Source organism: Neovison vison, chromosome 7 (genome assembly GCF_020171115.1).
Source record: "Neovison vison isolate M4711 chromosome 7, ASM_NN_V1, whole genome shotgun sequence".
Classification (NCBI taxonomy): domain Eukaryota; kingdom Metazoa; phylum Chordata; class Mammalia; order Carnivora; family Mustelidae; genus Neogale; species Neogale vison.
Window position 1 is genome coordinate 60,749,278 of NC_058097.1, and position 137,730 is coordinate 60,887,007.

The 137,730-nt window shown below is 46.2% G+C and overlaps 2 protein-coding genes and 5 pseudogenes across 8 annotated transcripts; all 7 read right to left on the reverse strand.

Moving 5' to 3' along the window:
* Window positions 1-9,592: 9,592 nt before the first annotated feature.
* Window positions 9,593-12,219, reverse strand: LOC122912195 (annotated as a pseudogene).
* A 12,877-nt stretch (window positions 12,220-25,096) lies between these two features.
* Window positions 25,097-29,504, reverse strand: LOC122913418 (annotated as a pseudogene).
* A 9,067-nt stretch (window positions 29,505-38,571) lies between these two features.
* Window positions 38,572-43,313, reverse strand: LOC122912194 (leukocyte immunoglobulin-like receptor subfamily A member 6). 2 transcript variants are annotated; one of them, XM_044257649.1, is made up of 8 exons: window positions 43,031-43,313; window positions 42,839-42,874; window positions 42,347-42,634; window positions 41,898-42,200; window positions 41,561-41,644; window positions 40,842-41,144; window positions 39,281-39,331; window positions 38,572-39,137 (listed from the first exon to the last, which is right to left on the reverse strand). In XM_044257649.1, the coding sequence occupies exons 1-8, from the start codon at window positions 43,062-43,064 to the stop codon at window positions 39,001-39,003; spliced, it is 1,236 nt and encodes a 411-aa protein (XP_044113584.1). In that variant the 5' UTR covers window positions 43,065-43,313; the 3' UTR covers window positions 38,572-39,000. The 2 variants fall into 2 exon arrangements, with proteins under 2 accessions (XP_044113584.1, XP_044113585.1); XM_044257650.1 differs by lacking the exon at window positions 41,561-41,644 and having other exon boundaries at window positions 43,031-43,312.
* Window positions 43,314-44,406: 1,093 nt separating this feature from the next.
* On the reverse strand, window positions 44,407-46,611 carry LOC122913419 (annotated as a pseudogene).
* An 8,562-nt stretch (window positions 46,612-55,173) lies between these two features.
* On the reverse strand, window positions 55,174-60,731 carry LOC122913420 (annotated as a pseudogene).
* Window positions 60,732-71,640: 10,909 nt separating this feature from the next.
* On the reverse strand, window positions 71,641-74,237 carry LOC122912196 (annotated as a pseudogene).
* Window positions 74,238-111,976: 37,739 nt separating this feature from the next.
* On the reverse strand, window positions 111,977-118,164 carry LOC122912191 (leukocyte immunoglobulin-like receptor subfamily B member 3). Of its 6 annotated transcripts, XM_044257643.1 has the most exons (14): window positions 118,076-118,164; window positions 117,887-117,922; window positions 117,423-117,710; window positions 117,180-117,279; window positions 116,977-117,032; window positions 116,457-116,753; window positions 115,940-116,242; window positions 115,587-115,637; window positions 114,597-114,713; window positions 114,219-114,261; window positions 114,101-114,138; window positions 113,849-113,901; window positions 112,927-113,091; window positions 111,977-112,851 (listed from the first exon to the last, which is right to left on the reverse strand). In XM_044257643.1, the coding sequence occupies exons 1-14, from the start codon at window positions 118,107-118,109 to the stop codon at window positions 112,705-112,707; spliced, it is 1,728 nt and encodes a 575-aa protein (XP_044113578.1). In that variant the 5' UTR covers window positions 118,110-118,164; the 3' UTR covers window positions 111,977-112,704. The 6 variants fall into 6 exon arrangements, with proteins under 6 accessions (XP_044113578.1, XP_044113577.1, XP_044113575.1 ...); XM_044257642.1 differs by having other exon boundaries at window positions 113,047-113,088; window positions 116,977-117,279; XM_044257640.1 differs by having other exon boundaries at window positions 112,927-113,088; window positions 116,977-117,279.
* Between the last annotated feature and the right edge of the window lie 19,566 nt (window positions 118,165-137,730).

The window sequence follows — 137,730 nt, forward strand, 5'->3', positions numbered from 1 at the left end:
CCTGAGACTGCAAGGACCCTGTCAGCTTGCAGTTGGTTCTCCACATCCTTGAGAGACCCCATGTGTTCTTAACACTGAGAAATGCTATTTACAATGTTTCTGAAATTAGTAGAAACAGGTATTTGCAGAAAACGAGAAACAAAATTTTCTGAAATTGACACGGACCACTACAGAAAAAGAAGTGAAAGCTGAGTGACTCCCAGTGTCTGGGATCAAGTGGGGGGTCATCAAATTTGATTTCTCCTCTGGGTGACCAGAACAGGCATCCACATTATCACAGGCAGGAAGGGCATCCAGTGTCTCACTGACTGTGGAAGCAGTGTGACCCTTCTACCTTGTGTGGGGTGGGTCCTGGCATGTCTATGCCCAATAACTCAGTCCATACACCAGCACTGAGCCATGTCCCATGTGTGTGTGTGTGTGTGTGTGTAACCCTGCACAGGAAGCTGCCCACGTGTGAGGGTGTGGCTTCCATGGCAGTCATCCCTGCCAGACACATTCCTGCTCAGATGCTGTGTTGTGACAGTGGATGCCAGAGGTCAGTGGGGCTGTAACCCCCCACCCTTTACAGTCCTGAGCTTCAGGACATCCCTGGAAGCAGTTGTATCTGGAACTAAGGGGTGTAGGAGGTGAGTGTCCAACAGGAATGGACATCAGAGAGGGACCCCAATGTGATAAGGAGAGCTCAGGAACATTGCGTGCAGACTCGTCAATCATAGTCCAGGACATGAAATGGCAGGAATATAGGAAACTCATTTTATGTTTAAAATGTGAACTACACCATACACAAAGATAAACTCAAAATGGATAAAAGACCTCAACGTGAGACAGGAAGCCATCAGAACCCTAGGGGAGAATATAGGCAGTAACCTCTTCGATATCAGCCACAGCAACTTCTTTCAAGATATGTCTCCAAAGGCAAAGGAAACAAAAGCAAAGATGAACTTTTGGGACTTTGTCAAGATCAAAAGCTTCTGCACAGCAAAGGAAACAGTCAAGAAAACAAAGAGGCAATCCACGGTTTGGGAGAAGATATTTGCAAATGACAGTACAGGCAAAAAGTTGATATCCAGGATCTATTATGAACTTCTCAAACTCAACACACACACACAAAACATTGCAGTGGCGGGGGGGTGGGAGGTTGGGGTACCAGGTGGTGGGTATTATAGAGGGCACAGCTTGCATGGAGCACTGGGTGTGGTGAAAAAATAATGAATACTGTTTTTCTGAAAATAAATAAATTGGAAAAAAAAGAAAAAAAACAGACAATCATATAAAAAATGGGCAGAAGATATGGATGGACACTTCTCCAACGAAGACATACAAATGGCTAATAAACCCATGAAAAATTGTTCATCATCACTAGCCATCAGGGAGATTCAAATTAAAACGACATTGAGATACCACATTACATCAGTTAGAATGGCCAAAATTAGCAAGACAGGAAACAACATGTGTTGGAGAGGATGTGGAGAAAGGGGAAACCTCTTACACTGGTGGTACGAATGCAAGTTGGTGCAGCCGCTATGGAGAACAGTGTGGAGATTCCTCAAGAAATTAAAAAGAGAGCTTCCCTATGATCCTGCAATTGCACTACTGGGCATTGACCCCAAAGATACAGATGTAGTGAAAAGACGGGCCATCCGTACCCCAATGTTTATAGCAGCAATGGCCATGGTCGCCAAACTGTGGAAAGAACCAAGATGCCCTTCAACGGATGAATGGATAAGGAAGACATGGTCCATATACACTATTTAGTACTATGCCTCCATCAGAAAGGATGAATACCCAACTTTTGTAGCAACATGGACGGGACTGGAAGAGATTATGCTGAGTGAAATAAGTCAAGCAGAGAGAGTCAATTATTATATGGTTTCACTTAATTGTGGAGCATAACGAAGAGCATGGATGACAAGGGGAGATGGAGAGGAGACGGGAGTTGAGGGAAATTAGAAAGGGAGGTAAACCATGAGAGACTATGGACTCTGAAAAACAGTCTGAGGGTTTTGAAGGGGCAGGGTGTGGGAGGTTGTGGGAACCAGGTGGTGGGCATTAGAGAGGGCACGGATTGCATGGAGCACTGTGTGTGGTGCAAAAACAATGAGTAGAGAGGAGTAGGGAATTTGGGTAAATTGGAAGGGGAGGTGAACCATGAGAGACTATGGACTCTGAAAAACAGTCTGAGGGGTTTGAAGTGGCGGGGGGGGGGGTGGGAGGTTGGGGTACCAGGTGGTGAGTATTAGAGAGGGCACGGCTTGCATGGAGCACTGGGTGTGGTGAAAAAATAATGAATACTGTTTTTCTGAAAATAAATAAATTGGAAAAAAAACAATGAATACTGTTACACTGAAAAAAAATAAATTAATTTTTAAAATGTGAACTACTGATAAATTGGAGCACATTGAGTGTTTGTAGCAATAAGGAAGTTATATTATGGAAAGAAGATAGAAATCAGGAAGTGAGTTAATTCAATTCTCTGGAGGTAAAAGAGAAAAAACAAAAACTTACTGTGACTGATCCTTCCATCTGTGAGAAGATGCAGCTGAAAGGCAGAACACAAAATTGGAAGACAACACTGAGGATGCTTTGTCTGATGCCAGACAGAGGCTGAAATAAGAACAGGCAGATACCCAGGAAACAGGGGGATGGTGGATACCATGAGTCTGGAAAGAGAGCAGTGAGGAATGTGTGAGACAACAGTCCCAGGGGCCAGTGTTCAGGTGTTGTAAAGAGACAGAGATAGAGCAGCAGTCTGCTGGTATGCATGGATGTGTCCCTGAAATCTGTGTCTCCATATCTCCTGATAAAGCAAAGGAAGTTGACAGGAGCTGACTTTTGAGCAGAAGAAAAAAGCAGAGAGATTTGGGACATATGCTTATACAGAATCATGAATGAGGGATGCTTTACTTACCCAAGGGAGCTTGAAAGGACAAAGGTAAAAGCGTCGGCAGGGCCCACATCCTCAAGCACAAGGAGACAGGGACTTCATGTAGCCATGGGCTTCATCTCTGTGAGGGAGGAGGAGAGCCCCAAAGCAGGCATTTCCCAGTTCCTTGTCCTTGGGTCCTCTCCTGTACTTAGAATAAGACAATGTTTTCTAACTTTTTCTTTTTTTTAAATCTGGGAAATCAAAGATTATTTTATTTATTTATTTATTTATTTGCTTACTTATTATTTTCAATTTTTTTCTAACTTTATTTTTTTAATTTTTTTATTAATTAATTGATTTTCAGAAAAACAGTATTCATTATTTGACAGATGGCCCTTCTTATCCCTACATCTGTATCTTTGGGGTCAATACCCAGGAGTGCAATTGCAGGGTCATAGGGAAGTTCTATTTTTAATTTCGAGAGGAATCTCCACACTGTTCTCCAAGAGGCTGCACCAACTTGCATTCCCACCAACAGTGGAAGAGGGTTCCCCTTTCTCCACATCCTCTCCAACACACGTTGTTTCCTGTTTTGTTAATTTTGGCCATTCTAACTGGTGTATAGTGATATCTCAATGTAGTTTTAATTTGAATCTCCCTGACGGCTAGTGATGATGAACATTTTTTCATGTGTCTGCTAGCCATTTGTATGTCTTCATTGGAGAAGTCTCTGTTCATATCTTCTGCCCATTGTTTGATATGTTTGCCTGTTTCATGTGTGTTGAGTTTGAGGAGTTCATTATAGATCCTAGATATCAAACTTTTGTCTGTACTGTCATTTGCAAATATCTTCTCCCATTCCGTGAGTTGCCTCTTTGTTTTTTTGACTGTTTCCTTTCCTGTGTAGAAGCTTTTGATTTTGATGAAGTCCCAAACGTTTATTTTTGCTTTTGTTTCCTTTGCCTTTGGAGACGTATCTTGAAAGAAGTTGCTGTGGCTGATATCGAAGAGATTACTGCCTATGTTCTCCTCTAGGATTCTGATGGATTCCTGTCTCACGTTGAGGACTTTTATCCATTTTGAGTTTATCTTTGTATACGGTGTAAGAGAATGATCGAGTGTCATGCTTCTACTTACAGCTGTCCAGTTTTCCCAGCACCATTTATTGAAGAGACTGTCTTTTTTCCACTGGATATTTTTTCCTGATTTGTCGAAAATTAATTGACCATAGAGTTGAGGGTCCATATCTGGGCTCTCCACTCTGTTCCACTGGTCTATGTGTCTGTTTTTATGCCAGTACCATGCTGTCTTGGTGATCACAGCTTTGTAATAAAGCTTAAAATCAGGTAACGTAACGCCCCCAGCTTTATTTTTGTTTTTCAACATTTCCTTAGCGATTCGGGGTCTCTTCTGATTCCATACAAATTTTTGGATTATTTGCTCTAGCTCTTTGAAGAATACCGGTGGAATTTTGATTGGAATGGCATTAAAAGTATTGATTGCTCTAGGCAGTATAGACATTTTAACAATATTTATTCTTCTGATCCAAGAGCATGGAATGGTCTTCCATCTATTTGTGTCTTCTTCAATTTCTTTCATGAGTGTTCTGTAGTTCCTCGAATACAGATCCTTGACCTCTTTGGTTAGGTTTATTCCCAGGTATCTTATGGCTCTTGGCGCTATAGTAAATGGAATCGATTCTCTAATTTCCCTTTCTGTATATTCATTGTTATTGTATAAGAAAGCCACTGATTTCTGCACATTAACTTCGTATCCTGCCACGTTGCTGAATTGCTGTATGAGTTCTAGTAGTTTGGGGGTGGAGTCTTTTGGGTTTTCCATATAAAGAATCATGTCATCTGCGAAGAGAGAGAGTTTGACTTCTTCATTGCCAATTTGGATACCTTTTATTTCTCTCTGTTGTATGATTGCTGTTGCTAGGACTTCTAAAACTATGTTGAACAAGAGTGGTGAGAGTGGACATCCTTGTCTTGTTCCTGATCTCAATGGGAAGGCTGCAAGCTTTTTCCCATTGAGGATGATATTTGCTGTGGGTCTTTCATAGATAGATTTGATGAAGCTGAGGAATGTTCCCTCTATCCCTATACTTTGAAGCGTTTTAATCAGGAACAGATGCTGGATTTTGTCAAATGCTTTTCTGCATCAATTGAGAGGACCATGTGGTTCTACTCTCTTCTCTTATTGATTTGTTCTATCACATTGATTGATTTGCGAATGTTGAACCATCCTTGTAGCCCAGGGATGAATCCCACCTGATCATGGCGGATAATCTTTTTAATGTGCTGTTGGATCCTGTTGGCAAGGATCTTGTTGAGAATCTTAACATCCATATTCATCAGTGATATTGGTCTAAAATTCTCCTTTTTGGTAGGGTCTTTGCCTGGTTTGGGATCAGGGTAATGCTGGCTTCAGAGAAAGAGTCTGGAAGTTTTCCTTCTGCTTCAATTTTTTGAAACAGCTTCAGGAGAATAGGTATTATTTCTTCTTTGAAAGTTTGGTAGAATTCCCCAGGGAATCCGTCAGGTCCTGGGCTCTTGTTTTTTGGGAGGTTTTTGATCACTGCTTCAATCTCGTTACTAGATATTGGTCTACTCAAGTTGTCGATTTCTTCCTGTATTTTGAAATTTTTTAAGATCTGAATAAAACTTTATTTTCGGGGTGTTCCAAGGTTCATTGTTTATGCACCACACCCATTGCTCCATGCAATACCTGCCCTCCTCAATACCTACCACCAGGCTCTCCTTTCCCCCCTACAAAATGCTTAATTTGCTTCTCAGAGTCTACAGTCTCTCATCATTCATCCCCTCCTCTAATTTCCCTCAATTCCCTTTTCCCTTTTCTACTCCTAATGTCTTCCATGTTATTCCTTATGCTCCACAAGTCAGTGAAACTCTCCTGGTCTCTTCTAGACAGCATGTGGATGGCTCTTACTTTTTTATTCAATCTGATACCCTGTGTCTTTTGATTGGAGCATTAAGCCCATGTAATTCAGAGTCACTATTAAAAGAAGATGTGGTCCATATATATAATGGAATATCACTCAGCCATCAGAAAGGATGAATACCCAACTTTTGTATCGACATGGACGGAACTGGAGGAGATTATGCTGAGTGAAAAAAGTCAAACAGAGAAAGTCCATGATCACATGGTTTCACTCTTATGTGGAACATAAGGAATAGCATGGAGGACATCAAGAGAAGGAAGGGGAAAATGAAGGGGGTAAATCGGAGGGGGGATGAACCATGAGGACTCTGAGAAATAAACTGAGGGTTTTAGAGGGGAAGGTGGGGATGGGTAAGCCCGGTGATGGGTATTCAGGAGGGCACGTGTTGCAGGGAGCACTGGGTGTTGTACACAGACAGTGAATCATGGAACACTGCATTAGAAACTAATGATGTACTGTGTGGTTACTAAATAACAAAAAATCTGCATAAGATTATCAGATTTACAAATCTATTCATTAGATATGGTGAGTGCACAAAATCAATTTTTACGCTAACTGCTTGCTCAAATGTATACAAATATGAAGTATTTCATAACTTACCTTACATAAACATGCAAAGAAACAGGAGAAGCCACAATCACAACTGCCACTTCCCAACGGCACTCAGGAAAAGAACGAGGAACAAACAAGTCTGCTTCCAGAGAGTGGGAGCAGGGGTCAACAGGTGTGGAAATTGCAGCCCAGAACAACTCCTCAGTCCCGTATTTGTTAGATACGAGATAACAATCAACAAAGGAGGAAGCAGATTATAGATAAACCAGATATGCCTGACCAAGCAGGATGGGGTCAGTGGTTGAGTAAAGGCATTTGAAGGAATCATTTAATTAACTACAGGTGATCTCTGGAGAAGGGGAGAAAACAGAAGTACCGCCCTGAGCGGGTGGTCGACCCCAGCTGCTCCTCTGCAAGGACGTGTATCATCCTCTCCCCACGGGCCCCTGCTGTGCCACAATCAAGCATGTTTGGTCAGTACCTTGCTCTAACGGACGGTTACACACAACTTTATCTTCATTCGTACATTCATTTACTTATTTATTTATTTTAAAGATTTTATTTGTTTATTTTTGAGAGAGAGACAGAAACAGAGAGAGACGGACAGAGAGCGAACACAAATGGGAAGGAGGGACAGAGAGTGAAGCAGATTCCCCACTGAGCAGGCATCCTGCAACACAAGACTCCATCCCAGAACCCTGGGATCATGACCTGAGCCCAAGGCAGGTGCCTCACAGAATGAAACTCTAAGGCGCTCAAATCACAACAACAACAACAACAGCAACAACAAAGGAAAACCCATTTATTCCTTGGAGTATTCCACATGGCTACACCTCAAAGGCCCCTGAGCTCACTCAAAATGATGGTGTTTCTGGAAGATTCCACCAGGTGTCGCCACATGAGGACAGAAGAGCTCTGTGAGTCCAGAGAGGGTTCAGGGAACGGTTTTGGATTCATCTGTTCCAAAGTGGACCTGATTTTCACCCACTTATTTACTTATGAAAACAGAGTCTGTGTTTTTGGCTGAGGGATGGAGGACAATAGTGGACAACAGGGAAAATGGAAGTGGAAAGTGAAGGAAAATGTATCCCACGAAGCTGGACCAGAGCTGCTGCTGTAGGAAGGTATGAACCAGCCCTGCCTTATGTTATGAACCCTCAACTCACAGGGATGAGGAAGGAAGGGCAAGCCAGGATGTCCAACAATGAAGGAGGGAAAACACCACACAGCATGAGGGACGAGTCCCGGACAGGGAACAGCCCAGGTGCACCTCCTGCACCTGAACCATGCTCCCCCTCGATGTTGTCAGCAGACAGATCAGAGAGGGTGAGCTGCAGGCTTTCCTCCAGATCCCTCTGGGCACCTGGGATGCATGCCCACAGCTCTGCCACATGGAATGGTGGCATTGCTCCCCCTTGTGTTTAGCTCCTGGCTAACTCTGGAGTCCTTCTCTGGCTGTGCTGAGTCTCTAGCAACAGAATCCCGAGGACCACCAGGATCAAGACAGCCACGCCCATACGGGTCAGATTCTCCACCATGTAATCTCTGGAGTCTGAGGCTAGGAATGAGGACAGAGAGATTGTAGACAGGCAGAGAAGACCCAAATCATCCATATCCTGCATATCCACCCAGGGGACCTGCTTTCCCAGACAGGACACCCCCTCCATACAAGCCCCATCACTGGGATTTTCTCCTACTCACCACTGCTGGGGTCTGAGTTGTTTTGGGGTGGGCTTACAGTGCCACTGCTTCTGCAGGGAAGATGGAAGCAGATGGAAGGAGCTAGAGACCCCCTGTCTTGCCTGTCCTCTGCTTTGTGCCCTTTATCCCTCAGCCAGTTACTATGTGGTTTTTGTACAGTTCCTGAACTAGCCCTTCTCTGCACTAGGGTGCTTTCCTCTGTTCTCACTGCATTCCTTCAGCCTCCTTGTTCTCTTTGATTTCAGACTCTGCTTCTGAGTCACTCAGGATAGATTCTGGCTGTGCCCCCACCAGCTCAGGGTTGCAGAGAAAAATGGCGTCCCAGCACAGAAATCATCATGTCCTTGCATGTTCTCTTCTCAGTCTGGGACAAAAGACCTCCTGGGCTCATGTCCCTGCAGATGACAGTTCCCACTTATTCAGTAGCCGAGGTCCCAGCAGCGTCCAAGGACGAGGGGCTGGATCCAGGGACTCCTGACTGTCAGGAGAAGAGAGGGGCCCATGTCTGGGGTCGGGTCCCTGTCCCTCCATGTCAACCAGCTCCCTTCCTTCAAGGTCTGCACTTCATTCTGTACCTACAGTATTCCTCCTTGATTATGTTCATTAATTCATTCTTCAAATACTTACAGATACCACAGTGCTAGACATACACACACACACTCACAGAGAGAGAGGGAGAGAGATCTGTGGGTGCCTATTTACAACAGACATATAAATATGTATCCACAGAAGGTGACAGTCAGTTACTGGGTCATAGGAACACCGTTATTGCCTGCATGCAGTGTGGATCGAGATGGGAAGAAGAGCTACATAAGTAAATAGACCAACCAACCAACCAATAAACAAAATCAAAAAGATAAATGAGACTCATTGAAAATGTGCTAAGACCCAGGAGTACCCAGAGCTTTTGCCCCAAAAGGACCCTGTGAATCCATCTAACCCAATGCACACAGGAGAAGGAGGACTGGTTTCTGAGTCTGGTGTCCCTGTCACCTGAGTTCCCTTTGCCATCATCTGCAGGTGCTTCTCTAGAAGGTGTGAGAAGCAAACACAGGGACACTGGACCAGCGTCCACACACAACGCAGAGGGGTCACCAGCTGCATATGGATGTGGGGTGCAGGCTCCCTGGGGACTCCTGTGAGCCTGGATCGACACTCCCAGGTCAGGTGCTCACCAAGGAGCATGGAGGCCCCCAGATGAGCACAGGGGCAGCTGAGCAGTGTCCATAAGTGCGGAGGTTTCTGTTCTGGACACTGTACCGTGGGGCTGACACCACAGATTGGACTCAGCTATGGAGGGACAGGAGGTGAGTAGGAGGCACTGTCCACTCACCATTGTCCTCACTCACCCCCCATGCAGCCCCTACTCCTTACTCTGCTGAGACTGAAGGATGGGGGACCCGGGTGCGCAGTTGATCTTCCCAACCTCTCCAGGGCAGGACCCTACTCTGTGGAGACCCCATGAACCCCATGTTTGTTATCATGTCAGGCTTGCCTGAGACGTGTGTCCTGAGCTGACAGAGCTCAGACAGCACAGGGTCAGGGCCGCTCACCTGAGTCAAGCAGCTCCAGGGGGTCACTGGGCTGTGACAAGAGGTAGGGGGAGGTGCTGGCAGAGCTGTAGCACCTGTAGGTCGCCTCTTGGGCTGAGGTCACAGAACTCATGTTAGAATTCAGTCTGGTGCTGCCCAGCTCAGTACTATGATCTTAGACGCAGCGGGGGATGGGCTGCCCTCTCCTTGGACAGAAGGAAAGTGTCCACAGAGCTCCGTGACTGACACAGCAGGATCAAATTCTCTCCTGGGACCACCGTAGGTCCTGGCTGCACCGAGAGAGCAGGTGTGAAAGGCAGTTGTCCTAGAGAGAGGAAGGGCAGGTGAGGGGCTGTCCAGTCTTTGTTCTGAAGTGCGTCTGTCTGTGTCCTCCAAGTCTGTGCCATCCCATCCCCTGTCTCTCTCTGTCTTTCTCTCCTGGGGACCCCACAGCCTTGGTCCTGACCACCACCACTTGGGGGTCCCCTGGTAGGACCTGTGCAAAATCTGGGGTCCTGACTGATGCTGTGAGCCTTCACCTGCCAGCAGGATATCCAGGGGGTCACTGGGGGCCGACCACTCGGAGGAGAGGGTATGTCCACCATAGCATGTGTACGGGCCCCCGTGGGAGGGTCTCACAGGGCCCATGGGGAAGTCTGCCCCAGAGAGTCCAGCCTGGGTCTGCCGGCCAAGCTGCCGGGGAGGGTCAGGTGCCCCCTCCTTGGACAGAGCGAATCTGTTGTAGCCGACATCAGAGCGACACTGGAGAGTCAGGTTCTGTCCAGAGGTCACTAAAGGGCCCTGCTGGGTCAAGAGGGAGGGCTTCCCCGACACACCTGGGAGAGATAAGCCATGGATAGCAGGGGCTGAGTCTCCCCGGGCCTCCCCTTCTCCTGTTCTGACCCCCGGGTCTCACTGTCCATCAACCTCAGTGACACTGACCTGCGAGTCCCGTGGTCCCCTCACCCACCCTCTCATTGGGGCTCCCTGGGAGCAGAGTCCCTGTTAACTGTCTGGCTCCTCAAAACACATATGGGGCAATAGTCAGACTTTCTCACCTGAGACCAGCAGCTCCAGGGGGTCACTGGGGTATGACCACACATGGGGAGTGTTGCTGTAATAGCCATAGCATCTGAACCTCCACCTGTGGTTGGGGGTCACGGGGCCCACAGGGAACAGGGCCTGGGTCCCCCCACGGGGGGATGCCTGGGAGATCAGGGTCCAGGAGGGCTGGTGCTCTCCTTCCTTCATCAGGATGAACCTATGGATTCTCATCCATGAGGCACACTGGAGGGTCACGTTCCCTCCTGAGGTCACAACAGGGCTGGGCAGGGCTGAGAGGCTGGGTTGGCCCAGGGATCCTAGGAGAGGAGGAGGAGGTGGTGTTAAATGGGGCTCAGACCCTCACATTATCCCCAAGCTGGGCTTTGTAAGGGAGACCCCTGAGAGTTCCCCCTTCCTGAGGGTAGAGTCTGAGTCTGGGACTCTGAGTGGGCTCGCACCCGTCACCACCACCAGCTCCAGGGTGTCACTGGGCTCTGACCAGCCGGTCGGACTGAGATAGTCACAGCGGTATCCTCCTGCATATACATCTGTCATGTGTGGGATGGAGAACTTGACCTTGTCCCCGGGCTCCAGTGGCTTCTGTGAGTCCCAATTCCATGAGTCCCCCTCTTTACACAGGCGGTACTCCTGGGCCTCCAGGCTCCCCTGACACCAGATGGTCACAGGTGTCCCCCAGGGCATCATAGAGCCTGGCTCAGCCCAAATGGTGGGTTTGGGGTGGGTGCCTGGAAGGAAACAGAGGCTGGGACTCAGACCTTCCGCACTCCCAGGTCCCAGCTCAGCACCAAACCCCCAGACATCCCACTCTGTCAGCCCAGAGCTGTTGGTCTCCAGCCCCCACTTCCTGGTGGGTGACCCCTGTCCCCAGTGAGGAGGTGGGATTGGGGCCCCTGGGGACAGACTCACCTGTCTGCACTTGGGTCTGGGGGCTCACACTCAGCCCTGGAAGAGAGTCCCTGTGAGAGGCTTGCCCCAAATCCTAAGAGATCCCCCCCTCCCCATGAGCCTCCTGTGCTTGGAGTCTCCAAGAGACCATGACCTGTCTGTAGGGCTGGTCCCTCCCAGACGAGGGCGTCCCCTCCCCTCCTCAGATCTCACCGAGACAGAACAGGGCTGTAAGGGTGGGGGTCATGGTGTCTCCTTTCTCTGGTTCTGGCTCTGCAGATGGAGGGCCCACTGTGACCACAGGACAGACAAACACACAGGGCGTGGCCACACAGAGGCCAGTCCTGCCTGTCATACGGTTGTCACATCAGCAGCCTCATAGGAAGGGGAACAGCCCTCCCCAGGCCTAGACTGGCTGTGGTGTCCATGACAGTGCAGCAGTGGGACCTCAAGTCTTCCTGAGATGCCCCATCCAGGTGAGGGGACCAGGGAAGGTCCTTCCCTCCCAGAGCCTCCCTCATGGGTCTCCTTCATCCCCACAACCCTTGGTCCTCACCATGGACGGGTCCCCAGACTCAGAGACGCCACAGGGGACATGGGCTCCTGCTGTGCTGAGAGCTCATGTCAACACAGACATGTGTGTGATGTCTCTGAATGGCCCAAGTCACAGTCACGGTGGCAATGAGCTAAGAGGAGAAAAATGGGCAATTAGGGAAGGAAGTACGGCCCCTCTCCTGGCCCCAGACTGTGGGCTTCCTTTTTGTCACAGCCTCCAAGGACTTCTCTATTTTCCTGTGACATGGTCCACACCCCATTCATGGCCACAGGCCTGTGTGAGTTCCTCCTGGCTCCTCGGCGCCTCTTGCTGCAGGGGCAGATTCGTGCTCCCCAGCCTGGGGTCTTGCCTGTAAGCTGTAGGGAACAATACTTGGGTGAGTGCTCTGATATGGGAGACAGAGCTGATTCTCATGTCATTACTACTCCAGTGTCCACTGCCCAGGTGATCTTGAGCACAGTGACCTGGTCTGTAGCCTGCTGTCCTGAACCCCATTCTCAGAGTTGTTATGGGTGTCAGTGGGACCTGGAATATGGATGGGATGAATCTCGTTAAATTCCTGACCTGATTAAGAGGGGTGTGGTTAAGACCAAAGAGGTCCATGTGTCAGATCCCACAGTGAAGGTGGACCTGCGATGCATCTCTCAAGAGACACCATGAGCTGTTAGCACTCAGAAAAGCTACTCATGTTTCTGAAATTATTGACAACAGCCTATTTCAGAAAAGAGAAACAAACATTTCTGGAATTTGGGGGACTTCAATAGAACAGAGGCCCCAACTGAGTGACCACCAGTGCCTGGGGTCAAGTTGGGGGTGGTCAAATTTGATTTCTGCCTCTCTGAGGTCATATGGGTAGCCAGGTCTTTACAGGCAGGAAGGGCATCCGGTTTCTGGCTGACTGTGGAAGTAGTGACCCTTCCACCTTGTGTGGAGTGGGCACTGACATGTCTATGCCCACTGACCCAGCCCAGAGGTCAGCACTGAGCCACATCCTCTGTGTGTGGGGGGGGGGGAATGGTTCCATCCAGTGCACCACCCCCAGTGGTGTCTTGCCCATGTATGAGTGTGCGGCTCCCATGGAACCATCCCTGCCAGACACATCCAAGCTCCATTTCTAAGCCGGAAGATGGATGCCAGGAGGTAATTGGAGCTGTGACCATCCACTCCTTACAATCCTGAGCTTCAGGACAGCTCTGGGAGCAACTATGTCTAGAACTCAAGGGTGTGGGAAGTGAGTGTCCAACAGGAATGGACATCAGAGAGTGGACCAATGTGATAAAGAGTGTTATGGAAAACTGTGTGCAGAGTCATCAATCATAGTCCAGTGGAAGAGCCAGAATATGGGAAACTCATTTTCCTTTAAGCACATGAAATACTGGAAAAGTGAACATTGGGTTTTTGAAGCAATAACAGAAGCTATATTATGGAAAAAGATAGAAATTGGAAATGAATTAGTCAAATACTCTGGAGGTAAAAGATAATAATAATATTAAAAACTTAGCCAATATGTAGTACTATATATTAAACATAATATAAATAAATAAATAAATCTTTGATACAACAGAATGCAAGTACTTGTTTCATCTGTGAGAAGACACAGCTAAAGAGCAGAACATGAAACTGGAAGACAATGCTGAGGATGCTTTGTGGGGTACAAAACAGACTGAAATGAAAGCCTACAGATATCTGGGGAACCAGAGGGACACCTGGTACTGTGAGTTCCAGATGGATAGCAGTGAGGTGGGTGTCAGGCAACAGTCGCATTGGCCAATAGTCAGGTGTTTTACAGATGGAGACAAAACAGGCAAGTGCTGGTGTTCATGGAAGTGTCCATGAAATCTGTGTTTCCATATCTCGTGGTGGAGTGAAGGAAGTTGACGGAAGCTGACCTTTGAGCAGAAGAAAAATAGATTTGGGAAGAAGACCTGTAAGGAATGATGAGTGAAGAATGCTTACTCACCCATGGGATTGTGAAGGGAGAAAGGCAGAAGTGTCAGCAGGGCCCACATTCCCAAGTCCAAGGAGACTCTGGGCACCAGAAGAAGGGGCACAGTGGTGGGTGACTCAGTGAAGTGTCTGACTCTTGGTTTTGGTTCAGATCATGATCTCAGTGACTTGAGATTGAGCCCTGTGTCAGTGAACATGCTCAGAGATGAGTCAGGTTGAGACTCTCTCCCTCTCCCTCTGCTTCACCATTGTCCCCTTCCCCTACTCTCTCTCTCTCTCTCAAATAAATAAAATAAATGTTTAAAATAGAAGGAGGGGACACTGAGTGTCTCAGTCCATTAAACATCTGACTCTTGATCTGGCTCAGGTCTTGATCTCAGGTTCATGTTACAGACCCTGTGTTGGGCTCCATGCTGGACCCGGAGTCTACTTATAAAAGAAAGGGGAAAAATAAAATAGAAGAATGCATACAAGCATGTTGGGGTCACCAGTGAGGTGTGCCAGTGGCTGGATCACACTTACATGTGAAAGAGTGTATCCATGACTCCCACCTGGGCACACAGTGCCTTCACGGAGGTCCTTGATATGGGCCATGATGGGCATATTTACACTAAAGTAAAGGTAAAGTGCCATTAAGGACAGCTTTTTAAAAACTGATTATTTCTTAGAGCCAGTGTAGCAGCTCACTAGCAGGTTGTCACTTTGAACACCCTTGAGTTCCCTCAAACAGATGGTAATTCTGGAAAGCTCTACCAGCCATCATCAGATGAACAGAGACATCTGATTCCTGATTCTTGGGACAAAATAAAGTCTCACGTGTTTATTTTTGCCTCCTCATTAGATGGAAGGTGAGACACTGGAGATGTTCACCTCAAGGGATTGAGATGGTATTAGTTAGTTTCAGGAACTCCCTAGAAATGAGGGAAGGGAATACTTAGGCATTCCTATGTCTCCTCAACCACAGGCTCTATATTTGACTCTCTGGTGTAGCTGATACCCACAGACCATCACAAAACAAATGAGACTCCAAGAGAGGTGAGTGAGGAGGAATTGTGGGTTATCTGCCTGGGATCAGAGGGTCACATCCTTTCAAAGATGCAGTTGACCCCAGTGGACATGCAGGGATCTATGGTGATTTCAGTCTGCCCTGACCACCACAACCTCTAGCCTCACAACAGCCAGGATTATACAGTGGAGAATGTCAACCAGACGTGCATGTCTGCTGTGATCCTGATGGCTCTCGGGGTGCTTCTCTTTCAAGCATCTCTGTCAGAGAAGACTCCAAGATGCAGCCAGGAGATAAATCTGAGAGAGAGAAGACTGTTCAGCAATGTAGATCCTCACCACTGAGTGGGGTAAATCCTAGAAGAAAATCTGGAGCATTACACTGAGGGAACTGTATGTTGAGAATGTCCAGAGGATTAAAAATGGTTCACATGTAGGAAATGTGTGGAGAGAACATTTCTTGTTTGTAGTGGACTTTTGTGCCATTAAGCTGGTAATTTCCTCTCTACCAATAGTGATTGTCCCTGACCGGTCCCTGCCTGTCTCACTCCCATGACATGAGACTGCATTCATGATGCAGGTATGGACCTACACGTATGCACACCCTCACAGGCTGGTCCACTTCTATATATATAAACATTCTCCTTCATTTTTATTAGCCACATCCTTTGAAGTATACTTCTGTTCCATATAGAACACAAAATCTGGTTTTGAATCACTGAATAGATGGGGTAAAAAGAGAGTCTACTTGGAAACAGATAATGGAAGACCATTCCCTATACCCTCTCTGGACTCATAGAGCTGTTCTCTGCACATTCGATGATAGCTGGTAGAACTTTCCAGAATTACCATCTGTTTGAGGGAACCCAGTAGTGTTCAAAGTGAGAACCTGGTGGTGAGCTGCTACACTGGCTCAAAGAAATACAGTTTTTTTTAAATATTTTATTTATTTATTTTTCAGAGAGAGAGGGAGAGAGAGCGAACACAGGCAGACAGAGAGGCAGGCAGAGGCAGAGGGAGAAGCAGGCTCCCTGCCGAGCAAGGAGCCCGACGTGGGACTCGATCCCAGGGCGCTGGGATCATGACCTGAGCCGAAGGCAGCTGCTTAACCAACTGAGCCCCCCAGGCGTCCCAAATAAACAGTTTTTAAAATCAGGAAGGTGGAGAAGTGAACAGCAGGATCCACCTTTTCATCCCCACACATTAACCAACTCGTTCTGGTCCCTAACTTGGGATTATATATTTCCACAGCACTTTCTAGTTTTCAATCTGTCCATCTATTATTTTAAGGAATGACATGGTGGGATTTCTGCAATCCACCATGCAATCTCTCTAGGAGGAAGGATTACCACAATTCACATAAATCCAATTACTCATTCAGTTTGCCATGAGTGATTGGTAGGAAATGAACAAAAAGAGTTGTAGTTTACTCTCCTGAGGGAGAAGGAGGTAGTGTGCTAAAGGGGGCCATCACCCACCTATCCCTGGTGTGGACTGTGAGCAAGAGATCGTCCTGAGGCCACACTCTCTTGCCTTAAGCTTGGAGAAGGTGTGCCAGTGGGAGGGGGCCAGCTCCTGCCCTTACCTGTCACTACCAGGGACAGGAGGTCACCCTGCTGTGACCAGCTATTCCTGCTCTGATATGCACAATGGTATCATCCTGAATCATGTGAGCTCATGGATGCAAAGGAGAAACTGGCCTTGTTGCTGGAATTCTGCAAGGTCTTCACGAAGAAGGGTTCAGAGACCTTCTCTTTATACAGAGAGTAGACATCAGCCTGCAGAGACGCCTGACCCCAGATGGTCACAGGGCTCCCCTTGGTGACCATGGGGCTGGGATCAGCCCAGAGGAAGGGTTTGGGGAGGCCCCCTAGAAATGAATCAGATGGAGAGTTGCAAGGGTGCCCTTCTTTCATTTCCCCGCTTGCAATGTGGTAATGACATTGGTCATTATCAGTCCTGCCCCTCTGCATCCCCCAGCTGCCCTGTGGGGTTGTTGGATTGAAGCAGGATTTCTGGGGAGGGATGACCCACCTGTGCTTGGTCCCATAGGGCCTGACACATCCTGAAAGTGTCGTTAGATACAATATACATAACAACTACAATGTAAAAGGGTGAGGATACCCTCATTTAGATATTTTAAGGTTCCTACATTTCACTTGAAGAGGTAAAATACTAATTCTAACTTGACTGTGTTAAGTATGCATATGATAATATCTAGATTACTGCTTAACAGCACCCAAGAGGTATAGTTAAAACCCCAATAGGGATATTCAATTGGAATCCTAAAAAGATTTCTTAAAGCCAGGAAAAGGCAGATAGTGGAAATAGTAGAACAAATGAAAGAGGAGAGAAGCAAAAATAAAATGGAGATCTAATAACAATCTCATCTGTATTTACATTATATGTCAGCGGTCTAAACACAACACTCAAAAGACAAAGATTGTAAGATGGGTTCAAGAAAAACAACTATAAGCAAGACTCTTCTATTTGCGTCTATAAGAAATTCATTTCCAATGTAATGATGTAAATAGGTTAAAAGTAAAAGAATGAAGAATGTGGGTGAACCTCAAAAACACTATGCTAAGAAAAAAAATCCAGACACAGAGGTCACATCTTGTGTGACTCCATTTATATGACCTGAAGAGGCAAATTCAAGTGACAGGAAGTGGAGCAGAGATTGACAGAGGCTGGTGGCAAAAGCACATGTGAGTAATTATGTAATGGGTAGGGACTTTCCACTGGGATATTAAGAATGTTCTAGAAATGGATAGTGATGATGATTGTCTAACTTGGTAATGTAGTTCATGCCACTGAACTATATATATTAGTAGTGATTAAAATGGTAAATTTTATGTTCTGTATATTCAACCACATTATAAAATGTAGGAGAAAGAAAAATATATAACAGAAACACTAATCCAAAGAATATTGAAGTCATTGAATTAGCTTCCAACTGCTGCTGTCACAACTGACTACATACTTGGTGTCTTAAAACAACATAAATAGATTATGTTAAAATTCTGGAGGTCATAAATACAAATAGAGTCTAACAGCTATAAACTCAAGGAATAGGGCAACATTCACTTACTTCATCTTCATTCAGAACCAGAATTCTGAATGCAATTGACTTCTAAATATTGACCATGTATGCAGTGAATCTGGAAAGCTCCTTTTCATTGTTTTTTTTTTTAATTTAATTTTATTTATTCAGTGTTCCAAGATTCATTGTTTATGTACCACACCAAGTGCTCTGTGCATAATCTGCCCTCCTTAATACCCACCACCAGGCTCACCTAACCACCCACCTCCCTCCCTTCCAAAACCCTTGGTTTGTTTCTCAGAGTCCACAGTCTCTCATGGTTCATCTCCCCCTCTCCTTTTCAATTTGGGCAATACATCTTTATATTATTTTTTATTTTATTCAATTTTTCATTTATTTTTCCATTTGAATTCAATTAGCCAAGGTATAGTACATCATTAGTTTTTATATTATGTTCATTGATTCATTGGTTATGCTCAAACTGTGAAATATTGGAGGAATACAAGTATTATTCTATCCATTTCAGTGCTTCTCCCTTTGTTTTGTTTCCTTTAATTAATTGGTACCTCCAATTATGAATTGATTGCTGTGCTGAATACAAATGCTCAAAAGAAACATACTTGGAACATTTCTCATCACAGAGAGAAGAACTTCAAGTACATATACATATATATAATTTTTTAATTATGTCATGTTAGTCACTGTATAGTACTTCATTTGTATTTATGTGGTATCCCATGATTCATTGTTTGCATATAACATCCAGTGCTCACTGCAACACATGCCCTCCTCAATACCCATCACCAGGCTAACGCATCACCCTGACCTCCTCATCTCTGAAAACCTCAGTTTGATTCCTGGAGTCCGGATTCTGTCATGGTTTTTCCCCCACTCTGATTTTCACCCACCCACCTTTATTTTTCCCATCCTTCTCCTAATGTTCTCCATTCTATTCCTTATGTTCCACGTATGAGTGAAACTATATGCTAATTGTCTTTCTCTGCTTGACTTATTTCACTCAGCATAATCCGCTCCAGTCCCATCCATGCTGATGTAAATGGTGGGTATCCATCCTTTCTGATGGCTGAGGAATATTCCCTTGTATATATGAACCACATCTTCTTTATCCATTCATCTGTTGAAGGGCATCTCAGTTCTTTCCTCAGTTTGACTATTGTGGACATTGCTGCTGCGAACATTGGCATGCATATGGTCCTTCTTTTCATTATATCTGTATCGTTGGTGTAAATACACTGTAGTGCAATTCCTGGGTGTTAGGGTAGCTTCATTTTTAACGTTTTGAGGAACTCCCATACTGTTTTCCAAAGTGGTTGCATCAGCTTGCATTCCCACCTATTGTGTAAAAGGGTTCCTACCTTATGATGTCCAAATACTGATGGCTAATCATGCCTTCATAGTTGGTAGGAAACACCTTTTTATTTCTGCTGAGTTTTTGTTTTCATTATGAATTGTTCATGTGTTTTAACAAGTGCTTAGTCTGCATCTGTTGAAATTATTTCTTAAGTTTTAATTTTATTTATTCCATAGGGCTTCTTAATATTTTTTATTTCTTTGCAGCGTAACAGTATACATTGTTTTTGCACCACACTCAGTGCTACATGCAATACGTGCCCTCCTTAATACCCACCACCTGGTTCCCCCAACCTCCCACCCCCAGCCCCTTCAAAACCTTCAGATTGTTTTTCAGAGTCCATAGTCTCTCATTGTTCACGTCCCTTTCCAATTTCCCTCAACTCCTGTCTCCTCTCCATCTCCCCTTGTCCTCCATGCTATTCGTTATGCTCCACAAATAAGTGAAACCATATGATAATTGACTCTCTCTGCTTGACTTATTTCACTCAGTATAATCTCTTCCAGTCACGTTCATGTTACTACAAAAGTTGGGTATTGATCCTTTCTGATGGAGGCATAATACTCCATAGTGTATATGGACCATATCTTCCTTATCCATTCATCCGTTGAAGGGCATCTTGGTTCTTTCCATAGTTTGGCAACTGTGGCCATTGATGCTATAAACATTGGGGTACAGATGGCCCTTCTTTTCACTACATCTGTATCTTTGGGGACAATACCTAGGAGTGCAATTGCAGGGTCATGGGGAAGCTCTCTTTTTAATTTCTTGAGGAATCTCCACACTGTTCTCCAAAGTGGCTGCACCAACTTGCATTCCCACCAACAGTGGAAGAGGGTTCCCCTTTCTCCACATCCTCTCCAACACATGCTGTTTCTTGTCTTGCTAATTTTGGCCATTCTAACTGGTGTAAGGTGGTATCTCAATGTAGTTTTAATTTGAATAGTGATGATGAACATTTTTTTCATGTGTCTGCAAGCCATTCGTATGTCTTGATTGGAGAAGTGTCTGTTCATATCTTCTGCCCATTTTTGATATGATTATCTGTTTTGTGTGTATTGAGTTTCAGTAGTTCTTTATAGATCCTGGATATCAACCTTTTGTACTGTCATCTGCAAATATCTTCTCCCAACAAAGAGGGTTGCCTCTTTGTATTGTTGACTGTTTCCTTTGCTGTGCAGAAGATTTTGATCTTTTTTTTTTAAGAAATCATAGCACATGTATTTTTTAAGATATTTTCATAGCAATAAAAACAAAGGCTAATTAAATGTTTGTGAGATGTCAGGTATATGGTTAATTGCTCTATATAATAATTTTATAAAATTGTCCCAGCAACTTAAGGAGGTATATATTCTTGTCTCTATTTTAACAAGTGAAGTTACCGGTGCTTACTAAGTATAACTAAGTTCACATACAGTAAACAGACTGAGACTGTCTTGATAAAGTCCCAAAAGCTCATTTTCGCTTTTGTTTCCTTTGCCTTTGGAGACATATCTTGAAAGAAGTTGCTGTGGCTGTTTTTCAGAGTCCATAGTCTCTCATGGTTCTGAAAAACAGTCTGAGGGGTTTGAAGTGGCAGGGGGGGTGGGAGGTTGGGGTACCAGATGGTGGGTATTATAGAGGGCACAGCTTGCATGGAGCACTGGGTGTGGTGAAAAAATAATGAATACTGTTTTTCTGAAAATAAATAAATTGAAAAAAAATGTAAAAAAAAATAAAAAAATAAAGTATCTCAAATAAGTCTGAAAAATCATCTGGCATCTCGCAGTTTCTGTAGCGGGACAGCTTAGATCTTGTTCACCAGCCAGCTGAGCTGTACTTTTCTCAGAAATATAGATACCACCCAATCATTTTTTGGTAATCCTTCATTTTAACTCTTCTGGCTTACTGAATGGAAGCAGCTGAATTTGATACAAGTTCAATCTCATTTCCTTCAAGAGTTAACTCATCTCTCTGGGTGGGCTTGAGTTACTAAACAAGCAACACCTGGCCTCCCCCAAACCCTGTGGATGTGTTTTTCACCAAGAAATTTTGGATTTTGATGGGAAAACCATTCTCCCGAATGAGAATGGTATTGCTAATGTCCCGCTGAGGTTTATGGGAGAACTAAACTGTTTGTTGCACTTAAAACAAAAGTGCATGTCACCTTGTTATCTGAAGGGTGTGGAACAGCATACAGAGATTTGTCTGTGGGGCTGCTGTGAGAATCAACAGCACCGTGGCCCAGGTCTGGTCCCTATGGTACTTCAGTTCACAAGGGGAAGATGGGCTTCATGTGGAGACACAGGACCCTGACCTGACAACTCCACTCGCCAGGGGCACTTTCTGTCAGGGGCATTTGCAATGCCCACAGTCATTGCTTGGGGCCTGCTGGCTTATTCTGGGATCTCATGGAGCCTGGTTATCCTCAAGCTCAGAGCATTTCTCTTCCTGCAGGTGTAGAGGTGTAAAGGGTCATATTGTCATTGCCATGGAAATGGGTCAGCATATCTAGGACGCTCGTGCATGGTGAACCCCGGAGGAAATGGGGGTCTTTCTTCACAGGCCCCACTCTTTTCTCTCTCCAGAAGTAAGATCCATAAGGGAAGGAACTATTAGCTGTGGGGCAAGAATTGTTCCAGGGATTGTCATTAGAGGTATTCCTGTGTTGGAAGCTCGCTGCCACCCAAAAGCCAGGGAGGCAGGTAGAGAGAGAAAGGGGAAAGCAAGGTCCCTGCTGAGCAAAGAGACCCTATGGGCCTCGATCCCAGGACCTTGAGATCATGACCCGAGGCGAAGGCAGAGGCTTAACCCACTGAGCCACTCAGGTACCCTATTTCCACTTTTTAATACAATACTAAGGTCTAGGGGTTCTGTATCTGTTTTCAAGGTCAAGCCCCTAATAAGTTTCCATCTAGGAATGGAGTGAAGAGAACTCTGACCCTGGAGAAGAGCACCCTTGCACACAGCTATCTGCCCTGAACTCTCAGAGATTAGAGATGTGACAGATGAGGAATGAGCTGGAACTGAGGTTCCTCCCAGCTGCTCAGGATGATGGTCTGGTAGGACAGAGGGCGAGTCCATGAGGAAGAACAGACAGATTCTTAGAGACGGACCTCTACATAGCTCAGGCATTTGTATGATTTACTGTCATTTCGCTAAGCATGATACGCTCTAGTTCCATCCATGTTGTCGCAAATGGCAAGATTTCATTTCTTTTGATGGCTGCATAGTATTCCATTGTGTATATATACCACATCTTCTTATAATGGATTATGGGAAGCTTTTCCTCCCATTATTTATGGGGTTGAAGTTAGTCAGTTGTGCTTAAAAAATGACTGGTCAGAGAGATTCAAATTAAAACCACATTGAGATATCACCTTACACCAGTTAGAATGGCCAAAATTAACAAGACAGGAAACAACATATGTTGGAGAGGATGTGGAGAAAGGGGAACCCTCTTCCACTGTTGGTGGGAATGCAAGTTGGTGCAGCCTCTTTGGAGAACAGTGTGGAGATTCCTCAAGAAATTAAAAAGAGAGCTTCCCTATGACCCTGCCATTGCACTACTGAGTATTTACCCCAAAGATACAGATGTAGTGAAAAGAAGGGCCATCTGTACCCCAATGTTTATAGCAGCAATGGCCACGGTTGCCAAACTGTGGAAAGAACCAAGGTGCCCTTCAATGGATGAATGGATAAGGAAGATGTGGTCCATATACACTATGGAGTATTATGCCTCCATCAGAAAGGATGAATGCCCAACTTTTGTAGCAACATGGATGGGACTGGAAGAGATTATGCTGAGTGAAATAAGTCAAGCAGAGAGAGTCAATTATCATATGGTTTCACTTATTTGTGGAGCATAGCAAATAGCATGGAGGACAAGGGGAGATGGAGAGGAGATGGGAGTTGAGGGAAATTTGAAAGGGAGGTGAATAATGAGAGACTCTGAAAAACAATCTGAGGGTTTTGAAGGGGCGGGGAGTGGAAGGTTGGGGGAACCAGGTGGTAGATATTAGAGAGGGCACAGATTGCATGGAGCACTGGGTGTGGTGCAAAAACAATGAATACTGTTATGCTGAAAAAAATTAATTAATTAAAATTTTTTAAAAATGACTGGTCTCTTCACGAACATTATGTATGTGATGGATTAATCCTGTATGCAGAGTTCTTGACCTGTGCTTTCCTATACACGATGTGGAGGATGAAATTGATCTGTACATTGCTGGTGGTTTCAGTTTGTGATTTTTCAACCTTAAAACATCCCATTCCGGGACGCCTGGGTGGCTCAGTTGGTTAAGCAGTTGCCTTCGGCTCAGGTCATGATCCCGGCGTCCTGGGATCGAGTCCCACATCGGGCTCCTTGCTCGGCGGGGAGCCTGCTTCTCCTTCTGCCTCTGCCTGCCATTCTGTCTGCCTGTGCTCGCTCTCTCCCCCGCCCTCTGATAAATAAATAAAATCTTTAAAAAAAAAAAATCCCATTCCACATTTGCCATTAAATACTAATTGTGTGGGATTGAACTCTATGGTTTGTGTCTACACTGAGAAACACACTTGTCAATATTCTCCCGCAGGTGCCCATGCCTACACATATGGCTTTCTCTAGGGTGTGGACTCCTGGGGCAGAGCTGCACCCTTGCTTTCACCAGGTGATTCTGATCTGATCCCCAACTTGTCCTTAGCAATTTATACGCCTATCAGGAATGTACTGGGATTCTAAGTACACAGTATTTTCTCCAACTATGGATATTGCCATTGTGTTCTCTTGCCTATCCTGTAATTGTAGTAGGATTTTGTGTGTCACAGTTCCCTGAAACCGTGACATTACACTGAGCTGGAAAATACCAGGATGTTTACAGGGAGGCACACATGCACCTTGAGATCACCAGTGAGGTGACCACAGCTGGATCACACACACTCATGAAGACAGTGTATCCATGACTCCCACCTGGGTGCACAGTGCGTTCACAGGGCTCCTTGATGTTGCCCATGATTGGAGTGTTTACACCAAAGAAATGGGCAAATACTATGAATCACAACTTTAAAGACACACACACACACACACACACACACATTTAATCCATAGAGTCAGTGTAGCAGCTCCCCACCTGGCTACACCTCAAACGCCCCTGAGCTCACTCAAACTGATGGTGTTTCTGGAAGATTCCACCAGGTGTCACCAGATGAGGATAGAGGAGCTCTGTGAGTCTAGAAAGGGTTCAGGGAATGGTTTTGGATTCATCTGCTACAACGTGGTCCAAATTTTCACCCACTTATTTACTTATGAAAACAGAGTCTGTGATTTGGGCTGAAGGGATGGAGGACAATAGTGCACATCAGGGAAGGTGGAAATGGAAAGTGAAGGAAAATGAATCCCACGAAGGTGGACCAGAACTGCCGCTGTGGGAAGTTATGAACCAGCCCTGCTGTGTGGGAGTAACCCTTAAATGACAGGGATGAGGAAAGAAGGGGCAGTCAAGGATGTCCAACAGTGTGGGAGGGAAAGTACCACAGGTCACGGGGGGGAGTCCCGGACAGGGAGCAGCCCAGACATGTCCTAGCACCTGAACCATGCTCCCCCTGGATGTCGTCAGCAGACAGATCAGCGAGGGTGAGCTGTAGACTTTCCTACAGATCCCTCTGGGCAGCCGGGATGCATGCCCACAGCTCTGCCACATGGAGTGGTGGCTTTGTTCCCCCCTCGTGTTTAGCTTCTGGCTGTGTCTGGGGTCCTTCTCTGGCTGTGCTGAGCCTCTAGCAGCAGAATCCCAAGGACCACCAGGATCAAGACAGCCATGCTGATGCGGGTCAGATTCTCCACCGTGTAATCTCTGGGATCCGAGGCTAGAAATGAGGACAAAGAGGTTGCAGAGGTCAGAGAGGACCCAAATCACCCAAACCCTGCATGTCCACCCAGGGGACCTGCTTCCCATACAGGACACCCCCTCCATACAAGCCCCATCACTGAGAATTTCTCCTACTCTCCACTGCGGGGGTCTGAGTTGTTTTGGGGTGGGCTCACGGTGCCAGCTGCTTCTGCAGGGAAGCAGATGGAAGGAGCTAGAGACCCCCGTCCAGCCTGTCCTCTGCTCTGTGTCTCTATCCCTCAGCTTGTCACTATGTGGTTTTTGTACAGTTCCTGAACTAGCCTTCTCTGCACTAGGGGGCTTTCCTCTGCTCTCTTCACTGGATTCCTTCAGCCTCCTTATTTTCTTTGATTTCAGACTCTGCTTCTGAGTCACTCGGGATAGATTCTGGCTGTGCCCCACCAGCTCAGGGTTGCAGAGAAAAATGGCCTCCCAGCACAGAAATCATCATGTCCTTGCATGTTCTCTGCTCAGTCTGGGACACAAGACCTCCTGGGCTCATGTCCCTGTGGATAACAGCTCCCACTTATTGAGTAGCTGAGGTTCCAGCTGCATCCATGGATGAGGGCTTGGTGCCAGGGGCTCCTGACTTTCAGGAGCACAGAGGGGCCTGATGTCTGGGGTTGGGTCCCTGTCCCTCCATGTCAACCAGCTCCCTTCCTTCAGGGTCTGCACTTGATTCTGTACCTACAGTATTCATCCTTGGATGTGTTCATTAATTCATTCTTCATTTACTTTCAGATACCCACAGTGCCAGACAGACAGACAGACAGAGAGACACACACACACAGAGAGAGAGACAGACAGAGAGAGAAAGAGATCTGTTTGCGCACATCTACAACAGACATATAAATATGTATCCACAAAAGGTGACGGTCAGGCACTGGGTCATAGGAACACTGCTATTGCTCGCATGCAGTGTGGATGGAGATGGGAAGAAGAGCTACATAAGTAAATAAACAAATAAATAATAAATAAATGAACAAAAAATAAATGAGACTCATTGAAAACATGCTAAGACCTGGGAGTGCCCAGAGCTTGTGCCCCACAAGGACCCTGTGAATCCATCTAACCCCAATGCACACAGGAGAAGGAGGACTGGTTTCTGAGTCTGGTGTCCCTGTCACCTGAGTTCCCTTTGTCGTCTTCTACAGCTGCTTCTCTAGAAGGTGTGAGAAGCAGACACAGGGACACTGGACCAGGGGCCACACACAACGCAGAGTGGACACCAGTGCAGAGAGACATGGGGTGCATCCTCCCTGGGGACTCCCATGAGCCGGGATCGACCCTCCTGGGTCTCAGGTGTGCACCAAGGGGGGTGGAGGCTCCCACAAGAGCACGGGGTGGGCAGCAGAGCAGTGCCCGCAGGTGGAGAAGTTTTTGTCCAGGAGAGTGCCCCATGGGGCTGACACCATGGATCGGATTCTGCTATGGAGGGACAGGAGGTGAGTGGGAGGCGCTGTCCATTCACCATCATCCTCACTCACCCCCCATGCAGCCACTACTCCTTACTCTGCTGAGACTGCAGGATGGGGGACCCCGGGTGTACACTGTGGAACTTCCCAACCTCTCCAGGGCAGGACCCTCCTCTGTGGAGCCCCCGTGACCCCCACATGTGTTACTGTGTCAGGATTTCCTGAGACATGTGTCCTGAGCTGACAGAGCTCAGACAGCACAGGGTCAGGGTCCCTCACCTGAGACCAGTAGCTCCAGGGGGTCACTGGGCTGTGACAACAGGTAGGGGGAGGCTCTGCCATAGCAACTGTCGGTCCCCCTGTGGACTGAGGTCACAGGACTCATGAAAAATTCAGCCTGGTGCTGCCCAGCTCAGTACCGTGATCTAAGACTTAGCGGGTGATCGGCTGTCCCCTCCTTGGACAGAAGGAAAGTGTCCACAGGGTTCCGTGACTGACACAGCAGGGTCACATTCTCTCCTGGGGCCGCCATTGGTCCTGGCTGCACTGAGAGGGAGGGTGTGTGGGGCAGCTGTCCTAGAGAGAGGATGGGCGGGTGAGGGGTTGTCCAGCCCTTGCTCTGAACTGAGTCTGTCTGTGTCCTCCGAGTCTGTCCCTTCCCATCACCTCCCCTCCCTGGGGAGCCCCCACCCCTGGTCCAGACCACCACCACCTGAGCTCCCCAGCAGGACCTGTGCAGAGCCTGGGGTCCTAACTAACGCCATGAGCCCTCACCTGCCAGCAGGATGTCCAGGGGTCACTGGGGGCCGACCACTCGGAAGAGACTATGTGTCCACCATAGCACATGTACCGGCCTCCGAGAGCAGGTCTCACCGGGCCCAGGGGGAAGTCTGCTCCAGAGAGCCCAGCCTGGTGCTGCCAGCCAAGCTGCTAGGGAGGGCCACGTGCTCCATCCTTCGATAGAGCGAATCTGTCATAGCCGACATCAGAGCGACACTGGAGAGTCAGGCTCTGTCCAGAGGTCACAACAGGGCCCTGCTGGATCAGGAGGGAGGGCTTCCCCGACACACCTGGGAGAGACCAGCCCTGGATGGCAGGGGTGGCCTCTCTCCAAACCTCCCTTCTCCCGTCCTGACCCCCAGGTCTCACTGTCCATCACCTTCAGTGACTCTGACCTCTGAGTCCCCGTGGTCCCCTCACCCACACTCTCATTGGAGCTTCCCTGAGAGAAGAGTCCCCATTAACCTGTCTGGTGCCTCAGAACAGGAATGGGGCACCAGTCAGACATTCTCACCTGAGACCAGCAGCTCCAGGGGGTCACTGGGGTCTGACCACGCCAGGGGGGTGTTGCTGGAATAGCCGTAGCATCTGAACCTCCACCTGCAGCTGGAGGTCACAGGGCCCACAGGGAACAGGGCCTGAGTCCAACCACGGGGGGGGGGCTAGCTGGGAGTTCAGGGTCCAGTAGGACTGGCATTCTCCTTCCTTCATCAGGACAAACCCATGGAATCCCATCCGTGAGGCACACTGGAGGGTCACGATCCCTCCTGAGGTCATGACAGGGCTGGGCAGGGATGAGAGGGTGGGTTTGCCCTGGGATCCCAGGAGAAGAGGAGAGGGTGGTGTTAAATGGGGCTCAGACCCCCCCACAGAAGCCCCAGGATGGGCTGTGAGAGGGAGACCCCTGAGAGACCACCCCCTTCCTTAGGGCAAAGCCTGAGTCTGAGACACTGAGTGGGCTCACACCTGTCACCACCAGCTCCAGGGGGTCACTGTACTCTGACCAGCCGTTGGGACTGAAGAAGTTACAGTGATATCTTCCTGCATGTACATCTGTCATGTGTGTGATGGAGAAGTTGGCCTTGTCCCCAGGATCCAGTGTCTTCTCTCTGTCCCAGGTCCTTGACTCTCCCTCTTACGCAGGTGGTACTCCTGGGCCTCCAAGCCCCCCTGATACCAGATGATCACAGGTGTCCCCCAGGGCATCACAGAGCCTGGTTCAGCCCAGATGGTGGGTTTGGGGAGGGTCCCTGGAAGGAAACAGAGGCTGGGACAGGAACCTTCCCCACCCTCAGGTCTCAGCTCAGCCCCAAACTCCCAGACATTCCCCTCAGTCAGTCCAGAACTTCTATTCTCCATCCCCTGTTGCCTGGTGGGTGACTGTTGTCCCCACTGAGGAGGTGGGACTAGGACCCTGGGGACAGACTCACCTGTCTGCGCTCTGGTCCTGGGGCCCACACTCAGCCCTGAAAGAGAGTCCCTGTGAGAGGTTTGCCCTGAATCCTTGCAGAACCCCTCCTGTCCTAGAGCCTCCTGAGCCTGGGGCCTGGGAGAGACCAAGGTCTAACAGTGGAGAAGTTTCCTCCCAGACTAGGGTGTCCCCTCCCCTCTTCATATCTCACCAAGACAGAGCAGGGCAGTGAGGGTGGGGGTGATGGCGTCTCCTCTCCCTGGTTCTGGCTGTGCAGACGGAGGCCCCACTGTGATCACGGGACAGACAGACACACAGAGTGTGGCCACGGGCAGGCCTGTCCTGCCTGTCACAGGGTTGTCACGTCAGCAGTCACACAGGAAGGGGAACAGCCCCTCCCGAGACCCAGCCTAGCTCTGGTGCCCATGATGGTGCGGCAGGTGGACCCTGAGGCTTCCTGAGGTGCCCCATCCAGGTGAGGGGACCAGGGCAGGTCCTTCCCTACCAGAGGTAGCCCATTTGGTCTCCTTCTTCAGCACATCCGGGGTCCCCACCATGGCAATGGTTCCCAGACCCCAGGAATGCTGCAAAGGATGTGGGTTCCTGCTGCCCTGTGGAGGTCATGTCAGCACCGACATACCTGTGACAAATCTGCTCGGATCAGGATGAAATCATGGTGGCAATGAGGCCAGAGGAGAAATAGGGGCAAATAGGGAAGGAAACACAGCCCCTCTCCTGGCCCTGGAGTGTGGGCTTTCTTTCTGCATAGCCTCTGTGGACTTCCCTATTTTCCTCTGACACCGTCCACTTCCCCTTCCTGGGAGCACAACTCTGAGTCTGGGCTGGCTCCTCTATCCCTTAATCCAGGGGCAGAGACATCCTCCCCACATCCGGTGTCTTTTCCATGAGCTGTAGGGAGCAATTCATGGGTGAGTGCTGTGATTTGGGGAAAAAAAGCTGATTCTCATGTGAATACTACTGCCGTGTCCACTGCCCTGGTGACCTTGTGCACATCACGTGGTCTGTAGCATGCTGCCCTGAACTCACTCCAAGTGGTTGTGGGGTCAGGGGGACCTTGCACGTGGGTGCGGTCAGTCATTGATAGTTTCCTGACCTGATTAAGAGGGGTGTGGATGAGACACAAGAGGCCCATGTGTCAGACTCCTCAATCAGAGAAGACCAGAGATACACACCCTCAAGACCCTATGCGTCCCTACAGCTGAGAAATGCTGTTGGTGATGTTTCTGAATGGTTTACAATAACATTTTGTAGGAAATATGAAAGAAGAGTTTGGGAATTGGGAGGGACCACAGCAGAAACAGAGACAAAAGCTGAGTGACCAGCAGAGCCTGGAGTCCAGTTGAGGGTGGTCAAATATGATTTCTGCCTCTGTGTGGCCAGAAGAGTTGCCACATTCTAGCAGGCAGTAAGGGTATCGAGTTTCTGGGTGACTGTGAAATCAGCATGACCCTCCACCATGTGTGGGGTGGGCGCTGGCATGTCTCTGCCCTCTGCCCCAGCCCAGAGGTCAACCCTGAGCCACATTCCCTCTGTGTGTGTGTGGAATGGTTCTATCCCGTGGACCCACCCTCCACTGGCGTCTGCCCATGTGTGGTTGTCCGGTTCCCATGGGAGCCATCCCTGATGGACACATTCCTGTTCAGATGTTAAGTTCGGAGAGTAGATGCACAGGACACGGCGACAGGGACCATCCACCCCTTACAGTCCTGAAATCAGGGCAGCTCTGGAAGCAACTATCTCTGGAACTCAGGGGTGTGGGAGGTGAGTGTCCAACAGGAATGGACATCAGAGAGTGACCCCGATATGTAAGGAGTGCTATGGAAGACTGTGTGCAGAGTGTTCTGTCATCATCCAGGTCGTGGAACAGCAGGAATGTGGGAAACACATTTTGCACTAAGAACGTGAAATATTGAAGGGAAGAGACAAGAAGGTGGGAGAGTGGGGGGCCCCGTCTCATCCGGTCCCTTGAATTTAGCTATGTAACTATCAATTCTGCACAACATGAATTCAACCAGAGATCCACGCAAAAAACATACCTGGAACTCTACAAGTAGAGAAGTGAGCACTTTTTTCAAGGTGGGATGTCCAGAGACATGAATCTGAGGGGAGATAACAAAGACAAATGGAGGGGGGAGGGAGCCTCCATGTGTCCTCCACCAAGAAGTGTTATAGCCCCGAGGGCAAAATATGAACCCTTGGAAATCTTCTGCAGTGAGAGATATGGCTGCCTGAAAGAGGTCTTGGAATGAAACAGAGAGACTTCTAGGTGGGTCAGTGTGGTCTCTAGATCCCAGGAGCCTCAAAATAACATAGTGCCTAGGTGGTAGAGTTCCCAAGCAGCAGAGTGCGGAAACTGGTTGTGGAGAGTGAACGCAGGGGTGGGGGCTGGTGGGTGGGAGGTCGGGGTACCAGGTGGTGGGTATTATAGAGGGCACGGTTTGCATGGAGCACTGGGTGTGGTGAAAAAATAATGAATACTGTTATGCTGAAAATAAATAAAAAATAAATTTAAAAATATTGCAGAAAAAAATAAACAAGGGATTATTTCTGAAGAAAAAAAAAGAAAGGATGAATACCCTACTTTTGTAGCAACAGGGATGGGACTGGAAGAGATTATGCTGAGTGAAATAAGTCAAGCAGAGAGAGTCAATTATCGTATGGTTTCACTTATTTGTGGAGCATAACAAATAACATGGATGACATGGGGAGATGGAGAGAAGGGAGTTGAGGGAAATTGGAAGGGGGAGGTGAACCATGAGAGACTATGGACTCTGAAAAACAATCTGAGGGTTTTGAAGGGGCAGGGGGGTGAGAGGTAGGGGAGCCAGGTGGTAGGTATTAAGGAGGACACGAATTGCATAGAGCACTGGGTGTGGTGCAAAAACTATGAATTCTGTAACGTTAAAAAGAAATTGAAAAAAAGAAAAAGAAAAATGAGAAATGGAAATTTTTTTCATTTTGCTGTATTTATTACAGTTTTTTAAAATTTCTTTTCAATTTAACAGAATTCATTGTTTATTCACCACACCCAGTGTTCCATGCAATGGGTGCCCTCCATAATACCCACCACCTGGCTCCCTCAACTTCCCACCCCCACCCTTTCAAAAGGGTTTTGAAGAGAAACAAAATTTTAAGCTGAAAGAGAATGAATCATGCGGGGGAAAAATGGCATTCTCTCTACTATGTTCCCATTGTGCTGGAGTTTTACACTCTTCTGGAATCCATTAACTTGTGCACCTGTGTCGTCTGCGGGAGGGGCCTGCTGTGATGCTGCTTCTCAGATGTCCTCGCTGGGTGGGAGTTCACTGCCCCTTGCCAGTTGGCTAGGCTCAGTGTAAGCTGGTCCTCTCTGTGCCTTTTTTCTCCTGAAGGCTTTCTGTGGCTCTTTAGAGGATCAAAATAAAAATGGCTGTGCCCCAGTCTGCAGTCCAGAGCTGAAAAGTGCCCTCTTTTTAGTGAACCCTCTGGGATAGAAGGTCCTGACTTCTCCTCTCCATCTCCCCTTTTCCGAGGTGAACCATGAGAGACTGTGGACTCTGAAAAACAACCTGAGGGCTTTGAAGGGGCCGGGGTTGGGATGTTGGGGGAACCAGGTGATGGGTATTGGAGAGGGCACGGATTGCATGGAGCACTGGGTGTGGTGCAAAAACAATGAATACTGTTACGCTGAAAAGAAATAAAATTAAAACAAAACAAAACAAAAGAACACTGGATCAGGCTTCCTGCTCCACGGGGAGCCTCCTTTTCCCTCTCCCTCTCCCTGCTGCCAACCCCTAACCCCACTGGTGTTCAATATCTCTTAATCTCTCAAATAAATAAATAAAATCTTTTTAAAAAGTTCCTGACTTCAAACCCCTCAGATTGTTTTGAAATGGCGGGGGGTTGGGAGGTTGGGGTACCAGGTGGTGGGTATTATAGAGGGCACGGATTGCATGGAGCACTGGGTGTGGTGAAAAAATAATGAATAATGTTTTTCTGAAAATAAATAAATTGGAAAAAAAAAGTTCCTGACTTTTATGTGTGCCAAACTTGGCAGACTCCTGCGGTGCACGCCCACAGTGATCCTTCTGGAGAAAGTCAAGGGTGCCACGATACCGTCCTTTGTAGGGTACTGGAACTGAGAGCAGTCACCGTATGGAGCGCACAAGCTCTGCCCCTCCTGGGGGAAGGCAGAGGGCAGCTCTGTACTGTCCTTTACTGGGCTGTCACCCTCAGAACTGTTGCCCAGTTGGGAGTGGACCCATTTTGCCCATCCCGGAGGATGGTGGAAGGTCTCCATGTTCTAGTCCTCTGCAGGGTGCCCAGGCTGAGAGCAGTCCCCCCAGTTGGCACCGCTTGGGGTTTGTGATGAATCAAGCTGAGACCATCAGAAGGGATGAATACCTTTAGGATTCTGATGGATTCCTGTCTCACATTGAGGTCTTTTATCCATTTTGAATTTATCTTTGTGTACGGTGTAAGAGAATGGTCGAGTTTCATTCTTCTACATATAGCTGCCCAGTTTTCCCAGCACCATTTATTGAAGAGACTGTCTTTTTCCACTGTATATTTTTTCCATTTTGTCGAAGATTATTTGACCATGCAGTTGGGGGTCCATATCTGGGCCTCTACTCTGTTCCACTGGTCTATGTGTTTGTTTTTTGCCAGTGCCATGCTGTCTTGGTGATCACTGCTTTGTAGTAAAGCTTGAAATCAGATAACGTAATAACCCCCGTTTTATTTTTATTTTTTTCAACATTTCCCTACCGACTCTGGGTCTATTCTGGTTCCATAGAAATTTTAGGATTATTTGCTCCAGCTCTTAGAAGAATACCGGTGGAATTTTGATCGGAATGGCATTAAAAGGATGGATTGCACTAGGCAGTATAGACATTATTTTTAAATTAAATTTATTTATTTTCAGCATAACAGTATTCATTATTTTTCACCACACCCAGTGCTCCATGCAATCTGTGCCCTCTATAATACCCACCACCTGGTACCCCGACCTCCCACTTCCCCCGCCACTTCAAACCCCTCAGATTGTTTTTCAGAGTCCATAATCTCTCATGATTCACCTCCCCTTCCAATTTCTTCCAACTCCCTTCTCCTCTCTAACTCATCATGTCCTCCATGCTATTTGTTATGCTCCACAAATATGTGAAACCATATGATAATTGACTCTCTCTGCTTGACTTATATAATTCAGCATAACCTCTTCCAGTCCCGTCCACGTCGCTACAAAAGTTGGGTATTCATCCTTTCTGATGGAGGCATAATACTCCATAGTGTATATGGACCACATCTTCCTTATGCATTCATCCGTTGAAGGGCATCTTGGTTCTTTTCACAGTTTAGCAACCGTGGCCATTGCTGCTATAATCATTGGGGTACAATGACCCTTCTTTTCACTACATCTGTATCCTTGGGGTAAATACTCAGTAGTGCAATTGTAGGGTCATAGGGAAGCTCTATTTTTAATTTCTTGAGGAATCTGCTTGCATTCCCACCAACAGTGTAGGAGGGTTCCCCTTTCTCCACATCCTTGCCAGCATCTGTCATTTCCTGACTTGTTGATTTTAGCCATTCTGACTGGTGTGAGGTGATATCTCATTGTGGTTTTGATTTTTATTTCCCTGATGCCGAGTGATATGGAGCACTTTTTCATGTGTCTGTTGGCCATCTGGATGTCTTCTTTGCAGAAACGTTTGTTCATGTCCTCTGCCCATTTCTTGATTGGATTATTTGTTCTTTGGGTGTTGAGTTTGTTAAGTTCTTTATAGATTTTGGACACTAGTCCTCCACACTGTTTCCAAAGTGGCTGCACCAACTTCCATTCCCACCAACAATGGAAGAGGGTTCCCCTTTATCCACATCCCCTCCAACACATGTTGTTTCCTGTTTTGTTAATTTTGGCCATTCTAACTGGTGTAAGGTGATATCTCAATGTAGTTTTAAATTGAATCTCCCTAATGGCTAGTGATGATGAACATTATTTCATGTGTCTGATAGCCATTTGTATGTCTTCATTGGAAAAGTGTCTGTTCATATCTTCTGCCTATTTTTTTTCCAATTTATTTATTTTCAGAAAAACAGTATTCATTATTTTTTCACCACACCCAGTGCTCCATGCCTATTTTTTTCCCCAATTTATTTATTTTCAGAAAAACAGTATTCATTATTTTTTCACCACACCCAGTGCTCCATGCAAGCTGTGCCCTCTATAATACCCACCACCTGGTACCCCAACCTCCCACCCCCCCCGCCACTTCAAACCCCTCAGATTGTTTTTCAGAGTCCATAGTCTCTCATGGTTCACCTCCCCTTCCAATTTAACCAAATTCCCTACTACTCTCTAACGCCCCTTGTCCTCCATGCTATTGGTTATGCTCCACAAATGAGTGAAACCATATGATAATTGACTCTCTCTGCTTGACTGGTTTCACTCAGCATAATCTCTTCCAGTCCCGTCCATGTTGCTACAAAAGTTGGATATTCGTCCTTTCTGATGGAGGCATAATACTCCATAGTGTATATGGACCACATCTTCCTTATCCACTCATCCGTTGAAGGGCATCTTGGTTCTTTCCATAGTTTGGCGACTGTGGCCATTGCTGCTATAAACATGCCTATTTTTTGATATGATTGTCTGTTTTGTGTGTGTTGAGTTTGAGGAGTTCATTATAGATCCAGGATATCAACGTTTTGTCTGTACTGTCATTTGCAAATATCTTCTCCCATGCCGTGGGCTTCCTCTTTGTTTTCTTGACTGTTTCCTTTGCTGTGCAGAAGCTTTTGATTTTGATGAAGTCCCAAAAGTTCATTTTCGCTTCTGTTTCCTTTCCTTTGGAGACATATCTTGAAAGAAGTTGCTGTGGCTGATATCGAAGAAGTTACTGCCTATGTTCTCCTCTAGGATTCTGATGGATTCCTGTCTCACGTTGAGGTCTTGTTTCTCTTTTTAATTATTTTCATATTTTATCAACATGTATTTAAGTCATTTTTAAACTTTCATTACTTTAATCTACATTTTATACATATGTTGGTCATTTTTTGCCTCCTTTCACTCTTCAATTTTATTTGTGTAATTGTGTAAGTTTTGCTTTCTTTGCAATTTTGAGATCAAGTTTCTTAATCTCAAATTAGTGCCCAAAAAGGATCAAATCTCAAACACAGACCAAAATTCACTCAGGAAAAAGCAGATCATCCCCCTCTTTTATTTCCATTTTGTTTTCATTTCTGACCTCTTTCGATTTGTCTAGTTTGGGTCATATTTGAGATTTTTTAAAGAATTTATTTATTTATTTATTTGACAGAGAGAGATCACAAGCAGGCAGAGAGGCAGGCAGAGAGAGAGAGGGAATCAGATTCCCTGGTGAGCAGAGAGCCTAATGTAGGGCTTGATCCCAGGACCCTGAGATCCTGACCCAAGCCAAAGGCAGAGGCTTAACCCACTGAGCCACCCAGGCCCCCCATATATTTGGTATATTTGATTCTGCTCACTCCCTCATCCATTCTTGTCTGGGCAAAATGACTTGAAGTGAGAATTAACAACAAAACAAAGAACCAGAGGTAACACAGATGTAATCCATATGGATATCAGTAAAATGTCAGAGATGGAGTTCTGGATAGCGATGATCAAGTTAATATCTGGGCTTGAAAAAAGCATAAAAGACACTAGAGAATGTCTTAGTGCAGAAATGAGATCTAATCAGGCCAAATTAAAAATGCTCTAGCAGATGCTGTCTAAATTGGATGCTCTAACAGCGAGGGTAAAAGAGGCAGAAGAGTGAGTGAGTGACGTGGAAGACAGGTTGGTGCGAAGGAAGGAAGCTGAGGGAAAGAGCGGTAAAAAACTAACAGCTCATGAGGAAAGGCCTTGAGAAATCAGGGATGTTATGAAATACACTGACATCAGAATTATTGGGAACCTGGGGGTGGGGCAGAAGGTGTATTTGAGCAACCAGAGCTGAGAACTTCCCTAACCTGGGAAAGGAAACAAGCATTCGTGTCCCAGAGGTAGAGATAACCCCTCCGCAAATCAATATAAAAATAGATCAACACACCAGCATGCAATACTGAAGCTTGCAAATTTCAGAGATAAAGAGAAAATCCTGAAAGCAGGTTGGGACAAGAAGCTCCTAACCTGTGGACGGAGAATCATCACCCCAACATCACACCTGTCCACAGAGACTTGGCAAGCCAGAAAGAGCAGGCGGGACACATTCAGTTACTAAATGAGAGGAACATGCGGCCAAGAATCCTTCACCTAGCAAGGCTGTCGTGCAGAACTGATGGAGAGGTGAAGAGCTTTCGGGACAGACAGAAACTGAGAGGACATGTGACCACCGAGCCAGCCCTTCAGGAAATATTAAGGGGGATTCTGTGAAGTAAAGAGAGAGCCCAAACGTAACATGGACCACTAAGAAACAATCTGCAGAAAGAGGACATTACAGGCAATTCAATAGCACTAAGTTTGTATCTTTTGAACTCCTCAAACTCAACACACATGAAACAGGCAAACACATCAAAAAATGGGCAGAAGATATGAACAGACACTTCTCCAATCAAGACATACAAATGGCTATCAGACACATGAAAAAATGTTCATCATCTTTAGCCCTCAGGGAGATTCAAATTAAAACCACGTTGAGATATCACCTTACACCAGTGAGAATGGCCAAAATTAACAAAACAGGAAACAACATGTGTTGGAGGGGATGTGGAGAAAGGGGAACCTTCTTATACTGTTGGTGGGAATGCAAGTTGGTGCAGCCTCTTTGGAGAACAGTGTGGAGATTCCTCAAGAAATTAAAAATAGAGCTTCCCTATGACCCTGCAATTGCATTCCTGGGTATTTACCCCAAAGACACAGATGTCGTGAAAAGAAGGGCCATCTGTACCCCAATGTTTATAGCAGCAATGGCCACAGTCGCCAAACTGTGAAAAGAACCAAGATGCCCTTCAACGGATGAATGGATAAGGAAGATGTGGTCCATATACACTATGGAGTATTATGCCTCCATCAGAAAGGATGAATACCCAACTTTTGTAGCAACATGGACGGGACTGGAAGAGATTATGCTGAGTGAAATAAGTCAAGCAGAGAGAGTCAATTATCATATGGTTTCACTTATTTGTGGAGCATAACAAATAGCATGGAGGACAAGGGGCGATAGAGAGGAGAAGGGAATTTGGGTAAATTGGAAGGGGAGGTGAACCATGAGAGACTATGGACTCTGAAAAACAATCTGAGGGATTTGAAGTGGCGGGGAGGTGGGAGGTTGGGGTACCAGGTGGTGGGTATTATAGAGGGCACGGCTTGCATGGAGCACTGGGTGTGGTGAAAAAATAATGAATACTGTTTTTCTGAAAATAAATAAATTGGAAAAAAATAAAAAATAAAAAAAAAGGAAAACCCATTTATTCCTCGGAGTCCGTGTAGCAGCTCCCCACCTGGCTACACCTTAAATGCCCCTGAGCTCACTCAAACTGATGGTGTTTCTGGAAGATTCCACCACGTGTTGCCGCATGAGGACAGAAGAGCTCTGTGAGTCCAGAGAAGGTTCAGGGAACAGTTTTGGATTCATCTGTTCCAAAGCGGACCTGATTTTCACCCACTTATTTACTTATGAAAGCAGAGTCTGTATTTTTGGCTGAGGGATGGAGGACAATAGCGCACATCAGGGAAGGTGGAAATGGAAAGTGAAGGAAAATGTATCCCACGAAGGTGGACCAGAGCTGCCTCTCTAGGAAATTATGAGTCAGCACTGCCTTGTGTTACAAACCCTCAACTCTCAGGGATGAGGAAGGAGGGGCAAGACCAGGATGTCCAATAATGCAGGAGGGAAAGCACCACAGGTCATGGGGGACGAGTCCTGGACAGGGAGCAGGCCAGACATGTCCTGCATCTGAACCATGCACCCCCTTGATGTTGTCAGCAGACAGATCAACAAGGGTGAGCTTCAGGTTTTCCTACAGACGCCTCTGGGCACCTGGGATGCATGCCCACAGCTCTGCCACATGGGATGGAGGCTTTGTTCCCCCTCCTGTTTAGCTCCTGGCTGTGTCTGGGGTCCTTCTCTGGCTGTGCTGAGCCTCTAGCAGCAGAATCCCAAGGACCACCAGGATCAAGACAGCTACGCCCATGCGGGTCAGATTCTCCACCATGTAATCTCTGGAGTCTGAGGCTAGGAATTAGGACAGAGAGGTTGCAGAGGTCAGAGAGGACCCAAATCACCCATGATCCTGTATGTCCACCCAGGGGACCTGCTTCCCCACACAGGACACTCCCTCCATACAAGCCCCATCACTGGGACTTTCTCTTACTCACCACTGCTGGGGTCTGAGTTGTTTTGGGGTGGGCTCACAGTGCCAGCTGCTTCTGCAGGGAAGATGGAAGCAGATGGAAGGAGTTAGAGACCCCCGTCCAGCCTGTCCTCTGCTCTGTGTCTCTATCCCTCAGCCTGTCACTATGTGGTTTTTGTACAGTTCCTGAACTAGCCCTTCTCTGCACTAGGGTGCTTTCCTCTGCTCTCCTCACTAGATTCCTTCAGCCTCCTTTTCTCTTTGATTTCAGACTCTGCTTCTGAGTCACTTGGGGTTGATTCTGACTGTGCCCCACCAGGTCAGGTTTGTAGAGAAAAGTGGACTCCCAGCACAGAAATCATCATGTCCTCGCATGTCCTCTGCTCAGTCTGGGACACAAGACCTCCTGGGCTCATGTCCCTGCAGATGACAGTTCCCACTCACTCAGTAGCCGAGGTCCCAGCAGCAGCCATGGATGAGGGGCTGGTGCCAGGGGCTCCTGACTGTCAGGAGAACAGAGGGGCCGATATCTGGGGTTGGGTCCCTGTCCCTCCATGTCAACCAGCTCCCTTCCTTCAGGGTCTGCACTTTATTCTGTACCTACAGTATTTCTCCTTGGATGTGTTCATTAATTCATTCTTCAAATACTTACAGATATCCACAGTGCCAGACACACACCACACACTCACACACACACACACACACACACACACAGAGGGAGGGAGGGAGGGAGGGAGGGAGGGAGGGAGACATCTGTGTGCGCACATCTATAACAGGCATATAAATATGTATCCACGAAAGGCGACGGTCAGTCACTGGGTTATAGGAACACCGTTATTGCTCGCATGCAGTGTGGATGGAGATGGGAAGAAGAGCTACATAAGTAAATAAATCAACCAACCAATAAACAAACAAAAAAGATAAATGAGACTCATTGAATACGTGCTAAGACCAGGGAGTGCCCAGAGCTTGTGTCCCACAAGGACCTTGTGAATCCATCTAACCCCAATAAACACAGGAGGAGGATGGTTTCTGAGTCTGGCGTCCCTGTCACCTGAATTCCCTTTGTCATCTTCTGCACGTGTTGCTCTAGAATGTGTGAGAAGCAGACACCAGAACACTGGACCAGTGACCACACAAAAAGGAGAGTGGACACCAGTGCACATGGACACAGGGTGCAGCCTCCCTGGGGATTCCTGTGAGCTGGGATTGGCCCCTCCTGGGTCTCACGTGTGCCCCACGGAGCTTGGAGGCACCCAGGTGAGAACAGGGGGGGGGCCAGCAGAGTGGTGCCCGCAGGTGGGGATGATTCTGTCCAGGAGAGTGTACCCAGGGGCTGACAACACCATCAGATTCTGCTATGAAGGGACAGGAGGTGAGTGGGAGGCGTTTCTACTCATCATCATCCTCACTCACCCCCCACGCAGCCCCTACTCCTTACTCTGCCAAGATTGCAGGATGGGGGACCCCGGGTACACCCTCTGTGGAGCCCCTGCGGTCCCCACATGTGTTACTGCTTCAGGCTTTCCTGAGATGTGTGTCCTGAGCTGACAGAGCTCAGACAAGACATCGTCAGGGACACTCACCTGAGACCAGCAGCTCCAGGGGGTCACTGGGCTGTGACAACAGGTAGGCGGAGGTTCTGGAAGAGCCGTAGCACCTGTAGGTTCCCCTGTGGGCTGAGGTCACAGGACTCATGGAGAATTCAGCCTGGTGCTGCCCAGCTCGGGACTTTGATCTACGACGCAGTGGGGGATTGGCTGTCCCCTCCTTGGACAGAAGGAAAGTGTCCACAGAGCTCTGTGACTGACACAGCAGGGTCACATTCTCTCCTGGGGCCACCATGCGTCGCGGCTGCACTGAGAGGGAGGGTATGTAGGGCAGCTGTCCTAGAGAGAGAAAGGGCAGGTGAGTGGCTGTCGGGCCCTTGCTCTGTGGAGACTGTCTGTGTCCTCCGAGTCTGTCCCTTCCCATCCCCTGTCTTTCTCTGTCTCTCGCTCCCTGGGGACCCCACAACACCTGGTCCCAGCCACCACAAGCTGGCAGTACCTGAGCATATTCTGATGTCCTGACTGACACCGTGAGCCCTCACCTGCAAGCAGTATGTCCAGGGGGTCACTGGGGGCCGACCACTCAGAGGAGAAGGTGTGTCAACCATAGCTCGTGTACCGGCCTCTATGGGAGGGTCTCACAGGGCCCAGGGGAAAGTCTGCCCCAGACAACCCAGCCTGGGGCTGTCGGCCAAGCTGCCGGGGAGGGTCAGGTGCCCCCTCCCTGGACAGAGGGAATCTGTGGTAGCCAATACCAGAGTGACACTGGAGGGTCAGGCTCTGTCCAGAGGTCACGACAGGGCCCTGTTGAGTCAGCAGGGTGGGCTTTCCCGACACACCTGGGAGAGACATGCCATAGATGGCAGGGGCTGCGTGTCCCCAAACATCCCTTCTCCCGTTCTGATCCCCAGATCTCACTGCCCATCACCCTCCGTGACTCTGACCTGTGAGTCCCCATGATCCCCTCCCCCACCCTCTCTTTGGGGCCACCCTGGGAACAGAGTCCCCGTTAACCTGTCTCAAAACGGTGGTGGCTTTTTTTTTTTCTAATGGTGCCTCCAAACACGCGGGGCAAGAGTCAGACTTTCTCACCTGAGACCAGCAGCTCCAGGGGGTCACTGGGGTCCGACCACACCTGGGGGGTGTTGCTGTAATAGCCATAGCATCTGAATGTCCACGTGACGCTGGGCGTCATGGGGCCCACAGAGAACAGGGCCTTGGTTCCCCCAGTGGGGACTGACTGGGAGACCAGGGTCCAGGAGGGCTGGCTCTCTCCTTCCTTCATCAGGACGAACCTGTGGAATCCCATCCATGAGGCACACTGGAGGGTCACATTTCCTCCTGAGGTCACAACAGGGCTGGGCAGGGCTGAGAGGCTAGGTTTGCCCTGGGATCCTAGGAGAGGAGGAGAGGGTGGTGTTAAATGGGGTTTAGACCCCCACACACAGTATCCCCGGGCTGGGCTGTGAGAGGAGAAACCTGAGAGCCCACCCCCTTCCTGAGGGCAGAGCCTGGGGCTGGGACCCTGAGTGGGCTCGCACCTGTCACCACCACCAGCTCCAGGGGGTCACTGGGCTCTGACCAGCCAGTGGGACTGAAATAGTTACAGTGATATCTTCCTGCATGTACATCTGTCATGTGTGTGATGGAGAACTTGGTCTTGTCCCGGAGCTCCATCAGCTTTTGTCTGTCCCAGACCCTTGACTCTCCCTCTTTATACAGGTGGTACTCCTGGGCCTCCAGGCTCCCCTGACACCAGATGGTCACAGATGTCCCCCAGGGCATCACAGAGCCTGGTTCAGCCCAGATGGTGGGTCTGAGGAGGGTCCCTGGAAGGAAACAGAGACTGGGACACAGACCTTCCCCACCCCCAGCTCCCAGCTCAGCCCACCCCCAGCTCCCAGCTCAGCCCCAAACTCCCAGACATTCCCCTCTGTCAGCCCAGAGCTACTGTTCTCCATCCCCTGCTGCCTGATGGGTGACCCATGTCCCCAGTGAGGAGGTGGGACTGGGACCCCTAGAGACAGACTCACCTGCCTGGGCTCGGGTCCTGGGGCCCACACTCAGCCCTGGAAGAAAATCCCTCTGAGAGGTTTGCCCCGAATCCTAGAAGATCCCCTCCTCCCCTTGAGCCTCCTGAGCCTGGCGCCTCCAATAGACCAGGGCCTGGCTGTGGGGCAGATCCCTCCCAGACTACAGTGTCCCGTCCCCTCCTCAGATCTCACCGAGACAGAGCATGGCTGTGAGGGTGGGAGTCATGGTGTCTCCTTTCTCTGGTTGCAGCTGGGCAGGCGGAGGGCCTACTGTGACCACAGGACAGACAGACACACAGGGTGTGGCTTTGCCTACATCAGTCCTGCCTGTCACAGGGTTGTCACATCAGCAGTTCCACAGGAAGTGGAACAGCCCCTTCTAGGGCCCAGCTAACTCTGGTGTCCATGACGGTGCAGCAAGTGTACCCTGAGGCTTCCTGAGATGCCCCATCCAGGTGAGGGGACCAGGACAGGTCCTTCCCTCCCAGATCCTCCCTCATGGGTCTCCTTCATCTCCAGCACACCCTTGGTCTTCAGCATGGATGGGTCCCCAGACTCAGAGACGCTGCAGGGGACATGGGTTCCTACTGTGCTGTGGAGCTCATGTCAGCACAGAGATTCGTGTGATGTCTCTGAATGGCTCAGGTCGAGGTCATGGTGGCAATGAGCCAAGAGGAGAAATATGGTCAATTAGGGAAGGAAACACAGCCCCTCTCCTGACCCCGGAGTATGGGCTTTCCTCTTGTCACAGCCTCCAGGACTTTTCTATTTTCCTGTGACATGGGCCATACCCCATTCATGGGTACATGCCTATGTGAGTCCCTCCTGGCTCCTCGGTGCCCCTTGTTGCAGAGGCAGAGTCGTGCTCCCCACCCTGGGGTCTTGCCTATAAGCTGTAGGGAACAATACTTGGGTGAGTGCTCTGATATGGGACACAGAGCTGATTCTCATGTCATTACTACTCCAGTGTCCTCTTCCCAGGTGACTGTGAGCACAGTGACCTGGTCTGTAGCATGCTGTCCTTAACCCCACTCTCAGTGTGGTTCTGGGGGTCAGTGGGACGTGGAATGTGGATGGGATGACTCTTATTAGATTCCTGACCTGATTAAGAGGGGTGTGGTTAAGACCAAAGAGATCCATGGGTCAGATCCCACAGTGAAGGTGGACCAGTGATGCATCTCTCAAGAGAACCCATGAGCTGTTAGCACTCAGAAATGCTACTTGTGTTTCTGAAATTATTGACAACAGCCTATTTCAGGAAAGAGAAACAAACATTTCTGAAATTCAGGGGGACTTCAATAGAACAAAGGCCAAACCTGAGTGACCACCAGTGCCTGGGGTCAAGCTGGGAGTGATCAAACTTGAGTTCTGCCTCTCCTAGTTCAGGTGGATGGCCAGGTCTTCACAGGAAGGAATGACATTCAGTTTCTGGCAGACTGTGGAAGTCTTCCCAACCTCTCCAGAGCAGGACCCTCCTCTGTGGAGCCCCCGTGACCTCCACATGTGTTACTGTGTCAGGCTTTCCTGAGATGTGTGTCCTGAGCTGACAGAGTTCAGATAGGACAGGGTCAGGGCCCCTTACCTGAGACCAGCAGCTCCAGGGGGTCACTGGGCTGTGATAACTGGTAGGAAGAGGTGCTGGCGGAGCCGTAGCACCTGTAGGTGCCCCCGTAGGCTGAAGTCACAGGACTAATGGGGAATTCAGCCTGGTGCTACCCAGCTCAGTACTGTGATCTAAGACACAGTGGGGTATGGGCTGCCCTCTCCTTGGACAGAAGGAAAGTGCCCACAGAGCTCCGTGACTGACACAGCAGGGTCACATTCTCTCCTGGGGCCACTGTGGGTCGTGGCTGCACCGAGAGGGAGGATGTGTAGGGCAGCTGTCCTAGAGAGAGGCAGGGCATGTGAGGGGATGTCCAGCCCTTGTTCTGAACTGTGTCTGTCTGTGTCCTTTGAGTCTGTCCCTTCCCATCCCCCTTCTCTCTGTGTGTCTCTCTCCCTGGGGACTCCACACACCTGGTCCAGGCCACCACCACCTATGGCTCCCCTGGCAGGACTGGTGCAGAATCTGCAGTCCTGACAGATGCCATGAGCCCTCACCTGTGAGCAGGATGTCCAGGGGGGTCACTGGGGGCCGACCACTCAGAGGAGAGGGTGTGTCCACCATAGCACGTGTACTGGCCCATGTGGGAGGGTCTCACAGGGCCCAGAGGGAAGTCTGCCCCAGAGAGCCCAGCCTGGGGCTGCCCGCCAAGCTGCTGGGGAGGGTCAGGTGCCCCCTCTTTGGACAGAGCGTATCTGTCGTAGCCAACATCAGAGCGACACTGGAAGGTCAGTCTCTGTCCAGAGGTCATGAGAGGGCCATGCTGGGTCAGGAGGGAGGGCTTCCCCGACACACCTGGGAGAGACCAGCCATGGATGGCAGGAGTTGCCTCTCCCCAAACTTCACCTTCTCCTGATTGACCCCTGGGTCTCACTCTCACTCCCGGTGACTCTGACCTGTGAGTCCCTGTGGTCTCTTCACCCAACCTCTCATTGGGGCTCCCCTGGAAGCAGAGTCCCCATTACCTGTCTGGTGCCTCAAACATGGATGGGGCATCAGTCAGACTTTCACACCTGAGACCAGCAGCTCCAGGGGGTCACTGGGGTCCAACCACACCTGGGGGGTGTTGCTGTAATAGTCGTAGCATCTGAACGTCCACCTGAGGCTGGAGGTCATGGGGCCCACAGGGAACAGGCCCTGGGTCACCCCACAGGTGGCTGCCTGGGAGTTCAGGGTCCAGGAGGGCTGACCTTCTTCATCCTTCAGCAGGATGAACCAGTGGAATCCCATCCGTGAGGCACACTGGAGGGTCACTTTCCCCCCTGAGGTCACAACAGGGCTGGGCAGGGCTGAGAGTCCGGGTTTGCCCTGGGATCCTAGGAGAGGAGGAGGGCGACATGTGAAATGGGGCTCAGAACCCCCACATTATCCCAGGCTGGGCTGTGAGAGGGAGACCCCTGAGAGCCCACCCCCTTCCTGAGGGCAGAGCCTGGGGCTGGGACCCTGAGTGGGCTCGCACCTGTCACCACCACCAGCTCCAGGGGGTCACTGGGCTCTGACCAGCCAGTGGGACTGAAATAGTTACAGTGATATCTTCCTGCATGTACATCTGTCACATGTGTGATGGAGAACTGGGCCTTGTCCCTGGACTCCAGTGGCTTCTGTCTGTCCCAGACCCTTGACTCTCCCTTTTTATGCAGGTGGTACTCCTGGGCCTCCAGCCCCACCCCAAAACCAGATGGTCACAGATGTCCCCCAGGGCATCACAAAGCCTGGCTCAGCCCAGATGGTGGATTTGGGGAGGGTCCCTGGAAGGAAACGGAGGCCGAAACACAGACCTTCCCCACCCCCAGGTCCCAGTTCAGCTCCAAACCCCCAGACGTCCCCCTCGGTCAGTCCAGAACTTCTCTTCTCCCCCCGCCCATGCCTGGTGGGTGACCCCTGTCCCCAGTGAGGAGGTGGAACTAGGACCCCTTGGGACAGACTCACCTGTCTACACTCTGGGCCTAGGGCCCACACTCATCCCTGGAAGAGAGTCCCTGTGAGAGGTTTGCCCTGAATCCTTGCAGAACCCTTCCTCCACATGAGCCTCCTGAGCCTGGGGTCTCTGACAGACCAGGGCCTGGATGTGGGGCTGGTATCTCCCAGAGTAGGGTGTCCCCTCCCCTCCTCAGATCTCACCAAGACAGAGCAGGGCATTGAGGGTGGGGGTCATGGCGTCTCCTCTCCCTGGTTCTGGCTGTGCAGACGGAGGCCCCACTGTGACAGACAATACCACAGGTTGTGGCCACATGGAGGCCTGTCCTGCATGTCACAGGGTTGTCACATCAGCAGCCCCCCGGGAAGGGGAACAACCCCTCCCCAGGCCCAGCCTGGCTCTGGTGTCCATGACAGTGCAGCGGGTGGACCCCGTGGCTTCCTGAGGTGCCCCATCCAGGTGAGGAGACCAGGGCAGGTCCTTCCCTCCCAGAGCCTGCCCCATGGGTCGCCTTCTTCCTCAGCACATCCGGGGTCCCCACCATGGAGAGGGTCCCCAGACCCAGGGAATGCTGCAAAGGATGTGGGTTCAGGCTGCCCTGCAGAGGTCATGTGAGCACCGACACACCTGTGACAAATCTGCTCGTCTCAGGATGAAATCATGGTGGCAATGAGGCCAGAGGAGAAATAGGGGCAAATACGGAAGGAAACACAGCCCCTCTCCTGGCCCTGGAGCGTGGGCTTTCCATCTGCACAGCCTTGTGGACTTCTCTATTTTCCTCTGAGTCTGTCGATTTCCATTTCCTGGGAGCACACCTCTGAGTCCCCTGCTGGCTCCTCTGTCCCTTGATCCAAGGGCAGAGACATCCTCCCCACACTGTGGTCCTTTCTGAGAGCTGTAGGGGGCAATTCATGGCTGAGTGCTGTGATTTGGGGAACAAAGCTGATTCTGGTGTGAATACTACTGCCGTGTCCACTGCCCTAGTGACCGTGCACATGTCACCTGGTCTGTAGCATGCTGCCCTGAACCCCACTCAGTGGTTGCAATCAATCATTGGTATTTCTTGACCTGATTAAGAGGGGTGTGGCTGAGACACAAGAGGTCCATGGTTCAGACCCCACAATCAGGGTGGACCAGAGATCCATGTCCCCGAGAGACCCTGTGCATCCCTACAGACGACAAATACTATTGGTGATGTTTCTGAAATGGTTTACATTACGTTTTGCAGGAAATAAGAAACAAGAGTTTCTGGAATTGAGAGGGACCACAGCAGAACAGTGATGAAAGCTGAGTGACCAGTAGAGGCTGGGGTCCAGCTGAGGGTGGTCAAATATGATTTCCGCCTCTGTGTGGCCAAAAGAGTTGCCACATTCTCACAGGCAGGAAGGGTATCGAGTTTCTGGGTGACTGTGGAATCAGCGTAACCCTCCACCATGTGTGGGGTGGGCGCTGGCATGTCTCTGCCCTCTGCCCCAGCCCAGATATCAGCCCTGAGCCACATCCCCTCTGTGTGTGTGTGTGGAATGGTTCTTTCCCGTGGACCCACCCTCCACTAGCGTCTGCCCATGGGTTGGTATGCAGTTCCCATGGAAGCAATCCCTGATGGGCACATTCCTGCTCAGATGTTAAGTTCGGAGAGTGGATGCACAGGGGAGGGCGACAGAGACCACCCACCCCTTACAGTCCTGAAATCAGGGCAGCTCTGGAAACAATTGTGTCTGGAACTCAGGGGTGTGGGAGGTGAGTGTCCAACAGGAATGGACATCAGAGAGTGACCCCGATATGTAAGGAGTGCTATGGAAGACTGTGTGCAGAGTGGTCCGTCATCGTCCAGGTCGTGGAACAGCAGGAATGTGGGAAACACATTTTGCACTAAGAATGTGAAATATTGAAGGGAAGAGACAAGATGGTGGGAGAGTGTGGGGCCCTGTCTCATCCAGTCCCTTGAATTTAGCTACGTAACTATCAATCCATTCTGCACACCTTGAATTCAACCTGAGATGTAAGAAAAAAACATACCTGGAACTCTACAAGTGGAGAAGTGAGCACTTTTTTCAAGGTGGGATGTCCAGAGGCGTGAATCTGAGGGAGATAACAAAGACAAATGCAGGGGGCGGGAGCCTCCACGTGTCCTTCACCAAGGAGTGTTATAGCCCCGAGGGCAAAATATGAACCCTTAGAAATCTCCAGTGAGATATATGGCTACCTGAAAGGGGCTTTTGGTATGAAACAGGCAGAATTCTAGGTGGGTCGTGTGGTCCCTGGATCCCAGGAGCCTCAAAATAGCATAGTGCCTGAGACGGTAGAGATCCCAAGCAGCAGAGCTGGGAAACTGGTTATGGTCAGTGAGCCCGGGGGGGACTCTCAGCTTGATTCACCACAAACCCCGAGCTGTGCCAACTGGGGGATGCTCTCAGCCTGGGCACCCTGCAGAGGACTGGAACATGGGGACCTTCCACTATCCTCCAGGATAGGCCAAATGGGTCCACTCCTGACTGGGCAGCAGGTCTCAGGGTGACAGCCCAGTAAAGGACAGTACAGGGCCACCCTCTGTCTCCTTTTTCTGGTTTCTCTTTTTAATTATTTTCCTATTTTATCAACATGTATTTGTTTTGAAATTTTTAAAATTTATTTTTTATTTCTTTTCGGCATAACTGTATTCATTATTTTTTCAACACACCCAGTGCTCCATGCAATCCATGCCCTCTCTAATACCCACCACCTGGTTCCCCCAATCTCCTACCCCTCCAACACTTAAAACCCCTCAGATTGTTTTTCAGAGTCCTAGTCTCTCATGGTTCACCTCCCCTTCCAATTTCCCCCAACATGCATTTTTTTTATTTTTATTTTCAGCATAACAGTATTCACGTATTTTTTTAAGTTTTTATTTCTTTTCAGCATAACACTATTCATTGTTTTTGCACCACACACAGTGCTCCATGCAATCTGTGCCCTCTCCAATACCCACCACCTGGTTCCCTCAACCTCCCACCCCCCCCTTCAAAACCCTCAGATTGTTTTTCAGAGTCCATAGTCTCTCATGGTTCACCTCCCCTTCCAATTTCCCCCAACTCCCTTCTCCTCTCCATCTCCCCTTGTCCTCCATGCTATTTGTTATGCTCCACAAATAAGTGAAACCATATGATAATTGACACTGTATTTAAGTCATGTTTAAACTTTCATTTCTTACATCTACAATTTATACATATATTGGTCTTTTCTGGCCTCCTTTCACTCTTCAATTTTATTTGTGTATATATGTAAGTTTTGCTTTCTTTGCAATTTTGAGATCAAGGGTCTTAATCTCAAATTAGTGTCAAAAAAGTATCAAATCTCAAACACAGAGTAAAATTCATTCAGGAACAAGCAGATCACCCCCATCCCTTTATTTCCTTTTCTGTTTTCATTTCTGACCTCTTCGGATTTGTCTAGTCTGTATTCAGCTTCGGTCATATTTGATATTTTTTAGAGATTTTACTTATTTATCTGACAGAGAGAGATCACAAGCAGGCAGAGAGGCAGGCAGAGAGAGAGGGGGAAGCAGGTTCCCCAGTGAGTAGAGAGCCCAATGCAGGGCTCGATCCAAAAACCCTAAGATCATGACCTGAGCTGAAGGCAGAGGCTTAACCCACTGAGCCACGCAGGCACCCCATATATTTGGTATTTTTGATTCTGCTTACTCACTCATCCATTCTTGTCTGGGCAAAATGACTCAAAGTGAGAATTCACAACAAAACAAAGAACCAGAGGTAATGTTCTCCGCCACAGATGTAATCCATATGGATACCAGTAAGATGTCAGAGGTGGAGCTCTGGATAACGGTGATCAAGTTAATATCTGGGCTTGAAAAAAAGCATAAAAGACACTAGAGAATGTCTTAGTGCAGAAATGAGATCTAATCAGGCCAAATTAAAAATGCTCTAGCGGATGCTGTCTAAATTGGATGCTCTAACAGCGATGGTAAAAGAGGCAGAAGAAAGAGTGAGTGACGTAGAAGACAGGTTGGTGCGAAGGAAGGAAGCCGAGGGAAAGAGCGGCAAACAACTAACAGCTCATGAGGAGAGGCCTTGAGAAATCAGGGATGTTATGAAATACACCGACATCAGAATTATCGGGAAACTGGGGGTGGGGGCAGAAGGTGTATTTGAGCAGCCAGAGCTGAGAACTTCCCTAACATGGAAAAAGAAACAAGCATTCATGTCCCAGAGGTAGAGATGACCCCTCCCCAAATCAATATAAAAATAGATCAACACCCCAACATGTATTGCAAATTTCAGAGATAAAGAGAAAATCCTGAAAGCAGGTTGGGACAAGAAGCTCCTAACCTGTGGACGGAGAATCATCACCCCAACATCACACCTGTCCACAGAGACTTGACAATCAAGAAAGGGCAGCCGGGACACATTCAGTTACTAAATGAGAGGAACATGCGGCCAAGAATCCTTCACCTAGCAAGGCTGTCGTGCAGAACTGATGGAGAGGTGAAGAGATTTCAGGACAGACAGAAACTGAGAGGACATGTGACCACCGAGCCAGCCCTTCAGGAAATATTAAGGGGGATTCTGTGAAGTAAAGAGAGAGCCCAAACGTAACATGGACCACTAAGAAACAATCTACAGAAACAGGACGTTACAGGTGATACAGACTGAGTGATATTCCATTGTATATATAAACCACATCTTCTTTAATAGTGACTCTGAATTAAATGGACTTAATGCCTCAATCAAAGGACACAGGGTATCAGTTCGAATAAAAAAGTAAGAGCCATATGATAATTGACTCTCTGCTTGACTTATTTCACTCAGTATAATCTCTTCGAGTCCCGTCCATGTTGCTACAATAACAAAAAGCATGGAGGACATGGGGGTTAGAGAGAAGGAGGTTGGGGTAAATTGGAAGGGGATGTGAATTATGAGAGACTATGGACTCTGAAAAACAATCTGAGGGGTTTGAAGTGGCGGGGGGTGGGAGGTCGGGGTACCAGGTGGTGGGTATTATAGAGGGCACGGCTTGCATGGAGCACTGGGTGTGGTGAAAAAATAATGATACTGTTATGCTGAAAATAAATAAATGAAAAAAAAGTAAGAGCCATCCACATGTCTAGAAGACACCAGGTTTGTTTTTTAAATTTAAATTCAATTAAGCAGCATAAATACATCATTGTTATTTTTTAGACGAGGAAAAGTGGTTTTATTACATTTCATGTATTCTCAGCATCTACCATTCAACAGAAGTGCCCAAATACTGTTGTTGTTGAATTTAGAAAGCTAATCAATGTAAATCATTAAAGGCATATGTTCTCATTTGTCTCAGTCAGTATAGATCCTATGTCTGAATTTTGCTTTTAATGTCTGTATTCTTTTCAATGTTCCAAGATTCATTGTTTATGTACCACACCCAGTGCTCCATGGGATCCCTGCCCTCCTGAACACCCACCACCAGGCTCAACCATCCCAACCCCCTCCCCTCCAAAACCCTATTTGTTTCTCAGAGTCCACAGTCTCTCATGGATCATCTCCCCCTCCAACTTCCCCCAACTCCCTTCTCCTCTCCATCTCCCCATGTCCTCCATGTCTTTCCTTATGCTCCACAAGTAAGCAAAACCATATGATAATTGACTCTTTCTGCTTGAGTTATTTCACTCAGCATAATCTCCTCGAGTCATCATTATGTTTTTTTTCCAAGATTTTATTAATTCAAATCAAAACCATTGAGTTACCACCTTACACAAATTAAAAAGGCAAGAGTTCATCTTTTGAAGGTCATCTTGGTTCTTTCCACAGTTTAGCGACTGTGGCCATTGCTGCTATTGTTAGGGTCTGTTATCAAAGGAACGAAACTGAGACAAAGTAAAAATTATGCAAAGCTCTATTTTATGCCAGCATTAGAAGTCAGACTGACCGAGCAGGGCCATCTCTGAAGAGAGCGACCACCCCCAGTCTACAGGCTCAAGAATCGATTGACCGGTCAGGGCCTCCTCTAAAGAGAGAAACCCCTCCCAATCTTACAGTCTACCTTTTATTGGGTGAAACTGCAACCCATATCTTGGTATCTCAACCCACCAGGTTTGTGTGTCTCTTGCTGATTGGCTAGTTCCATCTGGACTGGTGACTTTTTATTTAAGATTATCCCATACCAGAAACTGTTACAAACAGTACTTTTTGGGAAGGCTTAGTCAGTTAACATATTCAGTGTGAATAATAAGATGGTCGTCCTTCCCAAGATGGAGTCATTTCGGATTGGGCAAGACCTTCTCAGTGTTACAAACAGTACTTCGTACTGATTAGATGTCTCCATCTGGCCTGACTTGTCCTTGTATTCTGGGCTGTGTTATCAGGAACTAGATGACTACATTTTCCTGGTTTCCTGGACTTGCTTTTAAGTAAGTTTCTCTGGGGGAGGGTCAATTTAAGTTCACTGCACAAACAACAAGATGGCTATTCAACCGAGATGGAATCGCTCTGGCTAAATAGGTGCTTACAGCTATGAACATTGGAGTACAGATGGCCCTTTTTTTCACTACATCTGTAACTTTGGGGTAAATACCCAGTAGTGCAATTGCTGGGTCATAGGGTAGCTCTATTTTTAATTTTTGAGGAACCTCCACACTGTTTCCTAAACTGGCTATACCAATTTGCCTTCCCACCAACAGTGTAGGAGGGTTCCCCTTTCTCCACATCTTCACCAACATTTGTTGTTCCCTGTCTTGTTAATTTTTGCCATGCTAACTGGTTTAAGGATTGGTTGGTACCTCCAATTATATGAACTGAATGCTGTGCTGAATACAAACGGTCATAAGAAACATACTTGGATCATCCCCATCACAGAGAGAAGGATTTCAACTTCTCACCTTTGAAGATGAAGGCCAGGTGCTGATTGCTAACCATGGCTTCATGAATTGTTGGAAACTCCATTTTATTTTGGATGAGATTTTGTGTGCATTATGAATTGTTGGTGTGTTTTATCAAAAGCTTTGTCTGCATCTGTTGAGATCATTTATTAATTTTAAATTTTTATTATTATGTTCAATTAGCCAATTTATAATACATTTTTGAATTTTGATTTATAGTTAACATGTGATATTAGTTTCAAGTGTCCATCATAGTGAATTAGCATTTATATACATTAGGCAGTGCTCACTCTAAGAAATCCAATTACCATGTGTCACACAAAAAATGATTACAATGTTACTGATTATATTCCCTAAAGTGTCATTTTCACCCCTGGTGCTCATTTATTATGTAACTGGAAGTTGGTACGTCTTAATCTCCTTGACCTTTACAACCATCGCCCCATACCCCTCCCTCTGGTGTGTGAGATGGTCATTTTTACATATTCTGTTAATGTATCAGATTATATTGATTGAGTTAAACTACTCTGTTCCTTCCCTCCCCCCAAAATCCAGTGTGGCCATGATGTAGAGTCCTATTGCTGGATCTTATTTGTGAACGTTTTGTTTAGAGATGTACATCTAGGTTTACGTGAGAGGAATTTCTGCCCCTTTTTCATTCTGTAATTACCTTGCCAGTTTTTTGGTGTTCACAGTTCCCTGGCCTGATCCAATATTGCTTCCTCCCTTTTTATTCTCAGGAAAGGTTTGTGTAATTTTGGTGTGTGTATATGCATGTGTGTAACCATGTGTGTGTTTCCTCAAGGGGTAAGTGTTTGGAGGAAATTGCCAATGAAGCTTCCTCAACAGACACAAATATAACAAAATGATTCTCCCCATGCTGTTAGCTCACACTTCCATGCCATACCACAGCTGCCTCTCTTGTATGTGATGAGAACATTTAGATCTACTCTCTTTGCAACATTCAAGAATAGGATACAGTGTTATGAGCTGCGGTCATCATGCTGTATATGAGATCCCCAGAACTTGTGGTCTTACAACTGTAGAGACCTTGTTCTTCTTCTGTCTATAATCCTGACCAACACCTCCCCATTTCCACAGTCCAGCCCGCCAGCCACCACTCTGACTCCATTTCTCTCAGTTTCCACACACTTCAGATGGGGGACAGTTTAATCACAGTCAATGCATTCAATGTATTCATAAGGTGATACATAATTTCTACTTCTCCATCAATTTAGTAGCTTCTATTTTGAGAATTTTACCTATTTCATCTACATGTCAAATATATCAGCGTAAAAGAGTTAATAATGTTCCATTCTAAATTTAAGGTCTGTAGGATGGATGCCATCATAATAACGGTGATGTGTACCTCCTCCCTCTCTTTATCTCTTTCCTTAGTTTTGTGGCTAAGATTTATAAATGTGACCATTGCTTACAAAAAGGAACACTATTAGCTTCATTAATTTTTCTCCATTTTTATATTTGTCCTCATTACTAGCTACATCTTGTCTTTATTATTTTCTGCCTTCTAACTTTGTTTGGAATAACTAGCTATTCTTTTCCCAAATTCTCGATGGAATAGGTTCTGCCATTAATTGTTTTAGTCTTTTTCTGTTCTAATAGATTAGTTCTTGGTTCTTATTTTCCCATTTCAAAGATTTGATGTGTAACATTTACACTGTCCTTCAGTGTAAACTTTCTCTCATTTCCATTTGGATCTTCTCATTTCATTCTTGGGTAATTGGGAAGTCTGTTGCTTTGATTTCCAAAGTGTAGGGGTATTACTATCTTTGATGGCAGAATCAGTGACTCCCAGAGGGTCCCAGGAGTTCTTACTGGTCCATGTGAAGAGTCCAGGCTGGCTGGGGTCATCATTAGGTGACACCTACTGTGGGCAACTCCTGTGCCTTTCAGGGTCCCTGTGGACCCCCTCCATGGAGTGTGGGGTCAGGACCCCTCCTGGGCTAGTGCATGGCCAGAGCAGCATACACACTGGGCTCTGCTGGGGGCTCCCCTAATTGGGAAGGAGGGGATGCCCTTGTCTCCTGTCTGAGAGTCAAGGGGTGAAACTGGGTGTAGGTTACATCCTGGGGGGTGTCAGATGCAGCAACCTGCAGTGGGGAAGAGAGGGGAGGATTATGATTGAGGAGGGGGACCCTGAACGCTTAAAGAAGAAGGGACCCACCTGACAGTCTGTCTGCTTGTTTTCCTCTGCTTGTCTGTCCTCCGAGTCCAGTAATCCCTCTGACACAGGGAAAGGAGAAGTGGCCAGTCCCCACCTGAATCTTGATCTTGACAGGCTCACCTGGGCGTACGTCGGTCCCTGGGGGTCTGCATCTTGTGTGTTCTGCTGTGGACAGAGAGTGAGGGGGAGGTTTGTCTCCTTGATTCCCCTCGACCACCTCAGACAATTTTCCCCATGGTTGCCAGAGCGATGCTTCAAACTTTCCTGCCCATTAGGTCACTTCCCTGGTGAACTCTCCAGGGGCTTCCTGAGCCCTGGGGCATGTGATTCAACTCTGGCTCTGATTCTATTCCGGACAGTGTTTCTTGCTCATTTGGTTGCAGCTGCATGGGCCATGCTCCTGATAAAGCATGCTGCTGCCTCAGGACCTTTGCACCTGCTACTCTGTACCCTGCTTTATTTTCCCTGGCCACATGTTGCTCTTGAGGATGCTGCCCACTTCCGTGCATATTGTCCACCACCCACAAAATGAACTCATGGAGGGTGGTCAGATTTGCTCACAGCTATGCCAGCAGCACTAGGTGGAGCCTGGCAAATGCTGGGCTCCCTGTGTCTTTTGCTGGCTGAATGAATGAAGGGGCTTAGTGACCAGTGGGAGAATTTCTTCATGCACCCTCTTGAGACATGGGCATGCACCCAACAACCAGTAGTCAGGCAGTGGTTGGGGAGCCAGATAAGAGGAGCACAGAGGAGGACCCACAAGATCACAGTGGGCTGATCCTGGGTGCCCAAGGAGTGTAAGGGCCTCTGAAGGACACTACTGAGTTTGGGTGGTGTGAGGACACAGAAGCGTCTACTGGATTCTGTTTGGTACCACAAGGGCCCGGGGGTCTGCACGAGGGCTGGGGGTCTCACCTGATGGTCCAGCTCTACCCCCTCCACAGGCTGAGTGTCTTGCATGGCAGTGTCTGCTGGGACAGAACGGGGTGTGTCTCTTGGCAAGTTCCCTGAGCCCTCCTCTCACAGCTACAGACTCTGCCCTCCTCCCACTTAGGACATCTGCCATACTGGGGCTTCAGCAGTGGGCTGAGGGGTATGTGGGAATTCAGTCCTCAACCCCTCCCCAAGACCCTCCCAGCCCACCACCAGGGCATCCCCCTTCATCTCACAGAGGCTCTCCTCCTGGGTGGCAGCAGCTGGGCTGGATCTGGGGAGGAGACAGTGTGTTAGGGGGCATAGCAGGGGCAGGTGGGTGGGAGTATGGGGGACTGCGGGCAGGAGTTACCTGTTGTGCAGGCCTCTGTCCTTGGGCTCTGGGTCTGCAGCCCCTGTAGGACATTGGGGATCAGTGTCCCTCTAGGCTGGGAGGGTATGACCCCCTCCCCCTTTTGATTCCAGGGAAAGGCGCCCTTCACACCTACTGTCTGGGTGATTCTCCATATCTCCAGATCAAAAGAGGGGAAAACCTTCAATTGGCACAGTGGGGCTGACCTCAGGGTTTCTTTCTAGGTTCTCTGGGTTGAGATTCTGCACAAGTGTCCTCCTACGCTGGCCTTTCAAACCACTCTGGTTTCCCTCTGGCTGCTGCCCTGAGCCCATCCTTCTTTGGCCCATGGAGCCGCCACCACCCCTGCAGCCCATCACCCCCTTCCCTTCTCACCCAATGTCCTGCCTTTGCTCCGATCCTGGTGTTGAACCTGCAGGCAGACGAGGAGGCCGAGCAGCAGGATGAAGGCTACTGCGGCCACGATGAGGATGTACAGGTACCAGTGGGGACCTCGGGCAGGAGCTACACCATGAATGAGCCAGTGATGCCATTTAACTGAGCGCCTACTGTGTGGCAGGAACCTGCTGGGCTCTGTGCAATCAGCTCTGTATCCATCAACAATCACCCAGCAGACGACTGCTGCCCCACCGCCCACACCATAGACAGAAAACTGAGACAAAGAGAAGAGGTTATTCATGTGTCTCAGGTCACCCAGCATGGAGGCGGCAGGGCTGGGACTAAAACACAACTGTGGGTTTCCTGTGTTCTCCTCATGCTGTCTCCTGTGCAGACACCAGCTCAGAGTTCTGGCCCCCCATCTGGGGCACAGCCTGTCTCTGCATCTTCTTCCGGAGCTGATGGTCCTTCCAGATTGCCCGTATTACCTGAATGCCCCCAGCCATTGTCCTCTCTCCCCTCCCCCTACAACGTCACTGTCATTGTTGCGAAAGGACCCATAGATCACTACCTGGGGGTCTTCACCATGAGCCCTCCTCTCCCAGGATCAGAGTCATGGTCTGATGGGAAACCTACTCTGTCCACGACTCTCTCCTTTAGACTTGGGGAAACTGAGGTCCACACAGGGGAGGGGCATGTGCCAGCCAGCACCTCCGGAGGCCCTTGAACTGAGGGAGCAGCTCAGCCTCCGCTCCCCATTGACCCACCCACTAAGGCTGACAGAGACCATCATTCACCCTCAGAGCCTCTTGGGGTCAGCAAGGGTGAGGTGCAAGGCCTGCAGGACTCCCCACTGCACTTGACTTCTCCTCCCCTACTGGGCCCCTCCACCTCCCTCTGCCATGACCACCCCAGCTCCCTCCACCAGCCTCAGAGCCCCTGGAGTCCCGAGGTCTCCCTGGCATCTCTGAAAGCCTAGAAGAAAAGCCACTGGACAGCAGCCCCTGTGACTCACAGTCAGCTGAGCCTGGCCTGTGGTTGTGGTGCCGGGACCCATAGAGGGTATTGGGGAAAAGACAGAAGTGTGGGGTGGGGAGGGAGGCTGGAGCCTCCCCTGACTCCTTATCACAGCACACACTCTTCCTCCTCATGTGCCCTGTGGCCCCAATGGCCCTCCTCCACCGGGACAATTCTGGTGCTGTGGGCGAGGGTTGGGCAAGGGTGGGAAGACCCTGTTTCCCTCCTGCACTGTGAGGGGTAGACCCCTCTGCTGACATTCCCTTGGAGCCCCTCACTCCCATCCTAGACCAGAGCCCTCATGGACACAGGGCCCTGAAGACAATGTTGGGACACAGAGGGACAGACTCAGCGACTCTCACCTGAGACCAGGAGCTCCAGGGGGTCACTGGGCTGTGACAACAGATAGGGGGAGGTGCTGGCGGAGCCATAGCACCTGTAGGTACCCCCGTGGGCTGAGGTCACAGGACTCATGGGGAATTCAGCCTGGTGCTGCCCAGCTCGGTACTGTGATCTAAGACTCAGCAAGGGATCGGCTACTCCCTCCTTGGTCAGAAGGAAAGTGTCCACAGAGCTCCGTGACAGACACAGCAGGGTCACATTCTCTCCTGGGGCCACCATGCGTCGCGGCTGCACCGAGAGGGAGTGTGTGTAGGGCAGCTGTCCTAGGGAGAGGAAGGGCGTGTGAGGGGCTGTCCAGCCCTTGTTCTGAACGGAGTCTGTCTGTGTCCTCGAGTCTGTGCCATCACATCCCCTGTCCCTCTCTGTCTCTCCCTCCCCCCGGAACCCCCCACCCCAATCCCAGCCACCACCATGGGCTCCCCTGGCAGGACCTGTGCAGCGTCTGGGTCCTGACTAATGCTGTGAGCCCTCACCTGTGAGCAGGATGTCCAGGGGGTCTCTGGGGGCCGACCACTCGGAGGAGAGTGTGTGTCCACCGTAGCACGTGTACCGGCCCCCATGGGAGGGTTTCACAGGGCCCAGGGGGAAGTCTGCCCCAGACAACCCAGCCTGGGGCTGCTTGCCAAGCTGCCAGGGAGGGTCAGGTGCCCCCTCTTTGGACAGAGCGAATCTGTCATAGCCAACATCAGAGCGACACTGGAGGGTCACGCTCTGTCCAGACATCATTACAGAGCCATGCTGGGTCAGCAGGGTGGGCTTTCCTGACACACCTGGGAGAGACCAGCAGTGGATGGCAGGGGCTGCTTTTCCCCAAACTTCCCTTCTCCTATCCTGACTCCTCGGTCTCACTGTCCGTCACCCTCCGTGACTCTGACCTGTGAGTCCCCGTGGTCCCCGCTCCCACCCTGTCTTTGGGGCATGGGTCCTTTAGGGGGAGGGGAGGGAGGACAATGGCCGGGGGCATTCAGGTAATAAAGGCAATCTGGAAGGATCATCAGCTCCGGAAGAAGATGCAGAGACAGGCTGTGCCCCAGATGGGGGCTCTGGGCCCTGGGAGCAGAGTCCCTGTTAACTGTCAGGTGCCTCAAAACACAGATGGGGCAACAGTCTGACTTTCTCACCTGAGACCAGCAGTTCCAGGGGGTCACTAGGGTCCGACCACACCTGGGGGGTATTGCTGTAATAGCCATAGCATCTGACCATCTACCTGAGGCTAGGGGTCACAGGTCCAACAGGGAACAGGGCCTGGGTACCCCCACGGGGGGCTGGTTGGGAGCCCAGGGTCCAGGAGGGCTGGCGCTCTCCTTCCTTCATCAGGACGAATCTGTGGAATCCCATCTGTGAGGCACACTGGAGGGTCACGTTCCCTCCTGAGGTCACAACAGGGCTGGGCAGGGCTGAGAGGCTGGGTTGGCCCTGGGATCCTAGGAGAGGAGGATGGGGTGGTGTTAAATCGGGTCAGACCCCCAAGGTATCCCCAGGCTGGTCTGTAAGAGGGAGACACCTGAGAGCCCACCCCCTTCCTGAGGGCAGAGTCTAAGGCTGGGACTCTGAGTGGGATCACACCTGTCACCACCAGCTCCAGGGGGTCACTGTATTCTGACCAGTCATTGGGGCGTTCATAGTCACAGCGGTATCTTCCTGCATATACATCTGTCATGTATGTGATGGAGAAGTTGGCCTTGTACCCGGACTCCAGTGGCTTCCGTTTTTCCCAATTCCATGAGTCCCCCTCTTTATGCAGGTGGTACTCCTGGGCCTCCAAGCTCCCCTGACACCAGATGGTCACAGGTGTCCCCCAGGGCATCACAGAGCTGGGCTCAGCCCAGATGGTGGGTTTGGGGAGGGTCCCTGGAAGGAAACAGAGGCTGGGACACAGACCTTCCCCATCCCCAGGTACCAACTCAACGCCAAACCCCCAGAAGTACCCCTGGGTCAGCCCAGGACTGCTGTTCTACATGCCCAGCAGCCTGCTGGGTGACCCCTGTCCCTAGTGAGGAGGTGGGACTGGGACCATTGGGGACAGACTCACCTGCCTGTGCTTGCATCCTGGGGTCTTCACTCAGCCCTGGAAGACAGTCCGTGTGAGACGTTTGCCCTGAATCCTAGCAGAACCCTTCTCCCCATGAGCCTCCTGAGCCTGGGGTCTCTGACAGACCAGGGCTTGACTCTTCGGTGGCTTCTTCCCAAATAAGGCCTCCCTTTCCCCCTCAGATCTCACCGAGACAGAGCAAGGCCATGAAGGTGGGGGTCATGGTGTCTCGTCTCTCTCACTCTGGCTGTGCAGAGGGTGAGACCACGGTGCCAGAGGGTGAGACCACGGTGCCCACAGGACATGCAGACATACAAGGTGTGGTTCTCAGAGGTAGTTGTCCTATCATGGGGTTGTCACGTATGCAGGATATGACAATAGGAAGGTGAACAACCCCTGCCCAGGGGCCTAGCCTGGCTCCGGTGTCCATGACGGTGCAGCGGGGGCACGCTGGGGCTCCCTGTGATGCCCAATCAAGTGAGGAGACCAGGGCAGGTCCTTCCCTCCCAGAGCCTCCCCCATGGGTCTCCTTCATCCCCACAACCCTGGTCCTCACCATGGACGGGTCCCCAGAACCAGAGCTGCTGCAGAGGACATGGGTTCCTGCCGTGCTGGGGAGCTCATGTCAGCTCAGACACTCGTGTGATGTCTCCGAATGGCTCAGGTTGAGATATCAGTGGCAATGAGCCCAGAGGAGAAATAGACGCAAAAAGGGAAGGGAACACAGACCATCTCTTGGCCCTGGAGTGTGGGCTCTCTTTCTGTCACAGCCTCCAAAGACTTCTATGATTTCCTGTGACATGGTCCACACCCCATTCATGGGAAAATGCCTCTTTGAGTCCCTTCTGGCTCTTTGTTGCCCCTAGTTCCAGGGACAGAGACATCCTCCTCACCCAGGGGTCTTGCCTGTAAGCTATAAGGAACAATACTTGAGTGAGTGCTCTGATATGAGAGACAAAGCTGATTCTCATGTCATTATTACTCCTGTGTCCACTGCCCAAGTGACTGTGAGCACAGTGACCTGGTCTGTAGCATGTTATCCTCACTCTACTCCTCAGAGTGGTTGTGAGGTCAGTGGGACCTAGATTGTGCATGGATGAATTTTGTTAGATTCCTGACCTGATTAAGAGGGGTGTGGTTAAGACCAAAGAGGTCCATGTGTCAGACCCCACAGTCAGGTTAGATCATTGATCATAGTGAGATGTCCCAGGGAAGACTGAGAGAAAGCGGTGGGAATTAAGAAAAACAAGAGAGAGAAAACTGTGATCAGGAGTTCTCCACAGGCTGATGACCCAGTAGAGCCCCAAAATGCCTAAGAGACTTTATTTTATACTTCAATAACAAGAATGTTTATTAGGGAGGTTGAGGTTGGAGGACCACAAGTGCCAGGTGACCGCCTTGCTTCAAAGCAAGAGACTTTTCTAAAGCATATTTACAGACAAGCTCAAGGTCTGTGTCAGCATGACTGCGAGAGCTAATGTGATCCCAATCAAGTAGTGAATGAACTGCAGGGATTGTGAGAGCTAGCCCTTGGCAAGACTCCTGAGACTGCAAGGACCCTGTCAGCTTGCAGTTGGTTCTCCACATCCTTGAGAGACCCCATGTGTTCTTAACACTGAGAAATGCTATTTACAATGTTTCTGAAATTAGTAGAAACAGGTATTTGCAGAAAACGAGAAACAAAATTTTCTGAAATTGACACGGACCACTACAGAAAAAGAAGTGAAAGCTGAGTGACTCCCAGTGTCTGGGATCAAGTGGGGGGTCATCAAATTTGATTTCTCCTCTGGGTGACCAGAACAGGCATCCACATTATCACAGGCAGGAAGGGCATCCAGTGTCTCACTGACTGTGGAAGCAGTGTGACCCTTCTACCTTGTGTGGGGTGGGTCCTGGCATGTCTATGCCCAATAACTCAGTCCATACACCAGCACTGAGCCATGTCCCATGTGTGTGTGTGTGTGTGTGTGTAACCCTGCACAGGAAGCTGCCCACGTGTGAGGGTGTGGCTTCCATGGCAGTCATCCCTGCCAGACACATTCCTGCTCAGATGCTGTGTTGTGACAGTGGATGCCAGAGGTCAGTGGGGCTGTAACCCCCCACCCTTTACAGTCCTGAGCTTCAGGACATCCCTGGAAGCAGTTGTATCTGGAACTAAGGGGTGTAGGAGGTGAGTGTCCAACAGGAATGGACATCAGAGAGGGACCCCAATGTGATAAGGAGAGCTCAGGAACATTGCGTGCAGACTCGTCAATCATAGTCCAGGACATGAAATGGCAGGAATATAGGAAACTCATTTTATGTTTAAAATGTGAACTACACCATACACAAAGATAAACTCAAAATGGATAAAAGACCTCAACGTGAGACAGGAAGCCATCAGAACCCTAGGGGAGAATATAGGCAGTAACCTCTTCGATATCAGCCACAGCAACTTCTTTCAAGATATGTCTCCAAAGGCAAAGGAAACAAAAGCAAAGATGAACTTTTGGGACTTTGTCAAGATCAAAAGCTTCTGCACAGCAAAGGAAACAGTCAAGAAAACAAAGAGGCAATCCACGGTTTGGGAGAAGATATTTGCAAATGACAGTACAGGCAAAAAGTTGATATCCAGGATCTATTATGAACTTCTCAAACTCAACACACACACACAAAACATTGCAGTGGCGGGGGGGTGGGAGGTTGGGGTACCAGGTGGTGGGTATTATAGAGGGCACAGCTTGCATGGAGCACTGGGTGTGGTGAAAAAATAATGAATACTGTTTTTCTGAAAATAAATAAATTGGAAAAAAAAGAAAAAAAACAGACAATCATATAAAAAATGGGCAGAAGATATGGATGGACACTTCTCCAACGAAGACATACAAATGGCTAATAAACCCATGAAAAATTGTTCATCATCACTAGCCATCAGGGAGATTCAAATTAAAACGACATTGAGATACCACATTACATCAGTTAGAATGGCCAAAATTAGCAAGACAGGAAACAACATGTGTTGGAGAGGATGTGGAGAAAGGGGAAACCTCTTACACTGGTGGTACAAATGCAAGTTGGTGCAGCCGCTATGGAGAACAGTGTGGAGATTCCTCAAGAAATTAAAAAGAGAGCTTCCCTATGATCCTGCAAATGCACTACTGGGCATTGACCCCAAAGATACAGATGTAGTGAAAAGACGGGCCATCCGTACCCCAATGTTTATAGCAGCAATGGCCATGGTCGCCAAACTGTGGAAAGAACCAAGATGCCCTTCAACGGATGAATGGATAAGGAAGACATGGTCCATATACACTATTTAGTACTATGCCTCCATCAGAAAGGATGAATACCCAACTTTTGTAGCAACATGGACGGGACTGGAAGAGATTATGCTGAGTGAAATAAGTCAAGCAGAGAGAGTCAATTATTATATGGTTTCACTTAATTGTGGAGCATAACGAAGAGCATGGATGACAAGGGGAGATGGAGAGGAGACGGGAGTTGAGGGAAATTAGAAAGGGAGGTAAACCATGAGAGACTATGGACTCTGAAAAACAGTCTGAGGGTTTTGAAGGGGCAGGGTGTGGGAGGTTGTGGGAACCAGGTGGTGGGCATTAGAGAGGGCACGGATTGCATGGAGCACTGTGTGTGGTGCAAAAACAATGAGTAGAGAGGAGTAGGGAATTTGGGTAAATTGGAAGGGGAGGTGAACCATGAGAGACTATGGACTCTGAAAAACAGTCTGAGGGGTTTGAAGTGGCGGGGGGGGGGTGGGAGGTTGGGGTACCAGGTGGTGAGTATTAGAGAGGGCACGGCTTGCATGGAGCACTGGGTGTGGTGAAAAAATAATGAATACTGTTTTTCTGAAAATAAATAAATTGGAAAAAAAACAATGAATACTGTTACACTGAAAAAAAATAAATTAATTTTTAAAATGTGAACTACTGATAAATTGGAGCACATTGAGTGTTTGTAGCAATAAGGAAGTTATATTATGGAAAGAAGATAGAAATCAGGAAGTGAGTTAATTCAATTCTCTGGAGGTAAAAGAGAAAAAACAAAAACTTACTGTGACTGATCCTTCCATCTGTGAGAAGATGCAGCTGAAAGGCAGAACACAAAATTGGAAGACAACACTGAGGATGCTTTGTCTGATGCCAGACAGAGGCTGAAATAAGAACAGGCAGATACCCAGGAAACAGGGGGATGGTGGATACCATGAGTCTGGAAAGAGAGCAGTGAGGAATGTGTGAGACAACAGTCCCAGGGGCCAGTGTTCAGGTGTTGTAAAGAGACAGAGATAGAGCAGCAGTCTGCTGGTATGCATGGATGTGTCCCTGAAATCTGTGTCTCCATATCTCCTGATAAAGCAAAGGAAGTTGACAGGAGCTGACTTTTGAGCAGAAGAAAAAAGCAGAGAGATTTGGGACATATGCTTATACAGAATCATGAATGAGGGATGCTTTACTTACCCAAGGGAGCTTGAAAGGACAAAGGTAAAAGCGTCGGCAGGGCCAACATCCTCAAGCACAAGGAGACAGGGACTTCATGTAGCCATGGGCTTCATCTCTGTGAGGGAGGAGGAGAGCCCCAAAGCAGGCATTTCCCAGTTCCTTGTCCTTGGGTCCTCTCCTGTACTTAGAATAAGACAATGTTTTCTAACTTTTTCTTTTTTTTAAATCTGGGAAATCAAAGATTATTTTATTTATTTATTTATTTATTTGCTTACTTATTATTTTCAATTTTTTTCTAACTTTATTTTTTTAATTTTTTTATTAATTAATTGATTTTCAGAAAAACAGTATTCATTATTTGACAGATGGCCCTTCTTATCCCTACATCTGTATCTTTGGGGTCAATACCCAGGAGTGCAATTGCAGGGTCATAGGGAAGTTCTATTTTTAATTTCGAGAGGAATCTCCACACTGTTCTCCAAGAGGCTGCACCAACTTGCATTCCCACCAACAGTGGAAGAGGGTTCCCCTTTCTCCACATCCTCTCCAACACACGTTGTTTCCTGTTTTGTTAATTTTGGCCATTCTAACTGGTGTATAGTGATATCTCAATGTAGTTTTAATTTGAATCTCCCTGACGGCTAGTGATGATGAACATTTTTTCATGTGTCTGCTAGCCATTTGTATGTCTTCATTGGAGAAGTCTCTGTTCATATCTTCTGCCCATTGTTTGATATGTTTGCCTGTTTCATGTGTGTTGAGTTTGAGGAGTTCATTATAGATCCTAGATATCAAACTTTTGTCTGTACTGTCATTTGCAAATATCTTCTCCCATTCCGTGGGTTGCCTCTTTGTTTTTTTGACTGTTTCCTTTCCTGTGTAGAAGCTTTTGATTTTGATGAAGTCCCAAACGTTTATTTTTGCTTTTGTTTCCTTTGCCTTTGGAGACGTATCTTGAAAGAAGTTGCTGTGGCTGATATCGAAGAGATTACTGCCTATGTTCTCCTCTAGGATTCTGATGGATTCCTGTCTCACGTTGAGGACTTTTATCCATTTTGAGTTTATCTTTGTATACGGTGTAAGAGAATGATCGAGTGTCATGCTTCTACTTACAGCTGTCCAGTTTTCCCAGCACCATTTATTGAAGAGACTGTCTTTTTTCCACTGGATATTTTTTCCTGATTTGTCGAAAATTAATTGACCATAGAGTTGAGGGTCCATATCTGGGCTCTCCACTCTGTTCCACTGGTCTATGTGTCTGTTTTTATGCCAGTACCATGCTGTCTTGGTGATCACAGCTTTGTAATAAAGCTTAAAATCAGGTAACGTAACGCCCCCAGCTTTATTTTTGTTTTTCAACATTTCCTTAGCGATTCGGGGTCTCTTCTGATTCCATACAAATTTTTGGATTATTTGCTCTAGCTCTTTGAAGAATACCGGTGGAATTTTGATTGGAATGGCATTAAAAGTATTGATTGCTCTAGGCAGTATAGACATTTTAACAATATTTATTCTTCTGATCCAAGAGCATGGAATGGTCTTCCATCTATTTGTGTCTTCTTCAATTTCTTTCATGAGTGTTCTGTAGTTCCTCGAATACAGATCCTTGACCTCTTTGGTTAGGTTTATTCCCAGGTATCTTATGGCTCTTGGCGCTATAGTAAATGGAATCGATTCTCTAATTTCCCTTTCTGTATATTCATTGTTATTGTATAAGAAAGCCACTGATTTCTGCACATTAACTTCGTATCCTGCCACGTTGCTGAATTGCTGTATGAGTTCTAGTAGTTTGGGGGTGGAGTCTTTTGGGTTTTCCATATAAAGAATCATGTCATCTGCGAAGAGAGAGAGTTTGACTTCTTCATTGCCAATTTGGATACCTTTTATTTCTCTCTGTTGTCTGATTGCTGTTGCTAGGACTTCTAAAACTATGTTGAACAAGAGTGGTGAGAGTGGACATCCGTGTCTTGTTCCTGATCTCAATGGGAAGGCTGCAAGCTTTTTCCCATTGAGGATGATATTTGCTGTGGGTCTTTCATAGATAGATTTGATGAAGCTGAGGAATGTTCCCTCTATCCCTATACTTTGAAGCGTTTTAATCAGGAACAGATGCTGGATTTTGTCAAATGCTTTTCTGCATCAATTGAGAGGACCATGTGGTTCTACTCTCTTCTCTTATTGATTTGTTCTATCACATTGATTGATTTGCGAATGTTGAACCATCCTTGTAGCCCAGGGATGAATCCCACCTGATCATGGCGGATAATCTTTTTAATGTGCTGTTGGATCCTGTTGGCAAGGATCTTGTTGAGAATCTTAACATCCATATTCATCAGTGATATTGGTCTAAAATTCTCCTTTTTGGTAGGGTCTTTGCCTGGTTTGGGATCAGGGTAATGCTGGCTTCAGAGAAAGAGTCTGGAAGTTTTCCTTCTGCTTCAATTTTTTGAAACAGCTTCAGGAGAATAGGTATTATTTCTTCTTTGAAAGTTTGGTAGAATTCCCCAGGGAATCCGTCAGGTCCTGGGCTCTTGTTTTTTGGGAGGTTTTTGATCACTGCTTCAATCTCGTTACTAGATATTGGTCTACTCAAGTTGTCGATTTCTTCCTGTATTTTGAAATTTTTTAAGATCTGAATAAAACTTTATTTTCGGGGTGTTCCAAGGTTCATTGTTTATGCACCACACCCATTGCTCCATGCAATACCTGCCCTCCTCAATACCTACCACCAGGCTCTCCTTTCCCCCCTACAAAATGCTTAATTTGCTTCTCAGAGTCTACAGTCTCTCATCATTCATCCCCTCCTCTAATTTCCCTCAATTCCCTTTTCCCTTTTCTACTCCTAATGTCTTCCATGTTATTCCTTATGCTCCACAAGTCAGTGAAACTCTCCTGGTCTCTTCTAGACAGCATGTGGATGGCTCTTACTTTTTTATTCAATCTGATACCCTGTGTCTTTTGATTGGAGCATTAAGCCCATGTAATTCAGAGTCACTATTAAAAGAAGATGTGGTCCATATATATAATGGAATATCACTCAGCCATCAGAAAGGATGAATACCCAACTTTTGTATCGACATGGACGGAACTGGAGGAGATTATGCTGAGTGAAAAAAGTCAAACAGAGAAAGTCCATGATCACATGGTTTCACTCTTATGTGGAACATAAGGAATAGCATGGAGGACATCAAGAGAAGGAAGGGGAAAATGAAGGGGGTAAATCGGAGGGGGGATGAACCATGAGGACTCTGAGAAATAAACTGAGGGTTTTAGAGGGGAAGGTGGGGATGGGTAAGCCCGGTGATGGGTATTCAGGAGGGCACGTGTTGCAGGGAGCACTGGGTGTTGTACACAGACAGTGAATCATGGAACACTGCATTAGAAACTAATGATGTACTGTGTGGTTACTAAATAACAAAAAATCTGCATAAGATTATCAGATTTACAAATCTATTCATTAGATATGGTGAGTGCACAAAATCAATTTTTACGCTAACTGCTTGCTCAAATGTATACAAATATGAAGTATTTCATAACTTACCTTACATAAACATGCAAAGAAACAGGAGAAGCCACAATCACAACTGCCACTTCCCAACGGCACTCAGGAAAAGAACGAGGAACAAACAAGTCTGCTTCCAGAGAGTGGGAGCAGGGGTCAACAGGTGTGGAAATTGCAGCCCAGAACAACTCCTCAGTCCCGTATTTGTTAGATACGAGATAACAATCAACAAAGGAGGAAGCAGATTATAGATAAACCAGATATGCCTGACCAAGCAGGATGGGGTCAGTGGTTGAGTAAAGGCATTTGAAGGAATCATTTAATTAACTACAGGTGATCTCTGGAGAAGGGGAGAAAACAGAAGTACCGCCCTGAGCGGGTGGTCGACCCCAGCTGCTCCTCTGCAAGGACGTGTATCATCCTCTCCCCACGGGCCCCTGCTGTGCCACAATCAAGCATGTTTGGTCAGTACCTTGCTCTAACGGACGGTTACACACAACTTTATCTTCATTCGTACATTCATTTACTTATTTATTTATTTTAAAGATTTTATTTGTTTATTTTTGAGAGAGAGACAGAAACAGAGAGAGACGGACAGAGAGCGAACACAAATGGGAAGGAGGGACAGAGAGTGAAGCAGATTCCCCACTGAGCAGGCATCCTGCAACACAAGACTCCATCCCAGAACCCTGGGATCATGACCTGAGCCCAAGGCAGGTGCCTCACAGAATGAAACTCTAAGGCGCTCAAATCACAACAACAACAACAACAGCAACAACAAAGGAAAACCCATTTATTCCTTGGAGTATTCCACATGGCTACACCTCAAAGGCCCCTGAGCTCACTCAAAATGATGGTGTTTCTGGAAGATTCCACCAGGTGTCGCCACATGAGGACAGAAGAGCTCTGTGAGTCCAGAGAGGGTTCAGGGAACGGTTTTGGATTCATCTGTTCCAAAGTGGACCTGATTTTCACCCACTTATTTACTTATGAAAACAGAGTCTGTGTTTTTGGCTGAGGGATGGAGGACAATAGTGGACAACAGGGAAAATGGAAGTGGAAAGTAAAGGAAAATGTATCCCACGAAGCTGGACCAGAGCTGCTGCTGTAGGAAGGTATGAACCAGCCCTGCCTTATGTTATGAACCCTCAACTCACAGGGATGAGGAAGGAAGGGCAAGCCAGGATGTCCAACAATGAAGGAGGGAAAACACCACACAGCATGAGGGACGAGTCCCGGACAGGGAACAGCCCAGGTGCACCTCCTGCACCTGAACCATGCTCCCCCTCGATGTTGTCAGCAGACAGATCAGAGAGGGTGAGCTGCAGGCTTTCCTCCAGATCCCTCTGGGCACCTGGGATGCATGCCCACAGCTCTGCCACATGGAATGGTGGCATTGCTCCCCCTTGTGTTTAGCTCCTGGCTAACTCTGGAGTCCTTCTCTGGCTGTGCTGAGTCTCTAGCAACAGAATCCCGAGGACCACCAGGATCAAGACAGCCACGCCCATACGGGTCAGATTCTCCACCATGTAATCTCTGGAGTCTGAGGCTAGGAATGAGGACAGAGAGATTGTAGACAGGCAGAGAAGACCCAAATCATCCATATCCTGCATATCCACCCAGGGGACCTGCTTTCCCAGACAGGACACCCCCTCCATACAAGCCCCATCACTGGGATTTTCTCCTACTCACCACTGCTGGGGTCTGAGTTGTTTTGGGGTGGGCTTACAGTGCCACTGCTTCTGCAGGGAAGATGGAAGCAGATGGAAGGAGCTAGAGACCCCCTGTCTTGCCTGTCCTCTGCTTTGTGCCCTTTATCCCTCAGCCAGTTACTATGTGGTTTTTGTACAGTTCCTGAACTAGCCCTTCTCTGCACTAGGGTGCTTTCCTCTGTTCTCACTGCATTCCTTCAGCCTCCTTGTTCTCTTTGATTTCAGACTCTGCTTCTGAGTCACTCAGGATAGATTCTGGCTGTGCCCCCACCAGCTCAGGGTTGCAGAGAAAAATGGCGTCCCAGCACAGAAATCATCATGTCCTTGCATGTTCTCTTCTCAGTCTGGGACAAAAGACCTCCTGGGCTCATGTCCCTGCAGATGACAGTTCCCACTTATTCAGTAGCCGAGGTCCCAGCAGCGTCCAAGGACGAGGGGCTGGATCCAGGGACTCCTGACTGTCAGGAGAAGAGAGGGGCCCATGTCTGGGGTCGGGTCCCTGTCCCTCCATGTCAACCAGCTCCCTTCCTTCAAGGTCTGCACTTCATTCTGTACCTACAGTATTCCTCCTTGATTATGTTCATTAATTCATTCTTCAAATACTTACAGATACCACAGTGCTAGACATACACACACACACTCACAGAGAGAGAGGGAGAGAGATCTGTGGGTGCCTATTTACAACAGACATATAAATATGTATCCACAGAAGGTGACAGTCAGTTACTGGGTCATAGGAACACCGTTATTGCCTGCATGCAGTGTGGATCGAGATGGGAAGAAGAGCTACATAAGTAAATAGACCAACCAACCAACCAATAAACAAAATCAAAAAGATAAATGAGACTCATTGAAAATGTGCTAAGACCCAGGAGTACCCAGAGCTTTTGCCCCAAAAGGACCCTGTGAATCCATCTAACCCAATGCACACAGGAGAAGGAGGACTGGTTTCTGAGTCTGGTGTCCCTGTCACCTGAGTTCCCTTTGCCATCATCTGCAGGTGCTTCTCTAGAAGGTGTGAGAAGCAAACACAGGGACACTGGACCAGCGTCCACACACAACGCAGAGGGGTCACCAGCTGCATATGGATGTGGGGTGCAGGCTCCCTGGGGACTCCTGTGAGCCTGGATCGACACTCCCAGGTCAGGTGCTCACCAAGGAGCATGGAGGCCCCCAGATGAGCACAGGGGCAGCTGAGCAGTGTCCATAAGTGCGGAGGTTTCTGTTCTGGACACTGTACCGTGGGGCTGACACCACAGATTGGACTCAGCTATGGAGGGACAGGAGGTGAGTAGGAGGCACTGTCCACTCACCATTGTCCTCACTCACCCCCCATGCAGCCCCTACTCCTTACTCTGCTGAGACTGAAGGATGGGGGACCCGGGTGCGCAGTTGATCTTCCCAACCTCTCCAGGGCAGGACCCTACTCTGTGGAGACCCCATGAACCCCATGTTTGTTATCATGTCAGGCTTGCCTGAGACGTGTGTCCTGAGCTGACAGAGCTCAGACAGCACAGGGTCAGGGCCGCTCACCTGAGTCAAGCAGCTCCAGGGGGTCACTGGGCTGTGACAAGAGGTAGGGGGAGGTGCTGGCAGAGCTGTAGCACCTGTAGGTCGCCTCTTGGGCTGAGGTCACAGAACTCATGTTAGAATTCAGTCTGGTGCTGCCCAGCTCAGTACTATGATCTTAGACGCAGCGGGGGATGGGCTGCCCCCTCCTTGGACAGAAGGAAAGTGTCCACAGAGCTCCGTGACTGACACAGCAGGATCAAATTCTCTCCTGGGACCACCGTAGGTCCTGGCTGCACCGAGAGAGCAGGTGTGAAAGGCAGTTGTCCTAGAGAGAGGAAGGGCAGGTGAGGGGCTGTCCAGTCTTTGTTCTGAAGTGCGTCTGTCTGTGTCCTCCAAGTCTGTGCCATCCCATCCCCTGTCTCTCTCTGTCTTTCTCTCCTGGGGACCCCACAGCCTTGGTCCTGACCACCACCACTTGGGGGTCCCCTGGTAGGACCTGTGCAAAATCTGGGGTCCTGACTGATGCTGTGAGCCTTCACCTGCCAGCAGGATATCCAGGGGGTCACTGGGGGCCGACCACTCGGAGGAGAGGGTATGTCCACCATAGCATGTGTACGGGCCCCCGTGGGAGGGTCTCACAGGGCCCATGGGGAAGTCTGCCCCAGAGAGTCCAGCCTGGGTCTGCCGGCCAAGCTGCCAGGGAGGGTCAGGTGCCCCCTCCTTGGACAGAGCGAATCTGTTGTAGCCGACATCAGAGCGACACTGGAGAGTCAGGTTCTGTCCAGAGGTCACTAAAGGGCCCTGCTGGGTCAAGAGGGAGGGCTTCCCCGACACACCTGGGAGAGATAAGCCATGGATAGCAGGGGCTGAGTCTCCCCGGGCCTCCCCTTCTCCTGTTCTGACCCCCGGGTCTCACTGTCCATCAACCTCAGTGACACTGACCTGCGAGTCCCGTGGTCCCCTCACCCACCCTCTCATTGGGGCTCCCTGGGAGCAGAGTCCCTGTTAACTGTCTGGCTCCTCAAAACACATATGGGGCAATAGTCAGACTTTCTCACCTGAGACCAGCAGCTCCAGGGGGTCACTGGGGTATGACCACACATGGGGAGTGTTGCTGTAATAGCCATAGCATCTGAACCTCCACCTGTGGTTGGGGGTCACGGGGCCCACAGGGAACAGGGCCTGGGTCCCCCCACGGGGGGATGCCTGGGAGATCAGGGTCCAGGAGGGCTGGTGCTCTCCTTCCTTCATCAGGATGAACCTATGGATTCTCATCCATGAGGCACACTGGAGGGTCACGTTCCCTCCTGAGGTCACAACAGGGCTGGGCAGGGCTGAGAGGCTGGGTTGGCCCAGGGATCCTAGGAGAGGAGGAGGAGGTGGTGTTAAATGGGGCTCAGACCCTCACATTATCCCCAAGCTGGGCTTTGTAAGGGAGACCCCTGAGAGTTCCCCCTTCCTGAGGGTAGAGTCTGAGTCTGGGACTCTGAGTGGGCTCGCACCCGTCACCACCACCAGCTCCAGGGTGTCACTGGGCTCTGACCAGCCGGTCGGACTGAGATAGTCACAGCGGTATCCTCCTGCATATACATCTGTCATGTGTGGGATGGAGAACTTGACCTTGTCCCCGGGCTCCAGTGGCTTCTGTGAGTCCCAATTCCATGAGTCCCCCTCTTTACACAGGCGGTACTCCTGGGCCTCCAGGCTCCCCTGACACCAGATGGTCACAGGTGTCCCCCAGGGCATCATAGAGCCTGGCTCAGCCCAAATGGTGGGTTTGGGGTGGGTGCCTGGAAGGAAACAGAGGCTGGGACTCAGACCTTCCGCACTCCCAGGTCCCAGCTCAGCACCAAACCCCCAGACATCCCACTCTGTCAGCCCAGAGCTGTTGGTCTCCAGCCCCCACTTCCTGGTGGGTGACCCCTGTCCCCAGTGAGAGGTGGGATTGGGGCCCCTGGGGACAGACTCACCTGTCTGCACTTGGGTCTGGGGGCTCACACTCAGCCCTGGAAGAGAGTCCCTGTGAGAGGCTTGCCCCAAATCCTAAGAGATCCCCCCCTCCCCATGAGCCTCCTGTGCTTGGAGTCTCCAAGAGACCATGACCTGTCTGTAGGGCTGGTCCCTCCCAGACGAGGGCGTCCCCTCCCCTCCTCAGATCTCACCGAGACAGAACAGGGCTGTAAGGGTGGGGGTCATGGTGTCTCCTTTCTCTGGTTCTGGCTCTGCAGATGGAGGGCCCACTGTGACCACAGGACAGACAAACACACAGGGCGTGGCCACACAGAGGCCAGTCCTGCCTGTCATACGGTTGTCACATCAGCAGCCTCATAGGAAGGGGAACAGCCCTCCCCAGGCCTAGACTGGCTGTGGTGTCCATGACAGTGCAGCAGGGGGACCTCAAGTCTTCCTGAGATGCCCCATCCAGGTGAGGGGACCAGGGAAGGTCCTTCCCTCCCAGAGCCTCCCTCATGGGTCTCCTTCATCCCCACAACCCTTGGTCCTCACCATGGACGGGTCCCCAGACTCAGAGACGCCACAGGGGACATGGGCTCCTGCTGTGCTGAGAGCTCATGTCAACACAGACATGCGTGTGATGTCTCTGAATGGCCCAAGTCACAGTCACGGTGGCAATGAGCTAAGAGGAGAAAAATGGGCAATTAGGGAAGGAAGCATGGCCCCTCTCCTGGCCCCAGACTGTGGGCTTCCTTTTTGTCACAGCCTCCAAGGACTTCTCTATTTTCCTGTGACATGGTCCACACCCCATTCATGGCCACAGGCCTGTGTGAGTTCCTCCTGGCTCCTCGGCGCCTCTTGCTGCAGGGGCAGAGTCATGCTCCCCAGCCTGGAGTCTTGCCTGTAAGCTGTAGGGAACAATACTTGGGTGAGTGCTCTGATATGGGAGACAGAGCTGATTCTCATGTCATTACTACTCCAGTGTCCACTGCCTAGGTGATCTTGAGCAGAGTGACCTGGTCTGTAGCCTGCTGTCCTGAATCCCACTCTCAGAGTTGTTATGGGGGTCAGTGGGACCTGGAATATGGATGGGATGAATCTTGTTAGATTCCTGACCTGATTAAGAGGGGTGTGGTTAAGACCAAAGAGGTCCATGTGTCAGATCCCACAGTGAAGGTGGACCCGTGATGCATCTCTCAAGAGACACCATGAGCTGTTAGCACTCAGAAAAGCTACTCATGTTTCTGAAATTATTGACAACAGCCTATTTCAGAAAAGAGAAACAAACATTTCTGGAATTTGGGGGACTTCAATAGAACAGAGGCCCCAACTGAGTGACCACCAGTGCCTGGGGTCAAGTTGGGGGTGGTCAAATTTGATTTCTGCCTCTCTGAGGTCATATGGGTAGCCAGGTCTTTACAGGCAGGAAGGGCATCCAGTTTCTGGCTGACTGTGGAAGTAGTGACCCTTCCACCTTGTGTGGAGTGGGCACTGACATGTCTATGTCCACTGACCCAGCCCAGAGGTCAACACTGAGCCGCATCCAATGTGTGTGTGTGTGGAATGGTTCCATCCAGTGCACCACCCCCAGTGGTGTCTTGCCCGTGTATGAGTGTGTGGCTCCCATGGGAGCCATCCCTGCCAGACACATCCAAGCTCCATTTCTAAGCCGGAAGATGGATGCCAGGAGGTAATTGGAGCTGTGACCATCTACTCCTTACAGTCCTGAGCTTCAGGACAGCTCTGGGAGCAACTATGTCTAGAACTCAAGGGTGTGGGAAGTGAGTGTCCAACAGGAATGGACATCAGAGAGTGGACCAATGTGATAAAGAGTGTTATGGAAAACTGTGTGCAGAGTCGTCAATCATAGTCCAGTGGAAGAGCCAGAATATGGGAAACTCATTTTCCTTTAAGCACATGAAATACTGGAAAAGTGAACATTGGGTTTTTGAAGCAATAACAGAAGCTATATTATGGAAAAAGATAGAAATTGGAAATGAATTAGTCAAATACTCTGGAGGTAAAAGATAATAATAATATTAAAAACTTAGCCAATATGTAGTACTATATATTAAACATAATATAAATAAATAAATCTTTGATACAACAGAATTCAAGTACTTTTTTCATCTGTGAGGAGACACAGCTAAAGAGCAGAACATGAAACTGGAAGACAATGCTGAGGATGCTTTGTGGGGTACAAAACAGACTGAAATGAAAGCCTACAGATATCTGGAGAACCAGAGGGACACCTGGTACTGTGAGTTCCAGATGGATAGCAGTGAGGTGGGTGTCAGGCAACAGTCGCATTGGCCAATAGTCAGGTGTTTTACAGATGGAGACAAAACAGGCAAGTGCTGGTGTTCATGGAAGTGTCCATGAAATCTGTGTTTCCATATCTCGTGGTGGAGTGAAGGAAGTTGACGGAAGCTGACCTTTGAGCAGAAGAAAAATAGATTTGGGAAGAAGACCTGTAAGGAATGATGAGTGAAGAATGCTTACTCACCCATGGGATTGTGAAGGGAGAAAGGCAGAAGTGTCAGCAGGGCCCATATTCCCAAGTCCAAGGAGACTCTGGGCACCAGAAGAAGGGGCACAGTGGTGGGTGACTCAGTGAAGTGTCTGACTCTTGGTTTTGCTTCAGATCATGATCTCAGTGACTTGAGATTGAGCCCTGTGTCAGTGAACATGCTCAGAGATGAGTCAGGTTGAGACTCTCTCCCTCTCCCTCTGCTTCGCCATCGTCCCCTTCCCCTACTCTCTCTCTCTCTCTCAAATAAATAAAATAAATGTTTAAAATAGAAGGAGGGGACACTGAGTGTCTCAGTCCATTAAACATCTGACTCTTGATCTGGCTCAGGTCTTGATCTCAGGTTCATGTTACAGACCCTGTGTTGGGCTCCATGCTGGACCCAGAGTCTACTTATAAAAGGAAGGCGAAAAATAAAATAGAAGAATGCATACAAGCATGTAGGGGTCACCAGTGAGGAGTGGCGGTGGCTGGATCTCACTTACATGTGAAAGAGTATATCCATGACTCCCCCCTGGGCACACAGTTCCTTCACGGAGGCCCTTGATATGGGCCATGATGGGCATATTTACACTAAAGTAAAGGTAAAGTGCCATTAAGGACAGCTTTTTAAAAACTGATTATTTCTTAGAGCCAGTGTAGCAGCTCACTAGCAGGTTGTCACTTTGAACACCCTTGAGTTCCCTCAAACAGATGGTAATTCTGAAAAACTCTACCAGCTATCATCAGATGAACAGAGACACCTTTTTTTTTCCAATTTATTTATTTTCAGAAAAACAGTATTCATTATTTTTTCACCACACCCAGTGCTCCATGCAAGCTGTGCCCTCTATAATACCCACCACCTGGTACCCCAACCTCCCACACCCCCGCCACTTCAAACCCCTCAGATTGTTTTTCAGAGTCCATAGTCTCTCATGGTTCACCTCCCCTTCCAATTTACCCAAAAGCACATACCCTCCCCAATGTCCATAACCCTACCCCCCTTCTCCCAACCCCCCTCCCCCCAGCAACCCACAGTTTGTTTCGTGAGATTAAGAGTCACTTATGGTTTGTCTCCCTCCCTATCCCATCTTTTTTCATGGATTCTTCTCCTACCCACTTAAGCCCCCATGTTGCATCACCACTTCCTCATATCAGGGAGATCATATGATAGTTGTCTTTATCCGCTTGACGTATTTCGCTAAGCATGATACGCTCTAGCTCCATCCATGTTGTCGCAAATGGCAAGATTTCGTTTCTTTTGATGGCTGCATAGTATTCCATTGTGTATATATACCACATCTTCTTGATCCATTCATCTGTTGATGGGCATCTAGGTTCTTTCCATAGTTTGGCTATTGTGGACATTGCTGCTATAAACATTCGGGTGCACGTGCCCCTTTGGATCACTACGTTTGTATCTTTAGGGTAAATTCCCAGTAGTGCAATTGCTGCGTCATAGGGCAGTTCTATTTTCAACATTTTGAGGAACCTCCATGCTGTTTTCCAGAGTGGTTGCACCAGCTTTCATTCCCACCAACAGTGTAGGAGGGTTCCCCTTTCTCCGCATCCTCGCCAGCATCTGTCATTTCCTGACTTGTTGATTTTAGCCATTCTGACTGGTGTGAGGTGATATCTCATTGTGGTTTTGATTTGTATTTCCCTGATGCCGAGTGATATGGAGCACTTTTTCATGTGTTTGTTGGCCATCTGGATGTCTTCTTTGCAGAAACGTCTGTTCATGTCCTCTGCCCATTTCTTGATTGGATTATTTGTTCTTTGGGTGTTGAGTTTGCTAAGTTCTTTATAGATTTTGGACACTAGTCCTTTATCTGATATGTCGTTTGCAAATATCTTCTCCCATTCTGTCAGTTGTCTTTTGGTTTTGTTAACTGTTTCCTTTGCTGTGCAAAAGCTTTTGATTTTGATGAAATCCCAAAAGTTCATTTTTGCCTTTGCTTCCCTTGCCTTTGGCGATGTTCCTAGGAAGATGTTGCTGCGGGTGAGGTCGAAGAGGTTGCTGCCTGTGTTCTCCTCAAGGATTTTGATAGATTCCTTTCTTACATTGAGGTCCTTAATCCATTTTGAATCTATTTTTGTGTGTGGTGTAAGGAAATGGTCCAATTTCATTTTTCTGCACGTGGCTGTCCAATTTTCCCAACACCATTTATTGAAGAGGCTGTCTTTTTTCCATTGGACATTCTTTCCTGCTTTGTCGAAGATTAGTTGACCATAGAGTTGAGGGTCTATTTCTGGGCTCTCTATTCTGTTCCATTGGTCTATGTGTCTGTTTTTGTGCCAGTACCATGCTGTCTTGATGATGACAGCTTTGTAATAAAGCTTGAAGTCTGGAATTGTGATGCCACCAACTTTGGCTTTGTTTTTCAATATCCCTTTGGCTATTCGAGGTCTTTTCTGGTTCCATATAAATTTTAAAATTATTTGTTTCATTTCTTTGAAAAAGATGGATGGTACTTTGATAGGAATTGCATTAAATGTGTAGACTGCTTTAGGTAGCATAGACATTTTCACAATATTTATTCTTCCAATCCAGGAGCATGGAACATTTTTCCATTTCTTTGTGTCTTCCTCAATTTCTTTCATGAGTACTTTATAGTTTTCTGAGTATAGATTCTTAGCCTCTTTGGTTAGGTTTATTCCTAGGTATCTTATGGTTTGGGGTGCAATTGTAAATGGGATTGACTCCTTAATTTCTCTTTCTTCTGTCTTGTTGTTGGTGTAGAGAAATGCAACTGATTTCTGTGCATTGATCTTATATCCTGACACTTTACTGAATTCCTGTACAAGTTCTAGCAGTTTTGGAGTGGAGTCTTTTGGGTTTTCCACATAGAGTATCATATCATCTGCGAAGAGTGATAATTTGACTTCTTCTTTGCCGATTTGGATGCCTTCAATTTCCTTTTGTTGTCTGATTGCTGAGGTTAGGACTTCTAGTACTATGTTGAATAGCAGTGGTGATAATGGACATCCCTGCCGTGTTCCTGACCTTAGTGGAAAAGCTTTCAGTTTTTCTCCATTGAGAATGATATTTGCAGTTGGTTTTTCATAGATGGCTTTGATGATATTGAGGTATGTGCCCTCTATGCCTACACTTTGAAGGGTTTTGATCAGGAAGGGATGCTGTACTTTGTCAAATGCTTTTTCAGCATCTATTGAGAGTATCATATGGTTCTTGTTCTTTCTTTTATTGATGTGTTGTATCACATTGACTGATTTGCGGATGTTGAACCAACCTTGCAGCCCTGGGATAAATCCCACTTGGTCGTGGTGAATAATCCTTTTAATGTACTGTTGAATCCTATTGGCTAGTATTTTGGTGAGAATTTTTTTTTAAGATTTTTATTTTATTTATTTGAGAGAGAGACAGTGAGAGAGAGCATGAGCGAGGAGAAGGTCAGAGGGAGAAGCAGACTCCCCATGGAGCTGGGAGCCTGATGTGGGACTCGATCCTGGGACTCCAGGATCACGCCCTGAGCCGGAGGCAGTCGTTTAACCAACTGCGCCACCCAGGCGTCCCTGGTGAGAATTTTTGCATCTGTGTTCATCAAGGATATTGGTCGATAGCTCTCTTTTTTGATGGGATCCTTGTCTGGTTTTGGGATCAAGGTGATGCTGGCCTCATAAAATGAGTTTGGGAGTTTTCCTTCCATTTCTATTTTTTAGAACAGTTTCAGGAGAATAGGAATTAGTTCTTCTTTAAATGTTTGGTAGAATTCCCCCGGGAAGCCATCTGGCCCTGGGCTTTTGTTTGTTTGGAGATTATTAATGACTGTTTCAATCTCCTTACTGGTTATGGGTCTGTTCAGGCTTTCTATTTCTTCCTGGTTCAATTTTCGTAGTTTATATGTTTCTAGGAATGCATCCATTTCTTCCAGATTGTCAAATTTGTTGGCGTAGAGTTGCTCATAGTATGTTCTTATAATAGTTTGTATTTCTTTGGTGTTAGTTGTGATCTCTCCTCTTTCATTCATGATTTTATTTATTTGGGTCCTTTCTCTTTTCTTTTTGATAAGTCTGGCCAAGGGTTTATCAATTTTATTAATTCTTTCAAAGAACCAGCTCCTAGTTTGGTTGATTTGTTCTATTGTTTTTTTGGTTTCTATTTCATTGATTTCTGCTCTGATCTTTATGATTTCTCTTCTCCTGCTGGGCTTAGGGTTTCTTTCTTGTTCTTTCTCCAGCTCCTTTAGGTGTAGGGTTAGGTTGTGTACCTGAGACCTTTCTTGTTTCTTGAGAAAAGCTTGTACCGCTATATATTTTCCTCTCAGGACTGCCTTTGTTGTGTCCCACAGATTTTGAACCGTTGTATTTTCATTATCATTTGTTTCCATGATTTTTTTCAATTCTTCTTTAATTTCCCAGTTGACCCATTCATTCTTTAGAAGGATGCTGTTTAGTCTCCATGTATTCGTGTTCTTTCCAAACTTCCTCTTGTGGTTGAGTTCTAGCTTCAGAGCATTGTGGTCTGATGATCCCAATCTTTTGATACTGGTTGAGTCCTGATTTAGGACCGAGGATGTGATCTATTCTGGAGAATGTTCCATGTGCACTAGAGAAGAATGTGTATTCTGTTGCTTTGGGATGAAATGTTCTGAATATATCTGTGATGTCCATCTCATCCAGTGTATCATTTAAGGCCTTTATTTCCCTGTTGATCTTTTGCTTGGATGATCTGTCCATTTCAGTGAGGGGAGTGTTAAAGTCCCCTGCTATTATTGTATTATTGTGGATGTGTTTCTTTGATTTTGTTATTAATTGGTTTATATAATTTGCTGCGCCCACGTTGGGGGCATAGATATTTAAAATTGTTAGATCTTCTTGTTGGACAGACCCTTTGAGTATGATATAGTGTCCTTCCTCATCTCTTATTATAGTCTTTGGCTTAAAATCTGATTGATCTGATATAAGGATTGCCACTCCTGCTTTTTTCTGATGTCCATTAGCATGGTAAATTCTTTTCCACCCCCTCACTTTAAGTCTGGAGGTGTCTTCAGGTTTAAAATGAGTTTCTTGGAGGCAACATATAGATGGGTTTTGTTTTTTTATCCATTCTGATACCCTGTGTCTTTTGATTGGGGCAGTTAGCCCATTAACATTCAGGGTAACTATTGAGAGATATGATTTTAGTGCCATTGTATTGCCTGTAAGGTGACTGTTACTGTATATTGTCTCTGTTTCTTTCTGATCTACCACTTGTAGGCTCTCTCTTTGCTTAGAGGACCCCTTTCAGTATTTCCTGTAGAGCTGGTTTGGTCTTTGCAAATCTTTCAGTTTTTGTTTGTCCTGGAAGCTCTTAATCTCTCCTTCTATTTTCAATGATAGCCTAGCTGGATATAGTATTCTTGCTGCATGTTTTTCTCGTTTAGTGCTCTGAAAATATCATGCCAGCTCTTTCGAACAGAGACATCTGATTCCTGATTCTTGGGACAAAATAAAGTCTCACGGGGACAAGATGGCGGGGTATTAGTAAGAGGCGTCTTTTCAGCTGGTACCCCAAAGTGAGCTGATTACCTACCAAAGAACTCCGATCACCCTTGAAATCAGCCTGAGATCAGAATTATACACGTCTGGATCTCTACAGGGGCAGAAGACGCCAGTGAGCAGGTAAAGCGGAATGGGAACAGCGGACTGATATCGGAAGATAAACCAAAGTGGGAGGGAGCCACCAGTGGCAACCGGTGGGAAAGTAATACCCCAATCCGAGCGAGAGTGCCCTGCGTCTGGGGACAAGCAGTAACTCGGAGAATGGTTGAAAGCACTCCAAAAGAGCAAAGGATCGCGGGGGGAAATTGTGGGAATCAGGGCGGCTAGGGAGAGGGGCTTAAGTCCCCGGTCCCAGAGGGCCTCCCCGGCGCTGAGGCAGAGAGAGTGCAGCGGAGAAACCGCTCCTGGTTCCTAAGCCGCCAGTGCGCCCCAGAGCACATGGGTTCCGGCTCCTGTGAGGGGATGGAAGCCGCGCTGGTCTGCCAAACGCGCGCTAGCCCTGCCACAAATCTCGAGATACGCGCGCACGTCCCTCGAGCTCCCCTGAATTACTGAGGCCCGGCTGGCGCTCCTTGACCCGCGCCATTGTTTCAAAGCCTAAGCCGCGCGTGCGTGCGAAACTCTTCCCCGGACAGAGGCGCGCAAAAGCCCAGCCTGGGGCTCACGGCCCCGCGCCCCGTTCTCAGTGCCCCAGACGTGCGCCCGACCCATAGCCGCCTCTGAAAAGAGGTGCGCACAAGCCGGGCACTCCCAGCTCCAGCCGGCAGCAAAATCTCAGTGTGCGATCGCTGCTTGGAACCTCTCTGGCGGTCGGGAGCTCCCAGACAGCCGCCACTGCCTCGGCTTTGGGGACGAGCAAAAGATCCTGCACCCCCAGCTCTGCCAGCGTCCAAGGGGGAATTTATTCAGCTTCTGCACCCAGACTGAGGCTTCTCTCTGAGACGGAGATCAGGGTGCGGTTTGATTTCTTCTAATACTACAAAAACCACCAAAGGCGGTCAAGGTGAGAGGGAAAAAAGTGAACAAGCAAAAAAACCGCGAGAGAACAAAAGCCTGAAAAAAACCAGTTTCCCCAGAGCCCACCCCCTTGAGGGGGGCGGGGGACTCAACTCAGGAAACATCATTGACTGACCCACGTGGCAGGCCTCTCCCCCAGAAAACAAACCAAGAAAGGAAAAAAAAAAGGACTTCAAGAGAACCACCACTACTTCATAGGAAAACTTGTATTGTTCACTGGTTTCCACTATTCCGGTTCATATTTTTTTTTTTTTACATATAGGTAATTTTTTTAACCTATTTACCATCACAGCGAGCTGTACAGTACATCAAATTCCATAGTACCTTTCTAACCTGAACTTTTTGATACATACACCTATGTTTTTCTTTTGCATTTTTATTTTTTGAATTCCTTTTTTTAAAAAAATTTTAGTTTAGTTTAGTCTAGTATATTCCTTTTTATTTTTATCCTCTAATATTCATATAGAGTTAACTTCAAAGTAATCCCCTTTCCCCAATCAATACTACCCCTATAGGTAAACCAATTTTTAATCCCCTTTATCTTAGGAAAGTTGAGTCCTTTAACAAAGATATCAAGATACATCCAGAAAGAATTAAAACAACCTTCCTCACACACACTGAGAATTTATAAGAACTCTCCAATCTTCTTCCACCAGTGTTTCTGTGTTTTGGGTATTTGTCCTGATAGCATATAAATTTTACACTTGTGGTTCTTTTTGACGAGGTTCTTTCTTTATTTGCATATATATATATTTTTCTTTCTCTTGCCATATAATTGTATCAGTCTTTTTATCTCTTTTTGTTTGTCTAATTCATAAATCTTACCTTGGGGCCCTTCTGGGCTGAACCTTCTCTTTCATCTTCCCTTTCTTTCCTGTCTCATTCTCTCTCTCTCTATTTTTCTTTTGTGTTTTTCTTTTTCTTCTTTCCCTTTTTTTCTTTTTCTTTTTCTTTTCTTTTGTCTCTCGTTTGGGTGGGGAATCCTGATTGCTCAAAGTGTTCCAGGGTGCACCTTGACTGCACCAGAGTTGAAACATCCAGCTACATCTGTTCAGTCTTCTCCCACCAAAATGACTAGGAGGAGGAATGCCCAACAGAAGAAAAATACAGAGGATGAACCTTCTGCAACAGATCTAACGGCTATCAACATAGACAATATGTCGGAAAGAGAATTCAGGCTAACAATTATCCAGGCAATAGCTAGGTTGGAGAAAGCCATGGATGACCAAACAGAATTGATTAGGGCTGAACTGAAAGCGACCAGACAGGATGTTCACAATGTTAGGGACGAGCTTAAAGCTACCAGGGAGGAGGTCCACAATGCTCTCAATTAGTTCCAATCTAATCTAAACTCTCTCAAAGCTAGGGTAACTGAGACAGAAGATAGAATTAGTGATCTGGAAGACAAACAGATAGAGAGAAAGGATCAGGAGGAAGCCTGGAACAAAAAGCTTATATCCCATGAAAGCAGAATCAGGGAAATAAATGATGCCATGAAGCATTCCAACGTCAGAATTATTGGAATCCCTGAAGGGGAGGAGAAAGAAAGAAGTCTAGAAGATATCGTGGAACAAGTCCTTCATGAAAACTTTCCGAATCTCGTGAATGAAACCAGCGTTCATGTACTAGAGGCTGAACAGTCTCCACCCAAGATTATACATTCCAAAAAAACACCACGACACCTGATAGTCAAATTGAGGAACTATAACTGTAGGTATAATCTATTGAAAGCCGCCAGGGCAAAGAGGCTCCTTACTTACAGAGGGAAGCCCATCAGAATAATGTCAGACCTGTCCACAGAGACCTGGCAAGCCAGAAGAGGCTGGCAAGTTATATTCAGGGCACTAAATGAGAAGAACATGCAGCCAAGAATACTTTATCCAGCAAGACTGACATTCAAAATGGATGGAGAGATAAAGAGTTTCCAAGACCGGCAAGGCTTAAAAGACTATGCAACCACCAAGCCGACATTGCAGGAAATATTAAGGGGGGTTCTATAAAAGAGGAAAAATCCCAAGAATAGCATTGAACAGAAATATAGAGACAGTCTACAGAAAGAAAGACTTCAAAGGTAACTCGATGTCAATAAAAACGTATCTATCAATAATCACTCTCAATGTGAATGGCCTAAATGCACCCATAAAACGGCACAGGGTTGCAGATTGGATAAAACGACAGGACCCATCCATATGCTGTCTACAAGAGACCCATTTTGAACCTAAAGATACACGCAGATTGAAAGTGAAGGGGTGGAGAAGCATCTTTCATGCCAATGGGACTCAAAAGAAGGCTGGGGTAGCGATTCTCATATCAGATAAATTAGACTTCAAACTAAAGACTGTAGTCAGAGATACAGAAGGACACTATATAATCCTTAAAGGGACTATCCACCAAGATGATCTAACAATTGTAAATATCTATGCTCCCAATATGGGAGCAGCCAATTACTTAAGAAAACTGTTAATCAAGATAAAGAGTCATATTGATATGAATACACTAATCGTAGGTGATCTTAACACGCCTCTTTCAGAATTAGACAGATCATCGAAGCAGAAAATCAATAAAGAAACAAGAGCATTGAATGACACATTGGACCAGATGCACCTCATAGATATATACAGAACATTCCACCCTAAAACAGCAGAATACTCATTCTTCTCAAGTGCACACGGAACCTTCTCCAGAATAGACCACATACTGGGTCGCAAATCAGGAATCAGCCGATACCAAAAGACTGAGATTATTCCCTGCATATTCTCAGATCACAATGCTTTGAAACTGGAGCTCAATCACAAGGAAAAGTTCAGAAGGAACTCAAACACCTGGAAGCTAAAGACCACCTTGCTTAAGAATGCTTGGATCAACCAGGAGATCAAAGAAGAACTGAAACAATTCATGGAAACCAATGAGAATGAAGACACTTCGGTCCAAAACCTATGGGATACAACAAAGGCGGTCCTAAGGGGAAAATATATAGCCATCCAAGCCTCACTCAAAAAAATTGAAAAATCCAGAAGATGGCGGAGAAGTAGCAGGCTGAGACTACCTCAGCTAGCAGGAGATCAGCTAGAGAGCTTATCTAAAGATTGCAAACACCTGCAAATCCATCGGCAGATCGAAGAGAAGAAGAACAGCAATTCTAGAAACAGAAAAACAACCACTTTCTGAAAGGTAGGACTGGCGGAGAAGTGAATCCAAAGCGACGGGAAGATAGACCGCGGGGGGAGGGGCCGGCTCCCGGCAATCGGTGGAGCAACGGAGCACAAAATCAGGATTTTAAAAGTCTGCTCTGCTGAGGGACATCGCTCCGGAGGCTAAACCGGGGCGAAGCCCACACGGGGTCGGCGTGACCTCAGGTCCCGTGGGGTCACAGAAGGATCGGGGGTGTCTGAGTGTCGCAGAGCTTGTGGATATTGGAACGGGAAAGCCGGCTGCAGAGACAGAGCTGACAGAAAGCTCGCAGCTCGGAGTTGCCTTGAACCGGTCGCAGGCTCGGTGAGCTCGGAGCGCGGCCGGAGGTTAGGCAGACGCGAGTTACTAGGAGCTGTTCGCTGAGGGCGCACAGGGGAGCGGGGCCCCGGGCTCTCGGCTCCTCCAGGCCGGAGACCAGGAGGCCGCCATTTGTGTTCCCGTCCTCCGGAACTCTACGGAAAGCGCTCAGGGAACAAAAGCTCCTGAAAGCAAAGCCGAGCAGATCACTCAGCCCGGCCCCTGGTAAGGGCGGTGTAATTCCGCCTGGGGCAAAGACACTTGAGAATCACTACACCAGGCCCCTCCCCCAGAAGATCAACAAGAAATCCAGGCAAGACCAAGTTCACCTACCAAGGAGTGCAGTTTCAATACCAAGGAGAGAGCAGCAGAATTCCAGAGGAGGAGAAAACAAACCACAGAACTCATGGCTTTCTGCCTGTGATTTTTTAGTCTTGCAGTTAATTTAATTTTTTTCTTTTTCATTTTTTTTTCACTTCTTCTGCTAAAAATTTTTATAACTTTTACCCTTTTCTTTTTTAACGTTTTTTAACTAGATTATCTAATATATATATTTTTTTTTCTTTTTTATACTTTTCTTTATTCATTTTCTTTTTTTTAATTCTTTTTTTTTCTTTTTTTCTTTCTTTCTTTTTGAACCTCTTTTTATCCCCAAATCAGAAGAGATCCTAATCTCTTCAATCTTTTTTTTCTTAATTCTTTTTTAAATTCTTGATTGAATTTTTAATTCAATCTCTTTTTTTAATTCTTTTTTATTTTTTTTTCTTTCTTTCTTTTTGAACCTCTTTTTATCCCCAAATCAGAAGAGATCCCAATCAGAAGAGATTGGGAGATCCCAATCAAAGGAGATCCCAATCAGAGGAGATCCCTCACCCAATCGTGAGGGAGGAGAAATCCCCCCTCACGATTTGGGATCTCTTCTGATTTGGTTAAAGCATATTTTCCTGGGATTGTTGCCACCCTTTTAGTATTTTACTTGCTCCTTCATATACTCTTAGCTGGACAAAATGACAAGGCGGAAAAATTCACAACAAAAAAAAGAACAAGAGGCAGTACCGAAGGCTAGGGACCTAATCAATACAGACATTGGTAATATGTCAGATCTAGAGTTCAAAATGACTATTCTCAAGGTTATAGCCGGGCTTGAAAAAGGCATGGAAGATATTAGAGAAACCCTCTCCAGAGATATAAAAGCCCTTTCTGGAGAAATAAAAGAACTAAAATCCAACCAAGTTGAAATCAAAAAAGCTATTAATGAAGTTCAATCAAAAATGGAGGCTCTCACTGCTAGGATAAATGAGGCAGAAGAAAGAATTAGCGATATAGAAGACCAAATGACAGAGAATAAAGAAGCTGAGCAAAAGAGGGACAAACAGCTACTGGACCATGAGGAGAGAATTCGAGAGATAAGTGACACCATCAGACGAAACAACATTAGAATAATTGGGATTCCAGAAGAAGAAGAAAGAGAGAGGGGAGCAGAAGGTATACTGGAGAGAATTATTGGGGAGAATTTCCCCAATATGGCAAAGGGAATGAGCATCAAAATTCAGGAGGTTCAGAGAACGCCCCTCAAAATCAATAAGAATAGGCCCACACCCCGTCACCTAATAGTAAAATTTTCAAGCCTTAGTGACAAAGAGAAAATCCTGAAAGCAGCCCGGGAAAAGAAGTCTGTAACATACAATGGTAAAAGTATTAGATTGGCAGCTGACTTATCCACAGAGACCTGGCAGGCCAGAAAGAGCTGGCATGACATTTTCAGAGCACTAAACGAGAAAAACATGCAGCCAAGAATACTATATCCAGCTAGGCTATCATTGAAAATAGAAGGAGAGATTAAAAGCTTCCAGGACAAACAAAAACTGAAAGAATTTGCAAACACCAAACCAGCTCTACAGGAAATACTGAAAGGGGTCCTCTAAGCAAAGAGAGAGCCTACAAGTGGTAGATCAGAAAGGAACAGGGACAATATACAGTAACAGTCACCTTACAGGCAATACAATGGCACTAAAATCATATCTCTCAATAGTTACCCTGAATGTTAATGGGCTAAATGCCCCAATCAAAAGACACAGGGTATCAGAATGGATAAAAAAACAAAACCCATCTATATGTTGCCTCCAAGAAACCCATTTTAAACCCGAAGACACCGCCAGACTTAAAGTGAGGGGGTGGAAAAGAATTTACCATGCTAATGGACATCAGAAAAAAGCAGGAGTGGCAATCCTTATATCAGATCACTTAGATTTTAAGCCAAAGACTATAATAAGAGATGAGGAAGGACACTATATCATACTCAAAGGGTCTGTCCAACAAGAAGATATAACAATTTTAAATATCTATGCCCCCTTGTGGGAGCAGCCAACTATATAAACCAATTAATAACAAAATCAAAGAAACACATCCACAATAATACAATAATAGTAGGGGACTTTAACACTCCCCTCACTGAAATGGACAGATCATCCAAGCAAAAGATCAACAGGGAAATAAAGGCCTTAAATGATACACTGGATGAGATGGACATCACAGATATATTCAGAACATTTCATCCCAAAGCAACAGAATACACATTCTTCTCTAGTGCACATGGAACATTCTCCAGAATAGATCACATCCTCGGTCCTAAATCAGGACTCAACCGGTATCAAAAGATTGGGATCATTCCCTGCATATTTTCAGACCACAATGCTCTGAAGCTAGAACTCAACCACAAAAGGAAGTTTGGAAAGAACCCAAATACATGGAGACTAAACAGCATCCTTCTAAAGAATGAATGGGTCAACTGGGAAATTAAAGAAGAATTGAAAAAAATCATGGAAACAAATGATAATGAAAATACAACGGTTCAAAATCTGTGGGACACAACAAAGGCAGTCCTGAGAGGAAAATATATAGCGGTACAAGCTTTTCTCAAGAAACAAGAAAGGTCTCAGGTACACAACCTAACCCTACACCTAAAGGAGCTGGAGAAAGAACAAGAAAGAAACCCTAAGCCCAGCAGGAGAAGAGAAATCATAAAGATCAGAGCAGAAATCAATGAAATAGAAACCAAAAAAACAATAGAACAAATCAACCAAACTAGGAGCTGGTTCTTTGAAAGAATTAATAAAATTGATAAACCCTTGGCCAGACTTATCAAAAAGAAAAGAGAAAGGACCCAAATAAATAAAATCATGAATGAAAGAGGAGAGATCACAACTAACACCAAAGAAATACAAACTATTATAAGAACATACTATGAGCAACTCTACGCCAACAAATTTGACAATCTGGAAGAAATGGATGCATTCCTAGAAACATATAAACTACGAAAATTGAACCAGGAAGAAATAGAAAGCCTGAACAGACCCATAACCAGTAAGGAGATTGAAACAGTCATTAAAAATCTCCAAACAAACAAAAGCCCAGGGCCAGATGGCTTCCCGGGGGAATTCTACCAAACATTTAAAGAAGAACTAATTCCTATTCTCCTGAAACTGTTCCAAAAAATAGAAATGGAAGGAAAACTCCCAAACTCATTTTATGAGGCCAGCATCACCTTGATCCCAAAACCAGACAAGGATCCCATCAAAAAAGAGAGCTATAGACCAATATCCTTGATGAACACAGATGCAAAAATTCTCACCAAAGTACTAGGCAATAGGATTCAACAGTACATTAAAAGGATTATTCACCACGACCAAGTGGGATTTATCCCAGGGCTGCAAGGTTGGTTCAACATCCGCAAATCAGTCAATGTGATACAACACATCAATAAAAGAAAGAACAAGAACCATATGATACTCTCAATAGATGCTGAAAAAGCATTTGACAAAGTACAGCATCCCTTCCTGATCAAAACCCTTCAAAGTGTAGGCATAGAGGGCACATACCTCAATATCATCAAAGCCATCTATGAAAAACCAACTGCAAATATCATTCTCAATGGAGAAAAACTGAAAGCTTTTCCACTAAGGTCAGGAACACGGCAGGGATGTCCATTATCACCACTGCTATTCAACATAGTACTAGAAGTCCTAGCCTCAGCAATCAGACAACAAAAGGAAATTAAAGGCATCCAAATCGGCAAAGAAGAAGTCAAATTATCACTCTTCGCAGATGATATGATACTCTATGTGGAAAACCCAAAAGACTCCACTCCAAAACTGCTAGAACTTATACAGGAATTCAGTAAAGTGTCAGGATATAAGATCAATGCACAGAAATCAGTTGCATTTCTCTACACCAACAACAAGACAGAAGAAAGAGAAATTAAGGAGTCAATCCCATTTACAATTGCACCCCAAACCATAAGATACCTAGGAATAAACCTAACCAAAGAGGCTAAGAATCTATACTCAGAAAACTATAAAGTACTCATGAAAGAAACTGAGGAAGACACAAAGAAATGGAAAAATGTTCCCTGCTCCTGGATTGGAAGAATAAATATTGTGAAAATGTCTATGCTACCTAAAGCAATCTACTCATTTAATGCAATTCCTATCAAAGTACCATCCATCTTTTTCAAAGAAATGGAACAAATAATTTTAAAATTTATATGGAACCAGAAAAGACCTCGAATAGCCAAAGGGATATTGAAAAAGAAAGCCAAAGGTGGTGGCATCACAATTCCAGACTTCAAGCTTTATTACAAAGCTGTCATCATCAAGACAGCATGGTACTGGCACAAAAAAAGAAACATAGACCAATGGAACAGAATAGAGAGCCCAGAAATAGACCCTCAACTCTATGGTCAACTAATCTTCGACAAAGCAGGAAAGAATGTCCAATGGAAAAAAGACAGCCTCTTCAATAAATGGTGTTGGGAAAATTGGACAGCCACGTGCAGAAAAATGAAATTGGACCATTTCCTTACACCACACACAAAAATAGATTCAAAATGGATTAAGGACCTCAATGTGAGAAAGGAATCCATCAAAATCCTTGAGGAGAACACAGGCAGCAACCTCTTCAACCTCAGCCGCAGCAACATCTTCCTAGGAACATCGCCAAAGGCAAGGGAAGCAAGGGCAAAAATGAATTTTTGGGATTTCATCAAAATCAAAAGCTTTTGCACAGCAAAGGAAACAGTTAACAAAACCAAAAGACAACTGGCAGAATGGGAGAAGATATTTGCAAACGACATATCAGATAAAGGACTAGTGTCCAAAATCTATAAAGAACTTAGCAAACTCAACACCCAAAGAACAAATAATCCAATCAAGAAATGGGCAGAGGACATGAACAGACGTTTCTGCAAAGAAGACATCCAGATGGCCAACAGACACATGAAAAAGTGCTCCATATCACTCGGCATCAGGGAAATACAAATCAAAACCACAATGAGATATCACCTCACACCAGTCAGAATGGCTAAAATCAACAAGTCAGGAAATGACAGATGCTGGCGAGGATGCGGAGAAAGGGGAACCCTTCTACACTGTTGGTGGGAATGCAAGCTGGTGCAACCCCTCTGGAAAACAGCATGGAGGTTCCTCAAAATGTTGAAAATAGAACTGCCCTATGACCCAGCAATTGCACTACTGGGAATTTACCCTAAAGATACAAACGTAGTGATCCAAAGGGGCACGTGCACCCGAATGTTTATAGCAGCAATGTCCACAATAACCAAACTATGGAAAGAACCTAGATGTCCATCAACAGATGAATGGATCAAGAAGACGTGGTATATATACACAATGGAATACTATGCAGCCATCAAAAGAAACGAAATCTTGCCATTTGCGACAACATGGATGGAACTAGAGCGTATCATGCTTAGCTAAATAAGTCAAGCGGAGAAAGACAACTATCATATGATCTCCCTAATATGAGGGAGTGGTGATGCAACATGGGGGCTTAAGTGGGTAGGAGAAGAATCCATGAAACAAGATGGGATAGGGAGGGAGACAAACCATAAGTGACTCTTAATCTGACGAAACAAACTGTGGGTTGCTGGGGGGAGGGGGGTTGGGAGAAGGGGGGTAGGGTTATGGACATTGGGGAGGGTATGTGCTTTGGGGTAAATTGGAAGGGGAGATGAACCATGAGGGACTATGGACTCTGAAAAACAATCTGAGGGGTTTGAAGTGGTGGGGGGGTGGGAGGTTGGGGTACCAGGTGGTGGGTATTGTAGAGGGCACAGCTTGCATGGAGCACTGGGTGTGGTGAAAAATAATGAATACTGTTTTTCTGAAAATAAATAAATTGGAAAAAAAAATTGAAAAATCCAGAACACACCAGCTGTCTCTACACCTTAAAGAACTGGAGAATCAACAACAAATCAAACCAACTCCACACATAAGAAGGGAAATAATCAAGATTAGAGCTGAGATCAATGAGGGAGAAACCAGAGATACAGTAGAACGTATCAATGAAACTAGAAGCTGGTTTTTTGAAAGAATCAATAAGATCGATAAGCCACTGGCTACACTATTCCAAAAGAAAAGAGAGAAAGCCCAAATTCATAAAATTATGAAGGAAAAGGGAGAGATCACAACAAACACCAAGGAAGTAGAAACAATCATCAGAAGTTATTACGAACAGTTATATGCCAATAAGCTTAGCAACCTAGATGAAATGGATGCATTCCTGGAAAAATATAACCTACCAACATTGAGCCAGGAAGAAATCGAAAACCTGAAGAGACCAATATCTAATAACGAAATTGAATCAGTGATCAAAAACCTCCCAAAAAACAAGAGCCCAGGACCTGACGGATTCCCTGGGGAATTCTACCAAACTTTCAAACAAGAAATAACACCTATTCTCCTGAAGCTGTTTCAAAAAATTGAAGCAGAAGGAAAACTTCCAGACTCTTTCTATGAAGCCAGCATTACCCTGATCCCCAAACCAGGCAAGGACCCTACCAAAAAGGAGAATTTCAGACCAATATCACTGATGAATATGGATGCTAAGATTCTCAACAAGGTCCTAGCCAACAGGATCCAGCAGCACATTAAAAAGATTATCCACCATGATCAGGTGGGATTCATCCCTGGGCTACAAGGATGGTTCAACATTCGCAAATCAATCAATGTGATACAACAAATTAATATGAGAAGAGAGAAGAACCACATGGTCCTCTCAATTGATGCAGAAAAAGCATTTGACAAAATCCAGCATCTGTTCCTGATTAAAACGCTTCAAAGTATAGGGATAGAGGGAACATTCCTGAACCTCATCAAATCTATCTATGAAAGACCCACAGCAAATATCATCCTTAATGGGAATAAGCTTGCAGCCTTCCCATTGAGATCAGGAACAAGACAAGGATGCCCACTTTCACCCCTCTTGTTCAACATAGTATTAGAAGTCCTAGCAACAGTGTAGGAGGGTTCCCCTTTCTCCGCATCCTCGCCAGCATCTGTCATTTCCTGACTTGTTGATTTTAGCCATTCTGACTGGTGTGAGGTGATATCTCATTGTGGTTTTGATTTGTATTTCCCTGATGCCGAGTGATATGGAGCACTTTTTCATGTGTCTGTTGGCCATCTGGATGTCTTCTTTGCAGAAACGTCTGTTCATGTCCTCTGCCCATTTCTTGGTTGGATTATTTGTTCTTTGGGTGTTGAGTTTGCTAAGTTCTTTATAGATTTTGGACACTAGTCCTTTATCTGATATGTCGTTTGCAAATATCTTCTCCCATTCTGCCAGTTGTCTTTTGGTTTTGTTAACTGTTTCCTTTGCTGTGCAAAAGCTTTTGATTTTGATGAAATCCCAAAAGTTCATTTTTGCCTTTGTTTCCCTTGCCTTTGGCGATGTTCCTAGGAAGATGTTGCTGCGGGTGAGGTCGAAGAGGTTGCTGCCTGTGTTCTCCTCAAGGATTTTGATGGATTCCTTTCTCACATTCAGGTCCTCCTACACTGTTGGTGGGAATGCAAGCTGGTGCAACCACTCTGGAAAACAGCATGGAGGTTCCTCAAAATGTTGAAAATAGAACTGCCCTATGACCCAGCAATTGCACTACTGGGAATTTACCCTAAAGATACAAACGTAGTGATCCAAAGGGGCACGTACACCCGAATGTTTATAGCAGCAATGTCCACAGTAGCCAAACTATGGAAAGAACCAAGATGCCCTTCAACAGATGAATGGATAAGGAAGATGTGGTCCATATACACTATGGAGTATTATGCCTCCATCAGAAAGGATGAATACCCAACTTTTGTAGCAACATGGACAGGACTGGAAGAGATTATGCTGAGTGAAATCAGTCAAGAAGAGAGAGTCAATTATCATATGGTTTCACTTATTTGTGGAGCATAACAAATAGCATGGAGGACAAGGGGCGTTAGAGAGGAGTAGGGAATTTGGGTAAATTGGAAGGGGAGGTGAACCATGAGAGACTATGGACTCTGAAAAACAATCTGAGGGGTTTGAAGTGGCGGGGGGGTGGGAGGGTGGGGTACCAGGTGGTGGGTATTATAGAGGGCACAGCTTGCATGGAGCACTGGGTGTGGTGAAAAAATAATGAATAATGTTTTTCTGAAAATAAATAAATTGAAAAAAAACCACATTGAGATATCAACTTACACCAGTTAGAATGGCCAAATTAACAAAACAGGAAACAACATGTGTTGGAGGGGATGTGGAGAAAGGGGAACACTCTTCCACTGTTGGTGGGCATGCGTTGGTGAAGCCTCTTTGGAGAACATTGTGGAGATTCCTCAAGAAACTAAAAGTACAACTTCCTTATGACCCTGCCATTGCACTACTGGGTATTGACACCAAAGATACATGTGTCATGAAAAGAAGGGCTATATGTACCCCAATGTTTATAGCAGCAATGGCCACGGTCGCCAAACTGTGAAAAGAACCAAGATGCCCTTCAACGGATGAATGGATAAGGAAAATGTGGTCCATATACACTATAGAGTATTATGCCTCCATCAGAAAGGACGAATACCCCACTTTTGTAGCAACATGGACGGGACTGGAAGAGATTATGCTGAGTGAAATAAGTCAAGAAGAGAGAGTCAATTATCATATGGTTTCACTTATGTGGAGCATAATAAATAGCATGGAGGACAAGGGGTGTTAGAGAGGACAAGGGAGTTGGGGTAAATTGGAAGGGGAGGTGAATCATGAGAGACTATGGACTCTGAAAAACAATCTGAGGGGTTCGAAGTGGCAGGGGGAGTGGGAGGTTGGGGTACCACGTGGTGGGTATTATAGAGGGCACGGATTTCATGGAGCACTGGGTGTGGTGAAAAAATAATGAATACTGTTATGCTGAAAATAAATAAATTTAATTTTTAAAAAATGTCTATACTGCCTAGAGCAATCTATACTTTTAATGCCATTCCAATCAAAATTCCACCGGTATTCTTTAAGAGCTGGAGCAAATAATCCTAAAATTTCTATGCAACCAGAAGAGACCCAGAATCGCTAAGGAAATGTTGAAAAAAAAATAAAACTGGGGGCAGCTCGTTACCTGATTTCAAGCTTTACTACAAAGCTGTGATCACCAAGACAGCATGGCACTGGCATAAAAACAGACACATAGACCAGTGGAACAGAGTAGAGAGCTCAGATATGGACCCTCAACTCTATGGTCAAATAATATTCGACAAAATGGGAAAAAATATACAGTGGAAAAAAGACAGTCTCTTCAATAAATGGTGCTGGGAAAACTGGGCAGCTGTATGTAGAAGAATGAAACTCTACCATTCTCTTACACCGTACACAAAGATAAATTCAAAATGGATAAAAAACCTCCATGTGAGAAATGAATCCAACAGAATCCCAGAGGTATTCATCCCTTCTGATGGAGGCATAATACTCCATAGTGTATATGGACCACATCTTCCTTATCCATTCGTCCATTGAAGGGCATCTTGGTTCTTTCCACAGTTTGCAACGGTGGCCATTGCTGCTATAAACATTGGGGTACAGATGGCCCTTCTTTTCACTACATCTGTATCTTTGGTGTCAATACCCAGTAGTGCAATGGCAGGGTCATAGGGAAGTTCTATTTTTAATTTCTTGAGGAATCTCCACACTGTTTCCAAAGTGGCTGAACAACTTGCATTCCAACCAACAGCGGAAGAGGGTTCCCTTTCTCCACATCCCCTCCAACTCCCATTGTTTCCTGCCTTGCTAATTTTGGCCATTCTAAATGGTGTAAGGTAATACCTCAATGTGGATTTAATTTAAATTTCCCTGATGGCTAGTGATGATGAACATTTTTTCATGTGTCTGAAAGCCAATGTCTTCATTGGATATGATTATCTGCTTTGTGTGTGTTGAGTTTGAGAAGTTCTTTATAGAATCTGGATATCAACCTTTTGTCTGTACTGTCATTTGCAAATATCTTCTCCCATTCCATGGGTTGCCTCTTTGTTTTCTTGACTGTTTCCTTTGCTGTATAGAGGCTTTTGATATTGAAGATGTCCCAAAAGTTCATTTTTGCTTCTGTTTCCTTTCCTTTGGAGACATATCTTGAAAGAAGTTTCTGTGGCTGATATCGAAGAAGTTACTGCCTATGCTCTCCTCTAGGATTCTGATGGATTCCTGTCTCACGTTGAGGTCTTGTTTCTCTTTTTAATTATTTTCCTATTTTATCAACATGTATTTAAGTCATTTTTAAACTTTCATTACTTTAATCTACATTTTATACATATGTTGGTCATTTTTTGTCTCCTCTCGCTCTTCAATTTTACTTGTGTATTTATGTAAGTTTTGCTTTCTTTGCAATTTTGAGATCAAGTTTCTTAATCTCAAATTAGTGTCAAAAAAGGATCAAATCTCAAACACAGACCAAAATTCACTCAGGAAAAAGAAGATCATGCCCCTCTTCTATTTCCATTTCTGCTTTCATTTCTGACCTCTCTGGATTTGTCTTGTTTGGGTCGTATTTGAGATTTTTTTAAAGAATTTATTTATTTATTTGACAGAGAGAGATCACAAGCAGGGCAGAGAGGCAGGCAGAGAGAGAGGGGGAATCAGATTCCCTGGTGAGCAGAAAGCCTAATGCTGGGCTTGATCACAGGACCCTGAGATCCCGACCCAAGCCAAAGGCAGGGGCTTAACCCACTGAGCCACCCAGCCCCCCATATATTTGGTATATTTGATTCTGCTCACTCCCTCATCCATTCTTGTCTGGGCAAAATGACTCGAAGTGAGAATTCACAACAAAGCAAAGAACCAGAGGTAACACAGATGTAATCCATATGGATAAAGTAAAATGTCAGAGATGGAGTTCTGGATAGCGATGATCAAGTTAATATCTGGGCTTGAAAAAAGCATGAAAGACACTAGAGAATGTCTTAATGCAGAAATGAGATGTAATCAGGCCAAATTAAAAATGCTCTAGCAAACTGAACCAGGAAGAAATAGAAAGCCTGAACAGACCCATAACCAGTAAGGAGATTGAAACAGTCATTAAAAATCTCCAAACAGATTGGGGGGACAAGATGGCGGGGTACTAGGAAGAGGCGTCTTTTCAGCTGGTACCCCAAAGTGAGCTGATTACCTACCAAAGAACTCCGATCACACATGAAATCAGCCTGAGATCAGAATTATACACGTCTGGATCTCTACAGGGGCAGAAGACGCCAATGAGCAGGTAAAGCAGAATGGGAACAGCGGACTGATATCAGAAGATAAACAAAAGGGGGAAGGAGCCACCAGAGGCGACCGGTGCGAAAGTAATACCCCAATATGAGCGAGAGTGCCCTGCGTCTGGGGACCAGCATTAACTTGGAGACTGGTTGAAAGCACTCCAAAAGAGCAAAGGATTGTGGGGGGAAATTGTGGGAATCGGGGCGGCTAGGGACAGGGGCTTAAGTCCCCGGTCCCAGACGGCCTACCCGGCGCGGAGGCAGAGAGAGTGCGGCGGAGAAACCAGCTCCTGGTCCCTAAGCCGCCAGCGCGCCCCAGAGCTCGTGGGTTCCGGCTCCTGTGAGGGGATGGGAGCTGCGCCGGTCTGCAGAACGCGCGCTAGCCCTACCACAAAGCTTGAGATGCGCGGGCACGTCCCTCCAGCTCTCCTGGGTTTCTAAGGCCCGGGGGTGCTTCTTGACCTGCGCCATTGTTTCAAAGTCTAAGCCACGCGCCCGCAAAACTCTTCCCCGGACAGAGGCGCGCAAAAGCCCAGCCTGCGGCTTACGGACCAGCGCCCCGTTCTCAGTGCCCCAGACGCGCACCCGACCCACAGCCGCCTCTGAAAAGAGGTGCGCGCAAGCCGGGCACTCCCAGCCCAGGCCGGCGGCAAAATCTCAGTGTGCGATCGCTGCTTGGAACCTCTCTGGCGGTTGGGAGCTCCCAGACAGCCGCCACTGCCTTGGCTTTGGGGACGAGCAAAAGATCCTGCGCCCCCAGGGTCTTTAACTTGGAACCTGCACTGCCAGCGTCCAAGGGGGAATTTATTCAGCTTCTGCACCCAGACTGAGGCTTCTCTCTGAGACGGAGATCAGGAAGTGTTCCAGGGTGCACCTTGACTGCACCAGAGTTGATACATCCAGCTACATCTGTTCAGTCTTCTCTCACCAAAATGACTAGGAGGAAGAATGCCCAACAGAAGAAAAATACAGAGGATGGACCTTCCGCAACAGAGCTAACGGCTATCAACATAGACAATATGTCGGAAAGAGAATTCAGGCTAACAATTATCCAGGCAATAGCTAGGTTGGAGAAAGCCATGGATGACCAAACAGAATTGATTAGAGCCGAACTGAAAGCGACCAGACAGGTGTTCACAATGTTAGGGCGGAGCTTAAAGCTACCAGGGAGGAGGTCCACAATGCTCTCAATGAGTTCCAATCCAATCTAAACTCTCTCAAAGCTAGGGTAACTGAGACAGAAGATAGAATTAGTGATCTGGAAGACAAACAGATAGAGAGAAAGGATCAGGAGGAAGCCTGGAACAAACAGCTTAGATCCCACGAAAGCAGAATTAGGGAAATAAGTGATGCCATGAAGCGTTCCAACGTCAGAATTATTGGAATTCCTGAAGGGGAGGAGAAAGAAAGAAGTCTAGAAGATGTCGTGGAACAAGTCCTTCATGAAAACTTTCCGAGTCTCGCGAATGAAACCAGCGTTCATGTACTAGAGGCTGAACGGTCTCCACCCAAGATTATACACTCCAAAAAAACATCACGACACCTGATAGTCAAATTGAGAAATTATAATTGTAGGTATAATCTCTTGAAAGCTGCCAGGGCAAAGAGGCTACTTACTTACAGAGGGAAGCCCATCAGAATAACGTCAGACCTGTCCACAGAGACCTGGCAAGCCAGAAGAGGCTGGCAAGATATATTCAGGGCACTAAATGAGAAGAACATGCAGCCAAGAATACTTTATCCAGCAAGACTGACATTCAAAATGGATGGAGAGATAAAGAGTTTCCAAGACCGGCAAGACTTAAAAGACTATGCAACCACCAAGCCGATACTGCAGGAAATATTAAGGGGGGTTCTATAAAAGAGGAAAAATCCCAAGAATAGCATTGAACAGAAATATAGAGACAGTCTACAGAAAGAAAGACTTCAAAGGTAACTCGATGTCAATAAAAACGTATCTATCAATAATCACTCTCAATGTGAATGGCCTAAATGCACCCATAAAACGGCACAGGGTTGCAGATTGGATAAAACGACAGGACCCATCCATATGCTGTCTACAAGAGACCCATTTTGAACCTAAAGATACACGCAGACTGAAAGTGAAGGGGTGGAGAAGCATCTTTCATGCCAATGGGACTCAAAAGAAGGCTGGGGTAGCCATTCTCATATCAGATAAATTAGACTTCAAACTAAAGACTGTAGTCAGAGATACAGAAGGACACTACATAATCCTTAAAGGGACTATCCACCAAGATGATCTAACAATTGTAAATATCTATGCTCCCAATATGGGAGCAGCCAATTACTTAAGAAAACTGTTAATCAAGATAAAGAGTCATATTGATATGAATACACTAATCGTAGGTGATCTTAACACGCCTCTTTCAGAATTAGACAGATCATCGAAGCAGAAAATCAATAAAGAAACAAGAGCATTGAACGACACATTGGACCAGATGGACCTCATAGATATATACAGAACATTCCACCCTAAAACAGCAGAATACTCATTCTTCTCAAGTGCACACGGAACCTTCTCCAGAATAGACCACATACTGGGTCACAAATCAGGACTCAGCCGATACCAAAAGACTGAGATTATTCCCCGCATATTCTCAGATCACAATGCTTTGAAACTGGAGCTCAATCACAAGGAAAAGTTCAGAAGGAACTCAAACACCTGGAAGCTAAAGACCACCTTGCTTAAGAATGCTTGGATCAACCAGGAGATCAAAGAAGAACTGAAACAATTCATGGAAACCAATGAGAATGAAGACACTTTGGTCCAAAACCTATGGGATACAGCAAAGGCGGTCCTAAGGGGAAAATATATAGCCATCCAAGCCTTGCTCAAAAAAATTGAAAAATCCAGAACACACCAGCTGTCTCTACACCTTAAAGAACTGGAGGATCAACAACAAATCAAACCAACTCCACACATAAGAAGGGAAATCATCAAGATTAGAGCTGAGATCAATGAGGGAGAAACCAGAGATACAGTAGAACGTATCAATGAAACTAGAAGCTGGTTTTTTGAAAGAATCAATAAGATCGATAAGCCACTGGCTACACTATTCCAAAAGAAAAGAGAGAAATCCCAAATTCATAAAATTATGAATGAAAGGGGAGAGATCACAACTAACACCAAGGAAGTAGAAACAATCATCAGAAGTTACTACGAACAGTTATATGCCAATAAGCTTAGCAACCTAGATGAAATGGATGCATTCCTGGAAAAATATAAACTACCAAAATTGAACCAGGAAGAAATCGACAACCTGAATAGACCGATATCTAATAACGAGATTGAAGCAGTGATCAAAAATCTCCCAAAAAACAAGAGCCCAGGACCTGACGGATTCCCTGCGGAATTCTACCAAACCTTCCAAGAAGAAATAACACCTATTCTCCTGAAGCTGTTTCAAAAAATTGAAGCAGAAGGAAAACTTCCAGACTCTTTCTATGAAGCCAGCATTACCCTAATCCCCAAACCAGGCAAGGACCATACCAAAAAGGAGAATTTCAGACCAATATCACTGATGAATATGGATGCTAAGATTCTCAACAAGATCCTAGCCAACAGGATCCAACAACACATTAAAAAGATTATCCACCATGATCAGGTGGGATTCATCCCTGGGCTACAAGGATGGTTCAACATTCGTAAATCAATCAATGTGATACAACAAATTAATATGAGAAGAGAGAAGAACCACATGGTCCTCTCAATTGATGCAGAAAAAGCATTTGACAAAATCCAACATCCGTTCCTGATTAAAACGCTTCAAAGTATAGGGATAGAGGGAACATTCCTGAACCTCATCAAATCTATCTATGAAAGACCCACAGCAAATATCATCCTCAATGGGAAAAAGCTTGCAGCCTTCCCATTGAGATCAGGAACAAGACAAGGATGCCCACTTTCACCACTCTTGTTCAACATAGTATTAGAAGTCCTAGCAACAGCAATCAGACAACAGAGAGAAATAAAAGGTATCCAAATTGGTAATGAAGAAGTCAAACTCTCTCTCTTCGCAGATGACATGATTCTTTATATGGAAAACCCAAAAGACTCCACCCCCAAACTACTAGAACTCATACAGCAATTCAGCAGCGTGGCAGGATACAAAGTCAATGTGCAGAAATCAGTGGCTTTCTTATACACTAACAAGGAAAATACAGAAAGGGAAATTAGAGAATCGATTCCATTTACTATAGCACCAAGAACCATAAGATACCTGGGAATAAACCTAACTAAAGAGGTAAAGGATCTATACTTGAGGAACTATAGAACACTCATGAAAGAAATTGAAGAAGACACAAAAAGATGGAAGACCATTCCATGCTCTTGGATCGGAAGAATAAACATCGTTAAAATGTCTATACTGCCTAGAGCAATCTATACTTTTAATGCCATTCCGATCAAAATTCCACCAGCATTCTTCAAAGAGCTGGAGCAAATAATCCTAAAATTTGTATGGAATCAGAAGAGACCCCGAATCGCTAAGGAAACGTTGAAAAACAAAAATAAAGCTGGCGGCATCACCTTACCTGATTTCAAGCTTTATTACAAAGCTGTGATCACCAAGACAGCATGGTACTGGCATAAAAACAGACACATAGACCAGTGGAACAGAGTAGAGAGCCCTGATATGGACCCTCAACTCTATGGTCAATTAATCTTCGACAAAACAGGAAAAAATATACAGTGGAAAAAAGACAGTCTCTTCAATAAATGGTGCTGGGAAAGCTGGACAGCTATATGTAGAAGAATGAAACTCGACCATTCTCTTACACCGTACACAAAGATCAACTCAAAATGGATAAAAGACCTCAACGTGAGACAGGAATCTATCAGAATCTTAGAGGAGAACATAGGCAGTAATCTCTTCGATATCAGCCACAGCAACTTCTTTCAAGATACGTCTCCAAAGGCAAAGGAAACAAAAGCGAAAATAGACTTCTGGGACTTCATCAAAATCAAAAGCTTCTGCACAGCAAAGGAAACAGTCAAAAAAACAAAGAGGCAACCCACGGAATGGGAGAAGATATTTGCAAATGACAGTACAGACAAAAGGTTGATATCCAGGATCTATAATGAACTCCTCAAACTCAACCCACACGAAACAGACAAACACATCAAAAAATGGGCAGAAGATATGAACAGACACTTCTCCAATCAAGAAATACAAATGGCTATCAGACACATGAAAAAATGCTCATCATCATTAGCCCTCAGGGAGATTCAAATTAAAACCACATTGAGATATCACCTTACACCAGTTAGAATGGCCAAAATTAACAAAACAGGAAACAACATGTGTTGGAGAGGATGTGGAGAAAGGGGAACCCTCTTACACTGTTGGTGGGAATGCAAGTTGGTGCAGCCTCTTTGGAGAACAGTGTGGAGATTCCTCAAGAAATTAAAAATAGAGCTTCCCTACGACCCTGCAATTGCACTCCTGGGTATTTACCCCAAAGATACAGATGTCGTGAAAAGAAGGGCCATCTGTACCCCAATGTTTATAGCAGCAATGGCCACAGTCGCGAAACTATGGAAAGAACCAAGATGCCCTTCAACGGATGAATGGATAAGGAAGATGTGGTCCATATACACTATGGAGTATTATGCCTCCATCAGAAAGGACGAATATCCAACTTTTGTAGCAACATGGACGGGACTGGAAGAGATTATGCCGAGTGAAATCAGTCAAGCAGAGAGAGTCAATTATCATATGGTTTCACTCATTTGTGGAGCGTAACCAATAGCATGGAGGACAAGGGGCGTTAGAGAGTAGTAGGGAATTTGGGTAAATTGGAAGGGGAGGTGAACCATGAGAGACTATGGACTCTGAAAAACAGTCTGAGGGGTTTGAAGTGGCGGGGGGGTGGGAGGGTGGGGTACCAGGTGGTGGGTATTATAGAGGGCACAGCTTGCATGGAGCACTGGGTGTGGTGAAAAAATAATGAATACTGTTTTTCTGAAAATAAATAAATTGGGAAAAAAAAAAAATCTTTGGGGCACCTGGGTGGCTCAGTGGGTTAAAGCCTCTGCCTTCGGCTCAGGTCATGATCCCAGGGTCCTAGGATCGAGCCCTGCATTGGGCTCTCTGGCAGGGAGACTGCTTCCTCCTCTCTCTCTGCCTGCCTCTCTGCCTACATGTGATCTCTATCTGTCCAATAAATACATAAAATCTTTTTAAAAAATTAAAAAATAAAAATCTTTTTGAAAAAAAAAAGAAAAAGAAATCAGTCAAGCAGAGAGAGTCAATTATCATATGGTTTCACTCATTTGTGGAGCATAACCAATAGCATGGAGGACAAGGGGCGTTAGAGAGTAGTAGGGAATTTGGGTAAATTGGAAGGGGAGGTGAACCATGAGAGACTATGGACTCTGAAAAACAGTCTGAGGGGTCTGAAGTGGCGGGGGGGGGTGGGAGGTTGGGGTACCAGGTGGTGGGTATTATAGAGGGCACAGCTTGCATGGAGCACTGGGTGTGGTGAAAAAATAATGAATACTGTTTTTCTGAAAATAAATAAATTGGGAAAAAAAAAAAAAAAGAAATGGGCAGAGGACATGAACAGACGTTTCTGCAAAGAAGACATCCAGATGGCCAACAGACACATGAAAAAGTGCTCCATATCACTCGGCATCAGGGAAATACAAATCAAAACCACAATGAGATATCACCTCACACCAGTCAGAATGGCTAAAATCAACAAGTCAGGAAATGACAGATGCTGGCGAGGATGCGGAGAAAGGGGAACCCTCCTACACTGTTGGTGGGAATGCAAGCTGGTGCAACCACTCTGGAAAACAGCATGGAGATTCCTCAAAATGTTGAAAATAGAACTGCCCTATGACCCAGCAATTGCACTACTGGGTATTTACCCTAAAGATACAAACGTAGTGATCCAAAGGGGCACGTGCACCCGAATGTTTATAGCAGCAATGTCCACAATAGCCAAACTATGGAAAGAACCTAGATGTCCATCAACAGATGAATGGATCAAGAAGATGTGGTATATATACACAATGGAATACTATGCAGCCATCAAAAGAAATGAAATCTTGCCATTTGCGACAACATGGATGGAACTAGAGCGTATCATGCTTAGCGAAATAAGTCAAGTGGAGAAAGACAACTATCATATGATCTCCCTGATATGAGGGAGTGGTGATGCAACATGGGGGCTTAAGTGGGTAGGAGAAGAATCCATGAAACAAGATGCGATAGGGAGGGAGACAAACCATAAGTGACTCTTAATCTGACGAAACAAACTGTGGGTTGCTGGGGGGAGGGGGGTTGGGAGAAGGGGGGAAGGTTATGGACATTGGGGAGGGTATGTGCTTTTGGGTAAATTGGAAGGGGAGATGAACCATGAGAGACTATGGACTCTGAAAAACAGTCTGAGGGGTTTGAAGTGGCGGGGGGGTGGGAGGTTGGGGTACCAGGTGGTGGGTATTATAGAGGGCACAGCTTGCATGGAGCACTGGGTGTGGTGAAAAAATAATGAATACTGTTTTTCTGAAAATAAATAAATGGGAAAAAAAAAAGAGGAAAAATCCCAAGAATAGCATTGAACAGAAATATAGAGACAGTCTACAGAAAGAAAGACTTCAAAGGTAACTCGATGTCAATAAAAACGTATCTATCAATAATCACTCTCAATGTGAATGGCCTAAATGCACCCATAAAATGGCACAGGGTTGCAGATTGGATAAAACGACAGGACCCATCCATATGCTGTCTACAAGAGACCCATTTTGAACCTAAAGATACACACAGACTGAAAGTGAAGGGGTGGAGAAGCATCTTTCATGCCAATGGGACTCAAAAGAAGGCTGGGGTAGCCATTCTCATATCAGATAAATTAGACTTCAAACTAAAGACTGTAGTCAGAGATACAGAAGGACACTACATAATCCTTAAAGGGACTATCCACCAAAATGATCTAACAATTGTAAATATCTATGCTTCCAATATGGGAGCAGCCAATTACTTAAGAAAACTGTTAATCAAGATAAAGAGTCATATTGATATGAATACACTAATCGTAGGAGATCTTAACACGCCTCTTTCAGAATTAGACAGATCATCGAAGCAGAAAATCAATAAAGAAACAAGAGCATTGAATGACACATTGGACCAGATGCACCTCATAGATATATACAGAACATTCCACCCTAAAACAGCAGAATACTCATTCTTCTCAAGTGCACACGGAACCTTCTCCAGAATAGACCACATACTGGGTCACAAATCAGGACTCAGCCGATACCAAAAGACTGAGATTATTCCCCGCATATTCTCAGATCACAATGCTTTGAAACTGGAGCTCAATCACAAGGAAAAGTTCAGAAGGAACTCAAACACCTGGAAGCTAAAGACCACCTTGCTTAAGAATGCTTGGATCAACCAGGAGATCAAAGAAGAACTGAAACAATTCATGGAAACCAATGAGAATGAAGACACTTCAGTCCAAAACCTATGGGATACAGCAAAGGTGGTTCTAAGGGGAAAATATATAGCCATCCAAGCCTTGCTCAAAAAAATTGAAAAATCCAGAACACACCAGCTGTCTCTACACCTTAAAGAACTGGAGGATCAACAACAAATCAAACCAACTCCACACATAAGAAGGGAAATCATCAAGATTAGAGCTGAGATCAATGAGGGAGAAACCAGAGATACAGTAGAACGTATCAATGAAACTAGAAGCTGGTTTTTTGAAAGAATCAATAAGATCGATAAGCCACTGGCTACACTATTCCAAAAGAAAAGAGAGAAATCCCAAATTCATAAAATTATGAATGAAAAGGGAGAGATCACAACTAACGCCAAGGAAGTAGAAACAATCATCAGAAGTTATTACGAACAGTTATATGCCAATAAGCTTAGCAACCTAGATGAAATGGATGCATTCCTGGAAAAATATAAACTACCAACATTGAACCAGGAAGAAATCGACAACCTGAATAGACCGATATCTAATAACGAGATTGAAGCAGTGATCAAAAATCTCCCAAAAAACAAGAGCCCAGGACCTGACGGATTCCCTGGGGAATTCTACCAAACCTTCAAAGAAGAAATAACACCTATTCTCCTGAAGCTGTTTCAAAAAATTGAAGCAGAAGGAAAACTTCCAGACTCTTTCTATGAAGCCAGCATTACCATGACCCCCAAACCAGGCAAGGACCCTACCAAAAAGGAGAATTTCAGACCAATATCACTGATGAATATGGATGCTAAGATTCTCAACAAGGTCCTAGCCAACAGGATCCAGCAGCACATTAAAAAGATTATCCACCATGATCAGGTGGGATTCATCCCTGGGCTACAAGGATGGTTCAACATTCGCAAATCAATCAATGTGATACAACAAATTAATATGAGAAGAGAGAAGAACCACATGGTCCTCTCAATTGATGCAGAAAAAGCATTTGACAAAATCCAACATCCGTTCCTGATTAAAACGCTTCAAAGTACAGGGATAGAGGGAACATTCCTGAACCTCATCAAATCTATCTATGAAAGACCCACAGCAAATATCATCCTCAATGGGAAAAAGCTTGCAGCCTTCCCATTGAGATCAGGAACAAGACAAGGATGCCCATTCTCACCACTCTTGTTCAACATAGTATTAGAAGTCCTAGCAACAGCAATCAGACAACAGAGAGAAATAAAAGGTATCCAAATTGGTAATGAAGAAGTCAAACTCTCTCTCTTCGCAGATGACATGATTCTTTATATGGAAAACCCAAAAGACTCCACCCCAAAACGACTAGAACTCATACAGCAATTCAGCATCGTGGCAGGATACAAAGTCAATGTGCAGAAATCAGTGGCTTTCTTATACACTAACAAGGAAAATACAGAAAGGGAAATTAGAGAATCGATTCCATTTACTATAGCACCAAGAACCATAAGATACCTGGGAATAAACCTAACTAAAGAGGTAAAGGATCTATACTTGAGGAACTATAGAACACTCATGAAAGAAATTGAAGAAGACACAAAAAGATGGAAGACCATTCCATGCTCTTGGATCGGAAGAATAAACATTGTTAAAATGTCTATACTGCCTAGAGCAATCTATACTTTTAATGTCATTCCGATCAAAATTCCACCGGCATTCTTCAAAGAGCTGGAGCAAATAATCCTAAAATTTGTATGGAATCAGAAGAGACCCCGAATCGCTAAGGAAATGTTGAAAAACAAAAATAAAGCTGGCGGCATCACCTTACCTGATTTCAAGCTTTATTACAAAGCTGTGATCACCAAGACAGCATGGTACTGGCATAAAAACAGACACATAGACCAGTGGAACAGAGTAGAGAGCCCTGATATGGACCCTCAACTCTATGGTCAATTAATCTTTGACAAAGCAGGAAAAAATATACAATGGAAAAAAGACAGTCTCTTCAATAAATGGTGCTGGGAAAACTGGACAGCTATATGTAGAAGAATGAAACTCGACCATTCTCTTACACCGTACACAAAGATAAACTCAAAATGGATAAAAGACCTCAACGTTAGACAGGAATCCATCAGAATCGTAGAGGAGAACATAGGCAGTAATCTCTTTGATATCAGCCACAGCAACTTCTTTCAAGATATGTCTCCAAAGACAAAGGAATCAAAAGCAAAAATAAACTTCTGGGACTTCATCAAAATCAAAAGCTTCGGACGCCTGGGTGGCTCAGTGGGTTTAGCTGCTGCCTTCAGCTCGGGTCATGATCGCAGGGTCCTGGGATCGAGTCCAGCGTCAGGCTTTCTGCTCAGCGGGAAGCCTGCTTCCCTCTCTCTCTCTCTGCCTGCCTCTCTGTCTACTTGTGGTCTCTCTCTGTCAAATAAATAAATAAAATCTTTTTAAAAATATCAAAAGCTTCTGCACAGCAAAGGAACAGTCAAAAAAACAAAGAGGCAACCCACAGGATGGGAGAAGATATTTGCAAATGACAGTACAGACAAAAGGTTGATATCCAGGATCTTTAATGAACTCCTCAATCTCAACACACATGAAACAGGCAAACACATCATAAATGAGCAGAAGATATGAACAGACACTTCTCCAATCAAGAAATACAAATGGCTATCAGACACATGAAAAAATGCTCATCATCATTAGCCCTCAGGGAGATTCAAATTAAATTGGAAGGGGAGGTGAACCATGAGAGACTATGGACTCTGAAAAACAGTCTGAGGGGTTTGAAGTGGCGGGGGGGTGGTAGGTTGGGGTACCAGGTGGTGGGTATTATAGAGGGCACGGATTGCATGGAGCACTGGGTGTGGTGAAAAAATAATGAATACTGTTTTTCTGAAAATAAATAAATTGGAAAAAAAATAAAATGATAAGATGGAGAAAAAAATTAAAAAAAACCATATTGAGTTATCACCTTACACCAGTTAGAATGGCCAAAATTAACAAAACAGGAAACAACATGTGTTGGAGAGGATGTGGAGAAAGGGGAACCCTCTTACACTGTTGGTGGGAATGCAAGTTGGTGCAGCCTCTTTGGAGAACAGTGTGGAGATTCCTCAAGAAATTAAAAATAGAGCTTCCCTATGACCCTGCAATTGCACTCCTGGGTATTTACCCCAAAGACACAGATGTCGTGAAAAGAAGGGCCATCTGTACCCCAATGTTTATAGCAGCAATGGCCACGGTCGCGAAACTATGGAAAGAAACAAGATGCCCTTCAACGGATGAATGGATAAGGAAGATGTGGTCCATATACACTATGGAGTATTATGCCTCCATCAGAAAGATGAATACCCAACTTTTGTAGCAACATGGACGGGACTGGAAGAGATTATGCTGAGTGAAATAAGTCAAGCAGAGAGAGTCAATTATCATATGGTTTCACTTATTTGTGGAGCATAACCAATAGCATGGAGGACAAGGGGCGTTAGAGAGGAGTAGGGAATTTGGGCAAATTGGAAGGGGAGGTGAACCATGAGAGACTATGGACTCTGAAAAACAGTCTGAGGAGTTTGAAGTGGCGGGGGTGGGGGGTGGGAGGTTGGGGTACCAGGTGGTGGGTATTATAGAGGGCACGGCTTGCATGGAGCACTGGGTGTGGTGAAAAAATAATGAATAATGTTTTTCTGAAAATAAATAAATTGGAAAAAAAAAGAAGTCCTAGCAACAGCAATCAGACAACAGAGAGAAATAAAAGGTATCCAAATTGGTAATGAAGAAATCAGTGGCTTTCTTATACACTAACAATGAAAATACAGAAAGGGAAATTAGAGAATCGATTCCATTTACTATAGCACCAAGAACCATAAGATACCTGGGAATAAACCTAACCAAAGAGGTAAAGGATCTTTATTTTATCTTTTCAGTGTTCAAAGATTCACTGTTTATGCACCACACCCAGTGCTCCAGGCAATGAGTGCCCTTCTTAATACCCACCATCAGGATCACCCAACCCTTCATCCACATCCTCTCAAAAACCCTAAGTTTGTTTCCCAGAGTCCACAGGCTTTCATGATATGTCTTCCCATCCAATTTCCCCCAACTCACTTCTCTCCAATTCCCAAGGTCCTCCATGTTATTCTTTATGCTCCACAAGTAAGTGAAACCATATGATAATTGACTTTCTCTGTTTGACTTCTGTCAATCAGCATAATCTCCTCCAGTCCTATCCACATTGATACAAAAGTTGGGTATTCATCCTTTCTAATGGAGGCATCATACTACATTGTATAAAAGGACCACATTTTCTTTATCCATTCATTTGTTGAAGGGCATCTAGGCTCCTTCCCCAGTTGGTTGGCTGTGACCATTGCTACTATGAACATTGGGATACCACCTTACACCCATTATAATAGCCATAATTAACAAGATAGTAAACACCATGTGTTGGGGAGGATGTGGAGAAAGGGGAACTGAACTCTCTTACACTGTTGGTGAGAATGCAAGTTGGTGCAGTCTCTTTGGAAAACAGGGTGGAGATTTCTGAAGAAATTAAAAATAGAGCTAACCTAACATCCTGCAATTGCACTAAGTTTTTAATTATAGCCGGCATATATTAGTCCAACATAATGAGCCAACATTTATATACATTGTGCAGTGCTCACTATAAGATGTGCAGTTATCATGTGTCACACAAAAAATTATTACAATATCATGGATTATATTCCCTAAACTGTATGTTACACCCCTGGGGCACCTTTATTATATAACTGGAAGTTTGTACACCTGTTCACCCATCTCCCGATCTCCTTCCCTTCTGGTTTGTGAGAAGGTCATTTTTTTAATTTATTTTTAATTTATTTTCAGCATAACAGTATTCATTATTTTTGCACCACACCCAGTGCTCCATGCAAGCCGTGCCCTCTCTAATACCCACCACCTGGTTCCCCCAACCTCCCACCACCACCCTGCCACTTCAAACCCCTCAGACTGCTTTTCAGAGAAGGTCATTTTTACTTATACAGTTAATGCACTACATTATATTGGTTGAGTTTTAAATTTTTCAGCTACTCTGCCTTCCCCTACCCCCCAAATCCAGTGCCGTCATGATGTAGAGTCCTTTTTATACATTGCTGAATCTCATCTGTGAATGTTTTGTTTAGAGATTCACATTGGAGTTTATGTGAGGGAACTTTCTGTGTCTTTCCATTCTGGAATTTCCTTGCCCAGTTTGGTGTCTTTCTTGGTAGCATGATACAATATTGTTTCTTTTTTTATTCTCAGGAAGGGCACGTATAATTTCATTGTGTGTATGCATGTGTGTGTTTGAGAGTATGCATGTGTGTGAGTGTTTGCATGTATGTGTGTGCATGTGAGTATGCATGTGTGCATGTATGCATTGTATCCACATGGGTGCGAGACTGTGTGTTTCCTAAGGGCTTCAGTGTTCGGAGGAAATTGCCAATGAAGCTTCCTGAACAGACACAAGTGTATGTTACAAAATGATTATTGCCATGCCATTAGCTCACACTTCCATGCCATACCGTATCTGCCTTTTTCGTATGTGATGAGAACATTTAGATCTACTCTCTTTGCAACATTCAAGAATAGGTTATGGTGTTATGAGCTGTGGTCATGATATGGTACATGAGATCCCCAGAACTTGTGGTCTTATAAGTTTAGAGACCTTGTTCATCTACCTATAATCCTGACCAACACCTTCCCACTTCCATACTTCAGCCCAGCCAGTCACCACTCTCCTCTCTATTTTTCTCAGTTTCCACATACTTCAGTTGGGGGATGGTTTGATCACAGTCAATGCATTCAATGTATTCATAAGGTGATACATAGTTACTACTTTTCATCAATTTAATAGCTTCTATTTTAAGAATTTTATCCATTTCATCTACATTGTCTCATATATCAGCATAAAAGTTAATAATGTTCCATTCTAAATTTAAAGTCTGTAGTATGGGATGCCATCCTCATAATAGTGATGTGTACCTCCTCCCTCTCTCTCTCTCTTTTCTTGGTTTTGTGGCTAGGATTTATAAATGTGACCATTGCTTACAAAATGGAACACTTTCAGCTTCATTGATTTTTCTCTATTTTTAAATTTGTCCTCATTTCTAGTCAGGTCTTGTCTTTACTTTTGTTTGAATAACTTGCTATTCTTTTTCCAAATTCTCAATAGAATAGGTTCTGTCATTAATTATTTTAGGCTTTTTCTGTTCTAATAGATTGGTTCTTGGTTCTTATTTTCCAATTTCATAGATTTGATGTGTAACATTTACACTGTCCTTCAGTGTAAACATTCTCTCATTTCCATTAGGATTTTCTCATTTCATTCATGGGTAATTGGGAAGTCTGTTGCTTTGATTTCCAAAGTGTAGGGGTATTACTATCTTTGATGGCAGAATCAGTGACTCCCAGAAGGTCCCAGGAGTTCTTACTGGTCCATGTGAAGAGTCCAGGCTGGCTAGGGTTGTCATTAGGTGACACCCACTATGGGCAGCTCCTGTGCCTTCCAGGGTCCCTGTGGTCCCTCCCTCCCTGCAGTGTGCGGTCTGGGCCCCTCCTGGGCTACTGGATGGCCAAAGCAGCATACACGCTGGACTCTGCTGGGGGCTTCCCTGATTGGAAAGGAGGGGATGCACTTGTCTCCTGTCTGAGGGTCAAGCAGTTCAGCTGGGCGTAGGTCACATCCTGGGGAGTGTCAGATGCAATAACCTGCAGTGGGGAAGAGAGGGGAGGCTTGTGATTGAGGAGGGGGAAGCCTGGGAACTCAGAGAAGAAGGGACCCACCTGACAGTACGTCTGCCTGTCTTCCTCTGCTTGTCTGTCCTCTGAGTCCAAAAATCCCTCCGACATGGGGGAAGGAGAAGTGGCCAGTCCCCACCTGAGTCTTGATCTTGACTGGCTCACCTGAGCATACATTGTTCCCTGGGGGTCTTCATCTTGTGTGTTCTGCTGTGGGCAGACAGTGAGGGGGAGGTTTGTCTCCTTGATTCCCCTCGACCACCTCAGACAATTTTCCCCATGGTTGCCAGAGCGAGGCTTCCAAACTTTCCTGCCCATTAGGTCACTTTCCTGGTGAACTCTGCGGGGCTTCCTGAGCCTTGGGGTGTGTGATTTGTACTCTGGCTCTGATTCTATTCCAGACAGTGTCTCTTGCTCATTTGGTTGCAGCTGCATGGGCCATGCTCCTGATAAAGCATGTTGCTGCCTCAGGATCTTTGCACCTACTACCTTCTCCCCTTGTTTTATTTTTCTTGGCCATACATTGCTTTCGAGGATGCTGCCCACTTCCGTGCATATTGTCTACCACCCACAAGGCAAGCTCACAGAGGGTGGTTCAGATTTGCTCACAGCTATGCAGGCAGCACTAGGTGGGGCCTGGCAAATGCTGGGCTCCCTATGTCTTTTGCTGGCTGAACGAATGAAGGGGCTTAGTGACCGGTGGGAGAATCATTCCTTCATGTACCCTCTTGAGACGTGGGCATGCACCCCAACAACCAGAATTCAGACAGTGGTTTGGGAGTCACACAAGGGGAGCACAAAGGAGGCCCTACGAGGTCACAGTGGGCTGACCCAGGGTGCCCAAGGAGCATGAGGGCATCTGAGGGACACTACTGAGACTGGGTGGTGTGAGGACAAGGAAGTGTCCACTGGATTCAGTTTGGCGCCATGAGGACCCTGGGGCCTGCACGAGGACTGGGGGTCTCACCTGATGGTCCAGCTCCACCCCCTCCTCAGGCTGAGTGTCTTGCATGGCAGCGTCTGCCAGGACAGAACAGGGTGTGTCTCTTGGCAAGGTCCCCTGAGCCCTCCTCAGGGCTACAGACCCCACCCTGCTCCCAGATAGGGCATCTGCCATACCAGAGATTCATCAGTGGGCTGAGGTGCATGTGGGAATTCAGTCCTCACCCCGGACCCCGACCCTCCCAGCCCACCCCCAGGGAGGCCCCCGTCCTCTCACAGAGGCTCTCCTCCTGGGCGGCAGGGGCTGGGCTGGAGCTGGGGAGGAGAGACAGCATGTTAGGGGGCATAGTGGGGGAAGGTGGATGGGAGTCTGGGGGACTGCCGACAGGAGTTACCTGTCATGCAGGCCTCTGTCCTTGGGCTCCGGGTCTGCAACTCCTGAAGGACATTGGGAATCAGTCTCCCTCTGGGCTGGGAGGGTACAACCTGCCCCCAACCATGTGATTCCAGGGAAATATGCCCTTCACACATACTGCCTGTGTGTTTCTCCATCTCCCCAGATTGAGTGGAGGGAAGTACCTTCAACTGGCTCATGGGTACCAACCTGGGGTTTCTTACTAGATTCTCTGGGTTGAGATTCTGCACAGGTATCCTTCTACACCGGCCTTTCCCATCGCTCTGGTTTTCCTCTGACTGCTGCCCTGAGCCCACCCTTGGTCAGCCCACAGGGCAGCCACCACCCCCTGGGACATGTCACCTCCTTCCCTTCTCACCCGGCTTCCTGCCTTTAACCCGACGCTGGTGGCGAACTAGGAGAAGGACGAGAAGGCTGAGCAGCAGGATGAAGGCCACCACGGCCGTGATAAGGATGTACAGGTACCAGTAGGGACCTTGTGCAGGAGCAACACCATGAATGAGCCAGTGATGCCATTTAACTAAACACCTACTGTGTGCCAGGAACCTGCTGGGCTCTGTGCACTCAGCTCTGACCCCGTCAACAATCACCCAGCAGACAACTGATGCCCCTCCCGCCCACCCCACAGACAGAAAACTGAGGCACAGAGAGGTCATTCACATGTCTCAGGTCGCCCAGCATGGAGGCAGCAGGGCTGAGACTAGAACCAGGGCTGTGGGTTCCCTGTGCTCTCCTCATGCTGTCCCCTCTAGGGACACCAGCTCGGGGCTCTGGGCACCTCATCTGGGGCACAGCCTATCCCAGCATCTTCTTCTGGAGCTGAGGGTCCTTCCAGATTCCCCTTATTACCTGAATGACCCCGGCCATTGTCCTCCCTCCCCTCCGCTTACACTGTCACTGTCATTGCTGCAAGGGGACAGAATTCCCCATAGATCACAACCTGGGGGGCTTCCCCATGAGCCCTCCTTTCCCAGGATGAGAGCCATGGTCTAATGGGAAATCTACTCTGTCCACGACTCTCTCCTTTACACTTGGGGAAATTGAGGCCCACACAGGGGAGGGGCATGTGCCAGCCAGCACCTCCGAAGGACCATGAACTGAGGGGTCAACTCAGAGCTCTCCATGGACCCATCCACTAAGGCTGATAGAGACCCTCACCCTCAGAGCCTCCTGGGGTCAGCAAGGGTGAGGGATGGGACCTGCCGTGCTCCACACTGCACCTGGCTGCTCCTCCCCCACCAGGGACCCCCGCCCCCCACAAGCCTCAGAGCCCTGGGACCCTGTCATCCCCCTGGCATCTCTGAGAGCCTAGAAGAAAACCCCCTGGACAGCAGCCCCTGTGACTCACCATCTGCTGAGTCTGGCCCTGTGGTCGGGGAGCTGGGATCCATAGAGGGTCCTGGGAAAAGAGAGGAGTGTGGAGGGGCTGGAGCTTCCCCTGAGACCCTGTCTCTGCTCACACTCTTCCTCCTCATGTGCCCTGTGACCGCCAAGCTCCTCCTCCACCGGAAGATTCCTGGGCCTGGGGCCAGGGATGGGCAAGCGTGGGAGACCCTATTTCCCTCCTGCACCATGAGGGGCGGACCTCTCCACTGATGTTCCCTTGGAGCCCCTCACTCCCATCCTAGACCAGAGCCCTGCTGGACACAGGGCCCTGAAGCAATGTTGGGACACAGAGGGGACAGGGTCAGCAACCCTCACCTGAGACCAGGAGCTCCAGGGGGTCACTGGGCTGGGACAAGAGGTAGGGGGAGGTGCTGGCAGAGCCATAGCACCTGTAGGTCCCCCCGTGGGCTGAGGTCACAGGACTCATGGAGAATTCAGCCTGGTGCTGCCCAGCTCGGTACTGTGATCTAAGACGCAGCGGGGGATGGGCTGCCCCCTCCTTGGACAGAAGGAAAGTGTCCACAGAGCTCCGAGACTGACACAGCAGGGTCACATTCTCTCTTGGGGCCACAGTGGGTCCCGGCTGCACTGAGAGGGAGGGTGTGTAGGGCAGCTGTCCTAGAGAGAGGAAGGGCAGGTGAGGGGCTGTCCAGCCCTTGTTCTGAACTGCATCTGTCTGAGTCCCCCAAGTCTGTGCTGTCCCATCCCCTGTCTCTCTCTGTTTCTCTCCCTCCCAGGGGACCCCACACCCCTGGTCCCAGCCACCACCTGGGGCTCCATTGGTAAGACCTGTGCAAAGTCTGGGGTCCTGACTGATGCCGTGAGCCCTTACCTGCGAGCAGGATGTCCAGGGGTTCACTGGGGGCCGACCACTCGGAGGAGAAGTTGTGTCCACCATAGCACATGTACCGGCCCACGTGGGAGGGTCTCACAGGGCCCAGAGGGAAGTCTGCCCCAGAGAGTCCAGCCTGGGTCTGCCGGCCAAGCTGCCGGGGAGGGTCAGGTGCCCCCTCCTTAGACAGAGCAAATCTGTTGTAGCTGACATCAGAGCGACACTGGAGGGTCAGTCTCTGTCCAGAGGTCATGACAGGGCCCTGCTGGGTCAGGAGGGAGGGCTTCCCCGACACACCTGGGAGAGACCAGCCCTGAATGGCAGGGGCTGCTTCTCCCCAAACCTCCCTTCTCCCGTCCTGACTCCCAGGTCTCACTGTCCATCACCCTCAGTGACTCTGACCTGTGAGTCCCCATGGTAACCTCACCCACCCTCTCACTGGGGCTCCCCTGGGAGCAGAGTCCTCATTAACTGTCTGGTGCCTCAAAACATGGATGGGGCACCAGTCAGACTTTCTCACCTGAGACCAGCAGCTCCAGGGGGTCACTGGGGTCCGACCATATCTGGGGTGTGTTGCTGTAATAGCCGTAGCATCTGAACTTCCACCTGAGGCTGAGGGTCACGGGGCCCACAGGGAACAGGGCCTGGGTCCCCCCATGGGGGACTGCCTGGGAGACCAGGGTCCAGGAGGGCTGACCTTCTCCTTCCCTCATCAGGACGAACCTGTGGAATCCCATCCATGAGGCACACTGGAGGGTCACGTTCCCTCCTGAGGTCATAACAGAGCTGGGCAGGGCTGAGAGGGTGGGTTTGCCCTGGGATCCTAGGAGAGGAGGAGGGAGTGGTGTTAAATCGGGTTCAGACCCCCCACATTATCCCAGACTGGGCTGTGAGAGGGAGACACGTGAGAGCCGACCCCCTTCCTGAGGGCAGAGCCTGGGGCTGGGACCCTGGGTGGGCTCACACCTGTCACCACCACCAGCTCCAGGGGGTCACTGGGCTCTGACCAGCCAGTGGGACTGAGATAGTCACAGCGGTATCTTCCTGCATATATGTCTGCCATGTGTGTGATGGAGAACTTGGCCTTGTCCCTGGACTCCAGTGGCATCTGTCTGTCCCAGACCCTTGACTCTCCCTCTTTATTCAGGCAGTACTCCTCGGCCTCCAGGTCCCCCTGACACCAGATGGTCACAGATGTCCCCCAGGGCATCACAGAGCCCGGCTCAGCCCAGATGGTGGGTTTGGGGCGGGTCCCTGGAAGGAAACAGAGGCTGGGACACAAACCTTCCCCACCCAGGTCCCAGCTCAGCCCCAAGCCCCCAGACATTTCCCTCAGTCAGCCCAGAGCTGCTGCTCTCCATCCGCTGCTGCCTGATGGGTGACCCCTGTCCCCAGTGAGGAGGGACTGGGACCTCTGGTGACAGACTCACCTGCCTGTGCTTGGGTCCTGGGGCCCACACTCAGCCCTGGAAGAGAGTCCCTGTGAGAGGTTTGCTCTGAATCCCAGCAGATCCCCTCCTCCCCATGATCCTGCTATGCCTGGAGTCTCCAAGAGACCAGGGCCTGGCTGGGCAGGTCCCTCCCAGACTAGGGTGTCCCCTCCCTTCCTCAGATCTCACCAAGACAGAGCAGGGCTGTGAGGGTGGCAGTCATGGCATCTCCTCTTTCTCGTTCCAACTGTGCAGAAGGAGGGCCCACTGTGACCGCAGGACAGGCAGACACACACGGTGTGGGCACTCGGAGGCCAGCCCCCCCCCATCACGGGTTTGTCACGTCAGCTGTCCCACAGGAAGGGGAACAGTGTGGCTGTCATTTCCCCAGGGCTGAGACTGGGGCAGGCAACGTGCTTTGCAGATGTTTCTGACCACATCTGAGGCTTCCCCCCGACCATGAACTCCTGTCTTCCTGGCCCGATATCCCGTTTGTGGACCAAGCTCCAACATGTTTTATTGAATGCTTGCATTTTGTCTGGTCCAGAAACACTAGACTGGACAAGCCTGATTCGAGCTAGTTTGTGGTGGAGCTCAGATTAGCAAAACAGAAAACTAAAAGCAAAAAAGCACAATCAAAAAAGGACTGTCTGGTGTATTACTTTCCTGTTGTGTTCTTGTCATAACCAATCACTACAAGCTGGTGGGTTAAAGCAGCACAGATATATTATCTTATCGTTCCGAAGGGCAGAATTCCAACATGGACACCCCTGAGTTACAGTTGAGGTGTCTGGGCTGTGCTCCTTCTGGAGCCCCTGGGGGTGAATCCATTCCCTTTCCTTTCCAAGCTGGGTGCCTCGCCTGTATGCCTTGCCGCCCTCCTTTCATCTCTGGCCCCCCTCTTTCACTCATAAGGACCCTTGTGATGACTCACGGCCAAGCACTCTGCCTCCACTAAAGCCCAGGAGCAACCCTGAGCTGCTTCACAAAAGGAGAGCAGTTCTCTGCAGAATTGGTATAGTGTGGCTCCAAAATCTTTAATGTCTGTGTTGTGCTTCATCTATATAGTTCCCTGCCAAACCATGTCAACCCCATCTGCCACCAAAGCTCCAAACACCACTGCATCTTTGGGATCATAAATTTCAGGCTTTCTGCATCCTGGATCCATTGCAAGGACTTCTCTTGTCCGGGACTCCACTCAAAACTAACAGCCTCTCCAGACACTCAGTAACTGCATAGCAATAGCACACCCAGGGAGCCATATATTGTCTCCACCTTCCAAAGATGGCCCACTAGGGACTGAGCTATTGTCTCATTAGTAGGAGGATGAGATGGAGCAAAGAGTCTTCACCTTGGGTGGAGTATCTCAACATGCCTCAGGCAGCTGGAGTCCAGGAAATGTCACCAAGGTGGCAAAAACCTGAAATCTGGGGAGATTAATTTCCCACTGTCTTAAAAAGCACCTAGCATAGTTGCTACTTTCTGTTTCACAGATGGAATCCACATGGTGTGTACTGGACCTGAGTGATGTCCTTTGCAATGGAGAGATAGTCACGGTCCCCGCAGCCTGGATAACACAGAGTTGGAGATGCGCGCAGGGCTGGAGACGAGCACAGGGTGCTGGGGACCCATACGGGATAGAGAGGCGAGCAGGGCTGAACATGTGACATGGTCCAGAACAAGTATGGACACGGACAGTGTGTGGCTGGCTCTGAGAACTAACCACAGACTTAACCTGAAGACCTTTATGGGTGGACCCAAGAAAATAAACACACCAATCTACAGCTGTGCACCAGGTGCACCAGGTGCCAGGAGATAGGTTTCTATATGAGTTTTCAGCTGGAGCAGAAGTGGAAATTAGAATCACCTGGTATACAAGAACCCAATTCTCCAAGGTCCGTCTCTCTTTTGTGCAAACTAAGCAGGCAGGTCCAGTGGGGAGTGGAAGGCGTCCCTGGCACTTGTGTCTTTCTGAGTTCTTGGTGATGGCATGAATCTGTAATCTCTCCAAGAGTGCAGACTTACTTCTGTTTCCCTATTTTGGTAGGGAGAGGTGTTTCCAGCACCTTCCACCAGGCCTTTCCTTCACTGAATCTTACTCCATGCATCAGAAAACCTGTGTCTGCTGTTGAGGGTGTCTGTTCCAGAACGAGAGAAATAACCACAAGGGTGGGTCCAGGGACCCACTAATCACACCTCCTCCTAGAGCTTCTGCTCTCACTGGTCCACGCAGAAGGCGTTTTGGGGGCCTCCAGAAGTAATTGAATATTTAACAAAATGGTAAGATCAACAAGGCATGTTTTAGGGGGAAAATATCTGCAGGAGGAAACAGGTTACTATTTTACCAGGGAAGAAGGCAATGACGTTGGTTTTTTTGTTTGTTTGTTTGTTTGTTTTTTCAATTTATTTATTTTCAGAAAAACATTATTCATTATTTTTTTCACCACACCCAGTGCTCCATGCAAGCCGTGCCCTCTATAATACCCACCACCTGGTACCCCAACCTCCCACCACCCCCCGCCACTTCAAACCCCTCAGATTGTTTTTCAGAGTCCATAGTCCCTCATGGTTCACCTCCCCTTCCAATTTATCCAAATTCCCTACTCCTCTCTAATGCCCCTTAATGATGTTGTTTTTAAATGAGGGGAGAAGCCCGTGCCCAGGGAATGGAGACTCTGTCCACTCTCAACTTCCTGCACACTTTCTGAAAACTAAATGTGCATGACGCACAACTCATTTGATCTTCCTCCTCTCTGAAGAAACAGACTCTATTGGAAAGAACTCCTCACCCCATTTCTCCTAAATAGAAGTTCCCACTCTCTGACTTCCCATTTCAAAGTCAATACCAGATCTGAATCTGCCTCTCTTGGTGTACCCACTCCCATCTCTCTTGAAGTCCCACCCAAGGGTCCCCTTCCCCTACAGATCCAGCATAATCTCACGGGTGTCTAGGACCTACACAGAAGTGACTAATTTTGCATTTCAAACTGATCTTATGCTACTTACATGGTCAGTGTCTCTCCCTGCCTCATAAATAATTGTCCCTGGTAAGGTAGGGGGGTATATCTGAGAATTTGTTAGAATGATTCTGTAAACAAGCAGGAGGAGTTAAGCCATAAATCACCCATGGAATTCTAAGCTGTATCTTCTCATCGTTGAATCATGAGCAACCTCACTCTGAACTTCAGCCTATAGAAGACAATAAACGAACATTTACACAGCAAAAGACTACATTTATCAATGATTGGTTGATAATTGCTTAATTGATTGCCAATGCTTAATGTAAGACTATTTATTCATGAATAGTAAATTGGTAAGACACCACCGAGAAGATAACTTTTTTTTTAAGATTTTTTATTTATTTATTTGAGAGAGAGACAGTGAGAGAGAGCATGAGCGAGGAGAAGGTCAGAAAGCGAAGCAGACTCCCCATGGAGCTAGGAGCCTGATGTGGGACTCGATCCTGGGACTCCAGGATCACGCCCTGAGCCGAAGGCAGTCGTCCAACCAACTGAGCCACCCAGGCGTCCCCCGAGAAGATAACTTGAGGGGAATTTTAAAGTGGAATTCAAGGCTCATTCTAAAAGTACAAAATGATATCATAAAAATATGACTCACTTTCCTTCCCTGCAGCATAAGGCAGAGCAGGATGGTGATTTTTGCAACCTTGATAAATTTCCTGCCTGCCCCAAATGTGCAGAGGGGCACCGGGGACAGAGTCTGAAAGGCCATGCTGAGCAACAGGATGTGTGGGTAGGCGTGCATTACCCTCCCATCCCGGCTGTGTTTCAACACCGACATTTTACCGGAAGCAGAATGGCTACTTCCTCATTTGTCAGTCTCTGTACTGGTCCCAAAGAAAATGTGGACTTCTCCTTTTTCAGAAAACCATTTCTACCTGCCGTAAGTGCACAGTTCTACATTTTAGGCACTGTCCAAATGAGCCATCAAGTGAAGACTGCCCAGTGCCTGGTTCGGAGCTGGATGGTCAGAAGACTCATGGGTCCTGCCCAAGCCACCACCTCTCCCCACACTTGTGTGGTTTGTGTGTGCATTTCCAGAGCTCCCCTAGCTCATGGAATGCCATCCGAATTAACGATGTTTAAAACAAATGCATGAATGGAGACCTTGGGTGCATTTCCTCCCAGCCATTGGTCATGAGGCTGTGGTGAGGGGCGATGACTCAGGGGCTGAGGAGAAGGGGGATGCTCTGAAGAGAAAGAAACCATGATGCATACAGAAGAAGAGCTTTGTCCAAGGGCACCTCCCACTTAGATTCAGGTCGTGCATTTGACAGTGGAATACCACTCCAGTGACATTGTCCTTATTTTTCCTTATGGGTGATTTTCATTTTCATAAGTTGGTTAATTTGGCATCCCTCAGGTTTCTCCACAGTAACGTTGTCATTTGCCTTTTGTAATTACTACTTGATTTGTAGGGAGATACTTTGAGAGTGTGTGCACAACATGTTCCCCATTAAGCTTCCACTTAGCTAATTCTATCAGCCACTGACCGTTACGCTGAGGCAAACGCCTTCTCTTTCCCCCTCTGGATTCACTGCTATGGAAATAACAATGTTGATAGTATCTCATTGCTCTTAAACGCTTGTGAAACCGTGACTGATGCTCCTTGTATTTCTTTCTGCCATGATAAGAAAAGGCATCTAGACTTTCTGATGTCCCTATATATTCTTTTTTTTAATTTATTTTTTATTTATTTTCAGCATAACAGTATTTTCCCTATATCTTCTTACTGATATCTGATGTTCTCCCAGCACTATTTTTTTTTTTTTGGTGCAAAATGGTGGTTTATTTTTTTTTTTTGGTATCTTTTTTTTTCCAATTTATTTATTTTCAGAAAAACAGTATTCATTATTTTTTCACCACACCCAGTGCTCCATGCAAGCCATGCCCTCTATAATACCCACCACCTGGTACCACAACCTCCCACACCTCCACCACTTCACTCCCCTCAGATTGTTTTTCAGAGTCCATAGTCTCTCATGCTTCACCACCCCTTCCAATTTACCCAAAAGCACATACCCTCCCCAATGTCCATATCCCTACCCCCCCTTCTCCTAACCCCCCTCCCCCCAGCAACCCTCAGTTTGTTTCGTGAGATTAAGAGTCACTTATGGTTTGTCTCCCTCCCTATCCCATCTTGTTTCATGGATTCTTCTCCTACCCACTTAAGCCCCCATGTTGCATCACTACTTCCTCATATCAGGGAGATCATATGATAGTTGTCTTTCTCTGCTTGACTTATTTCACTAAGCATAATACGCTCTAGTTCCATCCATGTTGTCGCAAATGGCAAGATTTCGTTTCTTTTGATGGCTGCATAGTATTACATTGTGTATATATACCACATCTTCTTCATCCATTCATCTGTTGATGGACATCTAGGTTCTTTCCATAGTTTGGCTATTGTGGACATTGCTGCTATAAACATTCGGGTTTACATTACGAACAGTTATATGCCAATAAGCTTAGCAACCTAGATGAAATGGATGCATTCCTGGAAAAATATAAACTACCAACATTGAACCAGGAAGAAATCGACAACCTGAATAGACCGATATCTAATAACGAGATTGAAGCAGTGATCAAAAACCTCCCAAAAAACAAGAGCCCAGGACCTGACGGATATCCTGGGGAATTCTACCAAACCTTCAAAGAAGAAATAACACCTATTCTCCTGAAGCTGTTTCAAAAAATTGAAGCAGAAGGAAAACTTCCAGACTCTTTCTATGAAGCCAGCATTACCCTGATCCCCAAACCAGGCAAGGACCCTACCAAAAAGGAGAATTTCAGACCAATATCACTGATGAATATGGATGCTAAGATTCTCAACAAGGTCCTAGCCAACAGGATCCAGCAGCACATTAAAAAGATTATCCACCATGATCAGGTGGGATTCATCCCTGGGCTACAAGGATGGTTCAACATTCGCAAATCAATCAATGTGATACAACAAATTAATATGAGAAGAGAGAAGAACCACATGGTCCTCTCAATTGATGCAGAAAAAGCATTTGACAAAATCCAACATCCGTTCCTGATTAAAACGCTTCAAAGTACAGGGATAGAGGGAACATTCCTGAACCTCATCAAATCTATCTATGAAAGACCCACAGCAAATATCATCCTCAATGGGAAAAAGCTTGCAGCCTTCCCATTGAGATCAGGAACAAGACAAGGATGCCCATTCTCACCACTCTTGTTCAACATAGTATTAGAAGTCCTAGCAACAGCAATCAGACAACAGAGAGAAATAAAAGGTATCCAAATTGGTAATGAAGAAGTCAAACTCTCTCTCTTCGCAGATGACATGATTCTTTATATGGAAAACCCAAAAGACTCCACCCCAAAACTACTAGAACTCATACAGCAATTCAGCAACGTGGCAGGATACAAAGTCAATGTGCAGAAATCAGTGGCTTTCTTATACACTAACAATGAAAATACAGAAAGGGAAATTAGAGAATCGATTCCATTTACTATAGCACCAAGAACCATAAGATACCTGGGAATAAACCTAACCAAAGAGGTAAAGGATCTGCACTTGAGGAACTACAGGACACTCATGAAAGAAATTGAAGAAGACACAAATAGATGGAAGACCATTCCATGCTCTTGGATCAGAAGAATAAACGTTGTTATAATGTCTATACTGCCTAGAGCAATCTATACTTTTAATGCCATTCCAATCAAAATTCCACCGGTATTCTTCAAAGGGCTGGAGCAAATAATCCAAAAATTTGTATGGAATCAGAAGAGACCCCGAATCGCTAAGGAAACGTTGAAAAACAAAAATAAAGCTGGCGGCATCACCTTACCTGATTTCAAGCTTTATTACAAAGCTGTGATCACCAAGACAGCATGGAACTGGCATAAAAACAGACACATAGACCAGTGGAACAGAGTAGAGAGCCCAGATATGGACCCTCAACTCTATGGTCAATTAATCTTCGACAAAACAGGAAAAAATATACAGTGGAAAAAAGACAGTCTCTTCAATAAATGGTGCTGGGAAAACTGGACAGCTATATGTAGAAGAATGAAACTCGACCATTCTCTTACACCGTACACAAAGATCAACTCAAAATGGATAAAAGACCTCAACGTGAGACAGGAATCTATCAGAATCTTAGAGGAGAACATAGGCAGTAATCTATTTGATATCAGCCACAGCAACTTCTTTCAAGATACGTCTCCAAAGGCAAAGGAAACAAAAGCGAAAATAAACTTCTGGGACTTCATCAAAATCAAAAGCTTCTGCACAGCAAAGGAAACAGTCAAGAAAACAAAGAGGCAACCCACGGAATGGGAGAAGATATTTGCAAATGACAGTACAGGCAAAAGGTTGATATCCAGGATCTATAATGAACTCCTCAAACTCAAACCACACGAAACAGACAAACACATCAAAAATGGGCAGAAGATATGAACAGACACTTCTCCAATCAAGAAATACAAATGGCTATCAGACACATGAAAAAATGCTCATCATCATTAGCCCTCAGGGAGATTCAAATTAAAACCACATTGAGATATCACCTTACACCAGTTAGAATGGCCAAAATTAACAAAACAGGAAACAACATGTGTTGGAGAGGATGTGGAGAAAGGGGAACCCTCTTCCACTGTTGGTGGAAATGCAAGTTGGTGCAGCCTCTTTGGAGAACAGTGTGGAGATTCCTCTCGAAATTAAAAATAGAGCTTCCCTACGACCCTGCAATTGCACTCCTGGGTATTTACCCCAAAGATACAGATGTCGTGAAAAGAAGGGCCATCTGTACCCCAATGTTTATAGCAGCAATGGCCACAGTCGCCAAACTATGGAAAGAACCAAGATGCCCTTCAACGGATGAATGGATAAGGAAGATGTGGTCCATATACACTATGGAGTATTATGCCTCCATCAGAAAGGACGAATATCCAACTTTTGTAGCAACATGGACGGGACTGGAAGAGATTATGCTGAGTGAAATCAGTCAAGCAGAGAGAGTCAATTATCATATGGTTTCACTCATTTGTGGAGCATAACCAATAGCATGGAGGACAAGGGACGTTAGAGAGGAGTAGGGAATTTGGGTAAATTGGAAGGGGAGGTGAACCATGAGAGACTATGGACTCTGAAAAACAGTCTGAGGGGTTTGAAATGGCGGGGGGGGTGGGAGGTTGGGGTACCAGTTGGTGGGTATTATAGAGGGCACGGCTTGCATGGAGCACTGGGTGTGGTGAAAAAATAATGAATACTGTTTTTCTGAAAATAAATAAATTGGAAAAAAAACTACATTGAGATATCACCTTACACCAGTTAGAATGGCCAAAATTAACAAAACAGGAAACAGCATGTGTTGGAGAGGATGTGGAGAAAGGGGAGCCCTCTTACACTGTTGGTGGGAATGCAGGTTGGTGCAGCCTCTTTGGAGAACAGTGCGGAGATTCCTCAAGAAATTAAAAATAGAGCTTCCCTATGACCCTGCAATTGCACTCCTAGGTATTGACCCCAAAGATACAGATGTAGTGAGAAGAAGGGACATCTGTACCCCAATGTTTATAGCAGCAATGGCCACGGTCGACAAACTACGGAAAGAAGCAAGATGCCCTTCAACGGACCAATGGATAAGGAAGATATAGTCCATATACACTATGGAGTATTATGCTTCCATCAGAAAAGATGAATACCCAACTTTTGTAGCAACATGGATGGGACTGGAAGAGATCATGCTGAGTGAAATAAGTCAAGCAGAGAGAGTCAATTATCTATGGTTTCACTTATTTGTGGAGCATAACAAATAGCATGAAGGACATGGGGAGATAAAGAGGAGAAGGGAGTTGTGGGAAATTGGAAGGGGAGGTGAACCATGAGAGACTATGGACTCTAAAAAACAATCTGAGGGGTTTGAATTGGTGAGTGGGTGGGAGGTTTGGGTACCAGGTGGTGGGTATTATAGAGGGCACGGCTTGCATGGAGCACTGGGTGTGGTGCAAAAATAATGAATACTGTTTTTCTGAAAATAAATAAATTGGAAAAAAATAAATTTAAAAATGAAAATAAATAAATAAATACTGTTATGCTGAAAATAAATTAATAAAAAAATAGAAAAATGAAAAAGAAAGAAATACCATATGGTCCAATAATTCCACTGCTGGATATTTATCCAAAGAAAACAAAAACATTAATTTGGAGAGACATATTTACTCCTGGGTTCTCAGTTGGGTAAGTGGTCAAATCTTGATTTGGGCTCAGGTCATGATCTTGGGGTTGAGGTTGACTCCTGAGTCAGGCTCCGAGCTCAGCGGGGTGTCTGCCTGAGTTTTCCTCTCCCTCTTCTTCTGTCCCTACCCCTGCTTTCTTGCTCTCTCTCTTTCTCTAAACTAAATAAAATAAATATTTTTAAGAAGGCATATTCACCCCTATGTTTATGGCAGCATCATTTACAGTAGCCAAGACATGGAAGCGACCCAAGTGTGGATAAGGGTGATGAGATATACATAGGCATATACACATAATGGAATATTATTCAGCCTTAAAAAGGATAAGATCTTGCCAACATGGCTGGACCTAGAGGGTATTACACTAAGTAAAATAAGTCAGATGGAGAAAGATAAATATCATATGATTTTGCTCATATGTAGAATGTAACAAAGAGAACAAATGGATAAACAAAGAAGCAAAAAGCAGAATCAGATCTATAAATACAGAAAACAAACTGGTGGTTGCCAGAGGGGAGGGCAATGGAGGGCGATGTGCTAAAGGACTTGAAGGGAACCAGAGGCACAGGCTTCCAGCTAAAAAATGAATAAGAGAATAAAAGGCACATGAGAATAAAAGGCACAGCTCAGGATGCCTGGCTGGCTCAGTGGGTTGAGCCTTTGCCTTCAACCAAGGTCATGATCTCAGGGTCCTGGGATTGAGTCCCACGTTGTGCTCCCCGCTTAGTGGGGAGCTTGCTTTTCCCTTTGCCACCACCTCACACTCTCTCTCATGAATAAATAAATAAAATCTTTAAAAAGACACATCACAGGGAATATGGTCAATGATACTGTGATAGTGTGTGTGGTAGCAGATGGGAGCTACATTTGTGGTGAGCACAGCAGGACCAGGAAAAGAAGTTAAGTCACAACGTTGTGCACCTGACACCAATTTAACATTATATGTCAACTATCCTCCAATTAAAAAAAGAAACTAACTTTCTCTTTTCTTGTGCAGTGGTAAAGGGCTCCATGTTGAGATGAACCTGAGTTTATTTAACCCAGTTTCCCAGTATTTCACAAGTACAAATAATACTTCAATCAGTAGCCTTGGGATATATCTTTTTGTATTTTTGACGGGCATTTCCTGGGGCAAAAGCATAATTTGCATATGTTGCTTGGTAAATAATGACAATTTTCCCTAATTGTGAATTGCCCAATTTTTTTTTCACCAAAAAGCAATCCCTTCAACTTAAGGAAATTGGTATTTCCCAAAGATATAATATGGACTTTGAGGGTCTGGGTGGCTATGTATTTAGATAAATACTAGAATGAGACTGGACTTTTTCATTTACTACCTAAAAAATAACAATACCTTTGACACATGCCAGTTTTCTATATATCCATATTTCAATCTTGCATTCCTACCAACAATATGAGAACATTTCTATTTATTCTATTTATTCAGATTTGTAAAAGCAAGTTGGCAAGCTTCTAATTTTTGCCAAATAGAAAAAATAACATTTCAGTTTAGTTTAAATTTCCATTTATTTTTATAGAAATAAATCTGAACAAATTTTCATATGTTAAAGTGGCATTTTATTCTATTTTATGCTGTAGAAGGATGTTCATTTTCATGGAAAATACTAAAATTAATTTGGAAAAGAATAGAGCACATTATGATAATCATGTATTGGGTCATTTCTTTTGTCATTGTGGAGTAAAAATATTCTGGATATTTATTTTTTATTATTTTTTATTTTTTTAGGATTTTTTTAAACATTCTATAATAGTTAACATACAGAGTTATATTAGTTTCAGGTGTACAATGTAGTGATTCAATATATCCATACATTGCCTGTGTTCATCATAAGTGCCATTTTAATCTTTTTAAAATTGCCTATTTGTGTAGTTTACCATTTGTCTATTTTTCTTCAATAATTGACATTCATATATATATATGTAATATGCTCATATATGTATATGAATGTACACATACATACAGAACCGTTGATATATGTTATAAATATTTTCTCTTAGTCTCCATTTGTGTTTTGAGCTTATCTTATTTTCTTGCCATGAAAAGATGTGTTTTATTATTAAGTAGCCCGATTTCCATTATTTCTTGGCACTGCATCTGGTAAAAGCAAAACGTCCCCTTTTTTAAAGACTTTATTTATTTGACAGAATGAAAGAGCAAGCACAAGCAGGGGGAGAGAGCAGAGGGAGAAGCAGGCTTCCCACTGAGCATGAAAACTGATGTGGGACAACATCCCAGGACCCTGGGACCATAACCTGAGCTGAAGGCAGATGCTTAACTGACTGAGCCACCCAGGCACCCTTCTATGTTATTTTCTTATTTATTTTCAACATAAGAGTATTCATTATTTTTGCACCACACCCACTGCTCCATGCATCCATGCCCTCTATAATACCAACCACCTGGTACCCCGACCTCCCACCCACCGCCCCTTCAAAACCCTCAGATTGGTTTTCAGAGTCTATAGTCTCTCATGGTTCACCTCCCCTTCCAATTTCCCCCAACTCCCTTCTCCTCTCTAACTCCCCATGTCCTCCATGCTATTGGTTATGCTCCACAAATAAGTGAAACCAGATGATACTTGACGCTCTCTGATTGACTGATTTCACTCAGCATAATCTCTTCCAGTCCCGTCCATATTGCTACAAAAGTTGGGTATTTGTCCTTTCTGATGGAGGCATAATACTCCATAGTGTATATGGACCACATCTTCCTTATCCATTCGTCCGTTGAAGGGCATGTTGCTTCTTTCCACAGTTTGGTGACCATGGCAATTGCTGCTATAAACATTGGGGTACAGATGGCACTTCTTTTCACTACATCTGTATCTTTGGAGTACATACCCATTACTGCAATGGCAGGGTCATAGGAAAGCTCTTTTTTTATTTCTTTAGGAATCTCCACACTGTACCCCAAAGAGGCTGCACCAACTTGCATTCCGACCAACATGTAAGAGGGCTCCTGTTTCACCACATCCCCTCCAACACATGTTGTTTCCTGTCTTGTTAATTTTGGCCATTCATTTTTTTTAATTTATTTTTTAATTATTTTCAGGATAACAGTCTTCGTTATTTTTGCACCACACCCAGTGCTCCATGCAATCTGTGCCCTCTATAATACCCACCTCCTGGTACCCACCCTCCACCCCCCGCCACTTCAAAACCCTCACATTGTTTTTCAGAGTCCATAGTCTCTCAGGGAGATGTCCCCTTCCATTTCCCCCAACTCCCTTCTCCTCTCTAACTCCCCCTGTCCTCCATGCTATTTGTCATGCTCCACAAATAAGTGAAACCATATGATAATTGACTCTCTGCTTGACTTATTTCAGTGAGCATAATCTCTTCCAGTCCCATCCATGTTGCTACAAAAGTTGGGTATTTGTCCTTTCTGATGGAGGCATAATACTCCATAGTGTATATGAACCACACTTTCCTTATCCATTCGTCTGTTGAAGGGCATCTTGGTTCTTTCCACAGTTTGGCAACCGTGGCCATTGCTGCTATAAACATTGGGGTACAGATGGCCCTTCATTTCACCACATCTGTATCTTTGGGGTCAATACCCAGAAGTGCAATTGCAGGGTCATAGGGAAGTTCTATTTCTTGAGGAATCTCCAAACTGTTCTCCAAAGAGGCTGCACCAACTTGCATTCCCACCAACAGTGTAAGAGGGTTCCCCTTTCTCCATATCCTCTCCAACACATGTTGTTTCCTGTCTTGTTAATTTTGGCCAATCTAACTGGTGTAAGGTGATATCTCAATGTGGATTTAATTTGACTCTCCCTGAGGGCTAGTGATGATGAACAGTTTTTCATGTGTCTGATAGCCATTTGTATGTCTTGATTGGAGAAGTGTCTGTTCATATCTTCTGCCCATTTTTTGGTATGATTGCCTGTTTTGTGTGTGCTGAGTTTGAGGAGTTCATTATAGATCCTGGATATCAACGTTTTGTCTGTACTGTCATTTGCAAATATCTTCTCCCATTCTGGGCGTTGCCTCTTTGTTTTCTTGACTGTTTCCTTTGCTGTGCAGAAGCTTTTGATTTTGATGAAGTCCCAAAATTTATTCTCGCTTTTGTTTCCTTTGCCTTTGGAGATATATCTTGAAAGAAGTTGCTGTGGCTGATCTCGAAGAGAATACTGCCTATGTTCTCCTCTAGGATTCTGATGGATTCCTGCCTCACGTTGAGGTCTTTTATCCATTTTGAGTTTATCTTTGTGTACAGTGTAAGAGAATGGTCGAGTTTCATTCTTCTACATATAGCTGTCCAGTTTTCCCAGCACCATTTATTGAAGAAACTGTCTTTTTTCCACTGTATATTTTTTCCTGTTTTGTCGAAGACTATTTTACCATAGAGTTGAGGGTCCATATCTGGGCTAGAGCTCTACCCTGTTCCACTGGTCTATTTGTCTGTTTTTATGCTAGTACCATGCTGTCTTGGTGATCACAGCTTTGTAATAAAGCTTGAAATCAGGTAGCGTGATGCCCCCAGTTTTATTTTTGTTTTTCAGCATTTCCTTAGCGATTCAGGGTCTCTTCTGGTTTCATACAAATTTTAGGATTATTTGCTCCAGCTCTTTGAAGAATACCGGTGGAATTTTGATCAGAATAGCATTAAAAGTATAGATTGCTCTAGGCCATATAGACATTTTAACAATGTTTATTCTTCCAATCCAAGAGCATGGAATGGTCTTCCATCTTTTAGTGTCTTCTTCAATTTCTTTGATGAGTGTCTGTAGTTCCTCGAGTCAGATCCTTTACCTCTTTGGTTAGGTTTATTCCCAGGTATCTTGTGGTTCTTGGCGATATAGTAAATGGAATCGGTTCTCTAATTTCCCTTTCTGTATTTTCATTGTTATTGTATAAGAAAGTCACTGATTTCTGTACATTGACTTTGTATCCTCCCACCTTGCTGAATTGCTGACTGAGTTCTAGTAGTTTTGGGGTGGAGTCTTTTGGGTTTTCCGTATAAAGAATCATGTCATCTGCGAAGAGAGAGAGTTTGACTTCTTCATTACCAATTTGGATACCATTTATTTCTCTTTGTTTTCTGATTGCTGTTGCTAGGACTTCTAATACTATGTTGAACGAGAGTGGTGAAAATGGGCATCCTTGTCGTGTTCCTGATCTCAACGGGAAGGCTGCAATCATCAGAAGTTATTATCAACAGTTAACGCCAGTAAGCTTAGCAACCTAGATGAAATGGATGCATTCCTGGAAAATTATAAACTCCCAAAACTGAACCAGGAAGAAATCAACAACCTGAATAGACTGATATCTAGTAACGAGATTGAAGTAGTGATCAAAAACCTCCCAAACAACAAGAGCCCCCTAAACTCTATGGTCAATTAATCTTCGAAAAAAACAGGAAAAAATATACAGTGGAAAAAAGACAGTATCTTCAATAAATGGTGCTGTAAAAACTGGGCAGCTCTATGTTGAAGAATGAAACTTGACCATTCTTTTACACCGTACACAAAGATAAACTCAAAATGGATAAAAGACCTCAACATGAGACAGGAATCCATCAGAATCCTAGAGGAGAACATAGGCAGCAATCTCTACGAGATCAGCCACAGCAACTTCTTTCAAGATATTTCTCCAAAGGCAAAGGAAACAAAAGCAAAAATAAACTTTTGGGACTTCATCAAAATCAAAAGCTTCTGCACAGCAAAGGAAACAGTCAAGAAAACAAAGAGGCAACGCCCAGAATGGGAGAAGATATTTGCAAATGACAGTAGAGACAAAACGTTGATATCCAGGATCTATAATGAACTCCTCAAACTCAACACACACAAAACAGGCAATCATACCAAAAAATGGGCAGAAGATATGAACAGACACTTCTCCAATCAAGACATACAAATGGCTATCAGGCACATGAAAAACTGTTCATCATCACTAGCCCTCAGGGAGAGTCAATTTTAAACCACATTGAGATACCACCTTACACCAGTTAGAATGGCCAAAATTAACAAGACAGGAAACAACATGTGTTGGAGGGGATGTGGAGAAAGGGGAACCCTCTTCCACTGTTGGTGGGAATGCAAGTTGGTGCAGCCTCTTTGGAGAACAGTGTGCAGATTCCTCAAGAACGTAAAAAAAGAACTTCCCTATGACCCTGCAATTGCACTCCTGGGTATTGACCCCAAAGATACAGATGTCGTGAAAAGAAGGGCCATCTGTACCCCAATGTTTATAGCAGCAATGGCCACGGTTGCCAAACTGTGGAAAGAACCAAGATGCCCTTCAACGGATGAATGAATAAGGAAAGTGTGGTTCATATACACTATGGAGTATTATGCCTCCATCAGAAAGGATGAATACCCAACTTTTGTAGCAACATGGACGGGACTGGAAGAGATTATGCTGAGTAAAATAAGCCAAGCAGAGAGTCAATTATCATATGGTTTCACTTATTTGTGGAGCAGAACAAATAGCATGGAGGACAAGGGGTGTTATAGAGGAGAAGGGAGTTGGGGTAAATTGGAAGGGGAGGTGAACCATGAGAGACTATGGACTCTGAAAAACAATCTGAAGGGGTTTTGAAGGGGCGGAGGTGGGATATTGGGGTACCAGGTGGTGGGTATTATAGAGGGCTCGGCTTGCATGGAGCACTGGGTGTGGTGAAAAGAAAAATGAATAGTGTTATGATGAAAATAAATAAATTAATTAAAAAAAAACCAAGAGCCCAAGACCTGACGGATTCCCTGGGGAATTCTACCAAACTTTCAAAGAAGAAATAACACCTATTCTCCTGAAGCTGTTTCAAAAAATTGAAGCAGAAGGAAAATTTCCAGACTCTTTCTATGAAGTCAGCATTACCCTGATCCCCAAACCAGGCAAAGACCCTACCAAAAAGGAGAATTTCAGACCAATATCACTGATGAATATGGATGCTAAGATTCTCAACAAGATCCTAGCCAACAGGATCCAACAGCACATTAAAAAGATGATCCACCATGATCAGGTGGGATTCATCCCTGGGCTACAAGGATGGTTCAACATTTGCAAATCAATCAATGTGATACAACAAATTAATATGAGAAGAGAGAAGAACCACATGGTCCTCTCAATTGATGCAGAAAAGCATTTGACAAAATCCAGCATCTGTTCCTGATTAAAACGCTTCAAAGTATAGGGATAGAGGGAACATTCCTGAGCGTCATCAAATCTATCTATGAAAGACCCACAGCAAATATCAACCTCAATGTGCAGAAGCTTTTGATTTAAAAATCTATGTTTTTTTTTAGAAAGGCATTTATTTTTTATTTTCCCCAGCTTTACTGAGGTCTAATTAGCATATAACTGAATGACGTCTTGAAAGTCACATTTATTTCACATGTTTTTGAGGGTCATTGCTCTACCTAGTTTATATTTAGATCTCTGATTTGATGGATATTTAATCTGTTTACCGTGGGACCTCTGGGTCTATTTTCATCCCTTTCTCCCCGAATTCATCTTTGCCAAAGGGATTTAATATACCATCTCATCAGCCTCTATCACATCCTTAATTTCTACATTCATGGGAGTTTACATCTGAACTTCATATCCCATTGCTTTTTCTTTTTTTTTTTTTATTTTTATTTTTTCCCAATTTATTTATTTTCAGAAAAACAGTATTCATTATTTTTTCACCACACCCAGTGCTCCATGCAAGCTGTGCCCTCTATAATACCCACCACCTGGTACCCCAACCTCCCACCCCCCCACCACTTCAAACCCCTCAGACTGTTTTTCAGAGTCCATAGTCTCTCATGGTTCACCTCCCCTTCCAATTTACCCAAATTCCCTACTCCTCTCTAACGTCCCTTGTCCTCCATGCTATTGGTTATGCTCCACAAATGAGTGAAACCATATGATAATTGACTCTCTCTGCTTGACTGGTTTCACTCAGCATAATCTCTTCCAGTCCCGTCCATGTTGCTACAAAAGTTGGATATTCGTCCTTTCTGATGGAGGCATAATACTCCATAGTGTATATGGACCACATCATCCTTATCCATTCATCCGTTGCCCATTGCCCATTGCTTTTTCTATCAATTATTGTGTCCACAGCAACTTGGTTTAATCATGTGGTCACTTTTAGTTGAGTCAGCTCAGTCCTGTCTCCATAGCTGTACTTCCTTGGTGTTTTCCTAGCTCTCCCTCCTCTTTCATTTTCCCATGTGTACTTCTGTATCAGCTTGCTTGGTTCGGGAAGGAAGTTCCTTGGTAAAATTTTTGGGACTCAAGTTCACTTATATATTCAGTAAGGAGAACTCCCATCTTTTTTTAAATGTTTATTTTTTTAATTTCTTTATAGTATATCAGAATTCATTGTTTATGCACCACACCCAGTGCTCCATGCAATACGTGCCCTCCTTAATACCCACCACCAGGCTCACCCAACCTCTCACCCTCCACCACTCCAAAACCCTCAGTTTGTTCCTCAGAGTCCACAGTCTCTCATGGTTCATCTCCCCCTCCAATTTCCCCCAACTCCCTTCTCCTCTCCATCTCCCAGTGTCCTCCGGGTTGTTCCTTATGCTCCAAAAATAAGTGAAACCACATGATAATTGACTCTCTCTGCTTGACTTATTTCACTCAGCATAATCTCTTCCAGTCCCATCCATGTTGATACAAAAGTTAGGTTTTCATCTTTTCTGATGGAGGCACAATACTCCATAGTGTATATGGACCACATCTTCCTTATCCATTCGTCCGTTGAAGGCCACCTTGGTTCTTTCCACAGTTTGGCGACCATGGCCATTGCTGCTATGAACATTGGGGTACAGATGTCCCTTCTTTTCGCTACATCTGTTTCTTGGGGTCAATACCCAGGAGTGCAATTGCAGGGTCAAAGGGAAGCCCTGTTTTTAATTTCTTGAGGAATCTCCACACTGTTTTCCAAGTGTCTGCACCAACTTGCATTCCCACCAGCAATGTAAGAGGGTTCCCCTTTCTCCATGTCCTCTCCAAAACGTGTTTCCTGCCTTGCTAATTTTGGCTATTCTAACTGGTCTAAGGTGGCATCTCAAGGTGGTTTTGATTTGGCTCTCCCTGATGGCTAGTGATGATGAACATTTTTTCATGTGTCTGATAGCCATTTGTATGTCTTGATTGGAGAAGTGTCTGTTCATGTATTCTGCCCATTTTTTTGTTCTTTTTAATTTTTTTAAATTATTTTCAGCGTAACAGAATTTATTGTTTTTTTTAATTTTTTAAGTTAATTTATTTATTTTTTTTTAATTTATTTATTTTCAAAAAAAACATTATTCATTTTTTTCACCACACCCAGTGCTCCATGCAAGCTGTGCCCTCTATAATACCCACCACCTGGTACCCCAACCTCCTACCCCCCCGCCACTTCAAACCCCTCAGATTGTTTTTCAGAGTCCATAGTCTCTCATGGTTCACCTCCCCTTCCAATTTTTTTTCCCAATTTATTTATTTTCAGAAAAACAGTATTCATTATTTTTTCACCACACCCAGTGCTCCATGCAAGCTGTGTAACAGTATTCATTATTTTTGCACCACATCCAGTGCTCCATGCAATCTGTGCCCTCTCTAATACCCACCACCTAGTTCCCCCAACCTCCCACCCCCCACCCCTTCGAAACCCTCAGATTGTTTCTCAGAGTCCATAGTCTCTCATGATTCACCTCCCCTTCCAATATCCCACAACTCCCTTCTCCTCTTTATCTCCCCATGTCTTCCATGCTATTTTTTATGCTCCACAAATAAGTGAAACCAGATGATAATTGACTCTCTCTGCTTGACTGATTTCACTCAGCATAATCTCTTCCAGTCCTGTCCATGTTGTTACAAAAGTTGGGTATTCATCCTTTCTGATGGAGACATAATACTCCATAGTGTATAAGGAAGACCACATCTTCCTTATCCATTGTCTGTTGAAGGGCATCTTGGTTCTTTCGACAGTTTGGCGACCGTGGCCATTGCTGCTATAAACATTGGGGTACAGATGGCCTTTCTTTTCACTACATCTGTATCTTTGGGGTCAATACTCAGTAGTGCAATGGCAGGGTCATGGGGAAGCTCTAATTTCTTAAGAAATGGCTATCAGACACATGAAAAAATGCTCATCATCATTAGCCCTCAGGGAGATTCAAATTAAAACCACATTGAGATATCACCTTACACCAGTTAGAATGGCCAAAATTAACAAAACAGGAAACAACATGTGTTGGAGAGGATGTGGAGAAAGGGGAACCCTCTTACACTGTTGGTGGGAATGCAAGTTGGTGCAGCCTCTTTGGAGAACAGTGTGGAGATTCCTCAGGAAATTAAAAATAGAGCTTCCCTATGACCCTGCAATTGCACTCCTGGGTATTGACCCCAAAGATACAGATGTCGTGAAAAGAAGGGCCATCTGTACCCCAATGTTTATAGCAGCAATGGCCACAGTCGCCAAACTATGGAAAGAACCAAGATGCCCTTCAACGGATGAATGGATAAGGAAGATGTGGTCCATATACACTATGGAGTATTATGCCTCCATCAGAAAGGATGAATACCCAACTTTTGTAGCAATATGGATGGGACTGGAAGAGATTATGCTGAGTGAAATAAGTTAAGCAGAGAGAGTCAATTATCATATGG

Coding starts and splice junctions, on each gene's coding strand:
- LOC122912194 (XM_044257649.1), bottom strand. CDS start 43,064: ATGACTCCCACCCTCACAGCCATGCTCTGTCTCG. Junction 41,145..41,560: donor GACCCTCCAGTGTCACTCTG/GTATTGGCTACC, acceptor TTCTCTCTCTAG/GACAGCTGCCCTACATACCC. Junction 39,138..39,280: donor CAACTCAGACCCCAGCAGTG/GTGAGTAAGAGA, acceptor CCTAATTCCTAG/CCTCAGACTCCAGAGATTAC.
- LOC122912191 (XM_044257639.1), bottom strand. CDS start 118,109: ATGACTGCCACCCTCACAGCCCTGCTCTGTCTTG. Junction 116,243..116,456: donor CCTGGACATCCTGCTCGCAG/GTAAGGGCTCAC, acceptor TCCTCTCTCTAG/GACAGCTGCCCTACACACCC. Junction 114,139..114,218: donor GACAGAGGCCTGCATGACAG/GTAACTCCTGTC, acceptor TCTCCTCCCCAG/CTCCAGCCCAGCCCCTGCCG.